Here is a 144,179-nt window from a genome sequence, read left to right as displayed (position 1 = left end):
AGATGCCATATTTAACTTTGACTTCTGTTGCAGAAACCCCTCAGAATGCCACCAAACAGCAGGGGCCAGTGGGTTGTTGAGAGAGATGAAAGATACTTGACCTTGGTAATCCATCGCCTGAGGACGTGAAAAGACAAATGTTTCGCTCTAGTTCCATCCACCTGTCTCCGTGAGCGTCATCTCATATTGATAGAAAGAAGCTAGACCTTTGAGATCTATAAGACGGATCGGCCTCCACTGACAGCCATCCATCATCGCAGTTGAAATGTGATTAATGGGGCCGAATAAAGGGAAAAAATAACAGACATTAAAGTTTAGCACACAAGTATGGCCCATTAAGTCTTTTTCCAGTTGCATTTATGGCTACCTTAATCCTTTTTAATATGGCAGGAAATCGATGGCTTCATATTGGTAGCCTAGCTTTTCAACACACTCTATCAAATCCACAGAGGATCTGTCGATAGACCTTGGGCTACTCTGTGAGGTTTGTTTAGTGCTCATTGGACATGCCACTGACCACAAACACAAAGATTGATGATTTGTGAGTAAGAAATGAGGGATTACTGTGTCCGAATCCTTCTTTTCCACCTTTTTTTTTTACTTTTGTGAAAGGAAATGATCTCATAATAGAGAGGTCACTGATGGTATGTTACCCTGACATCGGAATTTATAGCATCATTATAGATGCTTCTAAAAAAATGCCAACAGTCAGATTGCATTTTAATGTAATTTTAAAAAGTAAGGCTGCCAAATTAAATGTGTTATCTTGTTAGAAAAATACAATAAGGTGTAATTTGTTAACAACATTAGTTCATGCATTAGGTATCACTACCAATGAAAATTCTTGGTTAATTAAAAAAATATAATCTTGTTTATTGTTAATTCATTCATGTTCTTACTACAATGTCTAAAGCTAATGTATACAACTTAAAAAAAAAAAAATTTATGCATAAACTATGATAAATCTGGTGATATGAAACATTTCATTTTTCAAGAACACTTTACAATAAGTTATATATGTTAAAATTAGTTAATGGAATAGCTAACATTTATTTACCTCATATTTTGCCTTCAAAATATTTAATCTGACTTAATCAAACCCAGTTGGCAGATATTATTGGTGCCTTAACTCTTTATTGCACAAAGTTTACATGCGCAGGTGACATACATCCGTTCTAGTAATGTTTCAGTTTGTATCTTGTATTTAAGCATGTAGAAAATTGTTGCATTTATTGTTTTATAATTTATTTATTATAATGTTTTAAATTATAAGTAATGCAATTTTTTTTTTTTCATGGAGGACGTTATCAATGACTTCAACCCTCAGGTTTTTCAAGCTATTAAAATTAGAAGAGTTTCTCAGACAGCAAATGAAATATGTGAGGTTAAAAATGTAAAATAAATACATTGCACTGTGTTAGATGAGTAATTTTATTTTTGTTATGGTCTTCATCAGAGAAATGCTGAGAGCTCTTGTGTGCATACTTTCTTTTTCTCTCAGAGCAAAAAAAGTGGAAGGAATAGCAGTGCTTACCATCTGTAATCTCTTGGAGGGAAGAATTATCTCATGCTATGATTATAGAGAAGGTGAGAATTTCTTCATATGTTCAGATCTTTTAGAGTCGAGAAGAGCATGTCTTTCTCTCTCTCTCACTCTCTCTCTCTCTCTCTCTCTCTCTCTCTCTCTCTCTCTCTCTCTCTCTCTCTCTCTCTTTCTCACTCTCACATTTTCCAATCCTCTCACTTTGCATCCCATTCTCTCCCAGTCTCACTTATGTTCCATTTCTTCTCACATTCGTTCTTTCCTCTTGTACTCTATAGGCTGGAAGTTTCTCCTTAACCCATAGTGAGACCCTGATTATCTGTATTCATAAGAAGGAAATAAGTCTGTAATTCCAGCAGGGCAGGATGCTAAAAGACCTAATTTGACAGAACAAGTCCAACTATAAAAAGTCTTTATGTAATCATGTACAGGATTTAGCATCAAACTAGAAAAAACCTGGAGTAAAGTGGGTTTACTGCATCCCTCTGCAGGAACAAGGATTATTACCGTCGCTCTGTGAGTGAAGCTTGCTGATAAATTCTGCATTAAGATGTTCCAGTATATTGAAATTTCTCCTGCACACGCCGGAGCCAGAGCAAAGAAAGACCATTACAATGGCGAGCTATTTATTTGTCACGATATTTTTCTCTCTCTCTGAAATAAAAAGCTGTATCGCTTATAAGTTTTTTTCCCCACAAGGCCATTTTCTCCTTGAGGCACCGGATCAGGCGGATGGTGGCTGTTATTTGTCTATGCAGTGAGGCTGAACGAAGGAGAGCTGCAGTGTTTAAGACTGTTCTAACACCTCCGTTTTCCTGAATAATTGCCTCCATCATAGCTGCCGTGATCCACAGTGCCCTGGATTCACAATCCTACTGCTGAAAACTCTTAAAACACTGAGAGACTCAGATATACATTACACAAAACAAGCTGGCTTTTAAAGAGTTAATGCACCCAAAAATGAAAATTCTGTCATCATTTACTCACTCTCATGTTGTTCCAAACTCGTAAGACTTTCGTTCATCTTTGTAACACAAATGAAGATATTTTTAATGAAATCTGAGAGATTTCTGTCCCTCCATTGACAGTTACGCAACTACCACTTTGACGCTTCAAAAAGTTAATAACGTTTTAATTCAAATTTTCTGAAGAGACTCGATCGCTTTATATGATGAACAGATTTAGGCATTTATGCACTGTGAACTAACGTGAACATGAACATTTTTATTAACTAACATTAACAACTGGTTAATAAATACTGTAAAAATATTGTATTATTAGTTCATGTTAGGTAATGCATTAGCTAATGTTAATAAATGATACCTTATTTTAAAGTGTCACTGAAAAATAACTAACTTAAATGAAAAGTAGAAATTTTGCCTAAGCAAATTACTGAAAGAAAGAAAGTTTAAGTACTTAAATTACTACTGGTATTTTGACAACTTTTAACTGAAATAAAAGTAAATTAAAGCTAAATAGAAATATTTCAAGAAACAAAAAAGACTAATCAAAATTATAATAGCTCATAACAAAGTTACTAAAACTTACGAAAAGGACAACTAAAAATATAAAAATAAAAGCTAATTTAAAAAAAATCTAGAAATATATAAATAATACTACAATTACAAATGACAGATTTTGCAACCAAACTACATTCTTTGCTCCTCATTATTTTGCATAAGTTCGGAAAAAGCTCCATAGCTGGCATGTTCTTATACAGAGTTTATAAAGTGCTGCATAACAGCAATAACCCCGTAAACATAGCACGTTTGAGATAAAAGTTGGCCTATCCAAAGTAAAGAAACTAGCAACGTGCTCTGTGATTGGTGCATTGAAATAGTCCCGGCTGTGCTTTTGGTGTGAGGCATTCTTTAGCATTCAAACCTGACCTTCATGAGCCTTTTTATCTACAGTGTAATGCAAAAGATCAGGTTCAAAATGTGATTTCTTTTTCAGGAACTTGAATGCGTTTGTGCGGCATGGCATTTTGCGTCACGTGTGCAGTGTGTTGTGTACGTGTGGAGTGTTAAATATGGGGTTCTTCCAGCCTCTGTGCGGTTCTCATTTCTCTTTGACTTCATGTTAATGGAATCAGGGGAGAAAACCAATTGTCCTTAAGGAACGAGTGAATGAAATGCACTGTAAATGCCAGCAGATGACAGATCGCAGAGATTGGACAGACGCAAGTGGGAAAGAGAAGGAAACGGGGAGAGCGGGGCGAGGGGGCGGAGGAGAATAAATGGTGTTTCTGCTTTTCATTTCTAGCTGTGCCGTATCCTCCCATTTCCCCTCTACCGAGCTACAACCAGACATTAACCGCAGCTTTACAGCCCAGTAGTAGATGCGATAGAATAATGTGGGTGTATGTGAGCCAGAGGAGGCTTACTGCAGTACATTCCCTTTAATTAAAAAACACCATGAACGCAGACCGCGAGGAAGAGGGGGGAACCTCAGGACATTCTGCTGCCTTTTACAGCCATCTACACAGTATTTTATCCCTCTGCAATGACATGTACCCATGCTTTTATGACATGGCAGTAAAGAGAGACTCCTGGGATGGGAGACCGAGGGTCCTACATTTACTAGCTGGTGAATTATTACCAGTACGCTGTCACAGATCAGCCCAGGTCCCAGGTGTCCCCATTGTGCAGTGAATGGTTATGTGGTAGTATGATATTGTTTTGTGTCTGGACATATCTATTGCTTTATACTCTATATTTAAGTAGGAAGATATGAACTGTCTGCTATAGAAAACAGATGCTTAATCTGTTTTTGGTCGAGATGAAAAGCTTGTTTGCGTTGTCTTTGTGACAGTCAACCTTATTATATGGAAATTTATTTGAGCAGACATATTTTTCTTAATTATTGCGTTCTAGAGCCCAATCACTTGACGCAGCGTGGCTAATTTATACATTTTATTTACTTGTGCATTAACGATTACAGTTTTTGTAAGACAAAATCTTCAACAGATGCTGAAAGGGTGTTTAATGGATTATTAGCTTGATTAGCTCATTATTCATGTCGTAATATATTTGAACCAAGGCTGACACACGCTAATGAATCCTCTTTGATTGTTCTTGTGGTGTTTGTTTTTTGTTTTTGTTTTTTGCTGCAAATGTTCTGTGTTTTATCTGTAAAATAAAGATGACCTGATGGGAGGATAAAGGATCCTGTCTATATGATTGGGTTCAAGGCTCTGGGCCACTCAAGGACATTCACAGAGTTGTCCATAAGACACTCTAGCATTGTCTTAAGCTTGTACTTAGGGTCATTGTCTTGTTGGAAGGTGAACCTTCATCCCTGTCTGAAGCTCTGAGTGATGCGGACTAGGTTTTTATTATGGCTATCTCTATTTTGCTGCGTTGAGCTTTCCTTTTACCTTGACGAGTCCCCCAGGCCCTGCGATGAAAAACACCCCCACAGCATGATGCTGCTACCACCACACTTTACTGTTGGGATGGTATTGTGCAGGTTCATCACACCAGAGAATCTTGTTTCTCACAGTCTGAGAGAGTCCTTTGGTGCTTTTTTTTGGTGCAAATTCCAAATGGGTTTTCATGTGTCTTCACTGAGGAGAGGCTTGAGTCTGGCTACACTGCCATAAAGCCCAGATAAGTGGAGTGTTGCAGTGATGTTTTTTCTTCTTTAAGTTTCTCCCATCTCCATATATGATAATGGAGGCCAACACTCTAACCAAGGCCCTTCTCAATTGATTGCTTAGTTTGGCAAGAAGGCCAGCTCTTGGAAGAGTCCTGGTTGTTCCAAACATCTTCCATTAAGGATTATGGATGCTACATGCTTCTGTGAACCTTCAATGCATTTTTTTTTTTTGTAGTCTTCCCCAGTTCTGTGTCTTGACACAATCCTGTCTCTGAGCTCTACAGGCCGTTCTTTGGACCTCATGGGTTGGTTTTTGCACTGATATGCATTTTCAGCTGTTAGACCTTTTATTGAGAGGTATGTGCCTTTCCAAATCATACCCATTCAATTGAATTTGCCACAGGTTAACTCCACTCCAAGTGTATTAACATTTACACGCGAAATTGGAATGGTTCTGAGATAAACTTCAAGTGTCCCATAAAAGGGTACGAATACTTGTGCAATGTACATTTTTTATTTTTTAAAATGTTGCAGAGTTGTCACAAATCTGTTTTTGCAAATAAATACATAAACAAATGAACAAATAATTAACTAAATCGTTATTTAAATCGCCACAATCATCATATTTAAAATACAGTGGTCCCAAAACAAAAGCAAATGACCTTGATATATCTGTCCCAAAGCCTGGAGATATTCATAAGGGACACAAATCTTCCCTTTAACATGAAATTGTCAGCACATACATTTTTTTCTTTCTCTCAGCTTCTATTCTTATTTTTATGACACATTTGGGTACATCCATTTGACAGTTCTGCCTGCAGATGAGAGTTTGATTGGTAATGAGAAAGGACTTTGATTAGGGCTGTTTCAGTAGAGTTTGTGCTTCAACTCAGGAGATTCTGACACTCCAAACAGGCTGCTGGTCAGATTTGTCAATCAATATTAGTCAAATATATCAGTCCTCTTGTTATTCCAGATGAGTCTCTGTCATTATTTCACTCGAGTAATTGTTTGGACCTTTGACCTTATGGCAATATCTGTAATTTCATTCCCTGGCCTGGACCAATTTAAGGTTGTCAGAAATCGATGACAGATTACATAATCAGATGTCTTTAGAACTGAAGAATTCATTCATGTCATCATTATTCTACACTTGTGACATTATTTCCTACACTAAAGGTTTCAAGCACGAAAAATAGTTAGAATACTTTGACACTTTCTCTTCAAGAGGTCTACATTTGTACGTAGAACAGCATCCTATACAAATCAAGTGTAGAATGTATTACAAGGTCATACTTTATGAATGACCTTTCTAATTCCTGAACAATGAGAATTTAAGAAGGACTAAAGTTAAGAGCTTTGCAAGGACACTGAAGGAGGGATAGAACATACGGCTGAGCCTGGCAGATGTGCTCTCTCTCTCTCTTTCTCTTTCTCCTCAACACTTTTTTTGCTCTTTTCTGAACGCAGTCATTGTCTGCTGTACGGGACATTGGGCACGGAGACTCTCATTACTCAAGTGAGGAGGTCTCCAATAACAAGGGCGGCTAGCGGACGATGTTTGAACGCATTAGCTGTGCGGTAATGCATAATGTATGACATGGTGTTTGCGTGCAGGATGGTCTTCACCTGGCCTGTGGGCCAGAGATTATAGGCAGAGAGATGGGGCGAAGAGATGACATTATACTGAGGGAGAATTTCAGTCCATTCATCTCTGCACCACGACTGCTGATGGGACTAGGGCGCAAGAGCCTGCTTACGGCGATGCAGTGAGAATGCATTTAACACCATCCAAGATCCAAGAGTCTGCGACAGGAGTGCAGTGTTTTTAATCATTAATGTGGAAATCATTCGTCTGTTCTGTGAGTTATGACTCTTCTGTAGGTACAACGTAGTTCATGCAGTGCTGTGATGAGTTTAAGTTTAGATTATTTCTTATTCATTGAAACAAACTAGTTCCAATAAAACAGAGGGTTTCAAACTTTTTTATTTTTTGTTACTTCTTTTTTATTTTGAATGTTCTTCAGATCCCCTTTTACAACAATTACTTCCACACAGAAACAATACCCTTTACAGGGGATCATAACATTCACACATCCTTACGTGTATGATCAATTCCAAAGAAAAATATGTCCAAAGTTACAAGGATATGAAGAAATAAAAAATAATTAACAACGTTTAAAGTAAACAATTTGAACAGAACAAACATCAACTTAAAACAAAACATGGGTTGTATACAAGTTCCCCTGGCAAATATAACCAGTTATTTCTACTGATCCTCCATCACTGTCATTAATGGTGCCCATCTTTCAATAAAAAGTTCCCTCTGTAATCTCAATGAATATGTAATTTTTTCCATAGTGTAAATATTTCTCAAAATTGTTATCCATTCAGCTTGGTTTGATGACTCGTTTTTAAGCCACTTTATTGTAATTGCTTTCTTTGCTGCTATCAGTAATATCTGTAATAAATACATATTTTTCCTTAGTTTAAATAAATACTTAGTTTAATCCCTAAAATTGCTATCAGAGGGTCTCTTATCAGTTCAACATTCAATACTTTATTAATATATGTAAAAATGGATTTCCAAAAGTTATCCAACAAAGGGCATTGCCAAAAAATATGTGAGTGAGTAGCCATTGTCTCTCCACACCCCCTCCAACACTGATTTGATTGATCCGGATTCATTTTAGCCACAACTTGTGGTGTTCTGAAAAATCTGTTATTTATTTTCCATTGAAATTCCTTCCACAAATTGGCGTTCGTTCTCCAACCAAACTTCTTCAATTATTTTGAGCCGTAGCTCCCAAGTCCACTTGTCTTTCACATAGAATGAATTATCTCTTGTCATTGAAACAATGATTTTATAAACATTGGTTATTGGTTTCCTCATATGTTCTCCACCCTGAATTTTTAATAAATACTGTTCTAATAGGGAGGACTCTATTAATCTGTTCCAGTTTGGGTGTTTCTGTATAAAACTCCTTAATTGTAGGTATCTGAAAAAATCTGTTCTTGGTAGTTTAAATTCTGTTCTCAGTTGTTCAAATGATTTGAAGTTGTTATTACTAAATAATTGGTGTACATAATGAAGGTTCAAAAGTTTCCAATTTTTAAATCCTGTATCAAGTCTCAATGGAAGGGTTTCAAACTTTTTAATGCCCCCAATATAATAGTACATTATTTTATTTTCCATTGTACTTAAGGCGAAACATTTAAGTTTGTAAAATATTTTTGAAATATTTAAAATATCATCAGGAAAATATTTACATTTGTATTAACATTTTTTATTTAATTTTTCCAGGCACACTTTAGTTTAGGATCCAATTCTCACTTTGCTTCAATAAACTCCTAATTACTGCTTATTAATAGTTTGTAAGGTAGTTATTAAGTTTTATAAGTATTGGATAGGATTAAGGGATGTCATGCAGGATAAGGCATTAAAATGTGCTTTATAAGTACTAATAAACAGCCAATATCCTAGTATGTATTCTATAAGAAACTAGTTAAAAAGTGAGAATTGGACTAAAACTAAAAACATTTTGTCTAGCCAATAAAAGAGACTTTTCTTTCTCCCTAATATTAGAGAAACATTTTCAGTTCAATTCTCAATAAAAATCATTCCAAAGCAATATTTTGTCACAAAAATACTGCGCACAAACCCCATTTTGAAAACCCATGCAATAAAAAACTCAAAGAGAAGGTCTGTCTCGATTTCTGTGCATTTATAAATTTACAGCAAGTAGAATCTTATAAAACTCCAGAAACACATCTCATGCTGGAAACTCATACATTCTTCACAATGACACAGTTGCCATCTCTCTGACAAAAAGCCTGGCTTCATGGAACGCCAAGTAATGGCATTAAGTGAAAGCAAAATCATAAAAAAGACTGAGGTGACTCATAAATTGTCATCGACTTGCAGCATTCTCCTGAGAAAAATGGTTATCTGTTTCTGACTTGACAGTTTCTGATGGATTCCGCCTTCTTATAGACATTAGATCTGTTCTAAAACTTAGTGAGCTGCCTCAGCGTCTACTGTCTGTCTAGGCAGCTGCTTTCTAACTCATTGTCCTAATGGAACCTTAGTGATCGATTTGGAACACACTACATACATGACCAACAGCCTCACATGGGACACTTGACTCCCAATTTCAATTGAGTTTGACATTAGAATGTTGCAAAACTAACAGCGTGAAACACACAACGCAAAAATTGGGGGAAAATAATCACTTTTTAATCATACTGTACTATTAATATTTTATTTATAAGCAACTTTTCTCTCACCTCATCCATCCAGAGCCTTTTGCAGTGCTTGATTGCCTTCTCAGCATGGGATACATACGATTCTACCTCAGATTTCGGCCCCAACAAGGTATCAGAGGCAGCCATCACATCAGGAGTGCACCTATGATTGGGGTGATGTATTGCAATCTTAAAGTATTTTCTTACCAAGATTTATTTTTTAATTTACGTGTATATATATTTTTATATATTTATCTATATTTATATTTTCATTATTTTCTTTTTTATTTATATTTGTATATAATTTTTTATACTTTTATTTTTTAGCACATTTTATTTTATTTTATTTTATTTTCATTTACATTTTTATTTTAATTCACATTTTTTACATAAATATTTAGAAAAAAGCACCATTCAGCATTCATACACATACAAGTGAGTGAAAGATCACAATTTGAATAAATTGAATATTTGAATAACTATTCACCGAGAGTCCCAGTATTATAGTATCATGAGCCAGATAACAATATCATTTTGTATCGCCAGGTCCCTGCTGATTCCCACCCCTGATGCCTCGGTTTAATATCTAGACTCCGTAGGCAGCTCATAACTTTTTCCGACCAAGCAATTTAGAGAGCTTCATTTGAGAGAGCGTAATGACTATACTTGTACATTAAATGCAAAGGATTTGAAAGTCATCAGAACAGATCTGACACGATTCAGCCATGCCGCTTTTGTAGTGGGCTTTTTTTGTTAGTGGGGTCTAAACGCATGAGACACATGGTGGTTAAACAGCGCTGACCGAGCGAGTGAGAAAAAATGACTGGGCGGCTGAACTCACTTCTGCTGGGGGCTGTGCTGTTCTCATTAACTCTCTCAGTGTGAGGCAGTCCAGAGCACTCTCATCCACTCCCCCCGTCCGACTCTCACTGTTACCGCGTTCAAACAGTGTGGGCCTTCACAGCCTGATAGCAGAGATCCTGTCATCAGCCCATCAGACCCATAATTCACCTCAGATGGTCGCGCAAGCCGCCCGTTTGGTAAGCTGCCCACACTGTTTATATTTAGCCCTCCTGTAGCACTATGTCAGTGCCGCAGGATGAGAGATGCCTGTGGGCCTTTTACCAGTGAGAGTGTGTGTGCTGCGGAGAACACACACGCACACACATGCTGTGTTTGCTGTGTTAGAAGCTCTTAAGATAAGACCTAATCAGAATCCTTGAGTGGAGTGACAGCAGTAGTAAAGGTAAAGTTAACTCTGTTATCATCTCACACTGTTCTGAGCTAAACAACATAAAGCAACACAGATGGACCTGAATGACAGTGCTGACAATCACAGTCGCATGCCACATTTCTGCTCACTGCATCCAGCTAATTCTGTGCAAACAGTATGCCGCTGTTCCATTGGATATGTAAGCACTTTCTGTGCTGCAAAGAAGTAAGAGGGGGATAAAATTCAGTAAAACGAGTCTTATGAAACCAATTTAGTCTATAATCCTTAGCAGAAGAGAAAATAAAATCGGTCTATGCATGCTCCAAATGCTTTCTAGGTGAACGTTCCCATTTGGAAAGGACTGCACCTCCATATTTCCTGACAAAGCAGTTTTATCCTCTGATTAATAGACCGGTGAGAGAAAAAAAGTGTTTTAATTAGAGAAGAAAATCTATCATCACCTCCTCAGGATAATTTGCTCCGACTGACAAAACCATTATGAGTAACAGGGTGTGAGTGGAAATGTGGTTACCTACAACAGCAGGCTGTATTTTAATTAGTTGTTGTATTAACAATCAAGAAGCAAGATCAATAGGGTTTTCCTGTAGTTCACAATTGGAAAAATGCAACACCTAAAACAAAACAAAAATCATGGAAATAAATCAAACCAAAACATATAAACGAGCAAAAAGATGTAGAGTGGTTCAATTTAAGTGAGATTAGCTTGTAATTAGAATTGTACATGTTGAGGGCATTTCTCTACAAGGGTAGATATATCTACAATATACAGTATATATATCATATAAGGGTATAATCATATATATATATATATATATATATATATATATATATATATATATATGAATGAGTGAATGTGTGTTGTATTGTGCAGTTTGTGTATAATGAAGACAATTTACCCAGGAACAGATGGCGGGTGTTGATGCTCTCGTTGACAGGTAGCATGTTGTCAGCGCTTGGTGTTGTTATCATACAGAGAACAGCAGCTTTGAGTCTTAATTGGGACCCAGAAGGATTTTGTTGGGCGTTGAGGAAGAGAGAGATGGATAGAAAGAGAGGCAGACATACAGAGAGAGAGAGCATGAGAGATAAAGTGAAGGAAAGGGAGAGAATCTCAGCCAGGAGAGGAGTCAGAGTCGGTATTAAAGTGAAACACATCAAAAACTCACCAGCTGGCCCAACACATTCCTGAAAAGAGGAAAGAAGTCGAGTGAAGGGATTTTTTTTCTTTTCACTCCCTCTCCAAAGAAGGGTGTGTGCACAGGAGAAGCCAGAAACAGAGACAAAAATAGATGCCATGTGTGCTTTTTTTATTTATTTAGCTATGTATTTTTCAGCACATGCTTAATGCCACATCAAAGTTCTCTTCGACTAATACCCACAACGTCTCTCAATCTGGGCGTGAATATTAAATAGTCGTTTTGGCGGTTTTCCACGCTTCCCCTGCAGGCTCCTCGATGAGGTGGAGGCAGAAATGGGGAAAGCGAGAGCTGGGGTGATTTCAGAGTGACTTGTTGAGACCACTTCAGTCTCTTCCTCCACACAGGAGATCCCTGGAGAGGAAAAGACACTGCAAATGATATTGAAATGTTAATTTCTTTTGTCTGTATAGTGCAAAGGCATTTTTTAAGTTCCATGTTTTTCCCCTCCATCCACAGGCACCATGATGAACGGCACTTTTTTGCAAATGTATGGTTAAATGGTGGATGGCGGCAATTGGTTTGCACAGGGAAGCCTGGGTAATGGAGTGAAGGAGATGACAGCTGCTGGAACCGGGGAAATGAAATATCCGCAAAATTGTCCACTTTTTTTCTGAGCGTTTTGGAATGGTAATTTGAACACCATTATGCGGGATCACATGACTGTCTCTTTGATGGATTAGTCCTTATACATCTACAAATTAAATTCTCTTGTGTAAGTTGATCACAGAACACCCGAATGGGTAAAACTCTTGATTGGCCCAACTGTAAGTTTAAAAAATGGCAAGAAGACTTTTAAGTAAATGGGATAGTTTACCTAAAAATGAACATTGTGTCATCATTTACATAATTTTTTACCTTCATTACTAGGGTTGCAAAGGGGCGGAAACTTTCCAGAAACTTTCCATGGGAAGATGCAAAATGTCAAATGAAAGCAGATTCAGAGGTCTGGCCTCAATAGCTCTGCAGTTTGTGCTGTGTGGAATGCAACTGAATTTGCATGAAATCTGGTTGTTTTAACTAAGATTATGCTGCAAGATCTTTTTTCAACCACATTTAAGTTCTCTGTTATAGGCTAACCTGCAAATTAGCAAATTTCCAGTTTATTCCCATTAATTCCTGTTAATTCCCATGGAAAGTTTCTAACTTTTTACAACCCTACTCATAACTCAGCACTTCCCTTCAAACTTTTATGTACTAATTGTTGTTTTAATTCATTTACATTTAATGGAAACTGGAGCATTTCAAGCTTTAAAATGGAACAAAAACCATCATTCAAATCCAAAAGTTTCATAAAAGTAGTCCATACACGTCTGTGTGCTATTTTACTGTATTTTTGATAAATGCAGCCATCGTGAGCCTAACCCTAACTTATTTAAAAAATATTAACTGACCCCAATCTTTTGATTGCTACTGTATACCTTTTGAATATAGCACACACTTTATATTGACTATTTCTATGATTCTTTTGCATCATTTTAAAAGCCTGAAAGCACCAGCTTTCATTAGTAGCACAAAAAAAGCCTTCTTCTAAATATCTTCTTTTGTCTTCCACAGAAAATCACACAGGTTTGGAATGACATGAGGGGTAAGTAAATGATGACAGAATTTTCATTTTTGGTTGAACTATTTCTTTAAACTGGAAATAGATTAAAGTCATGCTCTTAGGTATGTTCATATAGGTTCACTGCTGTTCTGACAGTCCTATTTGTCTAGAAATGTGTTTAAAAAATGTGACAGAAATCTAAATGTAATACATAGATCAACCCGAGTATGTTGTCACAGTGTGGTGAATCAGCTTTCTCTGTCTGACCTAGTGCTGGATACCAGCAATAATTCAAAGTTGGGGACAGAGAATCAAAGTCAGCCAATGGTCAGGCTGTGATCATTTGTGTTTACCTCTGTTCGGCTCAGTGACCCTAATCCCACAGAGAGACGTTTGAGAGACATCCTTCTGATAGCATTAGGTGGATTCCATTTGAAAGTCAGCATCCCTATGCCCTACTCACTCCAGACCCAGGGCCACATTGACTTCCATAGTCTATGGAAGTCAATGGGGCCCTGGGCCTGTTTGGTTTCCCATATTCTTCAAAATATCTTATTTTGTGTTCAGCAGAAGAAAGAAATTCATATAGGTTTGGAACAACTTGAAGGTGAGTAAATGATGACAGATTTTTCATTTTTGGGTGAACTGTCCCTTTGATCTGTAAATTCCCTGGTAAGATTTCATAAAATTTCATACAGGTTTCAAAATGAATTGCTTAGACACCCTACAGTCCAGTGCACACAGCTGACATCACAAGTACATAAGACTGTAAGTACACATTAAGTGTGCCATTTGGGACAGGGCTTGATTCATAGTCATAGAAAATTTTGTCCTTCATACACTCTGTATAAAATAGTCATAAATGCAAAATTTTGCAAGTATTCTTGCCCTAAAAGTGACATTACCGCCATCTGTATGATTCTTTCTGTTCTCGACTCGAGAGGACTTAACTTTTGCCTTTGCCAAAGGCTCTGTCGACAAAATAAATCCATTTACCGTCACAAGATACCATGCTGAAATGGTCTCATCTTTCTCATAACTTCCCACTGGTCTCTAGCCAAACAAGCAAAGGCATCCCATGACCTTATTATTGAGGAGAAAATGGCTGTTTTCTGTTTGTTTTCGGACCATATGGCTCCATTAGTGGCGTAATGACCCTGAGGCCCCTTGAGCGCTCCACGCTGCCCCCAGTGGCCACTCATCCACTCGCATTGTTGATGGTTTTTTGCATGCTCCAATTAGCACCCACAAAATCCTCATTTGCTGTTTATGATGTTGTGTGTCTGTTTGTGTACCTGTTGATCTGACTACACTGCTGGCTTTGATAGCAGATAGCAGATTCACAAGGTCTGAGCCTTTTGTTATGAGTAAAGTCAGTTCCCTTTAGTTTTACATATATTGCAGGTTTCAGGTTGCATGTGCACACAATAGGATATTTCTCTTTGTTTTCCCCATAGTAAATGAATGGGTAACTATGGTAACCTCAATTTGTTTTCCATCATGTCCTTGTCATTGTATAATTCTGTTGTATTAGCATTTTGCATAATTATTAGCAATTTATCCAGGGAGACATTCAATTTAAAGTATACATTTGATTATACATACTGTTGGAGCTACAATCAGTTTTTAAAATACAGAATGCATGCTTGTCTGTACATCATTGTCTGTAGGACATTAAAACAGTTGGAGCCTGCTGTGGAATACAGGAGAAGTGCATGGTGTTCACTAGTTTCTAATTTGATGTCTAAAGACCTATTTGGAAGAACTAGTTTTGTAGAAAGATGTCAGGTAAATTTGTGTTTCACAGACATACAGTACACACTGAAAAAAGTACATTTTAGTACAATTTACTCAAACAATGTAGCACTGAATTAAAGGGGTCATGAACTGGATTATTTTATAATGTTTCCTGGGGTGCCCTTATAATGTTAGTACAATTTTTACATAAAAAATTGTCATAATTTAGAAATAAAAGGCATTTTTCCAAGCCTGATTTTAGTCTCTGATTTGAACGCTCTGTTTGAAGAGGCGTGTCTGCTGTGAGATTTCAGTGTAAACGCCCACTGCTGTGATTGGCTTACATGTTTGCATATGAAATAGCTAGCATTACATGTGGAAATCTCTCGAATACTTTTACTACGTTTTTACTATTACAGCTATCGAGATGACCAAATCGTGAGAAGTTTTTTAAGTATTTAGATCTATTCCAGCACATGAAAGGTTGCAGTGATGAGCATTGAGCAGATGACAGAAAGTCTGTTGATCGCGTGAATGAAGAGATCTCATCATTGCAATGCACTTTCTGCACTCTCACGAATGCTTTCACCAAATAACAATGCAAACACTATGTAAATACAATAAGAGCTTCATTGTGCTGTGAAACAGCGTCATTGATTTCATAACGAGTTTTGGCAAGTGTCCAGATTGACAGCTTGGGTGATTGGAAAGGGATCGTTCTTTGATCGTTCTTTTAGTCACTGGCTTGATTTACTGATGCATAAACAGTATTGAACGATTTTGAGAGAAAGATTATCTGTCTGAACTTGGTTACACATCAGAAATCAATGATCACAGATCTGGCATTGGAATAAACATGGTTACTTACATGTTTGTGGCGTTGCTGGCAGATCCATATCGTAAAAGTCTCTTTGCAAAGCTGCGTCGGAACTACGACTGAATTACCAAATAATCCACAGTGAAATGCACCGAATACAAACAAATAATGCACTGCTGAGACATGCACATTGTTGGAGAAAAAAAAACACACACTTTCCTAGCATTAGGCTCCTTTGGAAGGTAATGGTATTGATCCTGTCGTCGTCGATCTTTTCTCGTTCTCATGTAACTATTCACTAACGCTCCAGTGGGCGGCGCCAAAGGCTCGGAGATGTAGACGTAGGCGTTGATATAGCCCCTTTTACTGTTGGTACACAACGATGACGTAGCAACGTATGCGTGCGCATATTGGCAACGGAAGTATGGCGAGAATCAGCAGCGTGTCAAGCTACGCGAGCGGATTAAACAACAGACCTATGCTGCAGACGCGAGCATTTTTTATTGTGTCCTCGCTCCAATCAACACATTTAATCGCCTGCAGCCACTCTTCTGAAACGGCCGTGATCCTGTCGGAATCCTATAAAACTTAAGCCCCTTGGTGGAATATCGATTAGTGCAACCGTAAACGCAACAACCAGACATTTTGATGCCGGGAAACCGTTTTGATAAACTTTCGAGGTTGCTAACACGTTAGAGCCAGTGGGGAACAACAATAGCCTGGATGCCAGCCGAACTTAGCCCCGCCCACAACATTTTTTGGTCGGGAAGTTCGGTCTGGACTCGTTCTGTTGAGGAGCTATTATGCCCGAACAAAAATTGTTCGGACCAATCAAATTGTCAGGGCGGGCTTTATACGATGATGGACAGATGAGCAACGTAACGTAATCATCCACGTCACCAACGAGCGCTTGGGTTGAATTCGTTTACAACACAGATGACTGCCGCTGGAGAATTGTTATTTCACAAGTTCACACTTACAAATAAGTCAGATAGAATAAATGCATATTTGGCGTGCTGTTTGAGGAGAGGCTCCGGGCTCGGTATTCGGCCCGAACCCAAAGTGCTCCCCCCCGTATTCCAGGCTGTGGAAGAACAGGCCCGAGAGTGAGTGGAGGGATGCTGAAAACTGTCATGGAATGTTAGGTGAGTTGACAAAGTGAATAAATATATGCTTCCTCTCATACTGATAGTGTAGACCAGACGGTCATTGTTTGATGACAAGTTGATTGGATTGATTATTTGAACGTGCTCCTCTCGAACTTTGTTTATAAAACATTATGTGTAGATTCCGCCATCGCATCTGTTATAGAAGATATCGACAGCGCATTCATTTTAAAAGAGGAACAGAGAACCACGATCAAGGCATTTGTCGATCGGAAACATGAATGAAAAACATACATCACTTACTCCGTTGCTCTGATCGGTTATAGGTCTATCCAATTGAGTGCAGAGGCATTTTCCTTCCTGGTTCGGTTGAAACACGCCCCATAATCAAAGCTCAATGGATCAGTATCAGACTCACATTCTGACTAGAATCTGAGTATGACGACGTCAGGCTAGAACAACACCACTTCCGTTGCCAAAATGCGCGCGCAACTATTTGATCACGTGGGCTTGTAAAAGGGTCTTTTCTTCTGCAAAGGCGGTCTTTCGCTGCCCTGTGACGTCATAAGTCTCTACTTTTGAGATCCTGTCTTTTCTGGCCATGGTTTCAATAAAAGCAGTTTTTGGAATAGGAAGGAAGTTTTGAAACTTACAGGGTATTTTTATAGTATAACGAACTGTCAAAAGATCAAGGAAAAGTTCATGACCCCTTTAAGCCATGCTTTTAAAGTGTATGGTTTACAAAAGATTTAAGTAAACAACACAGTTGATTTCTTGTTACACTTTGTAAGACAACATATCTACACAATAAGGTACCCCACCAAACAAAGATACCCCAATACTTGGTACACATTACACAATAACGGTAACATTCAGTGGATAGTATTTGAGTATAAATGGGTCATTTTGAGTAGAAAATTAACTCCAGATGTCACAAAACATCAAATTACTAGATCTAACAACAAAAGCAATGCTAAAACAGTGTAAATACAACTGAAAAAAAGTGAAAAATCCAACCTTATTATACTTATATATTATAAAAATAGATGCATGAATAGCATGATGCCTTCAAATTGTAAGTTTAGTCTACTTAAATGTCCAAGTTGTCACTTAGTACAACTTAACATTTAACTTAAAGTCCCCCTGTGGTGAAAATCAAGTTTTTAATGTTGTTTATATGTCTATGTGGTGTTTTTAAAAAGCTTTAAGAAAAACCATGTGCAAATTAATAAGTCAACAAGTATTTTCTCCTTATAACTGCAGTGAACCAAAGACAGTCTCAAAAACACGGTTTGAAACACTGGTGTTCCTGACGTCACAAACTACCTTGTAACCAATCACATCAATGTGCTGGCGGGCTTTAGCATATCATTAACAGCGAACTAGCTGGGGAGTCTCGAGAGATGCCAGGTTATCCCGGGTAGATTTAGCAATATAGCGGGTGTATGATGTATATTGTATGTATGTTATGATGAACTATATGCCTTTCTCCACTGATGTTGTTCAAAGCGTTTCTGATGATTGTTTGAAGGCAGACTGAGATGGCGAACGGCAACATAGTTTGTGTAATATTAGCAACACATTATTAGCTCTTTGATAATACAGTAAAGCAAAATGCTAATCATATTAACTACTGTTATGTGTCCGACGTTGTAGAGAGCAATATAGTGCAGGGTTTACCTCAGTAAGTTGACCAGGAGAATCTCTGAGCTAGTGTGAGTGGAGGCGGGGCTATTTAGCATATTCATTGAAAGCAATATTTTTTTACTGTGTAATTATTCACGCCCCAGTGCGTGATGGGAACACCAGTATCAGAAAGTTGAGTAGGTTTTACTTAATATTATAACTTTGATATTTACCTTAAATAATCATTGTAAACAAACAATTCCAAGTAAAATATACTTATACGTTTTTTTTTCTTTATTCTGTAGTATTTACTTCACCATCGAATCATGAACCACATACTAGTATAGCCTACTTGTACTGCATTTATCATACCTTTATATGGCATAAATATTAAGAGTAGTATGCTAGTATGCGGTTCCGAACTCAGCAATTGTGATTTTGAATTCTGTCCAAATTAAACATGACTGCTTTTTTCTTTTTTTCTCTTTACTATTTGTTTTTCTTTTCCTCTTTATTTGTTTTCCTCTCATTTATTATTTCCCTCTTGTCTATTCTTTTATATTTATTTATTTTTCTTTTATTAATTTGGCTATTTATTTTAACTTTGTTTAATACTTTAACTGAAGCTCCATTTTTCATTAAACTACCAACATTAAACTTCATTAGATTGAAACCTTTTTGCCAACTCTCTAAGTACTTTTTTTTTTTTTTTATGTTCTGCTGGCATCCCATCCGATTTAAAAAGACAATCAATAAGGAGAGTCTGATCATGTAAACTGCTCAGAACAGCCACTGGAATAGCAGCATCTGGTATGATAATCAATTTCTTCTCTTCATTATATATATACATAACATTATTAGTATTTTATCCTCTTATTTTAATAGGCTTTGTGATGTATGCATTGAGCACTATGATTTCTGTGACATGACATCCTATGCTAATAAATGTATCTCAAACATCATTTAGATATCAAATTCCTTCCAAATAGTGTTGAAGTTGAGTCTCAGGACAGTTTATTTACTAAGTTTCATGAAATTGATTTTTCAAGCTCGAGTTTCCATCTCTGTGTGTGTGTGTGTGTGTGTGTTTTTTTAAGAGATATTTCAGAATATTGCGCAGCCTCCTCAGTCCCCTCAAGGGATTAGAACATGGCCTTCAAACATGATTTGATGTTAATCATTAATTAGTGTGTGTTTAATGAGACCAAATGCTTTAGTAACAAGCTGTGTAGTGATTCCCCTACAAGCCTGGCATTAGCAAGGTCAATCTACATGACGTTCAATGAGAGGAGAATCAAAACCAAAGCTCTGGCGTCATGTCCATAACAAAAACGTGGAAAATCGGACAAAGTCTGCACGCACAAGAATAGGATTCACAGTCAGTCAGCATCAAGAGAGCATGACTCACCTGTTTGCTCAGTTAAGTGGAGTGTGGCGTCCTCTCACATTCTCAGGTGGGTGCTGCAGGTTAATGAATGGAAAGCCGAGAGCTCGAGGGTGTAGTCTTAATACCTATTTTGATAATAGATATCACCAAAGGCTCTTGGAAAGTCAGACTAACTTCTCATTCAAGGGATAGTTTAGCCAAAAAGTAAACATTTTCTCACCTTCATGTCGTTCGAAAACCAGTATATTCCAAAGCAGTATCTGGTCTTTTTGTAGCTTGAAAGCGTTAGTCCTCATTCATTGGAAATGATTGACCAGCAAAATCTTCAGAATTTCTCCTTTTGTGTTGCACTAAAAATAGAAATCCATATATAGGTTCAAAAGAGCATGAAGATAAGTAATATTTGACTGAATTTAAATTTTTGGCCTAACTATTTAGCACTTGCTGCTCTCGATGGCTGCCATTGTTTGGAGAACTTCAAAAGAACAAAAGAGTTTACTGTGGAAAAAAAAGAACTTTTCTCTGGATAATAGATGAAAGATTTACATTTTGTTTCCAGTATTTCAATTAATTAAACCCTTGAAAGGTAAATTGTGATTGACATTAATTTCCCATTGTTTTTGATATAACAATGGAAAAACTGTCAGCAAGGCTTAAAAACAACTTAATACTTCATGCAGAGAATGAGTTATCTGTGATTTAAATGTAATAATCTGATGCGCATGTGAGACAGCTTAATTAAATCAGATATGATTTGAATATCGTCTAAAGGATGTCTTTTGTAATGAAGGCATAGGAAAAATTGTCAAACGACAGTAATTGCTGTAAATTGAGGACTTTGTACAAGAATATATTATGGAAATTGCGCAAGTGGTCAAAGACCAATGAAAATCATTTAAAACATAAACTTCAATTTTTAGTCTTTTCCATCTCCACAGCTTAGTCATGTGCTGCCTAATATCACAGGGTTTTGAATTGTGAAAATATGAAGAATGCAGACAAATGTGCTAGTATGATACGAAATATTTCAGGCACGTTTTTAAATCTAAACTGACAGATGCATATATAAACGTTATTATTTCTTGTAAATGCCATTATACATATTTATTATGTATGTTGTAATTGTTATTCATGTGTTAAGTTTTGATTTAATTTACATTACATTAATTCACTTAGCAGACACTAAATGAATAAATGTAATGTAAATGAAATCAAATTTCACCGAACACAGTTTCAAGGCTCAGCAAATAGTGCTTCATAATTATTCAGAACTACTCTAAACATCTAGTCATCTGGAGCACAGAAACCTCAGGAGGCGAGATATGTCCAATGGATCCTGTCAGTACCGATCTGGGTTAGTCCTGTTGTTTTATTGACATGTAGCTCCAGTTTGGCAGGTTCTCCTCATTTCAGCTCACAGTTTCATTAATGTTGTTGATGCAATGTAGTGGTTGTGGCCTTGGACAGAGTAATGTGCTGTGGGCAGAATCTGAAGCTTTAAGGGATTTAGAATCGGCTGGTCTTAACTGATAGGATATCAACCATTAGGTTTTTAGAATAGCAGTTTTGGATTATTATTATTATTATTTAAATCATTATTTTTTTGGTTAACATTATATAATGAGACTTATGTTTTTAAAAATAAATTAAATTCAGGCATAATTCAAATGTATAGTTTGAAACCTACAACCATTGTCTGATTCATCAACAAATAAATGCACATCCTTGTGGTAGTTGTATTCCTTAGCAACTCATGTTTGTACTTTATATCAGGTTGTAAAACAAAATAAGTTGCATTGCTCATCCCTATACCAGACTGCTACAATAAGCGCTTACAAGGAAAAAACATGTTGGTTAAACAGCCTCTTTCCTTTCTAAATAGGTCAGAATAAGCAGCAGTGTTTGGATACTTGAGATTACTTAAGCCTAGATCTTTAGCTAGTAAATGTCACTTTAGTTCGCCTATATGCCAGAGTCTTGAACTCTGCATTGTGCTGGTAACACAATATAAACATTATGTAACCGTACTGACCCAACAGTGCTCTTAAAACACTCTCCACCCCCTTGTGCTGTAATTATTGGATATGCATAGCCGAGCAGATAAGGCTCGGAAACGTTGTCTAATGTTATTACAGAAGGCCTTTAATAGAGGTAATGGGAGGCTGATTGGAGAGCTTTGTTAGGCTGTGGGGCGTTGGTGTGATGACCTGTGATTATCCAGGCTGTGTGTTGACTGGAAGGAGACCCCCTACCCAGCAGCAGCAGCCAGGGAAGCCCACCACATCATTACAGTGAGTTGTTTTGTCATGGAGGTAGAGCTAGTCCCTCATTAGAGCCTGCCTTTCCTCCCTCTCTTTCTCTCTGTCTATGAACTGTGTGAGCTCTGTGGCTCAGAGTGCAGTCCTTATCCACTCACCCACTCACACACGTGCTCTTACTACACCGATAATCACTTGTAACAAGACAGATTGAAAACATATACTTTTTGGGATGCCCAAACTAACCTGTCCACTCCTGTATGCATGTGTTTTTTAATACAGTTTTTGATTATATTTTTTAGAATGAATGTCTTATATTGTGTTATATTTTGTGTCAGTCAGTTTTGGCCCGGGGCCTCTGCGAGTGTTTAAGGCCAGTTCACGAAGCTGTCACATACCTGATTCAGCAAGTGCTGTATTGATCATATACGGTATGCATGTCTGGAAAACATTTGAAAACAATTTGTTTTAAATTGTTATGCTGATTTAAACATATCACCATGGTCAATTTTATTTGGAATGTAGTCCAAATGGATTGCCGAACCCCCTGAGATTAAACGTTAATTAATATAAGCTTTTGACAGAGCTAGTTTTTAATTAGTTAAAGGGGTATTTGATGCAAATGCAAAGATGTAAATGTGAAAAACGTGGCAAAAATGTTGATTGGGAACATATTAACTTTGTTGTGCACATATTTACACCACTAATCAACACCTGAGACAAATATTGATGGGGATCAAATCTGACTCACACAGGGCAAAAGTGTGAATGTTGGAGGAATGTTTGCATACTTTTATTTATATATTTATATAACATATACATATACACATTAAAAAAAGTGAGGTAACCAGCTGACTTAAAATTATTAAGTAAATAAACCATGCGTAATTGAAAAAATTAAGTTGTGTGGAATTGTCAAGTTCACATAACTAAATTTTTTCAATTACGCATAAAGTTTATTACTTAATTTTAAGGCAACGGGTTTCCTCACTTTTAAGTTAAGTCAACTGATAACTTTTTACAGTGTAACAGGGCTGCCAATTGATTCAATAACTAAATGACCTAAGAGAACTGAGTTCCAGTCTAAGGAAAGAAAAATATGTTGGGTTCAGTAATTCATTTGGACAACACATGTAGCAAAATATAGGTGCAAATTGCTTCATATTTTTCATATTCTTTCCCCATATTTTATACTCGATGGGCTTAGATAATTAAATTCCACAAATGACTTTAACCTTTAAGTGGAAAGGGACATGAAATACCTCAGAGAATTTAATTTACTGCTATTTTCCAAAACATTTTAACTCAAGTAATTGTTTCACTTAAAGGTATTGCTTTCAGTTTTACAGTTTGTATCTCTCAAGAAACATGTAGAAGGAATAAACATTTATGATGATGCCGTATGATCCCATGTCCTGAAATGTGTGTTTCCCCAGAATACAGAATGTTAATTTTGTTCAACATCCCATCTGGATTAGATTTTTAGATAAATGATAGAATAAAACGGTTATTATGATGTCTGTAACCCTAATACACATACAGACACACAACATCAGAATGTAACCACGCTCTACTGCCAGGCACAACAAATTCAGACTCATATCAGCTGTGCTGCACAGCTTGAAGCAACAAACTGTAAACTCAAACCATCCGGGTCTGAGAATCCCTGGTCCAGAAAGGCTCTGTTTAGCAATGGAGCGTCGACACGTGTTCCAATATGGTTTCCGATCACGTGGTTTGGAAGGACTCTTTCACTGCTCGCCGACAGAGGCTTTAGCATTCTGGGGTAGCAGGGTGTGTCCCCCCCCCCGACAGGGGCCCAGTGATGGAGAGTGGCTGGCCAGATGCTGTTTCATGCTAGATTAGCCCTCCTGTGGTCAATTTGCTTTCCTAATGTCAGCTCCCCTCCGCTGTCGCCTAGCAACCGCTGCTGCAGCCAAGAGGCCCAGCCATGCATGCAGAATTCCACCTGCCGTTTGTAAAGGAGCGCGTGTGTGTATGTGTGCATGCATGTAAAACGGGCCGCTGTGCATGCTTGAACTGGATCTAAATGCCTTCCAGACTTGGGTATACTGAGGTAACCATACAAAAGAATAAAGAAAAATCTCTTATGAGGAATTTTTAATGCTTGTTCCTTATTCCAACTCTCCTCTCTACCTTATAAAGCAACAGGAAGTCACATTCCTCTTGTTTTAACACACTTCTTCCTGCACTTCTTCTTAGGCGTGTGCTGCCATCTCCATCTGTCTTACGAAGATGACTGAGGTGTGATAATATATTGGCTGCTGGAATTTGCACGTATGTGTCTGTATATACGCAGGAAATAGCGAGTAAGCGAATGGATCTTGATTACATTTGCAAGGCATGAGTTGAAGTGAAGGTCTGAATGAGATGCTCGGCGCTCAGCGTTAGCGGCACAGGAGCCTGATGCTTCTCTGAATGCAAGAGAAGCGTTTTCTTTTGTGAGTAACAGCAGCCACGTCAATACCAGCTCAGCCCTCCAGCTGTACAGAGCTCTGAATGATTCGACACCGGGACGATGTCGATCCAAAGGAAATTATCTCTGTTACGCCTCAGTCTCAGAAATGTGTTCTTGAATACTCCAGATGTTTTCAGCACCACGCTTGTGTAGTTGACTGCTGATGAAACCTTGCACGTACCCTGCAATATTAAGAGAATGTTTTTTTTTTTGCTGATACTCTGTCAGTGGTTCTCAGTTGATATTTGGTGGTGTATTGGCGACCCAAACTGCCATAAAATTGTTTCACTTAAAGTAACAAAAATTTATTTTAAATTAATTTCATTAACATTGCCATAAACTGCATAGGCCCATGATATAGGTTGAGCAGGACATTTTGGTTTCTAAATATGTTTAGATGGTGTCGGCAGTCAGTATTTTACCGCACAAAACACGTATTTAGTGTAGTTTGGGTCGTAGTTCATGATTTGAAGATGAAGGCAGTTCAAGTATATTTTAAGTATACTTTATGTAGTAAATATTCTAATAGCAATGTACTAGTAGTATAATTGTAAGTGTACAATTCAATACTACTTTTTGTGTATAAAAGTATACTTTTAAGTATTCTTCAAGTGTAACAGAAGTAAACTTTGAGTATACACAACTAGTTTACAACTGTTTTTCGTTTGTGCTGCAATTATACACTACAAGTGAACTTAGCACTTTTTTTAGTTTATGAAAGTACACTTTAAAGTATACTCTCAGTACTAGTTTTATTCTGCTAGTACTTTCAAGTGAACGTAACATCATACTTTACTATTTATATATTATTTTTGCACTTTAAGTAATATTTAGGTATTCATTTGTATACTTGAAATAACTGTACTTTAAGTAGTTTTGAAGTAAATTACTATGTACGCTAATAGTGGACTACACAAAAATTCACATACTCAGAATCAGGAATTTATCTGTTTTCTTAATAAATCAATATTTTCAAACAATGTAAGTTTACAAGACAGAATGTAAAACTATGTGAAACTACTCAATCAAAAGAGTAAACACAACTACCAGCCAAGTATACTTAGAATACTTAATTATACTTTTAAGTATATCTCAATCAAAAGATTGAGTACAAAAATAGGCCAAATATACTTAGACTTTTCTGTCAGTATTAAGTCAATACGTAAATGTAATTTTAAGTATATTTCTAAAAAGTATATAAAAAGTATTTTTAGTTCTCAGAATTAATAGAACTTTATTAGAAATGTAAAGACATGGGATATACTTAAAAAATAGCTAGACCTGTTTATTTTGTATGAATAGTTGTATTTATTATTTGCATCTACCATTGTTTCCCCCCCTGCTGACCCTATCAGAACAGACGTGTGACCCATTAGTAGGTCACAACCCTCTAGTTGAGAACCACTCTCTATGCCGGCGTCCTATGAACTATCCTCTTGTTCAGCAATGCATGTAGTGTTCTTAATCCAGCACCCATATCAAGATTCCAGGCAGTGCTACAGGAGGGATCAAGATTTGAACTCTCTCCTCAGCCGCTCGTTCAATTTGATTATAATTGACCGGCAGGCTGAGAGGCAGTGAGATAGAGAGAGAGCTGGTGTGCCAAGCTAACGAGAGCTGATTGTAAATACAGCAGCAGGAGAGCCACGTGTGTGCCCGGCCCTCTTCAGCCCGACTCGGGTAGAGTGTTTTAAAAGCACTGGAGCATGGGCCACTCGCCTATGGAGCGGGAGCCGAGAGCTTATGATGGGGCCAACCTGAGGTTTCCATCTGCTCTCATTCTCTTTTTTTCTGAAGCACGAGTGGCTTGTTCACACCAATGTTCTGGCCTGATCTCTTAAAAATGGCCACCACTTCATCAACCGCCCACCTCTGCTATTAAATACATCCGAATATATCCTGACACCACTTCGGTGCTCACAGGGCACTGAATGCAGAGAAATCTGTACAAGGTGTTTATAGAAGTCTCAGAGCCTTCACTAGTGACTAGATTCTGAAGCTTCTTACACTGTTTGAAAGATCTTATATGATTTTATCATGGTTTTACTATATAATTAACATTTTCTTCAAGCAGAGGGAGCTGGATGAAATATTTTTTCACAATCTGACTTGTTATGCAGCATGGAATCATAATTACACCATGTTTGTTCATTTAGTCAGAGGAGAACTGGTCCCCTGACTGAGCCTGGTTTCTTTTATCTCCATTCTGTCACCTGATGGGAGTTTGGGTTCATTGCCACTGTCACCTTTGGCTTGTTTAGTTGAGGACACTTAATATTCAGCAGTATTATTGATTTGACTGCATGGACACTATTGGATAAGAACTGAGCTGGATGGTGACATCGCTGATTTATAGCTGAATTGAACTGAAAATGAATTGAATATAGTTGTATATAGTTGAATATAGAATATAATAATAATTAGCTGAAATTAATTGATTAATTTTACATAGTTATTGGACTGAACCGAATTAACACTGAACTGACTTCAGCTGAACAATTACACTGTTGTCTTTTTAGAGCTTGTTTTCATCATTGATCATTATTTTCCTGTTTATCACTCTAAAGGGACGATATCCCAGCCGAAGTTTGGAAACTAATTGGACGGCATGGTGCTGAGAGCCTGGCATCACTCTTCAATCGGATGATCGCAGAAAACAAGCCACCCCGAGCCTGGACGACTAGTGTCTCTGTGCCAATTTGGAAGGGAAAGGGCGATGTGAGCGAATGCACCAACTATAGACCCATCAGTCTCCTGTGCCATACAATGAAGATCTTTGAAAGGATTCTCGACGGGCATCTCCAAAGCGTCGCCAACATCACCCTAAATGCGGTCTTGCCAAGGGATGCGGAACGATCAATGCTATCCACGGCTGCCGGCTACTCAAGGAGAAACATCGTGATAAAAACAAGAAAATCCATATGGCGTTCCTGGACTTGGAGAAGGCGTTTGACCTGGTCCCCCATGAAATGATCTGGCGTGCCCTTCGATCGCACCAGGTCCCTGAGGCATACGTCCAATGGACCCAACTACCAGGATACTACCAGCGTAGTCTGCTGCCCTGCGGGAATCTCGCCATCTTTTCACCAAGGATCGGCCCTCTTGCCCCTTCTATTCATCCTATGCATGGATACGGCAATGGCAGACATCCATTCGCCACACCTGTGGACGCTCCTGTACACTGACAACATTCTACTCACCAACGAAGAGCACCAGACCCTCAATTACCAAATGCAACAGTGGAAACATCGGCTGAACGAGAACGGACTGCAGCTCAGTCTCACGAAGGCGAGTATATGGAATGCGGCCCACAAACCATAGGCACCACCATTGTAGACGGTCAAGACCTGTAGAAAGTGGAATGCTTGGTTAAATGGTTAAAATGGCGGCAAGTCACGAAAGTCCTATGCGATCGCCGATTGCCCATCCATCTCAAGGCAAAGATCTACAAAACCACCGTGTGGTCAGTCGCACTCTATGGATATTTTTGTAAAGGCTGATTCTACTTTACGCCAAAAACACTTTCACTACTAAATACGTTCACTACCAATTGCACTGAAACTATTCAGAGTCTGAATTTGTCCATGAAAATATATGGATGACTGTAGTACAATATTTCATACTCGCGTCAAGAAGATTGTTTTGTTTTTAAATCTGTCCTGTACACCTGACCAGCTTTAATATAGCACACCTGAAGAACAACTTAACTGGAATGGTGCTAGATGTGTGTGTATGCATGTTTGCATGTGTTTGATTGGAGGTGAGCGGGAGGTGTGCTGATGTTGACCCAGAAGTGAAGTGATGCGTGGAGGACAGACAGCAGTGACAGCAGGAGAGAACAGGTTCCTCAAAAGGTGAGAGAAGCTGCTGGTCCCAGCTGACCCATCCCTTCTTTGCATATGTGTGTATTTTAATGACTATGTATTATTGTGTGTATGTATATGTGTTATGTGTTATATGTATTATTATTATTAAAATATTTTTGTTAAAAAAGATACATAGGCACAATTTGTTTGTCTAAAAAACAATTTCAAACATTTAAGCAAAATTCTTTATAACAAGGTTTTTTTTAAGATAATGAGAAACATAAATGCATCTACTCATTATTATTTTTATTCTAAAATGTTGTAAAGTAGTCATAATAAACTCATCAAAAATATTAAATGTAAAATGTATTATTACTATAAAAAAAATTTTTTTTGTAAATAAATAAATATAAAGGCACAATTTATGTGTCAGCAAAACTTATTTAAAACATTTAGGCAGAAGTCTTTATAACAAAATGTTAAGATCATGAGAAACAAATTTAGTCAAGTGTGTTTAAACCTTCACAAACAGTGTGTGTGTGTGTGTGTGTGTGTGTATATGCATAGTATGTCTTTATTCATTGTCATTGGCAAATTAAAGTTATTTTTGTGACTGACACCCGACTGATTTAGAACTCTACAAGCTTGGCTGCTGATTGGTTCCCCTCAGGCCTGCCACAGCAGTGTCAGGATACAGGACTGTGTGTGTGTGTGTGTGTGTACCTGTAGGCTCCTCTGATATTTACAGCAGGGTCCGTTCTTTATTTAATCATTGCCTCTGGGTTTCTCTTGGATGTTTTGCCTGCAGCAACTTTAGACAGCTGATGCCATATTTGGTCCTTACCAACAGGTCTCTCGTTCATGGTACTCTCAACTGAGACAGAGGATTCAGGGCCGGATTAGCAGTGTTGACAGGTGTGAAACCCAGGTACAAGAGGAGCGGCTGTGTGCATGTGTGCGTGCAAATGTGTATGTTCCTGCTTGCTCACAACACATATCTCATCTTACCTTCAATCCTGCACATTTGCGGACATAAAGGAATAAATATCCTTGTTTGGATAAAAAAAAAAAAAAACGATATCACGATAGAGAACGGAAGATATATTTTCTCTTTCATCCATCTATAAAATCCCTAGGCTTATAGAGAAATAAGTGGGTATTAAGTCAAGTCAAGTCAAGTTTATTTGTATAGCGGTTTTCACAATACAGATTGTATCAAAGCAGCTTCACAGTATTAAATTAAAATAATACAACAAAGTTTGTTTCAAGAGGAATTTATTGATTGATAAAATTAAATTAAATATCCCCAAAATATCCCCAACTGAGCAAGCCAAAGGCAACAGTGGCAAGGAACCGAAAAACTCCATCAAGTGACCTAATGGTGTCCTAAAACTCCATCAGGTGACCTAATGGAGAAAAAAAACCTTGGGAGAACCCAGGCTCAGTCGGGGGCCAGTTCTCCTCTGGCATTTATGAGATAGAGGCCGGATTGTAGTTTGAACTGTAGGATTATATGAATGCCTGGCTGAAGAGATGTGACTTTAATCTAGTTTTAAACTGGGAGAGCGAGTCTGAGCAACGAACAGTATCAGGAAGACTATTCCAGAGTTTTGGAGCCAAATGTGAAAATGCTCTCCCTCCTTTGGTGGTTCTGGATATCCTAGGTATGACCAAAAGCCTTGAATTTAGTGATCTTAAAGAGCGCGATGGATTATAGGGCGATAGAAGATCCGTTAAATTGACTGGAGCTAAGCCGTTTAGGGCTTTATAAGTCAGTAGCAATACCTTGTAATTAATACAGAACTTTATAGGTAACCAATGCAGTGATGATAAAATCGGTGTTATATGATCATATTTTCTTGATCTCGTAAGAACTCTAGCGGCGGCATTTTGGACTAACTGTAGCTTGTTTATTGAGGATGCAGGACAACCAGCTAATAAAGCATTACAGTAATCCAGTCTCGAGGTCATGAATGCATGAACTAACTTTTCTGCATCAGAAACTGATGGCATATTACGTAGCTTAGCAATGTTTCTAAGGTGGAAAAAGGCTGTTTTTGTAACATATGAAATATGATTTTCAAAAGACAGGTTGCAGTCGAGTATAACACCCAGGTCTTTTACTGTAGAGGATAAAGTAACAGGACATCCTATGATGTTAAAGTTGTATTGTGCGAGGTTTTGTGGGCGTTTTTTTGAACCGATAAGTATTACCTCTGTCTTGTCTGGATTTAATAAAAGAAAATTACGCGTCATCCAATCTTTTATATCTTTAACACACTCTGTCAATTTGGAAAATTTAGCGTTTTCATCCGGCCGTGATGAAATATATATTTGAGTGTCATCAGCATAACAATGGAAACTAATTCCATGTTTCCTTATAATATTTCCAAGTGGCATCATATATATTGAAAATAACAGAGGGCCTAACACAGATCCCTGCGGCACTCCATAGTTTACTGGAGTTATGATCGATTTTTCTCCATTTAAATAGACAAAATGGTAGCGGTCAGATAGGTATGATTTGAACCAGCTTAGTGCTTGTCCTTGAACACCAGTATAATTTTGTAGTCGATCTAAGAGTATTGTGTGATCTATAGTATCGAACGCAGCACTAAGATCAAGTAAAACTAGTATTGAGATACAGCCTTGGTCAGAAGCTAAAAGTAAATCATTTGTGATTTTAACGAGCGCAGTTTCAGTGCTATGATGCGGTCTGAATCCAGACTGAAACTTTTCATAGATATCCTTTTGTTGCAAGAAAGAGCCCAGTTGAGCGGACACCACTTTTTCTAATATTTTAGACATAAATGGAAGATTTGAAATGGGTCTATAATTTGCTAGATTATTATGATCTAATTGTGGTTTCTTAATGAGTGGTTTTATAACTGCCAGTTTAAATGTTCTTGGAACATGACCTAAAGATAAAGTTGAGTTAATAATATTGAGGAGAGGCTCTTCCACTACAGGTAACACTTCTTTCAGTAGTTTAGTTGGTATAGGATCTAATAAACATGTTGTTTTAGATGAAGTAATAAGTTTATTTAACTCTTTTTGTTCTATAGTTGTAAAGCACTGTAATTGTTCTTGCGGGGTGATAATTGAAGCTGAATTATAAGGCGTGATTGAAGATTGAACGTTTACAATTGTGGTTCTGATGCTTTCTATTTTCTCAGTGAAGAAGTTCATGAAATCATTACTACTGAACTGTAACGGGATATTTTGTTCGGGTGACGTCTGTTTATTTGTTAGTTTAGCCACGGTGTTAAATAAAAACCTTGGATTGTTTTGGTTGTTTTCTATTAGTTTGCGGAGGTGCTCAGCCCTGGCCGCTTTTAGGGCCTTTTTATAACGTGACATACTGTCTTTCCACGCGATTCTAAAGACCTCTAAATTAGTTTGTTTCCATTTACGCTCTAAAATACGGGTTTCTCTCTTTAAAACATGCGTAGTATTTTTATACCATGGTGCTTTATTTTTCTCTCTGACCTTTTTTAATTTAATAGGTGCAACCACATCCAATGTTCTAGAGAGAATGGTGCTCATAGTGCTAGTTAGTTCTTCTAGTTCATCTGTTTGTTTGGGTTCAGGCGGCAGCTGAGACAGATTAGATAAGCAATTTGAGAAATTATCTATGGTGGATGGGAGGATTGTTCTGCCTGGTTGATAACGCGACGCCGCATGACATATTACAGCAGTACGTAATATGCAAGTTACCATGTAGTGATCAGTGACTTCATCACTTTGTGGAATGATATCTATATTGGTTGGATCGGTTCCATGTGATATTTAAATCGAGTGTATGAATAAGACGATGTGTTGGTCCGGTGACGTTTTGCTTGACCCCAAATGAATTTAATAAATCTGTAAACGCAGCTCCTAACGCATCATTTGGATTATCTACGTGTACCGGTATGTTAAAATCTCCAACAATTAATGCTTTATCGACATTGACTAATAGGTCTGAGAGAAAATCTGCAAACTCTTTTAGGAAATCAGCGTAAGGCCCTGGCGGTCTATATACGGTAGCCAAGGCTAGAGATAATAGGGATGTTTTTCTAACATCTAAGAGCGTAACATTTAGTACAAGTACTTAAAATGAAATAAACTTACAACCCGTTTTCTGAGTAACATTTAGAAAATCTTTATAAATGGTTGCAACACCTCCGCCACGACCAATCAGACGGGGCTCATGCTTATAACAGTATCCAGGAGGAGTAGACTCATTAATACCGAAATAATCATTTGGTTTAAGCCAGGTTTCAGTAAGGCAAAGTACATCGAAGCTATTATCTGTGACTATTTCATTTACAATAACTGCCTTAGGTGTGAGTGATCTAATGTTTAGAAGACCTAGCTTTAGAAATAGTTTTTGTTTACTAATAGCAACATTTTCTGTTTTAATAACAATTAGATTTTTCCTAGATCCTGCATTAGATTTATTATTTGATCTCACTAAACGAGGAATAGACACGGTTTCTATGCAATGTTCTACACTAGTATTTATATCAGTTAAATTGGTGCAGCAGAGACTATGATTTGGACTTTTGGTTACTAGTCAAAGGGTATTTAACATTTTGGAGATGTTATCTGACAGAAGATCCACTCCGAATCTGCTTGGGTGTAAGCCATCAGCACGGAAAAGCCTAGGAACGCTCCCAAAACAGATTCCAAATTATTATCCAGATTATTACTCTGGAGATATTTTGGATATTGCAAAGAGTAGGACAAAAGATCAGGATATGAGAGTTACAGTACGTATCTCCAGCTTTACACTACAGGCCACATTTACAGCCCAAGCCGAATACAAGCACATTCAAATTTCAAGCTTTGTTAAACTTTATCTTCAGGACAATCTTTTTAAATGAATGTGCTCTTAAGCACCGGCTTCATCAGCAATTTGGAGACTTTCACCAACATCTCTAGTTCACTTTGACCTGTAAAGATTCAGCCTGTTTAAACACAACTGTGAAATGAGTTTAGGACAGTCTACAGTATGTATGGGTTTTAAAGTTCCCGATTAATTTTAAATGAATGGCTTTCTATTTTACTATATTTTAAAATGAAATTTATTCCTGTGATGGTAAAGCTGAATTTTCAGAATCATTACTCCAGTCTTTAGCGTCACATGATCCTTCAGAAATCATCTAATATACTGATTCGGTGCCCAAAAAAAAATTTCTTATTATTATCAGTTGAATTTTGTGGAAATCAAGCCTCTGATGGTTACTGCAAAGATTAACTTGTGCCTCGATTGGACTCGTTTATTAAATAATATTGTCACTTTTTATTTTATTTTTACATGATATTTTTTTTTCTTTTTTTTTTCCGCTGAGGTCACTCATAGACATTAATCATAAACATTGCTGTATAAACGTGTCTTGACTTCAGATATTCATTTACTCCTGCAGGCAGTACTATAAACAAGACAGTTTAAGAGTCGCACCTTATTAGTAGTTGTCAGTCCCAAACTCTGTCTGCGTGAACAGAGCCACAGAACCTCCATTAAGTGGAGGAAAGTTTGATGTTGAATGTCTCAGAACTAGCAGGTGTTTGTCATTGGCTGAGAACCAGCTGGGTCCATGAACTCTGCTGACTGGCTGTGTGTGAATGATTTAGGAACAGGCTATCTGTCTTGCCCCAGTATGCGGTGCATGCATACGTGTGTGTGTTTGGAATACAGAGTGAGAATTCATGGGCCTCTGAATGGAGGTTTGGCTCAGAGACTTCACTGTTGTATGTGACAGATGGTGGAAAACAGCAAGTGCTGAGGAGAGATATTCAAATCTGATCTTGGAGAATGTGAAGAGGGTTTCTGGCCAGAGCAAAGCCTCTTGCAGAGAGAGAGATTAAGAGCGGAAGGGGAAAAACTGAGGTGAGATCAGACAGAGGGTGAAGGCTTGATCAGATTTAAGGAGAAACCAAAATTGCTTTTTTTGTTTGTTTCTTTGCATCCATTCAGGATGTTCTGAAAGTAGGAATTCTTTCTTTTGTCTTCTATTTTCACCATAATAATTTGTCAAGCTGAATTTACGGTTAGCGGAATCTTTACATTAAAGCACTACCAAAAAACAAATGTATATGTGGTAAAACAAGTGGCGTAACTTTGTTTTAAAAAGTGGGGTGGGACAGGAGTGTGTGTGGTGATGGGGGGGTAGCTATATAATGCTATATCAGATATGTAAAATAACAATTGCAGAAAAAATAACATTACGATGATAGTTTCATCCTACATCTACTATATATTGTTAGTCACTAGATTCTTCACGTCAGTAAAGAAATACATATCTGCAATAAATATTCGTGTGCGTCTGGTGGTAGAACTTTTGTTGAAGGGATAGTTCCCCAAAATTGTTTAATTCTGTCATTAATTACTCACCCTCATGTTGTTCCAAGACCATAAGACTTCCGTTCATCTTCTGAACACAAATGAAGATGTTTTTGATGAAATCTGAGGACTTTCTGTCCCTCCATTGACAGCTACGCAACTGACACTTTGACGCTTCAAAAGTTCATAAAGAGATCGTAAAACTATGAATTTGGGGGGTTTAGTCAAAATTTTCTGAAGAGACATGATCGCTTTATATGATGAACAGATTGAATTTAGGCTTTTATTCACATATAAACATTCATCAACTCACATCAGTTGTGGTAAACGGAAGCTCAAGCATGTTTCTTGATGTGTGAGAACCAATGAGGTTCAGTCTCGTGTTACGCAGCACGTTTGAGCATCCGCAAGAACCAATGAGGTTTGCTCAGGCTATATGTGAATAAAAGACTAAAGCGATCAAGACTTTTCAGAAAATGTGGACTAAACCGCTCAATTCATATGTGTATTAGTTTTACCATCTCTTTATGAACTTTTTGAAGAGTCAAACTGTCAGTTGCGTAGCTGTCAATGGAGGGACAGAAATTTCTCAGATTTAATCAAAAAGATCTTCATTTGTGTTCCAAAGATGAACGAAAGACTGACAGGTTTGGAACGACATGAAGGTGAGTAAATTAATGAAAGAATTTTCGTTTTTGTGTGAAATAACTCTTTAAGCGTGTCAGAAGTTCTGGGTTCTAATCCGCCCATCCATATTAAACTTTCATTTACAGACAAAGCATTATGAAATAGTTTACTTCCCATTTGCGATGTAGCTGCTGTTAGATCAAATACTGCTGACTGCTTCATCTGTCAACAAATGTTTCTTTGCAAACTCTCCATTGTTTACAAAACAATCTGCTTTCAAATTCTCTGAACAAACATATAATCCTCCGACACCATCCAGGACGCCATTAAAAATGACCCATCCACTTGTTCCTGATGCTGCTGAAATCTGTACAGAGACTCAAACAGGCAGCTTAAACAGGACGCGTCAAAGCAAACGTTCCTTTATGCTTCTATTACTATTTCATGTGTCCTCCTGTCAGCAGACTCAAGCTTGTTGAGTAAAGTGAACGGGCATCTATATACTGTGTCTAGTGTAGTCAGCGTCAGTGATTATAATGGGTTCTAGATTATAATATAGAGGGTAGAGGGCTATTCTTCAAATAGAACCGTTCTATTAGCTTTTGACGCAACGCTTGCTTCCTGTGGGCGGGGCCTGTGGTGCGATGATGTAAAACTATTCGTCTACTATCAAAATTACGATCATTTATTTATTTATTTTTTACAGTGAAAAGAATCATAATGGAGAGTGAAAGAGTACAAAGTTTATAAAAGTTACTGAGAACAAATGGTTTGTGTGTGTGTGTGTGTGTGTGTGTGTGTGTGTGTGTGTGTGTGTTTGTGTGTGTTTGAGAGAGAAAGATAGATAAGTAGGCTAAGTTTGGTGATGGTGGGCCACCTGGTCGGAGGCTGAAGAATGGAGCGAGTGGAGCAGACCTATGCCGTCTGTCTCCTAATAAACAGGCAGCAGATCCTGGGCCCCGGCCACCCAAACTGCTATCTCTCCCTCACCCCAGAGCCTAGCAGGGAGGCCAACGGCCACACGCCGGCTGACAGAAAGACAGAGAGAGCAAAGCCAGCGGGCCATATGTGTCTGGTTGTGAGAGGAACTCAAACCACAGACTGTCCAACTCTTCCTCATGGCAGAATTAATGGAGTGCTCTGCATTGAGAGGGGTGAGAAAGTCACAACTAAATGGTAAGTTGCCTTTGTGATGGATATGTGTAAGGTATTTTTCTTTCATTGAATGTACTGTACATTGTAGTTCAATTAACTTTTTCATTATAGTAAATGGATCAGACTATTTAATCACGTAATATTTGGCTCTTTTGAGATATTCAGCTGTGCAATAGAAGTGGCGGCTCTCTTTTCTGCTAATTCCAAAGTCTACAATGACTTTGGATCAAATTTGAATCAAACTCGTCTACCTCACAATGATTGATGCATATTTTACACAGATATATTATATTTTAGGTGTATTTTGTATGGAATCCATATGAAATCCATATGGAATATATAAAAAATATATAAAAAAAGAAATAAAAAAAAAGTTTAAAAACCACCCTGCAAATGAGCAATTAAGTTGCAGCTGTGGTATTTTAAAATGGAAAGTTGCAGTTATAAAAATATTAAAAGTAAGTTGCAATTTACTTTTTTAATTTCTTTTATTCTGAGGAAATGGCCTTCATAAATTTCAAGTAAATATTGTGTGAAATGTTTATTTAATTTGTGCCCACTCTTTGCTATAATATATTATACATTTGTAATTAAAATACATTTATACAACAAAATATCCAAATAAATGCAAATGCAAGTGGCATTTATTTAAAATATATATATACACAGCACAAGCACACTTTTTTTTCTGAAGGAATGTAGTGGAAACTGCATCATTTGTTTGCAAATGCCACTTCATTTGATATTTTTGTGAAAAAAATGTAAGCGTGACTTAAGTGTTCAAAATATATCAGTATTATATTAGTACCTTTCTACAATCTTTATATATTTGGCACTGACTAATGTGTGAAGGATACCTGCTCTACAGGTGTGTTCATTTCAAGAGAGATCTGTGTAGCTGTTGAATGCATTCATGTTCTGTTTCGTGGTGAATGACGCGTCTCCTCGTCTTTTGAGCAAATGTATGTCAGATTGTGAGAGATTGAGTTTGCATTGCATAACATGCAAATTTGTCACATATGGCATGAAGCCAGATGTTTGTGGAAGATGGCAATCAAACGCAAGATGTTTGCATTACTCGTCTGCCGTAGCAGATACCTCACAAGGTAAAGAAGTTATCAGCCCCATCAGTTACATTCAGTATCAGGTGCCTCAGATCTTCAGCCTTTGTTAGGAGACTGTGGGTAGTAGAGGAATTTTTAAAGAGGAGGCCGGATGACTCATGATGCCGATTCTCTTCTTTCATGGGGCTTTTGCCTCATTAAATCCTTAACGGTGTGAAGAGAATTGGAACGACCGGATGGCTTTATCACACCCTCGCCTCGTCCCTTTCGCCCTTCAGCTCAGCATCAAGCCCTGCCCACCCCAAGGACATAGACCACCATTAAGCCCTGCCCACCCCAACGCCACAAGCCACAAACCGAGGCCAACCATCCATATGTTGAGTAAGAGCACCCACATCCATACTAATGGACTTTAATGAATCCTGCGCCACATTTTAACATAATAAATGCCCCAGCAGGCAAGCTAAAAGTGTTGTTTGTTGAATATGGCTGTACTTTTTGTTTCAAGGGTGATGATTGAATTAAATATGTTTGCATACTTTTAGTTAAAGATGCACTCAAGTTTTCTTCATGTGGTTTCGATTTTGGACTTTGTACTGAAACCTGATGGTGTGGATGCTTGAAGTTTATTCAGTAACTGCTTCTGCTTTGTAACAAAAGCTGTTTGTTTATCTTGTTATTTGTTTCTTTTTCGACTATTTTAAGTTGGAATTTGAAATGAAATTGCCGGGAAGTTTAATTGGAATTAAAATTATTTAAATTTGTAAAAACAGGTAATTGAATTTTGGGGAATTAAGTGTTCTTCCACGTTGGTTCAAACACCTGTTTGTTTATATGCCGATAAGGACTTTAAAACCTTTATACTTGACATCTTTAACTTTCCGACTTTGTGAAGCCATCATTCAAAGTTTTCTTGTTAAAAATGACATTTCCATTGCAATCAGTTTCTTTGGTTTTCAGTTCATTTTAATGCTACTTTCGAATTGTAACACTGCATCTTGTCTGCTACCTCAATTCAAATTCAATTCTTGTTTTCTATTTTATTTTGTCCTTGTAGAGTTATACTGTGTTGTTAGATTGTATTGTGTTTGTTATTATATTATTTTGCTTGTTCTTTTTAGATATACTTTCAGATGTACTTTAAAAAAATGTCTTGAGCACAAGCTGAAAGAATTATATAACACTATTTATTATTGTCTTATGAATACCAGGACACAGGAGAAAACAGCTTTTTCGAGAAGACTAATATGACTGGAGTCTTCCTCTCACGTGAGTGCACATCTTTTTAATAAATTGTTCTTATAATTATATATTACAATTTCATATCATCATGTGCCTGGTTTTTAAAGCAGAGATGCTTGTAGTATTTGAAAGAGAGAAAGCTAATTCTCCAGGAAGGACATAGGGGGCGCTGTGCTCTCATGTCTCACTACATCACATCTGTCTGTTTTGTATTACTGCCTGCGAGAGGATATGCTTAATGTAATAACCTACTGGAAGTTTCCGTGCCTCTTTCTGAATTTCAACTTTTGTGCGAGTAATAACGCTGGCATTCACGCTCATTGCGATAACTGATCAAACTCTTATCAAAAAGCTGCAGCTCAAGTGACATTTGGTGCCTTCAGGTTCTTGAGAAAATGAAACTTCCCTGCATTCATTTCAAATATTACGGGAGTAAGTCGCTATTTGTTAAATCACCTTGTGTTATGTGAGGAGCAAATCTCTTTTCTTTTCTTTTTTTGAACATGACATGGCAGCACACAGCTTTCAACACCTTATTTTATTGTCCCAACATTCAAAAGTACAAATAATTCAAACACAACAGTTTTATGAAAAAGAAAAAAACATTTACAGCAAGTATTTTTTTCCATATTTTGTTTCCAGTTTCAGAAATGACCTAAACTAGCAAGGATAACATGAAGTCATTCATCGCAGTAATTTGATTCATAATAAGAATAAGGATAATGAGAATAATATTAATCATAGTAACAATAATCAATAATCGATAGATAAGTAATAACGTAAGTAGGAGAGACCAGCTTGGTCCGGTGAACTTTTTTTTTTCTTTTTTTTCATCTTTTTTCATCTTTAAAGATTTATAGATTTTTCAGATAGTAAACAAACACATTTCAGGAGAAAATGAATTATGACAAGAGCCTTGTTCCTCACTTTGCCTTCCCTCCTACACTACTGGCTGATGGGTTCCTATTGGCAGGCTGCCACTATAAGGCGCTACAGGGGGAGAGACACTGCGATATGGGCACGCACTATAGAGGCACGGCCCCGCATTTCCAACACCCCCGCAAACTCTCACGCGTCCTAGACGCTCTCCCGTGCAGTCATCCACGCTCAGACACGCGGAGGGTGGTGGTATTAACCAAAAGAGGAGGACGTAATGCAGGAAATTTGTTCGTACATCAGAACAACATTCTACTGGGGTCGTTGCATAATTCAAACTCCCAGCCGCAGCGGGGTTTGAGAAGGGCCGTGCCGCCGCCCCCTTAGAGACGGAGCAGAGGAGGATGGATGGCATTAAAGGTGGAGGAATGTAAGACTGCTCATGAACGTGACTTTGTTTTTTTGTTCTCCAGCATTCACACCGGTCTTAACAAGAGCCGAGCTCTCCATTCAGGAAGTTTACCTCTCAAAATAGACTATATCTTAGAAAATATATAACAGGTGTCATCTATCAAATATTATCTGCTATAGCTATTTTTGTTCAACCAGTACAATCAGAGTCAATGCTTTTTTTGTTTTTTTGTTTTTTGTTTTTTTGGAGTATCAATGTGGTTTAAATGAAGGTTACAGTTCAGATGAGTCGATGAATCATACTAAAACAATGGACACATATCACTCAATCAAATTAGGGCAGCAAAGCCTGACATGAACGTTGTCGAGATCCATGAGAAACTACATTTCAGACCCACATTTTTGCATAAAGTTTAATCACAAAGCAACGGTAGTGTGTGGAGGGAGGGCGGGAAGTGGCTTTTAAAACTACACAAACTTATCACAGGTTATATTGAACCAGAACAACTGTTATAACATTCTATTAAGACTAAACTTTATTGAAAAAGATTTAAAGATTTATGTTTAACAAGACAAGAAAAAAGCAATAGCAAATTGAACTATCGGCTAGGTTATGCATAGCGAGTAACTGTTTCTATTAATAAGGGAAGAGCCTCACCAACCCTCTTGACATTTTTTTAGTTTTTGACTTTTAAATTTTTTATATTGTAATTTTGATATATTGGTACAAAGCACAAACGTACTAAAATTTCTCAGTGCACAGGACTAATGGAAGAGCGTCTCCCCTAGTCGTTTGTTCCCTTTAGCTCAGAAAGACCCCCCCCCCTCCCTGTACCAGAATCACGCAAAAACACAGACAACATAAGAAAGGAACAAGTAAATAAATAAATAATCGAGATAAATAAATAATTTAATGAGACAATCAATCAATCGATCAATAAATAAATACAGATTTTTCTCAAGAAGCTTTTTGTTCGATTTCTTTTGCTGCGGCGGTAAATCAAATAAATCGATCCAATTTTTCAGTACTTTTTTTGCGTTTTTTCTTTATCTTCACAAGCGACATGACAACATATTAAACAGGATTCCTCACAAGTTTTTCTAAGTAACTGAACCATCACTTCATAAAGTTTTCATATGAAAAAAGACAATCCCAAACGAAAAACAGTGACAACTCAGATAGATATAGATATTGGAACAGAAAATGTTGACTATATATCATCTATTTGTACACAACAAAGAAAGACACAGTCGTAATAGATCCTTTGAGGAAACAAATACTAGACTAACAGAACTAGCTAATTATCGCTGAATTTCGACAAACGCTGTACACTCAGCAAATAACCTAGAAGGAAGCAAGCCAAAAGAACGACGTCGTCAAGGCCCGAATTTGTTTATCTGGGGTTTCTCCAGACCATACGCCGGCCAACGACGACGATTTCGAAAGAATAAACGCCAACGAAAGAAGAAAAAACAGCAGCTTAATATAATGCCAACATCGAAGTTTTCTTTTTTTTCTCTCTAAACAACACGAAGAACAACAAAGTTGGATATTTAAGATATGTGAACCATGTAATATAGCACCTACTGTTGATCGCTAAAGGAAGTACATCTCGAATGCGTTATCACGAAATCATAGCGAATTAAACATAACCATGTATATGTCGTCCGAATGGAGAAAGAAGTGTGTGTGTATCTTTATTACTTATATCCCAAAGACGGATGGTCTAAAGTAAATGAGTGGACGATGGGTGGCCTTGCTTTGGGCTCTTGACTGTGAAGATGTGGTCGGCCTGGGAAGACCCCTCTCCCTCTCCTATTGGGTATCGCTGTTGAATAATTACTGCTATGAAAAATTACCTGCCTGAATTTGCATCCCTTGATAAATTCTTCCATCTACAAAATTCTTCCATCGCCAATCCGGTTCTCCTCGAAAAACAAACAACCTTGGATCCTAAAAAGTACCACGGCAGAACGAACAAGACAAGGTGGCACCTGACCCCTCCCCCCGTCCCTAATTAGCCAGTCAAAATATTTTTCTCTTTTTTCAAATCCAGATTCTTGTAAAAATTCTTCAATAATTATTTTAATCATTATTTATAAAAATAGATCTTCTTTCTCTTTATTTTTTCATTTTTTCTAAACGCATTTTCAAGCAAAGAGACTTTCTCTTTGGCAACAGTGTGTGTGTAGTTTTTTTTTTTGACGCAACGTGTCATCAGGAGCGCTAGCCCATCCCTTCCCTCGCCCCTTCCCCCTGAATCCCCTGTGAGGACAGACGTGTGTTTTGTTTGCAGTACAAAACCAAAACTATGCTAGAAACATCTTCTGCATTAGAGAAAAGGGATGGCCTCATCCCTGTCAATTCATTGGGGTTCTCTAACAATTTACACCAAAACAAATGAATGAATGATCACCGATTTTTTTTCTTCTTCTTTTTTTAAAAAGAGCCCCCTCCCGTTCTCTTACCAGGGAGGTGTTTTTCTAACGACAGTGGATCCGGATTTAAAAAAGAAAGAAAAAATCCTGAATCGACACCAAGAGAGTTCGATCTAAAGAAGGACATTTTCTTCTTCAAAATAAGGGCGGTCTGGTTTTGCTACTGTTTACAGAGAAAAAAAAAAGAAAAAAGTAAAGACAACCACGAGAACTCAAAAAGATATACAACAGAATCCCTGTACCACTTCCAGGGTCTCCAAATAATGAATATTCTCAATTTGTCATTTTGTAATACTTAGGCAACATTGGCTTATAGGTCCAAAGTTATATTATAAGCCATATCCAGTTCTTTTTTTGTGGGTTTGTTGGTTGGGTGTGTTCCTGTTTTGAGTAGCTGAGTGGGCAGAGGTGGGTTTTTAGTATAAGAGGAGCTGTAAGGAGCTACACAAGTGATGAGAGGGGAGTTCAGGACTTGTGGGTCTTGTTGGTCTTGAAAGACACTTGCAAGACACGGTCACCCAACCGATACCCATTCAGACTGGCGATGGCCATGGCCGCTTCGTCGTAGTTTGTCATGGTGACGAAACCGAACCCCTTGCACTTGTTGGTGTTGAAGTCGCGGATCACCTTGACGTTGTTGACGGCACCGAACGGTCCGAAGAGCTGCCACAGGACGCTCTCGTCCGAGTCCGGGGACAGGTTGTAGACGAAGATGCACCAGCCCGTTCCTGTGTGACCGGGGATATTCATCCCTACTAGACTGGTCATGCTATCGATGGTGATGGGGGAGAACCTGCAGGACAAGAGAGATAGAGTGAGGAAGATGCGTAAGTCACGCTGCCACTCGCCAAACTTCAAACTGATTCTTCAAGGGTTACGCTAGCAATTTTAGTGCCACATATTTTCAATCTATCACTTTGGAGTCTAAATATCTGCTCCTCTTTTTTTCAGGCGGAAGGCAACCGGAGAGGTTTTTGAATGCAGACTGAATAGGCTGCGCTCCGGTGCCGGCTGCGGGGGGCCACGCAAAAGTGTCACGCGCACGGGCGCCAGGATGCAGAGCTCTTCCTGCGCGGATCTATTGGGGAACTAAATTACAGGAACTCTGCACATTAATACCTTCGAAATTCATCAGAGATTTCACATGCAACCGAGTAAATCTGCTCTCATTCTCCTTGTAATCTTTCCATTCTTCCTTTTTTTCCCCTCCCTCATGATACAGAGATTTGAATGCTCAGTTGATTTCACTTAATTGCCTTTCCGCTTAAAGGAAATTTCCACTTTAAATAAAAGGTAAATTGGATAAAAGGTTCATTTTGTGTGCCACCTCTCAAGGAATGACTATAGGCATTATTGGGTGTGCTTTAATTGAGATTTCCGCTTTGCTGCTGCCGCTGCCGTCGTCTTCGAATCCGAAAGGTTTGGGGAGGGGGATAGGAAGCTGCCAGCGAGCAGAAAATGGAAGCGGTGCTTTTCAGCCAGCTAGCACGGGGGAACAGAGTGTATTCCACCCACACCCTCTGCCGCTCCGCAGTGTGTGACTGTGATCGATAGCATTGCACGGACTACAGGGCCGGCCAATTCCCTGCTTCTTGTTCTGCCAAGAATTACTCAGACGTTTCATCTGCGTTTTAGCCTGTTCGTCCTGGCAGAGTCAATACATCTGTCTCCCTCTTTCGCTTTTGTGTCCTGTCGCTTGCGTCTCATTATGTTAATGAAGGGTATAATGGTAAGTCGGCTCACTTTGCACCGTGTGACAAGCAACCATCTCATGACTTCAATTACGCTGGTATTTCTGTGTAAATAATGAATCCGGTGCCATTATTCATCGAATATAGCTTCATGGTAATTTGGATGCCAGTCATCTGCGGGCAAGCGGGTGAGGGTCGGACTAGCGTATTGCTGACACAAAGGTGCCTGGTGACTACTAGGGCAGGGCCGAGAGCTGTCTGTTGGTCGAACTAAGACGAACAGTTGGACGAGGAGTTGCATAGCAACAAGCGACTGACCTAGAGCCATCCCACCCTTCCAAGCTGCCCACCTTGATGCTCACTTCTTCAGACTGGGCTTTGTCGTTAATTACCTTCTACAGCAAGCTATGTGAGCGCCTAAATTTTCCCTCTCTCGAGGCAGACGGGCTTATTTGACAGCTGATCGCACCGAGTGTAAATAAAAAGGAATCTTTCGTCTAGTCATTTGTTTTGAAAGGTGCTGTTGCCTCTTTTGCATATCCTGTTTTATTGTTGCACTTCCTGTTACTTGTCAGATTTTCTTTTTTAAAAGCATGTTTTCTTTCTTATAACAATCGTTAGAATGATTCATTCTGATCAGCCAGCGCTGAAACACAACAGACTTTTCTAGAAAGAGAAGAAATCTAGTAAATTCGGAGCCTTTAGTCTTTACAGAGAGCTATCTTTAAAAAAGAAAGAAAGAAACTTGCACAATGCACAACCTTTCATGCCACTCCCTCCATCTTAGCCTTAAGTCTTTGGTGTTCGAGGGACATCAAAGTGTTTCAATAGATACTAAAATATGCAACAAAATGTCATAAGCACTAAAACATGTTCAAAAGAAGCCTTTTCACTACATCCACAGCAGCACAAAGCAAAAAGAACATGAGCAAACCCAACTGATCAGAGGCTCCTAAACCTGCAGTGAAACACTACATTTCCTGCAGGGATCCAGGTGAGCTGTCACCCCCTCCGTCTCGCTCTGGACCAGCTCAATCCAACAATTAAAACAAAGAAGTAAGACGAAAAATATAAGAGCCTTCTATCTCTCATGCCTTTTAGCTGTTAGACTTAATGCATTAGGAATGTACATTATTTTGTCCAATTGTTGGCAGTGTGTAACCCTGAGCTGGACGGAGGTACGGCTTCAGCCCCTGAATCCTGTGGAAGCCACGCCTCAAAACAGGAGCTACACACAATAAAACACAAAATACCAAAACGGAACTCATAAAAAATTCATGATCAAACACTACAAATTATAAAAGATACTTACACTTACTTTTAAGGGCTACTGACTGGTAGATTGAAATCAAAAATAAAAAGGAAGTAAAGCAAAAGAACTAAAGGGAAAGGAAAAACCTTGAACTGAACTGAATGCATGTGATTTTCAAAAAGAAGGGAAAAAACAGGATAGAAATCATACTGTCAACATGGACATCTGGCATTCGGTGAAGTTTTAATTACCTCTTAACGCCATAGGCCATATTAAGCAAATTGTCCAGCCTGTAAAGAGAAGGAGGGTTCTGGGGTTAATGCCAGGCAGATGGTTGACTCACTCAGTGGAACTAATGCTACATCCCTGCCTCACTGAAGGAAGACGCCCATCTAGCGATGGACCATTACACTGTGCTGCCCCATCAGGCATCTCACAGAGTCAATCATACATCCAAAGAGCAGCAGACTTGCAGCAGCACTAATGCTAACAGGAGGCCACTTGAATGCCCACCCTTTTAGTGCTGTTTAGTTTAACAGTGCTGCAGTCCTGAAATATTAGTCACTACATCATTTATTTGTATTGTATACTGCATCATAACGTATACAAAATGTCATAGGTTGACTTGCATGCACTAATTAAGAACAATGAAGAATATATTTTTTTAAACATGTGGTGAGGGGAGCTGAATTATAATAAATGATTTGTAATGTACTGCCATTTATTTGTGTGTGTGTGTGTATATTTTGTAATATGATATGATATGATATGAACTTAATGCTTTGGGAATATATCTAATTTTGTTTCGTTGGCAGCAAATAATCAAGAGCTGGACTGAGGTACAGCTTCAGCCCCTGAATCCTGTGGAAGCCACACCTCAAAAACAGGAGCGTAAATTTATCCAGGTAAATTGGGCCATATGTTATTGTTTTCATTTCATTTCATTCACTCACTAACTCTCTCTCTCTCTCTCTCTCTCTCTCTCTCTCTCTCTCTCTCTCACACACACACACACACGTTGGGTTTTCATGTTTTATAGGGACATACATTTTCCCAAAAACATCACTTTGTATGATTTTTATGCTGTTTTCCTCATTAGGACTAAAACGATATGGGATGGGGGTTGAATTATAATGATAATTTTTTTTCTAATTATATATTATGTTTAATTATATATTACAATTAAACATAATTGTAATATAGAAATTTGTACTTTTCTAAATATGTTTTTAATGACTTTTGTCATTGAAAAGAATGTCTATATTTTGATTCTATATTGCAATGCTGTAATGTATTTTTATAGTGACATTTAATGAATGATTTAGAGGAATATGAGCAAATTGAAAACAAAACTCAAAAGAGAAATAAATCAATCATACAAACAGATATTACGGTATGCAGATAATATAAAATTATATATTAAAAATGAATCTTAGTGTCAAAACACGTGCAGATAATATGCTAGTGTTATGGATGAAATTGGTCTGGGGCCATCTTTCAGCTATCTGAAAACTTTAATATAAAATGACATTTCAATGAAGTTGGAGGCAGGATGTAATGCCGCATTAACTGGGAGTGCCCTTTCTTCCTCTTGCTGTCACTTTCTTTTGCGGTCTCTCTATTAGCCCCAGTGACCCACCGGGCCGGTATATTACGTTTTCCTTCCCTGTCAGTCATTCTCATTTTGGGCTCCTGTCTGTTTGGCTACTCTGCGACCTCCGTCCCTCACTCGGCTCGGCCCTGTCTCATTTCCTATTAAAGCTGTAGCAAGATGGCTGGCAAGGCTAATTACTGCTTTCTCACATTTCAAACTGAAGTTCTTCAAACAAACACACACGTACACATGCTCCCCCTCCTTCTCCGTGGTGGGTCAACAGTTGGTGACTCTGCCTTCTGTGAACTTGGAGAAAAAAACGCAGCCAAACTAAAGGGAGGACATTCAGTGTATCGAGTCATTAAGATGCCAATTAGCCAATTAGGGAGGCAGGTTGCTTTGTGGGTAAATGAGTTAATTGGAGAGAGAGGGCTCTGAGGTGCAAGAGCAGGCGATGTGTTAGATATATGCAAGAGTGTCTCAACCCGGCTCGGTCCGTCCTACAGCTTTTCACACTTCCTCTCCAAACACACACACAACACAATGAAGCCTTTGTAAGGCCGACTAATACATGCAAATGGGACTCATCCTTTTCAGATCTCTTCAATAATAAGTGCTTGTGATGTATAAAGAATTAATCTCTGATTTCTGTCATCAGTATTGCTGTGCAGTGCTAATTGCTTGATGAGTCCTGTTTGTCTAAACAAAAGATCTCTTGCTTTATAGCAAACATCACACTGACAGTTCGTGCATCTAGAGGAGATAGACTGTAACTCATACAGAGTATTTTATATTTGTGATAAAATTGAATTATTAAATGTTTTGAATGGTTCTCATGAGCTGCACACTTCATCTTCCATTCATATGATTGTGAACATGCGTGAACGTAAAAGTTTGGTATTTAACTTTTTGGTGAACTCTGACCTGCAAATTTGTATAGTGAAAAGGTGTTTGACCAAAAGAAGCTATAAACGTCTCAAATTAAAAAACCTTTTCACTTACTATTAATAACACCACAGACACAGTTTAATCACCATAGGAAAATCTCAGAGTAAAACTGGGAGTTGTGAAAAATATGATAGTTTATCTATGTATCATCTTTTTACTCTTTTAATTCATTTTATAACTGTATCATATATCTCTTTTAATTTCTTTTATAACTGTTTTAATTTTCCTTGATTTTATTTTGTGATTATTTTAATTCCTTTCAGTAAAGCCCTTTGAATTGTCATAGTGTATGAAATGTGTATAAATAAACTTGCCTTGCCTTACTATAAAAAATACTAATGTATGTAATAATAACAGTAATCTATACATAATTACATGCAACTAACTCTAAACCAAACCCTATTCCTAACCCTACCCTATAATAAGTACGTAGTTAATTAAAATTACTCAGTAAGCTTCTTAAGTGTATAATTACACTGTAACAAGGACACCTTAAAATAAAGTGTAACCAAGAAATCTTTTGTAGCATTATAAATGTCTTTACTGTAACTTTTGATTAATTGAATGCATCCCTGCTGGAAAAAAACCTACTGACATGTGTATATAATAATCCTTTAAATAATCTATTATTTCTTTCTAGTACAGGAGCCCTGAAACATGACATCAAATCCTGTTGCCCATATTCAAACTAAGTTTACATGTTTAGTCTAGTGTGATGCACCTATAAACAGTGGTTCCAAAACTAGAAACTTGAAAAAACTAGTTTATGTAACCATATACTATAGCTTACTACCTAGATATGTGTCAATCTGCTTCTATTTTTGAAAAAATAATCATTTTTGTCCTAAAAGCACCAATTAGCTAAATGGCTAAAGCTAACACTATTGATACTACATTCAATGTCAGCTTGATTGTGAGTTCAAATCCGCTGCTTTTAAGCAGTAAACTTTCACTGCAAGATGGGCTCATCTGTTTTGGCAGGCTTCGCCAGCTCGAAGCTCATAAGACGTGACTCATAGTTAATGTGAATTAGCCTCTGAGGAAAGGAGATCTTAAGCAAAGACCTAGCAAGTCAACGGCTGGATCAAAAGGTGTTGTTATTGTTGCCTGTGACTAACTATATGTGTAGTGAGGAGGTACGGCAGAGAAAATTTACTTCACATCGCCTTTAAAAAGGTTGAGAAGCGCTGCCCAAAGCTGTAAAGGTGTTAGCTGCCAGAGTGAAGTTATTGCTGGCCTGCTGAACTGAAATGAAAGGAACAGATGTGAAATGAAAGAAGGGGAGGATGGCAGATGAGAAAAAGAAATCAGAGGGACATTGTGAACGACAGAACCCCACTGTCTCTTATCAGTCCTTTGCTTCTGTTTCTTTTCTGAATTTCATTTTGTTTCTGCAGATTTTTTGGAGCAGCTATTCCTCGGTGGTGACGTGACACATACAACTTCAGCTCTACAGGTAACAGTTTCATAATCCAGACATCTATTTTGCTTTTCTGTTCCACCAATTTTGAAAGAAAGTTACGAAAGATACAGATTGTTATTGCAGGCTGACTGTATTTACCTGAACCTCTGCGCTTGGTGGTGGAGGGGTCCTGGGTAGCGCCGGTTGGGGGATTGGTACAGCTGCGACAGTAATGCCTGGCTGGTCTTCTGGCTGGGGTTGTTGGCAAACTTCACCGTAATGGGCTCGGCAGCACCTGAAGGCTTCTGTCCATTCAGACCCTTGATGGCTTCCTCTGCTTCTATCCTCTTATCAAAGCGAATAAAGCCCACACCCCGCGAGCCACCTGTGGGGCCAGCACACCAGAAACAACACACCATACATTTACTGGCTTTATCCGGCCTGCAACAGTAACATAGACCTTGTAAATCTAGATTTTTTCATTTAAAAAAAATGGATGTACATTTATAACACTATACCTTGTTATATTATCTAAACTACAGAAAACTAGTTAATACTGATGTGACAGTGTTTCTAATACAATGGCAGAAGGAGTGATGGCAAATTTGACCTCTCTCTCTTCTGACCAGTGTAATCAATCTCTTTCCTCTTTTGGAAAGTTAAAAAAAAGTTCATCATTGATGTTTTCTTTTGCTACTGGAACAAATAGGAATGCAAAAATTAAATTGTTCTTTGTAGTTCTGTTAATCACAATAGAAGTTTATCCAACTATGACGACTTCCGCTTCTGAGAACCCCGGAAATGTGACGTACACAAATGCACACACTTCCTGACTCGCACACCTCAGTTCAGAATGATTCATTTCTATATTTAGATATTGTCATTTGTCGACGGCGAATCATTTTCAGAGATATGCAGCCTGTGTGACGGATCCTATTGCTGGTGTCACATTATGCAAATGAGGCGAGATGGAACAGGGAGATTCTATTGGACGGCCAGCATTCCAGTGCTGTCAGGCAGACGTGTAATTTGTTTTCTTTTCTTCATGAGAGGATGACGATATTGTGTGGAGAGGCTGTCGCCCGCTGGTGTGGAAATTGAGCGTGTGTGTGCGACGGCCTCACGCTGTGTGGTTTGCGCCAGCTGACGGCCACACGCCGCCTCATGGTATGCAGCTTGTCCGCGACATTTCCATGGTTTCCAAGGCGATGGTTTTGACCGCTACCTGAAAGTAACATTTAAAAGAGCCTGGCTTACTGGGAGGTCTTTTGTTGGGTTGGTTTTTAATGAGACGATCCTTCTGCTCTGGGGAGGTGCGTGTGGAGACGACTTGCCAAGAGGGCAATTTGCATAATACAACGAACGCGTATTTGTGTGTGTCTGCGCTCTGCTTTCTATATTGTCAGTTCGTTCTCCTCTCACTCTCTCAGCTGTCATCCGCTAGTATTGATGTTTTCTGTTGGGCTGCCTGATTGTCTATTCAAATCAGTGTCTTTTGATACGTTCCATTCTGCAAACAAATATTTGCACACAATCTTTTCAATGCAGTGAGCTTTCATTCAGACTGCGGCTGCATTACTCTCTTTCCCTCGCAGCATGAGTCATTCCTGACAGCTTTTCACTTTCCCCTCTCCCTTCCAAAAACGTACTCTCTTTAATTAGACCGTCAGAAGTAAAGGCTCGAGGAAGGAAAAGCATGCATTATTCCAGAGAGTTTAGGTTGCACGGTTAGCTTCCTGCTCACCGTGGAGTGATGTTGAGGTCAAAGCAGAATCCTTCGAAAGTGGAGCAGACAGAGAAAACTGGGAATGACACCTCCTCTCTCTGTTCCTCTCTCTGTCTAGAAGATATTTGACATGCAACAGCTCAAGTATCTAAAAATACAAGAGATTACACATTCCGTTTCATAACATTTTTATACAAAACTAGACGACTTTTTGTTTCTGTCTGTCAGTTTAATTGTGCAGGAATGAACTGATGGATCTGACATAAACTATATGCTATCCGTGCTTTTGCTTGTTTAGATTGTACACAAACATCGTCTGAGACCGAAAGTGGGGAGAGGGAGGCATCAAGACATCCTGTCTATACTATATTGCCTTAAATGCTTTTGAAGGCAGCCGAGATTTATCTTTCACATATCTCACAACGCGCGGTTTGACATTTTGTGGAATAAATAAAAACGACAATGATTTATTTTTTTTAGCATATGCCTACTTTTCTTCCTAGAAATAAGTATTGTGGTCACTAAATACTCTCTTGAATTTGTTTTTAGCTCATTAGATGTGATGTTATGGTGACTTGGTGAAATCGTCATACACGAATCACTGCCTGTCATTGCCATAGCCATACACAAAACCAGAGGTAAAAGGTCAAGCCCTTCCAGACCTATTATATGGCTATATTTGGAAAATCATTCAAGCATACTACTTTATTTCTATTCTTTATATACTATGCACAGTATGTCAATTTTCTGTGTGTTTGGATTACCCTAATGATTTATCAAAATATGCAGTACAGTGCATGGAGTAATGTATCCCACAATGCAATGACTTCCATTGCATTGCGATGAATGATCCAGAAGTAATTAAAGAAAATATAATTTCTATACAAAATGTAATAAAAAATGGCAAGTAACTATTTTCATTTCCATGCTGGACACCAATCACACACAATGTAATGAGGTTATGCAACAACAAAGTAGCATGTTGGAATGTTTATCATTAAATCATGCCTACTATTTCACATAAACTTTAAAAACAAATATTTATAAACAATAGATTTTCTTATAGAAATTGTAATTAATTTCATTATATCATATTTATTATATTTAATAAATTAACTTTAATGGGCAAGCACCCTATTAATCCACCACGAATACTTCTTTTCACAAAGTACATTACACATTTTGAATTTATTTCAGTTGCAATTCATGCAATTCTTCCTGTTATTCCAATTCAAATTTCTGATGTGGCACATTCAATTTAAATTCCAACTCATTAATTGAAAGGGAGCCAATTCTTAAATTCAGAATTTTGCACAACTCTGCGTAACATTATGAATGATGGGAATGATGGTTATTAAACAGCAAATTAATGTTGTAAATGTAATGTTGTCCCTTTGTCCTCTGTAAGTCTATTTTGTATCATACCTTAAAAAACAGTGTAGGGCCGTAGGGCCGGTAATCTGTAGTATGATTCAATCCAGAGGGTTTCAGCACTGTGCTCTAACACAACTATAATGGAATCGTGATGGGATCTTAGTTTCCTCGGGTAGAAATAGTGCTGACCAATGTCATTCAGGCTGCAAACAGCTGACGATCTATCAGATGCCTGCAGAATCGCTAAAATTGCGGTTCCAGAAAATAAAATAGCAATTTAACAGTTAAAAAATGCAAATGGGAGCCTTAATGTTGACTGTGCTTTACTTTTTTCTTTTTCTCTCGCTTCTCTGACATTACCATAATGAGCCTGCAGCCGTTTCTATAACAGGCTGCCTAAACAAAGCGAGCGGCCGGGCTAAAACCGGAGACACTGGCACTGCTAGCTCCTTTTTAGAGCTTATCATGAACCGAACAGAGTTACAGCTACAATGTGCCGGTTAACAGCACTATTCTACCCAGTAATCAGTCCTACCTTACGTAACTTTCTACCTGTACTTATCTCAGCTCAGCACACATGAAGCCGGAGAATGCTGAGTTTAATAATAACCGTGACACACAGAGCGAGCGCACAAGAAACAGTGGCAGGAGACCGCTATAGCCGGCCTGACAAAGCGCTTTCCACTGCACGCCCACTGTTCTGGTCCTCGACACTTACTGCGTACAGGAGAGAGAGAGAGAGAGAGAGAGAGTCCTCTGGGGAAAAAGAGAAAGCTCAGAAAAGCTTGGCTGTTAATGAAAGCCTTCTCTCCTCTGTCTGAACATAAGCACCTCTCCGTTGTCTCTCAATCTTTCACTTTTAAGTGGTTGTGCCAACTGTATGGAACATTTATTAAACTAGTGCGCTAAATATATTATGAGGAAAAAAAGCGTACACCTCTTCGCCGTAGCCTCTTAATCAGAGAAAGGAGAGCAGCATCCTCGTTTTATGTAACTTTTAGATGCTGCCACTACAGATGGTGTTTGAAAAGGCTCAGTAAAGGAAGTCTTTGAAGACTCTCTCAGCACTTTGCCTGTTTCTGCCGGCCCACGGCTATAAATCCATCTGTTTGTCCTTGTGTGTTTAGAGGCCAAGGCAGCGGTGTCATGGCATGCTTTGCGATGTCTGGTGGAGCATCTCAATTCATTGTATACATCACAGATCCTTTGTGTTCTACAGGCCTTGATTTGGAAATTCGTCATGCAACATTGGCTCAAATGCAACGTCCTGCTTCTAACCGTTCCTTACATCATGCTATATCTAATGGAATTCAAGTCATGGCAAAATATCAATGAGCGTGAAAAGAAAAGGAGACAGAAGAGGAGAAAGCATAGCATTTTAAAAGAGGGATTTCCACAAGTAGCTCAGTCAAGGCAGTCGCTTTTCACTTAAGAGGCGCAGCTTGTAGGAGCCGCCGTTTTGGATCAATTGTATTTGCTCTCATTGATGGGACATGTATTGACTGCAAGGCTCTGCGGAGCACCTCTGAATATTTGACTATTGATAAAAAATCCAAACCTATCATACTTCACTTAGGTTACATGCTATGTGTAAGTACTCATGGCATGGATTCAGTCAAATGCTCTGAAGCTTTTTCAAATCCCTGTAATTTAGTCACGTTTTACCAATAAACTGAACACAAACAGACACACCCTAGGGAACAAGTTATATAAACAAGACATGTGGGAAGAGGACTTCCACAGCAATACATTATCCTCTCAGAGGGTGAGCAGAGAAAATACTTTCCTAATTGTTACCAAGAAACATTTGACAAGGATGTATGATGTATTATTATTTCAGAAAGGCAAAGCCACTGTTAGTTTACCATGCCATATGTGTTTGTTTTTATTAATGACTTTCTGTGTTAATTCACGATACTGTATTTTTCTTGATACTGAGAGGAATATGACAGAATTAAATTTGCCTTGAAAAGCATGTGGCAGATGTGGATTTGATTTTTGAAAATGTGTGTGTGCATGAACAATCATTATTGACATTATGCTAGCTTTTATGTATGTATATTTATTATATATTACACATATACAGTACTGTGCAAAAGTACCCCCTTTTGGGTCAGTTATTTATATCTTTTGCTGTAGTGTGTCAGTAGGAAATATCAGTTTACATTTCCAAACATTCTTTTTGCCATTAATTGTAATAATCCAGTGAGATTTGTGTATGCACAAGGAGTCTGACAACAGCCGGTATGATCTGATCTCACCATCATCGAGTCCGTCTGTGATTACATGAAGAAACAGAAAAAACTGAGACAAACTAAATCCAGAAGAACTGCGGGAATGTCTCCAAGATGCTTGAAGTAATAAGGGATATTAATATGCCTAAGACTTTTGCAAAGTACTGTATATAATATACATGTATATATCCCAAAGCGTAAGTAGGCACAACAGTAACAATTCTTGGTTTATTTCAAGTCGGACAAGACCAAAAGTAAAGCGTTTCAGTCATAATTGAGTCATTTATTCAATAACTGGCATGACTAAATTTAGTTTTAGAGTAGTTTTTGACTACGCTGTGATTCATTTTAGATGCATTTAAAATAATTGTCTCATAAGATTCATTCATTAGCCATGCTGTAAATGCGTGGTTTGACAAGAAACGTGTTTAGGGAACCATTTTTTTATATTTCACTAGTATGAAATCACTATTTTGCAATTCTGTGTGGTGATGCTAATGTGGGGCAGTGTTGCTGTTGTTGTATGTAAAAAAATTGAATGTCCTCATTTGCCCGCACTTGTGGGCATTTGCCTGAAGAAGACTCAGCAGGGTCGAAACGTTGCCTTATATTAAATATGGGAGTTTAAAGCAGTGTTGCGGACATTACATTTTTTCACTTTAGTAAGTTCCTTTTGTCCTGCACCTGCCAGAAGGTGGGATGTGCACACAATTACTTTTTTTTTTAAATGTTGTTGTATGTACCACAAATGGCTTGCATTGATGTTTCAATGATTGTACTTTTAGATTCTGTCAGAAAAACAGTGGCCCATGTAACCGGTGAGTTAATCTGAATTGTCAACATTCATGTGAGATTTAATGAAACTATTAACTGCTTTTGAGTAACAATCCATTTTTGACTTCAATACTTGTTATTGACAAATGCAGAATCCCTGTTTGGCTTTCAAGGCTTTTCAGAAGGATTGTAATATTTGCTAATGTCTCTTTTTTGCAGCCCTCCGATCAGTAGCTTCAAATCACTTAATCACTAGCAACTCCAGTTTAATTAATCATTAAGCTCCCTCATGCGGACCCTTTTCTCCCGGGGAGCCTTCGTAGGACCAGAGGAAGGATCTGTGTCAAGGGAGGAAGGCCTGTGTGTGTGTGTGCGCGCGCATGTGGCCATGCAGCGTTCCTCAGCAGTTCTTCCGAAAGGGTTCTGCACCACTAGAACGTGGAGTACATTTTCCTGTGCCTTATGCGATATTGTTTGCATGGAAAGTGCCGATATGAATTATGCAGTTGGAAAAATATTGAATGTGTAAGAAATTCAGCTCCATGACCATTTATATCCAAGTTGATTTATTCATGATGCTGGAGGAAGGATAGGCCAAGGAGATGGCTGGATGCTTTAAAATACACTCATCAGTCATTCCATGTCATTCGATCATTCTTAAGATTAGGATGCTTGGTCATGATCAAATGCAAACAACCAACCAACCTGCACATAAATGTACACATAGAAGATGGCTACAAAATTTAGTTTTTTTGTGTAGTTTCAGTAAGTGCATGTTAAGTGTATTTACATGCACTTTAGAAGGTCTATTTCAGTCGGACTAAAGCAAAAAGTCAGATTTTTAAATGTCATGTTAATGCTAAAATTGCACTAGTCTATTTTTTGTGTGAATTCAGACTAGATAATGGCACCTTAGTCTGGTTTACTCTAGCATGGCCTTATATAATAAAGAGCCAACAAATTACTCAAAGTAATGCAGAATTCCTTATATTTTGGCTTTATTTGTACTGAATGTATTCAAGAGGCTTCAAAAATAAAATCTTATAGTAGATTGTGAGATTGTTTCATGCGATTAAAGAGTTTTTTTGTTTGTTTGTTTGTTAGTATGCTACAGGGTGAGAGAAAAGCGGCCCCACTGATACCTGTGACCTGGTCGACGAGAATGCGGGAGGTGATTATCCGTCCGTACTGAGAGAAAAGCTGTTCCAGCTCCTTCTGGGTCATGGTTTTGGGCAGCCCACTCACGTACAGATTGGCGTCACGGATAGAAGCTGAGCTGGGCCGTGCATACGACACCTGTAAGACAACAAATACTTTGAGAATTCATTGCAGTTATGGAACTATATTGGTTTATGTGGTCATTCGAACTCCACTTCCATATGTGCTTGTTGAACATTTAATTTCACTATTATTTTTGGAGGATATCTGTTAAAGCAATTTATTGCCAACATCTTGCATTGGCAATATGCAGCATTCAGATGCCAGAGGTCTTCTGTGCACCTGTTCTGTATCACACTGTGTTGGTGGTCTGTATTCCTCCATTGACCTGGAGCAGCTAGAGACTTCAGAAAGATAATGCCCCAAAATCCTCCACTTAAGAACAAAGGAGAATCCTTTCGACTTATAATATTTTGAACAAGAACAACTTGCTGCAAGGGATTCTCTATGATCCATACTAATTCACAGATAAGGGATATACACATGACACCCAAAGAGCTTTGCAAATGTCTCAAAGGAGGAATGAAAATGAAAATGAAAATGAAAATTCAATATTAATGTGAACCAACTCTAACCCCATTTCTGAAGAGAAACAATGTACCCAAGAAATACACCCAAAGTCCATGAACCCTTTAAACTACAGGCATAATTGTGGTCTATTTTGAAAGAAGTTTTGATGGAATTTGCTGTCCAAAAATCAGTCATAAATAAGAACTAAAAGAAATATAGTATATTTTTTTACAGCCTTTATTAAAGGAGGTTAATGGGAAAAAAAATATAAATATAGGCCTAAATCTCTCTCTCTCTCTCTCTCTCTCTCTCTCTCTCTCTCTCTCTCTCTCTCTCTATATATATATATATATATATACAGTATATATATAATTCATGTTTATACAACTTGAAATTAAATATATATATATATATATATATATATATATATATATATATATATATATATATATATATAGAAAAACTTGCATTAATATATGCAGTTGGCCTAATGTTAATGTATAGAACCTTATTGTAAAGAAACACAATGGTGTCATAACCACATGTGTGACCATGTTATATTTCTGAGGATAGCTCTTAACCTTTCAAATAAACTGAAATAACAAGTTACCAACAGTAAATCAACAATATTCAAGCATGGATTTAATTACACATAATTGGACAGTTTCAGTTTCTTTTCTACAGTTGTACAGATTGTTTTAGAATAAGGTTCATAAACCTCACTTAGAGCACACAGCAGTAAATGATAAAAGCTAATTTGTTTTCAGAAAACACACATGATGGAAGAGCTTGTGTGTGTGTGTGTGAGAGAGAGAGAGAGAGAGAGAGAGAAGGCTGGCTGTCATCTGTGCTGAATAACACTTTGGAACCTTCTGTTTGTGCCTAGAGTGAGAGCCAATCCATCTATAGCTCTCTCTCACCCTCGCATTCCTCACACGCTCTAATATCAGCGCGCTGCGCTTACTAGCACCTTGGACAGCGCTCTTTCCTCCATACTCTCTCCATCTATCGCTCACACACTCACATGGCACATTCTCACCTCTCTCGACTTGTCAAACTCGGCAGCACCTTGGACAGAGTCTGTCACACTCTAAAACACACAGTGCTTGTTTTCAACTTCACATCCCAGTCTCTCTTTTTTCTGACTCACAGAATACAGTTTTCACCCATTGCACTCTCTCAATCAAATCAAGGCGTTGGCAAACTTAATATACCATAACGTCACTGAACTTTGCACAGATTTTTTTTAAGCAGTCTTTGTGGGAAACTTCAGTGCTGTGGCTCATCCTGGATTATCTTGAATGATAATTATTTCTAAAAGGATAGTTCTCACCAAAATGATTTACTCACATAATATCATAGTCCATATAACTGCTTTCATACAAATATAATTGATTATTATTGAAGTGATTCAATGAAAAGATCCAACTCAAAAGAATGATTCGTTCATGATTCAACCATTTCTACTCTTATAAGCGTACCTCAAGATTTTCAGCACATAATTACTTAAATTTCAGTTTGTTCATGACACAAAGCTGTCATATGTCTTTAGAAGACTTTGAATATCATGTGATTTATTCTGTTGCTAAATTGCTTAGTTTTCAAATGGATGTATTTCATGCATGGATATCTTCCTAAATTTGAAATGAGAATCATTTATAATAATAAAAAATTAACAAAAGAGATGCTTTAAGGTCCCGCAGCAGTTTCCCTCCACAATATAACCCTTATAAATTAACGTTTGAAAGCAACGAAATCCATAAAGCCATAAATATTAGTATTTTTATTTTACTAGTATTTTATAATTTTTATTAAATACTCTTTTTTTATATTTTGAAGTACAACAGTATTGTTGCAATAGTAATATATTTCTTTATTGATTTAATTTTTATAATATAAATAATAATAAAATACAAATATTATTTTTGAATAATAACTACTATTTTTATGGAGGAAAAAAGCTTTTCTTTTCCCTTTTGTCCTTAGCTGATCGCATGTCTAAATACTTCAAGGCATATATATTATTTTATGATACTTTTTTAAAGCTTCATTTAAACTGTATTGGAACGACTAGTACTTTCTTCAAAATGTCTCCTTTTGTGTTCCACAGAAGAAAGTCATAAGGGTTGAATCGACATGCGGGTGAGAAAATGATGACACAGAATGACACCGTTTAGATGAACAAATCTATTAACAGACCGAATTTTCTTGTTGACTCCATGATTTCTTGTCTGTTTTCGCTCTTTCCCGCTACAGTTCAGTTTTAATCCAAGATAGGGAGATGTTTCTATCTCCCTGCCCTTTTAATGCTCACGTCAATTTAATCTGTTCCCATTAATGGTTGAAGCAGCCTTTCCATCTCATATTTTCATTAGTTCTGACATTTGGGCAGCAGAGCCATCACAGGCTGTTACACTGCTACAAATGCTGAGCTAAACATGCTAAACACTCCGCTGTAATCTCCTCAAATCCACTTAAATGGAGAAGGCAAAAGCCATGGAACCCTGGCAGGCTCTTCCCTCTCCTCTCTTCCCTTCTTTTCTTTTCCTCACCTCTTTTCTTTTTGTTTTTTTTTCTTGCCCTGTCAAGCAGCTCCAGATGTCAGATCTATCAACACCCTGTCTGCTGTGAGGAGTGTGTGTGTGTGTGTGTATACACGTATCTCACAGCACAAGGCTACGCTCTTCTCGCCCTCAGTGGGATTTCTCCCATCACACCTCGACAGGAAGGCAAAGCCGGAGTTTTGCTGAGAAACGGAGAAGTGTCATGGAGAAGTGTGTGTGTGTGCAACAAAATGATGAGGGTGTGGAAGTTGTGACTGGATTGAAACTCTCATTCTTTTTTTTTTTTTTTAGCCGGTGAAACGCAGCTCTGTTGATCTGTTTTCATGGACTTCCTGCATTAGCTGATGTGCTCGAGCGACAGCATGTCCCTGAACCTGACACTGGCATCTTGCCAAAGAATATAAACTCATCGTAAACCACCACAGACATCTTTTCTCACTTCCTTTTTCTCGTCTAAAAAGCCTCTTGTAAACATATACATCATCAGCTTATTTCAGCAGGAGGGCCCTCATAAACTGTTTTTTTTTTTTTTTTTGCTCCACTGAAAAGAGCAAAGAACTGCACTTCGGATAATTACCCTCTCCTTCTTTTTCCCCCTTTTTCTCGCTCATCCACTCTTAGACACAGCTGTCTTTTGCTATTAGATGCTCTGTCTTCATCCCGGCTCGATGGAGGCTTTATGAGAAGGATGACCTTGGAACACTCTTATTAGAAGTTATGAGATCTCTTGTCGTTTTACAGCAGGAGAGCATCATTTTGAGAGGGCTGGTGCTGGTCTGAATAAAAGGTTTCAAGGAGTGCAGAGAGAAAGGAGACCAAGCGGGGAGTGCCGAGAGCATGAGAGGTGTAAAAGAGAGATCACAAGGAAGAGATAAAGACATCGTCTTCTCTGACCCACGCTGAGATGGACGGATGGATGAAGATATGGTAAATATGGAGATAAAAAGATCTAGATGATTAACAAAGAGCACAGATTGGAGTGATGAAGTGATATGCAATCAAAGCTCTTCCATGTAAATCACAGTTTTGTCTTTACCAGCTGTGACCACAAGAAACAACAGCATATTTTGACGGTTGCTTGGTTTCTATTTCTGTAGCATTACTCAGGGAGCAAAGACTTTTAGCCCACTCAACAGAACATAGTCAGCTGATATAAAAATATGTATGTCTTGCGTTAAAAGCACATAATTTCTGATAATTTGCAATAGTTTCTGTTTTATAGAGGTAAAAAAGGCAGATCTATTCACTGACATATTAAATAACCAGAGCGGATAGTCAGAATGTGCTTATTCAGAGACGAACATTGACAGTAATAAGTAGGTGGAGAAATCAGAGAATGTGCGGTGTTAAATCTTCATGCATCAAACCTACTAAAGTAAATTTATATTTGAGTTTGTGTATTCTGCTCATTTTGAGAATTAAGTTATTGCATAAAATTTGACATTAATTTGTGCTCATGAACTGAGCGGCAAAAACTCTGAATGTCACACAAATTTCAGTGATTTTAGGAGAGCAAATTCTTTTTGTAGAGGAACAGAACCATTGACAGTTTTACATTTTCAAATGAATGTAGTTTATTTTCAATATCTTGATCTTTGTATCTTGATGTTAAACTGGTGACATTTCAGTTTTGACATTTCAAAGATAAAACTTTAATCTGGCTTGATATTGTGTCTCTTATCAAATCAGTGTGGATCATCAGTATTAGCTAATTAATATTCATGAGCTCAGCCTTCTTATGAAGCTCCCCCTCCCTAAACTCATTCTGGTAGCACTTGGTTGCACCGTCTAGTGCGAAATTGGTCCAAAATTCTTCTCCACATAGGCTTTCATCACGGACAGACAAATTGCTTGTCACTTTGCACATCTTTGGTTGTGTCAATTCCAGTCTTCATGTTTGTGTGTGTGCGCAGGCAAAAAAAATAATTAGTCATGCATGAGATGCACATGTGAACAGCACAGTGCACAGTAGCCTGCCTTTTTTTTGTGTGTATGTAGGTAGGGTTAGTCACGGAAGACAACTCTTGCTTCATTACCCATAAAGTCTGCTTTTGTTTGAGTGTGTATGTGGCTGGAGGTGGAAATTCATCATGTTTAGAAGAAGTATGCTCAGCAACATCCTTCCTGCAGGTTATGAGCCTGGTTTCTGCCAAGGTTTTTTCTCTCTCCCTTCTGTCACCTGATGGAGATTTGGTACCTTGCCACTGTCGCCTTTGGCTTTTGACTTGCTTAGTTGGGGACACTTAATATTCAACAATATTATTGATCTGCCTGCACTGACACCAATATATGAGAACTGAACTGAGCTGGACGTTGACATCACTGTTTTCTCCAGAGCAGCTATATATATAAATGGATTAAATTAATAACTTTTTTACAACAAAAATGAACCATTACTGAACTTACTTAAGCTGGATTATGACGCTATTTTATTCTAGATCTGCTGTACAGCAGAAACAAACTTTGTTGCATTCTTTTCCTTTTATCAGTGTAAAGCTGCTTTGAAACAATCTGTATTGTAAAAAGCGCTATATAAATAAAGGTGACTTGACTTGACATAACTCAACAACAGACAGCACAAAATGTAGTGTTACGCTAAATTGTGCCCTTAGGCCAAATCTCTGTATGCTCAAATCAGTTTCAAATTTCAAAACATAATACCATAATACTAAACTTAATACCAGTCTTAGAATTATGATATCATAACATTCATAATATGTATAATAAAATAATATTAATATTTAATATTTAATAAATAGGGTTAATAAATATATATATAAATATATATATATATTAACCTTATTTATGTGCATATTAAATATTAATATTATTTTATTATTTATATATACTGTATATATAATGAATAATATATTAAATCATATTTTTTTATTTATTTTTATTTTTATATTTAAAAAGCTAAATTTTAATAATCCTAATGCTTTTATAAAATGGTGGCAACATCAATTTAAACATTTTTGTGAAACTTCAACAATGTCCTAATGTGGTTCATATAGGGTTAAGTTCACATAAAATGTTGGTTTAGTTTGAGTCATCGATGAATGACAGCTATTATGCCCTGCAATTCAGTGAGTCAGATGTTAATTTAGTAACTGCTGTGATGGATTGAGTAAATTATTCTTTAGAATGATTCAAACTGATAACTTGGGAGGTTTTGATTCACAGTACAAAGAAGCCATGAACTGAAGGCATTTTAATTTTTTGTTGTTTTGTTTTTTCTCTTAAAGGGGTGTGGGAGTTGAAAGGACCAGCACAAGAGTCACTCGGTCATAGCCCTAGGATAGCAAAAGCCTGGTGTGTTAGGCCAGTAAGTGCAGTGTTTTAACTGTTAATGTATGTGTGTACCGCTGCCTCCTTGGAAGTGTGTTTTGTCACTGAGAGAAGTGCCGCGTGGCAGGAAGCTGTGATGATCAGCAAATACACACAGAGTGAGTCATTCTGTCTCTGATGGATTCTTAGCTGATGCTGAAACCAGTACTAGAAACACTGCCGGCCAACGCGTACACATGCTGCCACTCTGGAAAAGGCACATGTTTGTGAGCATTGTGCTGTGCTCTTTCAAAAACAGCCCTGACAAGTCTTTTCTTTCTCCTCTCTCTTTTTTCTTTCTCTCGCTCCCACACGCAAATACACAAACACACACACACACACACACACGTTCTTTTGCTGTTATGTTAAGAGGTGCTGAGCCTCGCAGACTGAGCCGTGTTTTCTGAAGCAGGCGAAATCCAATCTGATTAGATTAGGGCGGATGTAAGTGAGAGGTCTGGGATTATAGGCCAGATGAAAACACACACACAGCCAGATTATGCCGTAAGCAGCAGTCAGAATTTACTGTTAAAACCAGCTGCTGCTTCTAAATTAAGCACTGTTGAGGAAAATGGAAACCATCAGATTGTGGTGAATCTATTTCGTTCCATAATTTAATTTAATGACAGAACAGAAATGAGTAGAATTGAAAAGAATAAATAAAATCAGTCCAGATCATAATAGAACATTACAAATCATAAGAGAATAAAATGGAATAGAATAGAATAGAATATCAGAACAGGACATGATCAGAACAAAAACCATAGTAAAAATCTGACAACGTCATAGAATTTGACAAAAGAGAATGGAATACAACAGAACATTGATAGAACATAACAAAAAATGAAACAAATGCAAAAAGACAGATCAGATCTAAATTGAATTAAATATGACAAATCAGAAGACATTAAAACAGAATATGAATGGAACATATCAGAACAACAAAGAACAAAACATAAAATAAAATAATAAAATAAAATATCGATTAAACATGATAGAACAGAATTGAATGATGTGTTTTTCTAGGGTGGAAACCAGACATATTTTGGATGTCTATTTAGCATGTCCACATCATTCTATTATACATGCTATTTCCCTCTTTTTGTGTGACTTCATGATTTGACATTTGGAGATTCATTTACATATCAATTACACTATTTTTCCCTTTTCTTCCTTCAGTTGCTTTCCTGTTTCCTTCTGCATCTTAATGAGTCAGATTTGCCCTCCTCTCTCTTTGTGCTGCCGCGCCTCAGCCCAGCACGAGGCAGTGTACGCCACATGTTCTAATCACTGCAGCTCCACTGGCACAAACGGTGACAGGAAACATTCAACGCATTGACTGGCGCAGACGTGAGAAATGGTGACTGGGAGAGTGCTTCCACCTAAATGAGATGTAGCTCTGTTACCGTCTCTGTTATCTGTTACGTTTAAATAGGTTCAATCCCAGGTGCGGGTGACCTGTTAACTGGAGAGGTACTGAGAGAAGCTTGTCAACGCTGTGCCCTTGAGCGAGTGGCACTGGCTCCTGCAATTAGCGTAATGTGGGTTGCTTTGGCAAAAAAGTGTTTGGTAAACAACAGGCAGGCAGAACCCTAATAACATGAACCCGAACGCTGATCCCAACACTGAGATCTACACATTCAAGTATGTATACAGAAATACCGCAATACAGCTGTTTATGTTTTTTACATTAATCATACAAAAATAATGTGGAGGTAAATCTGTTCAATTAATTAATTAGCATATCGTTTCATTAATTAATAATATGCTGTACATTAGCAATTCATACACTCTAAAAATATTCAAATTAAATAATAAATAAAGATGTTTATATAATAGATAGATGTTTTCATTAAGGCTGCATTTGATCAAAAAGCTATAATATTTTGAAATATCACAATTTAAAATATATTTTTCTATTTTAATATATTTTAAAATGTAATTTATTTCTGTGATAGCAAAGCTGATTTATGCTTTTTTTTTTTTTTTATAAATAAATAATAATCATAGTGTTACTTGATTTTAAACAGGCACCTTTTTTAAAATTCCTGACATGTGTGAGACTGGACTTTATGGTAGTGTAGTCACGTACCTTAATAGTTTTGGTCTGAAGTCTGAGTCCATTTAACGTGTTGATGGCTTTCTCTGCATCTTTTGGGTCAATGTAGTTGACGAAACCATAGCCAAGACTCTGCCCTGTAGTGAAGGAAAAGAAAATACTTATTTTAGCTTAAAACATTTCATTATGTTTAAAAAGACATTAAATTGTGAAAGCATTTCTTTTAACCACCCTTCCTTTGAAAGCCAATCACTTGTCCTTAGTTACCAACCCTAAAAAATTCTTTAAAACCACTTAAAAGCCTTCATCACAAAAACTATGCATACATTATGAAAAAGACGACATTAACAGTTAATGATATATGTAGCGTTAGCCTGATTAGTAGTGACTAGTTTGAGCTTGTTTAGAAAGTGCACATTAAGTGAAAGCTTCCCCTGGAAACCTCTGACAGTCTTTGGTGGAATTATTTTGATTTAACCTCTTCTAACCGTCGTCTGCTCCTCTGAAGGCGAGGCAGACATCAGCTGCTATTTGACTTAAATAGAAACCCTGCAGCTAAAGGCCTGTGTGGTACTGCTTTTTTCCTCCCTTTTCCTTTTCGTTCTTCAAAGATCTCGCCACACAAGTGCAGTGGAACTCGAGAACAGCGCTGCACTTATCCTCATTAATGGAAACAGACAGCGCTAAGTCCACAGTGTACACACAAAGTGAATCATAAATGCGTAAGAGTGTTACACCCTGCGCCAAACAAACATAAGCTATAGCGCGCCAGATACCGTGGGGGGTAAGCGGAGAACTTCTTGCTGCCCTCGCTTCAAACAGCATGCCTCTATCTCTTTCTCTCTGGATTATGGAGGATTACCAATCCCTCTGTCATTCATTAAGACTGAGAAGAGGCACTATTCAAAGCCTGACACTGATGTTTAAAAATTCCTTTAAATATAAATACTGTGATCCTAGACAATATTTTATTGCTCCGGTGATCAAAAGTGACAGTAAAGCCATTTTTAATATTACAAAGATACCGTTTTTTTTTTTTGGGGGGGAAAAAAAGTTGATATAATGATGCTGAAAATTTTGCTTTGCCAAGAATAAATTACATTTTACATATTGCAATTGTAATAATATTAAAGACATAATTTGGTCAAATAAATGCAGTCTTGGTGAGCATAGGAGACTCCTTTCAAAAACATAAAAAAAATATTGCTGACCCCAAACTTTTGAACAGTAGTGTATTTGTTAATGTAATATATAATTTTTTTGGTAACACTTTAGTTTAGGGTCCAGTTCTCATTATGAACTAGTTGCTTATTAGCATGCATATTACTAGAATATTGGCTGTTTATTAGTACTTATAAAGCACATATTAATGCCCTATTCTGCTTGACTTTGTTCTACATCCCTTAATCCTGCCCAATACCTAAACTTAACTACCTTACTAACTATTAATAAGCAGTAATTAAGAGTTTATTATGGCAAAAGTCTTAGTTAATAGTGAGAATTGGACCCCAAACTAAAGTGTGGGGGTCCAATCGTAATAAAGTGTACGAGGGCCCTTTTCATCGCTGCTTGCAGCTTTAATTGTGAATATTCTTGACATGTGTTGTGCCAAGCTCTAAAAGCGACAAAGTGTGTGTGTGTGTGTGTGTGTGTGGTTCAGGTAAACCCTACATTATGGGGAAAAAATGTCCCCACAAAGAGGGCACTATTTAAAATCCTTGACCTTCTGGGGAAATGTTTTGGTCCCCATGAGGAAAACAGCTTATAAATCAAACTAAGTGATGTTTTTTGAAAATGTAGAAATGCAGAAAATTGTCTGTGATGGGTAGGTTTAGGGCTAGGGTTAGGGAACAGAATATACAGTTTGTACAGTATAAAATCATTTTGTCTATGGAAAGTCCCCATAAAACTTGGAAACCCAATATGTGTGTGTGAGGGAGAAAATAGAAAAGGAAAAGGTTAGTGTAAATGAAGTGTGTTTCCAAAGTGCTGTCATGCAGAACTTGGATAATGATACATTTGGAGAATGCACCAGAGAAAAGAAAGACACTGACTCTGCCTAACCTCTCCATTTGTCTTTCTCTGTCTTCACCATCTCAGCTGTGTTCCTCGCTCCTTCCTTTGAGCCCCAGAGCATTTGGCCCCACGTTGGCATGCCCCGTAATGCCATTTTCATTGTGTGTATATGTGCGCGTGGGTGGATGCGTGTGTTTGCATGATTGTGTGTTTGAGTGTACAATAATGGGTTCATAAAACAATCTGTTTTGTAATGCCCCTTTGCCTGATGGCATTTCCATAACGTCGCTAGCAGTTGTTCTTGCCTCCTTTGGAGTTCTTGCCTGAGGATAAGGTGAGGCCGACCAAGGCCGCTTCAGTCAAAGGGATTTCTCCCACCAGTATAACACACACACACACACTACACACATCCCTTCTCCATCACACAGCGGTGCGACAGTTGAGATCTCAGTGGGGGACTAGAACCAGGCTGTTTGCTAAGAAAAAAGCACTAGCGCACACACGTACACTTGGGTTACAAGGACTGTTGTGAAATATTTCGTATTCTTAATATTTTAAGAAAATTAAAAGAAGAACCCCTTAGTGAGTTCATTTATTATTAATTTAAGTGCATAATTTCATTATTAGACTTTGTAGTCCATGGCAATACAAAGAATAAAATCACCCTGCTTTAAATAAAGGAGGCTGCGAGTTGTTTTGACAATCTCTAAGGCCCTTTTTTTGGCAAGGCAATTATTTAGCTAATTTAATTTCCCCGCGAACAGACACATTAACAGAACCTTAAACTGATCTCTATTAAATATCTCATATCTCATCTGTGCTCTCTAACAAACTGCAGAGGCACAATCTCAAAGAAAACATGTAATATTACAGACATGCACACACGCACATAGCCGTGTCATTAAACAAACTCCCTCTTTATCAACACAACTCACTGCTGCAAGCTGCACCTGCTTATGGACATACAGACATACTAAGGATGGGAAGGGTGGTCGACTAGTTGTCCAATAACAGACTACTGATTAGTGAGGTTGACTAGTTTATCTACTGTTTTTAATATTTTAGTAGTGATGCTTTAAAGGGGTTGAATAATGAGATGCAACTCTGCAGGGAGAGTATTAACATGCTAAAATCTCACAATAATTGTCAGCACACTAAAACCGACACTGAAGTTGAATCATTACTGCGATACTTTAAAAGAACCTTTGTTTACACTTTCATGTGAATTTTTACTTGAAATGTTTTGATTTAGACATTTGTAGATGCATTCAGAGAGTTTCTATACTCTTATGGGTTTGTAACTGAAACTTTTTTTTAACATTGTTTTAATAACAGTTTCAGACTGTTTAAAGTTTACTTTAGTTAATATCTTCAGAGCAGTTTTTGGTTGTGTTGTCTAGTGTTACTAGAAGGTTTCCTCTGTAGTTAGCAGAATTGGCAGAGAGAGAATTTATTTCATATGTAAGCAAAATTTACATTATAACTTTTACTGAAACAACCCCATAATAAATCAAAAAATTAATTTGAGAGAGCTAGTGAATCAGAATTGAATCAAATCAGGGAATATGGTTCAATATCTGTTGAAGGACTATATGTTCCAACATTTAGTCTGTGCTATTTTCAGTCTATGAACAGACTGGCCATCTATGGACATTGTGTTGAGGCTTTTGCTGTTTTTCAGCATTCTGTCTCAAGACAGACCCCCTGCATTCTGTTTCATTCTGTCTTTTTTGCAGCTGTGATTTTGAACACACAAAGCGCGCTGGGTGGAGTCTGGTGGACCCAATTATATGGGACTTCAGTAAAGCCAAATAGTTGTTCTGACAACCCATGTATTTTTTGCACTTCCTTAAAACACACAGACACATAAAAACTAAACATCAAACACGATACCTATACATGAGTGTATATATATATACTCAATACTGTATACTGTATTTGGGCATGCATATATGGTATACACACCTACACACAGAATATAAAATTCTGTTCACACAACCAGATCATATACCCACGCAGAGACAGCACATGAATGCAAAGCGCACAGAAACACAATCTCTTCAGCACAGCCAGGGTTACCTACAATGGACAACAGCGTAGGTACCGGAGAGGGTTACAGTCAGGTCTGCCTCATGAATTTATTATCGAGGGAAGTATAGGAATCATAAAGAATGTTTCATGGCAAAGTCAACATTTGCTATATTCTATGAATGTTTCATTTCATGTTTGATCTACAGAAGTGTGATTTATATTTTGTGTTGTTCTGTCATAAGCATTCAGGGCCGAGTGTGCTGTTTACATGAAATCAAAAAGAATATTCTCTTTTCTCTGGTGTAAAGCAAGATGATCGATACACATAAACTGTATAAAATCTGAAACTGCAAAAAGATGATTGAGGATTTTGACAGAGCCCATTAGATATATGCATTAAACATCAAATGCCACAGTAAAAGAGAATTACCTCAATGCTGTTTAATTAGTATAATGGTAATGTTAACTTATATATTTTAATTGTCAATTAAAATTGAAACTGAAATGATGCATTGCGCTTTTAATGAGCTTTTAATGAGTGCTGATCTCCGTTTTTCCAGCACTTTCTGTTCCCCAGCAGGATAGACGTGCAGTCAAATTTTGAAACATTGGAAAGGCTTTTTCAAAGACAATGCTTAACACCAATTAAAAGGATATTTTTCACAAATAAACAGCTTATGACTATTAGTGTGTAGGCTCCTGATGGGTTTTTCATTGCAATGGGACACGGCTAAAGCTGGAGCGTAATAGTAATGTGCGAGAGCTTGATGGAGACGGTGTGTGTGTGGGTAAAACAAAGAGTATAGGTTTGGCTGGATCCAAAAGCATCTTTCTCCTTTGACAGTTCAACTGTAGCCATGTATATTTATTGGAAAAAATATTTTTTTAATGTTTTTGAAAGAAGTCTCTTATGCTCTTAAAAACAAGGCTTTTGTTTGATCACAAACATTTACAAACAGTAATAATCTGAAATATTATTACAATTTAAAATGACTTTTGTATTATTTTCTTTTGTGATATATTTTCAGGATAAATGCTTAGTGCATGTTCTTGTGGTGCCGAAAATCAATGAGGATTTTCATGATGTCATTTCCTGCAGATCCAGAGCCTCACAGTTTAGGTGATTGGCTCAAAAATTATGTGCTCCCATGAGGAGCAAAGATGGCCGATTACAAGTCATGTACTTACAGGGGGTCCATTGCCAGACTAGCATCTGCCATTGAGAGAAACCGTAATGGATAACAGGTATTATAGACCCCTGCTGTATGATTTTATAATCTGGGGCATATGTTTTTGATACAAAAAATATTATCCATAATATGCACAGCTGTATATTGCTCCAGAGAGACATAGCGTGTGTTGTCATGTTTGTGAACCCACGGTATGTGTACATGAAAAAGATTATTACTGTCTCTGTGATCGAGAGGATGAGGAAGATGAGGAAGGGCAGGCGTAAGCTACAACCCCCAACCCCCACCCCAGTATGGGTCTCCTTTAGCCCTTGAGGAACATGCTGAGTTAAATGGGAGGAATGAGATGTTTCTCTCTCGTTAAATTGTAAGGCTGTTTGGAGTGAGAGGCTCCATTTGGAGGAGTCGTATTTGAACCATTACGCCTCTTACCTCAGCAGCAGGAGTCAGAGTGTGTGAGAAGATAAAATGAGTGTGTCCGGTGGGTGTCCTTCCTCTCTTTCTCACACACGCACACATACAGTACATTTTTACTTCATGGTACATATAATTTACAATAACACACTCACACACACATATATTTCCCTGTGCTGAACATCATTTATCATCAAAGCTTTGCACATGAAAGATATATTTGACTGATTTTCGCTGTTCTGCTGCTTGGCAGTGAGCTAAAAGTCTTCAGACTGGATTCTCGCTAATTTCACCCTCTCTCTACATCAATTGTTGATACATAATTTAAAGGCCCAGTGCTTCCATTGATTGAAAATGAGATGAACATTGTAGCAAACACAAAACTGCCTCCAGCAACCCCCCCCCTCCCCCAGCCCCCCTCCACAAACCCTCCGGCAGCCATGTTGAGTCGACAGTTGCAGTTCCCTTAAGCTTGAATCAGGTGGGAAAGCTGAAACTAGCATTCGTTTGGGAGAGAACAGCAGCACAGACGCAAGATGACAGTTCAACGAGCAACTGACGTTAACGCACCTTGATATCACAAAGCTTTCTGGCTACGAACAGGAAAATCTGTTTGGTCAGACTTAAATTTAGTCACATTTAAGATGTGGAAGGGGGAAAAAAAGCAAAGACGAAAATCCATTTCAATTTGTCAAAACAAATGTATTGCTGCTGCTTGCTTGCTTGACATTTTGCTCGTCGCTATTGCATCTTGGGACAGAAACATGTCTCTGCAGTAAAAGACATCTCAAAGACATTTTTGTTGCATTTTATATTATATAGAAATACACAGCTGCACCACTGAGGTCATCATGACTTATGTAATGCCAATAGATGGCAACGTACAACTTTATGGCTTCATTTTAATTAGCTTAGTGATCTTCCATCCAAAGAGACAAAAGCTGACTGAAGTGTAATTAGATAATGTAAGGTGCAATGAGATAATCTCTATTCTTAATGCTGTTTATCGTTGCATCTAATAGCCTTAATTCGACCCATTTGTACATAAAACACTTAAGGGATGCCTAAGTGCTCTCTCCCAGACAAAAGCATCATTCTGATTGGATTTGCATTAGAGATTCATATTTCGCCTAAGAGGTTGTGTAAAACCATTAGCTTACCTTACCCTGCACAAATGTAAGGCCTGTTTCCTTATGTACCTACCTACTGTGTATTTTACTGCGTGTTTTACAAGGAAAAATAAACATTGCCTTTTCCCCTTCTATTTATAAAGAACTTATATTGATATGAAAACTAAAAACTAAAATAAAAATTATATTATAAGATATAAAGTTCCATTTTGGGATACAAAATCACATGGTATTTAAAGTTTAAATTTATTTCATCTGTGACATACACTGGTGTTCAAACGTTTGGATTCGGTAAGATTTTATCAAAAAGCATGCATTTATTTTGTCAAAAATTCAGTAAACAGTCATATTGTGATATATATACCAAGTTCTGTCATGAAACTCTAGATGGGTCCTTAATGCAACCTGATGATAATTACATTGCACAAGCTATGCACTACATGGCACAAGCTGATGTCGCATCTGCAGCCAATGAGCTTGAGGCTCAACATTTAACTAGCTGGTAAGCGTAGCAGTTTGCAGCACTCTTTCAGAGTTCTTCTGAAACCCTCCACCTTCCCTAGCTCCAGCTGTATAGATTTGCACCAGGTAATTCAATGCTTTGAAGCAGTAGGCCTATGTCTTACATGCTAACAGCAGAGTATCGGTATTGGCAGTAGCAAGTCCCGTACTTGCTCTGCAGCAGCAATAACCAACAACAGCAATAATCAACAGTATGGCAGCAGAAGCAGCGTAGCAGATCTTTTCAGCCAAGACCAAATACATTAACATTGTTATATCCATTACCATGCTAAAAATCTTTTTAGAGTTGTCATGATAAATTATCATTTTTGTAATTAAAATATATTTATTGAATTTTCAATAAACAACAAACAACCAAAGCAATACAAAAATACCACACGCAGTCCCTCACCCAAATATAACAGGATGAGTACAGAATACAATACATTACAATAGAACCATATGTAATAGTACAGACATAGACCAAAACAAAAGTAAGCCTTAATTAGGTCCAATAAGTTAAGGGAAGTAATAAAAAAATATATAGGAAAATCAAGGGATATAGGAAAATCAAGTCATGCGCATAGTAAATAATGTGTGCTACTAACTTGGCGATACAAGAGCTCAACTGGGAAAAACAAAAATAATTGTGCAGTGTAGACGGTCAATCAGTCAATGGAGACTGTATCCAGTCACAAAGATTTAACATGCTCTAAAAAGGGTAAACAAATTCTTGAAAATTTAACCATGGAACCACAAAGGCAGTGTTTAATTTTTTCAACTTTCACAAAAAATAGGGCATCTTTCATCCACTGAGTATGAAAATATTATAATAATAAAAAATAAAAAAATTCTATTTTAATATATTTTAAAATGTAATTTATTCTTGTTATGACAGCTATACTTTTGGCAGCCATTATTCCAGTTTTCAGTGTCACATAATCCTTCAGAAATCATTCTAATATGCCAATTTGGTTTTCAAGAAACACGTATTGTGTTGAAAATTGTTTTGTTGCTTAATATTTTTGTGGAAATCATTATACAAATTTTCTCAAGATTCTTTGATGAATAGAAAGTTCAAAAGAAAAGCATTCATTTGAAATAAACATTTTCAGTAATAATGTGAAAGTCTTTGTCACTTTTTATGCACTGCTACATAAAAGTAGTCTCAATTGTGAGATGAAGTTGCGATTAAGAAAGCTGAATATGTGAAATTTAAAATCTCATTTTGTATTAAGTGAATTATATAAAATTGAAGATAATGGGACATAGATTGATGAACTTTTTGTTTGCTGCGTTTTCTGGAGTTCTGAAGGCACAGATTCCGTGTGGGCCGGCACATTGCTAAAGTCAGTCGAGAAACCAATTTGATCATTTACCCAATGTCTTTACCAACACCTTCCCTAGTAAACCCTACACTGTAAATCCATCTGAAACTGTGCGTCTGTATTTTGCTGTGCCAGGCTGGCGACAGCTGGAAGACACAGGAATCTCCCGCCCCCGTTCCCCCACTCTGCTGTGCCGGAGCCTGCGGCGTGTTGGCGTGTAGCCTGCAGTGTGTGGGCTGTCTGGGAGGAGTGTGCATGTGGAAACGAAAGGAGCCCCTTTAAATCTGGGACACCCCAACGAAGCGACGTCAGACCCCGCATATTAGATGACAACACTGGCAGCCACCCCAGGGAATGCTGAGATCCCACGCTCTCTTGGAACTGCTGGAGCTGCATGGAGCCAGTGGCTAATGCCAAGCTAACCGTAAGGTAATGTTTGTAACTAACCTCAACAACACTTCGTGGGCTAGTAAAAATGCTAGGGGAAAAAAGAACAATAAAGTTTGCAATATGTGTGAGATCATTAATGGAAATATTGTCCAGATTTCAGAAAATTTGTTGCCGTTTAAGCTCGGTTCTGGATCATATAGATCAGTGGTTCTCAACTGTTTTGGCCATGGGACCCACATTTTCCCATGGTCGTTAAGCAGCAACCCAATTTCTTCTAAGAATTTGTATATATATATACAGTAGTCTAGCAGTCCAAACTAGTTTTTGTTAATACAATAAAGTTAGTAAGTTGGTAAACAAGTTACGAAAATAACGTTAGAATAATGACACTGACTTCTGATAGCATCTAATCTGACTGCAGATACTGAATCAGGACAGCGTGTTTTTCTCAGGCACTCTTTACTTAAACTGCGTCTGACAGAAGTCAACAGCTTTCACGCACAATTTTCAAAATAAAAGTCTCACATCAGCAAAACATGGAATTACATTTGTTGTTGTTTCTTTGACTGCACATTCCGCGACCCACTCAAAATGGTCCTATGACCCACCAGTTGAGAAACACTGATATAGATAAATGGTGACTCACTAAGAATAAGCAAACATTTTTTAAATATATTTATATATAGGTAAAGAGAGGAAAATAAATTATGGAAACGGGAAAAGGATTGTGGAATTTTGTGAACTGGTTCTCTAATTCAATTCTTGAAACTCAAATTAATTTCCTGAATTTGAGCAAACAGCATGCAGAATCGCCAATTGAATTTGAATTTTGAAAAGTATAATTGAAATTTCCATAACTAAAAAGCCACATTTGAAGATGCCACTTAAGTGCCATTTTTAGAATTTCTATTTTGTTTGTATTTTTATTTATTTGAATTTGATTGTATATTTAATAAATTAACTTTTGCAGACCGGGGTGGTAGAACACTCACCAGAATGCATTACCTGTGTTGAATTCCTTTGAAATGCAATTCAATAAAGTCCTCTTCCTGTCATTCCAATTCAACTTCCTGTAAGATGTGGCCAATTCACATTTATACTAAACTAAAAGGGGGCCAATTCTTCAATCCTGAATTTTGCCCAACTTATTGTTGCCGCACAACAGCTAACCACAAGGCCACGGCTCCAACTCAGGTATATGATTGCTTAAAGAATGTCAGCAGCAAAAAAAGATAAAAGAGAGAAAATAAAGTCAATTATTCCCCATGCACATTTTTATATAACCCAATAGAGGGTAAATAGCCTTTAAAAAAACAAACAAAACAGAAGGTGATTAGTTTATTCCTGTGCTCATGTTTGTCAGTAGCTTTGAGATGGTGACAGAAAGTTCATTGTCAAACTATGTAAATGAGGTCTGAATAACAACCTATCATTTACTTTGTTTACTCCAGGCTGAGCGCGGAACACATCACGGCACTGAATTATGTGAGGAAGTCAGTGTTCCCTGCAATCACTATAGTAGCTAATTCCTGCCATTCTATCAGACTTTTTCCTACTACCAATTTCAGCTGTACGGTTGCACCATTTAGATGCTGTGTTGCATGTGTTGGCTCGTTTAATTCGGCCTAATGCTGTTTTTAACAGGAAATGACAAAACATGGGAAACAGTTCATGTTTTATTTCTACAGCATCAGATAAACACGGCGCATGTTTGACATGGTGGTTTTTCACACGTTCGCAGCAGTCTAACACTTACTGAGGTGTTTCAAACCTCAACGTGCTTTTGCAAACATCAAGCACAATGAATTTTTCATGCCACTACATCTGCTTTTCCCTGCAGTTTTTCATCAGTGTGATTGTGTGAGTTTCAGCACATCTGCGAAGGACTGCTTAGATGTCTTTCTGGTTTTAAATCACATGCCGTTCTTAATTTGCTGGCGGGCGGCGCAGGCTGCACTCTGGTCAGTGTAGAGACAGAAGCCATATACAGCAACATATTGATGTCGGCTCAGCTTGGCGCTAAGGTTAGCACGCGCTAAGCTTGGCAGCAGACAGCGGACACCGCGTTTGGGTCAGCAGCGTGACAGATGGTTAGGTGCTCGGCGTGCGAGTGGGTTGTGTACCTGAACAAGCAGTCGCACAAAGCAGCTTTGATGTAAGCTACATAAGTGTTAAACATAGAGTGAACTGATAGCAGCACCGCCGCCTGCGCCAATCCATTAAATACCAACAATGGCATCTGTGGATTGGACAAGAAAGGGAAAATAATGAAGCAAAATGGCAGGCGACAAATAGGCTGGGAGCGATAGCATGTGCCGGTTGCTTTTCTGATACACAGAGAGAGGCCTAAACCGCAGGGGGGTGGTGCGAGGGGGGTTGGCGCTGTTTCTCAGAAGCCATTTTTAATCGTGCGGTAATTATTTACTGCTTGAAGAATATGAACAGAAGATTATCTGCAGTCGCTCTTTTCCCCCTCTCTCCTCATCAGATGGAAAATCACAGATGCAATCAATTCACGTCCTTGTCTGAGTGTGTCCTTTTTCTGCCGTATCATTATAAACACAATTGTGTTCATTTTCACGCAGAAAAAGGATCCGCCGTGTCGAAAGCCTGACAAGTATCCAATTCTTTTCCCCTTTCAAACCGCCGCTCAATCAGTCTTTTCCATTTTGCTTTGTGCTGATAGCCAGAAGCGTTAACACTTTCTTAATGTATTCCATTAAAAGTTTTCATTCAATATGATTCCTGGCTCACAAGAAAATCACCATTACTCCCTATGGGCTATGTGTTTATCCTCATTATTAGCACAGAACGGGGTGTTGCTGAGGTAGCAACACTGTGCTGGGGATGTGTGCATTTAGAGTAGGGGATTTTCAGCTTGATATGAACCTTTAAAAACAAAAGCTTTCCGCTAAGTTAGCAGCATCGCCATCTGCTTTATTCGGCATCTCGACACAATCCTTGCGGTAATGACTTCTGAAATGCTTTCCCCACTGAGAGGGATGTGATAAAGCCGTTTCTGCTGACAGTTTACATAATCGCTGATAAATATTTGGTCCACTGTTTTGTTTTTTTACTCACAGAGTGTAAATTATTCTTAGAATTATTTTTGTGCAATGAATCAACAATTTTAATAAAAATCAGAGATGAGTTTTGTTTGTGGTTTGTAAGTACATTTGTGCATTATTAGCATATACAAAGTTGTTTCTTCAACTATAGGGAATTATAATTATATGAAGGTCATATTAACACTGTTTTGGAAACTTTACAGTGTCTTCATAATTTATTTTGTGCTTTTTTTCAAGTGCCCCCTTTTTGTACAGATTTTATTATTCTAATCGTTCAATCAAACATGGAAAATTCACTATAAAATATATATCTTTTATATATATATATATATTTTTTTTTTTGTTGTAAATTTCCCTTTTGAATAGACTTTTTTTTGTTATTTACTCTCCTATTAACATATTTAATAATGTGTATTTAGGATAAATCACGTTAACTATGAAATTAGCCTTAGCAAGACAAAGGAGTTTGCCATTTTAATCCTAAAATGTTTAAGTGTCATTTCCATCGTTCAATGAATGGTGGTTGATGCATGAAAATAAAATTTTGGACATTGTTAGTAGGTTGTAAAGTATGTTTTAAGGTATTTCACTTTCTAAAAGGCTGCAGGGCCAAAAGTGGCCATAGTTGAAGAAACATCCGTGCGTGTATGACTACATTAAATAAAAGATTGAGCCTTAGGTCTCCGGTGTATTCAAGTACAGCTAGAGGTCAGAAAGAAGATGATGAGAGAGCATGTGTGCATGTGAAAGTGCAAGGAGAGGAAAGAGAAGGACGGATAAACAATCTGGGGTGGCACTTTGGCAAGCGGCAATCACCAGGGTTTGACAGGGCAAGAGAACAGTAGCCGTGGCAAACGGTACATCACTGCATTGCGTCTCATCAAAGCTGACAGGAGCGGGGGAAGGAGAAAAAAAAGGAAAAGAAGAAGCCTGTCTATTACGTGCAAAGGCCCAAAGCTTCTCACCTTGTCGAGGGAGCCGTCTCTCTCTAGCTTTTCAAGTGCTGTGTAAAAGGCTCTCTTGTACGTCAAAATTCTTTGAAAAGCTGAGAAGTGACTTCTCGTCGACGTCCATACCCTATAGATGAAAGCCGAGCGGAGAGCTCAGGAAGGTTGATCTGGTCAAATATTATGACATCGAGGTTCAGATACAATCTCTGATGCCCCGCAATCTATTTTGAACCCCAGACAGCAGCTAATGACGGCAGCAGAGAGAACTCGCAGTCTCCTAGCTCGCTCTGCTTTTACAATGATCAAGAAGCGATTTGTTAGCTTAAAATTCTGAACTGGGAAATTGGACCCCTGGGATCCCAGAGCAAAGAGTGCAGTACAGGGAAGAGCCATATTTATGATGCACTATGTGTTACCGAGCCTGAACAAGGACAGAGCGGTAAGACAGTGAGTGATCCCGGTTAACGTTATCTTTTCACTTACACAACCGTCAATTTGATAAAACGCGTTCCATTTGGTGTATGTGAGGATTTCCTGAGACTTTAGTGAATTTCCCACATGTAAAGACTGAAAAAGGAGCATGTGTCAACTCTCATGACGATGGTTCTAATGACAATTCTCTTGCCCGACCATCTGACTGCCTGGCAATGAAATCCTACAAAACCTGTGGTCAAGAGCCAAGAGTCTCTCTGTCTCTCTATCTCTCTCTCTCCCCTTTTGTCTAAAAACCAGTGGCTTTAGGCCCGGCCCTGTTTTAATGAGATTATCCAGAGCGAAGTGTCACTAAGTAGGATATAAAATGGAGGCCATTATCTGGCATTATTTCTGAGCAGCTTCGCCATCCATCTGCTTACCACCCACATAGTCACTACGGTGGGATTAGAACTCTTATTAGCAGGGGAGTGCTGCTTAAACACCTCTATGTCCTCTTTCTCTCTCCTCCTTTCTCTCTGGGCACTGTAAACAAAGAATAGCCATTCTCATCCAGTGTTTCCAACTCTGGAATTTCTTTGACCTGATTCAACTGCGTCGAACAGACCCATTGAAGCAATGATATTAATGTAAGACTTCATTATTAATTTCATTTGTCCTATTAAATATTCAACAATGGAGTAAAAAGAAAAAGCCATTTTTGTGATACAAGGTTGCTGGTTTTGGATGGACCTTCAAAATGCAGAATATTCTAAAATGACTTTGTTATTTAGATTTTTTTTATTAAAACTAAAATAATTTAATTGTTATTTTATTTGTATTATTTAGTTGACATTTTAAAGATCGCATGGTGCTTGCCTCATTTTAAAAATGTTTCTAAATATATTTCCATATATGCTATAAGCATATAAATATTTGAGTAAATCTTGTAATTAACTTGATTAACATTAATAGACAGCTGAGAAAAGTTAATGACTACCTCCATTCCAACCAAAGTGGCTCCCATCCCATAGTTTCCCTTTTTAACCTATAATATCAAAGACATTGTGCCTCTTCTGCCTCTACTACACACAGTTCATTATGCAAATCAAATGCAATGTTTTTGTTTGTTTTCCCCCTCCTTATTATTACCTGTGATTTTGTCTCGAACCAGCTTGCAGGACTCAATCTCGCCAATGCTGCCAAAGAGGCTGCGGAACTCTTCCTGGGTCATGTTCTGGGGCAGGTAGTTGACGATGAGGTTGGTCTTGCTGTCGTCATTAGGGCCGCCGGTCTGCATGGGCGAGGGGCAACTGCGGCTGTTGCTGGAGGGCCCGTTGGCCGTGCCAGAGTTTGGCCCATTCGTCACCTGAGGCTCCATGTTGCTGATTATCTGCAGACAAAAGAAGGTTTGAAGGATGTGGCATCTGAAACGTATGCAGTTTACTAATTCCTCAAAGAATATTATGATATTAAACCATAGAGAAAAAGCATATTTTAGCATTTACAAATCGGATTTACTATATATATTGATTACTTTAAGAAAATCTGTGGAGTTACTGACATCCCAGATAAAGGGGTTTGGAATAATCTGGTGTATGTAGCTGCAACTGCAACTATTAACTGCAAAACCTCACAGACTGACTCTAAATAATACAATGCATGACACACTTACTGAAAAACTGTTTATGCATCTCTAGACTTTCACTAGCTTTCTTCCACTCTCCCTCCCCCTCGCTGTATTACTGATATTTTTTAGTTTGGCTGTGCGTTTTGATGGTTGGCTCAACCTGACAGGTTAACAATGTGAGCCCTTCAGTGTGGAACGACTGTCATGGCGAACATCGTTTGCCACTGGTTTAGCTGTGCGCTTTTAAGAGCAGGTGTTTGAAGAGAAGCTGGCTGGCCCTGGGGAAGAAGGAACAGAGGAGGCCCCAGTCTGTGCTGCTTTTCAGCCTCAAACTTTTTATTTCAAGATTGTTCCACACCGCAGTTAAATGTATTCACCCATTTGCATAAAGCATGTTTGTGTGTGAGCGCATGTGTGTTTAATTTTGTCACCCGACTCTATTTGAGGGGGCTGGGTGACATCTGGAATCGTGTCATATTCTAACTGTCACGAAGGTTGGAGATATGCGTGCGAGTGAGCGTGTGTAAGCGAGAGCAGATTAGGGGGTAAGTCTTAATGGTTGCAAAAGCAAAACTCCATGAGATTTTCTCAGGGGAACAAACAACAGCTACATCAGTCAGAGGAGCACGTTTATGACAGATTTTGCTTTAGCTTTTACACCTTTTATAACACTAGACTGACATTCTCCGACTGTCTGGACAGCCATGGCAAAGCCTAAAACCGTGTCCTAACCAGACATGATGTGACAAAGTGACACTATATTTTGTCTGTCGCTTGGTTTTTATTTCTGCGCTGTCATTCCGAGTAGCCCAGAATGCGCTGAAATATTACTGGACCAAAGGAGGAGAGACTAAAAATCATAAGAGGAATTTTAGAAAATACAGTCTAGTTGGAATCTTTGCAGATTCTTGTCACATCGAGTCTGATTAAGACACGGTGTAACGCTGTCCCATTGTATGCTGTGTGCGTGTCAGTCTTAGGAACATTCCATGAATGTTCTCATTGGTAGACAAAAGTCTTAGACCAAAAAGAGGATAGAAGAAGGAAAAAACTAAACAAATAAGATTTAAAACAGCAAGCATGACCTGATTATAGCTTATTCGAAGCTGATTCTGTAAGTCAACCATGTTTAATATTCATTTTCTTTTCCTCTCTGATTGGATGTGGCATAATTCAGATCAAGATCTGCACTGAGAGAGTGAAGGAAAAGCGCTAATGTTTCCTGCTGATAGATTCAAGAGTGTAAAATAATAGAGATGAGGAGGAGAGAAAAAAATGGATCTAAGCTGAAATTCAGCTGTACTTATTTTTAGCTCTTCAAAAAATACACTGCATCTGCACTCTGAAGTTTGACTCTCCTTTATCAAAGTGGGAATATTTAGAAAGGTTAACAATTTTTCCCCATCTGACACCACGCTCGTGTTTGCACTTGGAGTATTTTTGAGAAACACGCAGGCACAGTAAAGAGGATGCTAAAACCAAAGCTATTTACTTGTGTATGATGAGAAACCATCAAAAATAGCTGCAGCATTTCTCAGTCTCCCTAAGTGATCTTTAAAGTCAATGTAATATCAAAATTGACCCTATTTACCTCCTTAATGCCTGTTTTGGGTCTTTATGAATTATTCATCGGGCAAGTTATTCCCAATTTAAAAAAAAAGTCTTAAAATGTAATAACTGGCTCTTCCTCTGAAATGACTTTCCTTTTACAATGGCATCACTTATGCTGCATGATCTATTGAACAATGTTAACCAATAGCCAATAGCAACTATATAAAAGGACAAAAGGAAAAAAGTGTGCGTGTATATATTTATATATATATATATATATATTTATTTATTTATTTATTTATTTATTACACGGCTCTGTGAAATACTTGATTCTGATGATCAAGATTCTGGTTCTGGTCAATCGTGGCATCCAGAAAGAAGTTAGTGCTTTACGCTTACGTATTGCTACATATATACTGTACATTTAATAAATATCATGTTTCACTTTATTACATTATTACAAAAAAGACAGATGCCCCTTTTTGGATCAATTGCTGTGCCTCTGTTTTTAGTCTTTGTAGACGTTCACATTTTTCCGACGTGACAAATAGAAAAAAAGCTGCCTGCAGCCCATAGGAGGCTCATCTGCAAAGCTCCCAGGATATGCATGTAAATGGATCCTGTTCCGCACTTCTCTGCAGAAAAGGGGGATGGAGCGACACAAAGGGACAAAATAGCCATCGCCACAGCAGGTTTTGATTGATGTGTGTGTGTACATGTTTAATTCTGTGTGCATGTGTGAGGGGAAACATATTAAGTCTGTCTGCTGCTCCTGCGGTGCACTGTTCTTTCAGGGGAAAAAGAAATGCTCAAACCTCATGGGATAAGAGCTTTGAATATTCCAGAGAAGGAACCGATGGAAGTGGACACCTTTCATTCTGGTTCCAAGGACCTGTTGTGTCTCGATGGCCAATTAAAAACCTTTCTTTCCTTTGTGATCCTTTCACTAGCACTCATATGCTGCCTTATTATTTTCCTGTAGTTGAACTACCTCGTTGTCATATTGAGAAGGGTAATTGTTCTTTTACATACTCACTATTGCTGGACATTTGCCCCAGCAGCTGACAGGGGTCAGTGTGGTGACTTTCCTTTAACTACTTTCCCTGAGTAGTAAAGATTAGATTGAAAGGCAAAAATGGCAATCTCAGTAAATAGATTTTACTGTAAGGATTTTTATTTTAGTTATTCTTTCTGCAGGTTGTGGTCAGTAGGTGGTGACAACAGTCTTTATGAGTTTTTTATCAGTTATTTAGCCAATTGATTAATTAAAAAATGCTGAATCATTCAGGAATGAAACATTGGCCTAAGTCATTGAATTGTTCACTTAAGTGATATGTTCAAAACAATATTAGGCTAGGAACTATGTTGAAATATATTACATATATTGAAATTGGCTACTATATATTTATAATACAGACTTTTTAATATAAAATAATATATATGTATAGTATATATGTAGAGAATATAGTCTGTGGAAACACTATTATCTGAGATAAAATACACAATATAGCAAAGGTTTCAGGGACTATATATATTTATTGTTTTATTAACCAAATTTATTAAGAGTCTTTCTTTCTGTAGAAGAAATAGTCTGTGAAACCCTTGCTATATTGTGCATTTTATCTCAGATGGTATGCTTTATTGACCAATCAGCATGACTTGAACTATCCAGAAAGCAGCTGTGGTTAGGCAAAAAAGGTAGTCTGCTTCCCCCAACTCGCTCTTTTTTGTTGCTGTTTACAGCAGGGTTTGGCTAGTTATATTGGGCCATTTAGTATGGGGATCATGTGCTAACTGAGCAACTGGCATTGATATTTGGTGATATTGATGGGAATAGCTTTGTCCAGGTTTTGCAGAGTCTAGGGCTGTCACAGAGAAAGATATGATTTCTCAGGATATCTATTTCAGTGATATCTGTCAAGAAGTAGGGAAATTTAATGAGTGGCATCCATAAATTGTGCTTACAGCACCTTTAACTGAACAGTACAGTATAAACTATTGTGGTTTGGGATGCTAGCTAAGGCAGAGCCTAGCTGGCTCTATCTGTTTGTGCTTTAGCTGTAGAAGGTAGGGAGACAGTTAGACAGACAGACAGGCAAGGCAAGCAGACAGGCAGACATGCTAAGCCATCACAAAGGCCTTGGTGTCAGCCGGGGGACAGACATCATCTTCCCTTTGATCCAACTTAACAGTAGCCCCAGATTACATTCCTTTATTTTTTCAAACGCAATGGCAGATATGCCGACTGTTTCTGAACGCTGCTCGGCCCGGCTCAGGCTACGAGCGCGTGCGTCTGTGTGTGTGTGTATGCGGGAAGGAAGAGGCTCTGCCACTCTGTCTTACATAAGTGCCTTAGAGGATGTCAGGACAGGGATAAAAATACAGGTTCAACCAGTCCAATGTCCCTGAGTCACGCAGAGCCAGAGGTGTGTGTGTGTGTGTGTGTGTGTGTGTGTGTGTGTGTGTTCACAGCACTGCAGATAGATGCATTTCGGTGTGTGTTCTGATACCTGCCATTTCAACATGGCACTTTAATGGCCTTTTAGATGATAAAATGTCAGGCTTCTATTCTGATGTGTGTTTTTACTGGTAATGCTCTCCAGTTATTACCAGAGCCTTCTGATGCTAGTGCTCCCTCCTATAGATGTCGGCTCTTATTTATGTGGATCTGTGACAGCTAAATCTAGGAGAAAACAACACTGGGAATCATCTTCAGGTGAAATCCAAGGTGAAATAAAGGGAAGAATTTTTTTTTTTGCGAATACAATACAAACCAAATGCAAAATCAATCTTTTCTTTGCATTCTAAAGTGATTCCTTATGCATTTATGTAATTTTTGTACTTGCACAAGACACTGGAAGGTTGCACAGACATTATACATATTGACAATACATCATCCATCCAAAATATATTATCCAGTAACATCCCTAATAACAATTACAGTAATAATACTAATAATAAGTTTTATTTCAAATGTATCATTAGGCCTGTTTTGCTCTTCCCCTGCACACACCCTCCCTCTCATAGCACAATTTCATAGTAGCAATATGTCTATTAATGGGGTAAAAATGGCAGTTAGTGGGCAGCAGTCTCCTTACCATCTTTGGCTGTGTCAGCAGTCCCTTCTCAGCCCAGCCCTGGAGCTGCGGCAGGTCTGCCTGACGCCACTGAGTCTCTGTCGATCCCTACGGGAGGGGGGCAGGGTCAATATTCAAACATGCCCATTTTCTCCATACCAAACAAACACTCCTGACGGTCTCCAGGCACACTAAAACACACAGGTGGCTTTGATTTGGACTCGAAAGACACAATCGTTTGAATTTAGTTGGGTTTTATATATAGTATAATGGAAACGGGTGCTATAAATGCATGCAGAGAACGGGTGATATATAGAATAGCATATTTGCTGATGAAACGGAAGTATTTTTTCACACTCCAGGCCATAGACAAATTTGTGTAGGATATAGAAACTGCAAGTTGTGAAAAACAGCAAGCCTCCTACTGTAGATTTAATATCATGGGCTTTCCGACAAATCCAGCCTCGTAAACAAGACCTTAGAGGACCAATACCGAGGCTGCCGCAATCACAGCTTGAGCCGTGGCACTAACAGGGAAAACAGCCAATTTAGGAAAAGAGGGAGACACTGAGCGTGACCTTTCTGTTGGATGGATGGAATAGAGGAGGAGTGTAATAGGAGGCATCCAGCACTACATGATGGAGGAGACACTTCTGCATCGGAAGGGATGGAGGGGGCTGGGGGGAGGGGCTTGGCGTCCTCTGCAGATCTTTAAAACGTTCGTGTAAGCGTCCAGGTGTCGGGATCTACAGAAAAATGAACTGTCAGCGGAGGAGGGAGAGGAGAGAGGGATAGGGTGGGCAGGTGGATTGCTGACAGCTCTCGGTGTAGTGTTATCTGGGGCATGGGTCTGTAATTTAAAAAAGAGCCTCATGGGAATCTTTTTTAATCTCATGTGCCACCTTGGTTTTAGTTTTAGTGAGGACCGCAGGGTGTAACAAAACACTTTTATTGTTCTAGTGATGAAACATAAGTGTACATTCAGCTTTAAATGTGATGTATATATATTTGTTCTCTGATGAAACAACATATCTGCATGAATCAATCCAGAACATTAGATCCACATGCTGAATCGTTCAAAAACAATAAGAAGCGGGATGACACAGCCAAATGATGCATCAGAATTTTGGTGCATCATTCACAGTAAGGTTTAAAAAGCTCTCGCTGTTACTCTGGTTACAGAGGACAGATCAATGTCCACGGGCGACAGAAGGGAGAGGACAGACTATAAATGAATTCATCTTCTGTTTTCACTGACCTTTTCTCAAAGCTCACAGGAATCAAACATGGAATACGTAACAATGGAGAAATAGCTTTTTGTTCTCTTTCTCTCAGTCTTATTATCTCTCTCTACATTCTTTTTGTTGAAAAAATAAAACTACTCAAACTGCTGTTGTTCATATCAATTAAACAATGTCAACAAACATGTCAGTTAAATTAATGTTTGTTTCTATAAAACATTTATCAGATATGCCAGAAACGATTAGCCACAGTTTGCAGGGTTAAGTTATCTGAAGGATTTTCTTTTAATATATTTACTTAATTACATTAACTTATTGACTCTCTCTTTCTCTAGATGCTCTATATGTAGATGCTCAAAAATATGCTGATGATAATCACTGATAATCTGTATTTTTTTATTATTATTATAAATACCTACCAATATTAAATACCCCATAAAATCCAACTAAGAGTGTTGTGGCTTTAGTCCATGTAATGTTAGCTTTGAGGCCATCTATATGCTAATGTTCTCCTAAACATTGACAAAATGACTTTTAGCAGATATATGCATTTAGAAATGTCTTTCTCTTCATGGAAAAAGGACAGAGAATGTTGATGATATAAAATATTTTAAAACATCCCTGTTTTCTGTTTATGTTAACACCTGACCGAAAACTGCGGTTGTCTAGCAACTTCATGTTTTTTTATTGTTTTTTTAACTGAAGTTAATTGCATCTCATGTTAGCTTAGCACAAGTTCACCATTACCTTAACCACAGTAGCCACAGCACAAAAAAACAATAACACAGAGATGTCACCTCACCCTCTGCGATCAAAAAAATCTCCCACGCTTTTCTTTTCTGCTCGCATGATGGTCAATAAATCAGCCACTTCATCCATGTCAGAACATTCTCGGTCAAACAACCAATACTTAACCCCAAACATGAACCTCACTGGACTTATCTCACTGAAGCATCTCACACAATAATTTCCATGCACCTACAGCCCATATCACACAACCTTGTGCCGGATAATTTACATTACAGAGGCTCTGTTAAAACAGAGAGCCTGCCACAAAATGGAGGTCACCCTCAGTAGCTATATATGTATGTATGTGTATATATATGTGAATGTATGATCTTGCTGTTTGTGCCACACACACTTATGGGGTTCAAAGATATCTAAGGGAGAATTTCATCTTGAAATGTTCTTTCTTGCACTGTAATTTCTGTTTACTCACACCACTCAGGAACATGTAGCCGGGGGAACAACCTTTTCCTTCATTCATTTTTTTGAACTCCTTTAAAACATAGCAAGAGTGTGGTAAGTAGCCCTAGACTAAATCCCTTAAAATAATTCTCAGTTTGAGAAATAAACAAATTTGTATTTAACAGAGTCTCCGGACGGAGGGTACAAGTCTCCTTAATGTTCACAGAGGTTGCTGCACTTGCCCGAGACTCCAACCCTCCTGTGCACTGAACTGCTGGAGGGGATGTGAGCTGTCAGAACCCATTCAGGTACCCAGCTTCATACATTTCTTGTATCTTAACGTCAGGTCAGTAAAGTTCTCTGTGTGTATTGATTTTTATTTTTCTCTCCCTGTGTTTTGCGTGGGCTCCCCTCCTCAGTGGGACACCTCCTCCAGAGCCCTCGGGTCAGACTGCCACTCCGGCAGATCAATCAGGGCAGTAATGTGGGACGGCATGCGCCAAGACTGCTCCGCTCTGTCACCATCGATCCGCATCTACTTTACCAAATGGATTTTTTCTTCTCCGCCCTCCCTCCCTCCTCTCATTGAGTACCTCTCTCTCCCTATTATTCTTCCTCTGAGGGACTTCGAATAATAAATGCCTCAGTATAAAAGCAATTTTTCATTTAACTTTTGTTTGACACATTTTCTTCTTCCCTCTCTAGATGAAGTCCGGTTTTATGTTACGCCGGATCAATAGAAGCTTCTAAGAAGGTTCTCCCATAATTTCTCTGGCTCTCTCCCCTGGGTGAGGGTGATGGGCCTGGTTGAGCCAGGACGTTAGTGGAAAGCTGAGGACCACACCCTGATCACATTACCCCATCATTAGAGCGAGCCTCATTTGATCAGTAATGAAGGCTGCTGTTCATTTGGCCCATGCCTCGTGTTCTTTCTTAGCGTCTGTTTCTGAGAGATGGGTTCCATGCTCCTATCTAAGAGTCCAATGAATATCTCAGCGGAATTACTCTGACCTTTTGATTTGCTTCCTGGGGTGATTCAGGGTGACTATATAATGACAGGTCTGTAGAGTAGTAGGTGAGGTTGAATACAGGCCACTGCAGAAACATAAACACCTGAATGCTGAAAGCTGGGATTGCATCTTTTTAAAAAATAAAATAAAATAAAAAAACTCTACCTAGCTTTTTTTTTTTTTTGTTAAAATTGAAATCATTCAAGCTGAAAAAAAACCCCACAAAAAACTATTTTCTCATTTAAATGCCTGGATGATGGAGAGATGATTGATTGTCTGAGGGTTTAATTGCTTGAAACCATTATCAGAGATTTAAAAAAATGAAAAATACATGGAAACAGATTGACACATCAAAAACTTGAAATAAGGGAAATAAGGTACAAAATCTTGGTTCTTAGATTCTTCTAGAAATCAAACTGTTCATCGAACATGTACATTTCATGTAAAAATATTGTAAGAAAAGAAAGGAAGGAAAAGTAGGAGATGAAAGGACTGGAAGGATGATAGGAGGAAAACATGTGAGGGTGCGTGTGGGGGACGGCAGCATCAGTGACACGTGTTTTTCCTTTGGGCTACGGGTCTGGTGAAACACCTGCGTCTCTCCCAACCCACTCTCTCCAAATCTCACAATGTTGACCTCATCAGCTGACCCCACTCTCTTTCTCTCTATCCACCGTCGCTCCTTTGCAGTTTCTCTCTCTCTCTCTCTCTGGATGAATGGCTGTATTTTCTCTCAGTGCGTGGGATCTCCTTGGCCTTAAATTAACCTCTCTTGCAGATCTTCTGTGGAAACGAATTAGCGCCCAACGTGACAGTGCGGCTAATGTGTTGGTGAGGGTTCAGCAGAGTTTTCAAATAAAAAAGGCAAAAAATTCTTCAATGCTGTGCTGATGAACTGCAATGCAAAAATGAATGTTTTCGTTAAGTTACAAAACTGCGGTGCATGCTGATGAAGATTAAAAACAAACAAACAAACGCAGCCATGATCATGCAAAAAAAAATAAAAAATCATACAGAGCTGGATTTCTCGACTGCATGTGCGCTTTTTGCACAATCCACTATCTAGTCCATGCTGCCATGGGGCCACTGGCTCTGTTAGCCGCTGGTAGCGGCCCAGCTCGCTGCTAAGGCGAGCAGAAAATTGGTGAGCATCTTGATTCAGGGATGACACTTAAATTTGTGTGGCTCCAGTGACCAGTTCTATCCTCAGGCTCCGGATGGAAATATGAGAGAGTTTGGCCCTCTGCCTGCTCCGGCAGGACTCACGTCCTTCAGGCAGTATGGGGCAAGTAGTCTGCTGGGCCTGGCTTTGCGCACACACACATACACACCCAGTGGCATGCCACTGACATGGTCCAGCCCCTGGCCATCTCTGTGATATCTCCCATGGACATGAGCATTGCTTGTGACGCGGAGAGGCCTTCGCTATCAGACACGAGGCTCTTGTATAATATCAAAGCAGATTTAATGGGTGAGTATTTAGTGGATGTGTCTTTAAATCACTCAAATCTGTATTATGAAACTCACTTTATGTGCAGGGTAATGATCAAAGCGAGACTGGGGACTTCTTTGGGTGTGTGCACGTGTCCTTGACTGTCAACTAGCCTCAGACCACGAGTTGATTGTCAGTGACAGGCTCAGAGATACACTGCCCACCCCCACATGCTCTTTCTCTTTCACACACCCTTCCGCTTGCTCTATCTAACCCTACACATATTGCCTCCCATTCTAATGACTTCTACTTTAGAATAAAGGTGGTCTTACCATGTCTGGTAAGTGGGCGGTATGATTAACGTATGATTAACGTATTATATCAAGGAATAAATGATTGTCATGTAATGGTATATAGCATGTAATGGTATAACAATATATCACACAGAATATGTATTGTCAAATGCCCACAAATGTATATAAAATTACATAAATTAATTTAATCATATATTATTCCATTTGATATAATGATAGATAGTTTTAATATGCTATATGTCATTAAAAATCTTGAATAAAATCACGCATAGCATCAGTTCTGACAGGTCACGTCAGTCAAGCTCGCATCAGCTGACTCATCTGATCCATATCACAGCATCTCTGTATAAGGTACCATTCAGTATTATATGCAACGTTTTCGCGTTGTTCAGGAGCTAATTACCCTCCTTCATCCCCAGCTTCTCCTCTCGTCCACAGTCAGGACTTGACCTTCTGATTTTCCTCTTCGAACCAGACTGTCACTTATCTTGATTTATGTTGTTACATTTATTATCATTAAGAACGTTAATGACATCTGTAAAACATTTATGTTGGTATTGTTCTGTTTGTAATAAGGGGGTTCCCTGCTCTTATCCATCCATGCTATAGGCTGGATGGATGGGTGGGGAGTTCTTGCCCAGAACATAACCATACCCCCAATTATATAATATATTATAATATTTATAATTTCCTGCAAAACTTTGTTGTGATATATACTGGTCAACAACAGCATGCCTTCACTGGATGAGATGCGCCAAAACTAAATTGCTCCCATTACACTCAACAACGACATCCACACAAGAAACAATCACCCGCAAGACACTTTGCAGAGTAGACTATAGAATTCTTATTTTTAAATCAAACCCTAGATATACCACAGTATAATATCTACCGGCTGAAACATTTGTACTATGTCTTACCACCCAGCCCTACACTATACTATGCACATGCAGTCTTTTCTCAGATGTCTCCTCTGTCAAGGTTGTGTGCATTTGTGTCCTGTCTCTCTAGTTGTGCAAGTGTCTATGTGGTTTCCTTTTACTCTGTGCATGCAGTATGCAGGCTGTGTCAGCTCCAGGTGGGGTGTTGACATGGCTGTAGGTAGCTGGCAGGTGGCAGAACAGTGCCGCACCTGCGCCGTGCACAGCCTCATTCCTCCATGCCCTGGAAACTATGCATACTGTGCACTCCTGAACCTCTCCGGCTAACAAGCTGCTTTACCAACTACAAATCACATTGAGACTATATAGATGAGTTTTAAAGCTGCGCTTGGGAGCCCTTGGTGAGTATTGCAGTGAGTGTGGAGAGCTGGTAAAATGAGGATGAATGTGTTTTGTTATGCAGAGTGTGAAACCCAGCTAAAGACCTTGCACCATATATTTGTCTTTTAATTATTTCCTCTGTTTAAGCTTGTCATGCAATGTTTGCTCATTATAGAGAAACATTAAAAGCTTTACAAATAGCCTGAAAGTAGATGTGTGTGTTTGTGTGTGAGGGGAGCGAAAGGAAAGGAAGACAGTGTTCGTAAGGGAGCTAACTGCATCTCAAGTTCCTGAGAGGATGAGGTGGGCTTCTGAACACACATCAACTGAGCTTTCCTTTTCTCTCTCTTTTTTTTACTCTAACAAACCACACACATGAGCTCTGGTTAATCCAATCTCAGCCTCCTCATCTTCCTGCAGCCTCTTTCTCAAAGTCCCTTTCCCCACACTCTCTCTCTTCCAAAACATCATCTCTTATTTGCACATTTCCTTTCCAACACACAATTCCTCCATTATTCCCTCTTCTCATTCTCCTGTGGTCTTTTGTTTTCCCTTACCTTCCACATGTTTTTAACCATTCTTCTTCACCAATATTGGACTTCTCTTTGCACAAACAAACACCTGATTTCTGACTCTTTTTGTTTCTACAGGGAATAACTACAGTCCGGAAGAACTACAGGGATACAAAATCCAATCCTATAAATGGGAAGAGTGATGACTGTTCCAGTATATTAACCAATATTTTAAAATACACCAATATTCTAATTCTGGCTGATACAACAAGCTATTTATATGTTATAGCTGATAACTGAAAAATGTCCAGAATAAAACTGTATACTATTTTGTCTAAAATAAATAAATTAACTTAACCATTTTAAGTGAAATAGGCATCACAACATTATAATGAACAGTATATAAAAAAAGGGTATTCATTTGGAGATTTACTAAGATTTACATTCAGAAGTGTTATTATATTAGTTTTTATTAAATTACAAGTGTTAGATGAGGGAAAGTAATCAATGTAAAAATAGGACAAATGAGCATGCACAAATAAATATGCAATATTGACTGATATATATATTAATATCACCTAAACAGATAACCGATATACTGTATTGTAAATCCCTATTTTAAAAGATATTATTGGTTGATATTGAAGGCATATATTATTTTATTCAGAATAAAACAGTAAATTATTTTTTTACTGTACATTATGATGTTTTGATGAATTTTAAGCATTTAAAATGTTAGATGGAGCTTTATTGTAAGTGCTGCTGTTCTAAGAAAACAGACCGTATATATTTATATTCATGGGCATTAAATTTTTTCCTGGCCAAATAAATTATAGTTATATTGGCCAAAATATCTGTACCAATACATTTATATCTTTAACCCTACAAAACTCACATCTGGTGGAGATACATCTCTATGCATGAAGTCAGTTTGGTTTATTGATTAAGTTTGATCTCATGAAAGAAAGTAGCTGCAAGACACAGCAGTAACCCCACAGCATCTGCTTTAATAAGAGAACGCCGAGGTAATTGATGGAAGATTGACTGAATTACTAACTAACACAGGCAGCTAATAAATAGCACCATCTCAATGTGAGAGACAACGAGGTGAATGAAATTCAATCGGTTAACCTCTTCATACATGTCAAGGCTATAATGTAGTCATATATAGGCTCCAAAATGCAGATTAATGAGTGTAATTTACAAGAGGGCATTTCTTCCCCTTGCTCTTCTACAACTATAGCGAAGTCATAGATTTTACTGTCATCTTGTTTTACAAAACAGCAATGACCTAAACACTGTGTCAACATATCTCCAGGATGTCCTTTTTTCTTTGGAGGTGGGGATATAAAGAATGGCATTATGAGGGAGAGGGCGACCTAATGTGTTCCATTGCAGCTGGTTAGATAAAACCTCTGCAGAATATCAACGAAAGCAGCAAATGTGGCATGCATTCAAAAGAGCAGATTAATCTTCCAATGCCGGGGTACACTGTAATTGAAAATGCCTACAGGGGACCATCTATGCTCATATATAATGTGCTAGAAAATATAGGGTTATCCTCATAAAATCCATCAGAATCAGAGTTCAGAGATGATTGTGCAAATACTGTTTCTTTCTTTTCTTTCTTTTTTTGCATTCTGGTTTGTGCTTGGAATATTAACCAGTGTTTGTCTGATGTGCTTTTACTAACCATGGTTTCCTGATTGCAGGTTGATGGAGACCTAATGGAATAAATGCCTGGCTTCTGGGAAGAAAAAAAAAGGCAGGGTGTGTTTAAGGAAAGACATTTGCTCCCGGACAAGACAGCAACTTCTGCTAAAGGTCTGCTCTCACCTCTAATCAACCTAACTCCTCTTGACAGCGAGATAACAATATCCACAACCCGAGCGGATCTACAGGGGCAAGATTTCACGCGAAGCAATTCCTTTGTGAAATGCCAATGGCTGTATCTATGGTTACTGTTGTGGGGAAGATGCGGGCCAGCCTATTTGCCCTTTCTCAGCCGGGGTTTGTTGCGGGAGCTACTGGACCTCATACACTCCGTAACCCCTTACTGCTGTGACCTTTGACCTCTGGGCGCTGATATTCGGAGAGCGGAACTATCTTTGACATTTATATCCATGTTCCCTTTCTCATCTCATTTGTTCTCTTCATTTTATCCCCCTTTTCACCCATGGGAAACATGCACAAATAAAATCTCTCCTCGAGTGTGCTCTTTTGAATGCCATACCAGACATCATTATGCAGTTTTTTAATATGCATCAGTCGTTTTGTCAAATGCATTGTAAAGGTTTTAGAGGTTTCAAATTCCATGTGATTGTGTGAGGCGAGCCGTTGCAATGTGAATGACCTTGAGATGTCCTTTAGCCTCACGGGAGGGAGGTCAGTTAATTGGCTAATGGGCAGGAGAGAAAAAGCGACTACGTTTTCAATGGTGGGAGCAAAGACTCGTCTGCTGCTGCTGTCTTTTCCTGGGGTGCAAAATGTAGATCAGAGAAATGTGCAGTTTGTGCACAGTCTCGAGAGAGCCTGCCACTCAAATCCGAACGTCTGTATGAATACCAAAACACACAGGCAGAGAGAGAGAGAGAGAGAGAGAGAGAGAGAGAGAGAGAGAGAGAGAGAGAGAGAGAGAGAGAGAAAGAGAGGGAGGGGGAGAGAGGAGAAGGAATGAAACAAAGAAAGTGGGATGGAGGAAGAGGCAGGTCGGAAGCTAGAATGATAGGGGATGAGAGCCAGCTTGAAAGAAATGGGTGGTAATGCGCTTCTTTTACCTTTCTCTGTTTTATGTTGTGATCAACTCTAACCAACAATCAACATTTGTGATGGAGCCTTTGCAGAGCATATTATTTTTTATTTATATATAGCCTATGCAATCTGTATCTGGAGAGGCAACTGTCGGTTTGCCAGAACGAGCGGTGTGTTGTGTTGGTAAGCAGGTTGTGTGTGGTGTGTATATTCGGCTGATTATCGTCTGTCTGTGCGTGGCACTTTGAATTTGCGCCAGAGGAATTATTACGCTTGCGGTTGTGAAGCCTGCTCACTCCCTCTCTCCTTCTTGCTCTCTCCCCAGCTTTTCCTTTGCAAGGAAAATGAGGATGAATCAAACTGAGAAATCACTGTGGATGCCTATTAAAATTTAAACCTGAACGTTTTGTTGTTATTCATGTATATTTAGCTTTGACATAATAAAAGGCCTCTTTGCGAAAGCATATTATTGAGATTATATTAGATTATTATTCATAGCACACTGTTTAATCGAACCTGAACCTTATTAATGCATTAGGTGAAATATTTTTTTACATAAAGGGCATACAATTTTTACCCACATTTTTTTTAAGGTGTTGCTCTATCAAATGTCAAAAAGTTTCAACTTTTTCTCAGACGTTTCTCCTGAAGATTATTTAGAAAAATAAATAGACGTTTCTCCTGAAGATTATTTAGAAAAATAAATAGACAAAAATGATTGATATCAAGTAAGCATATAGAGCAATGAAGTTAATGTTAATAATATAGCACCAATAATTTAATCTTGGAATAATTTGATCAGTTTAAGCGTTCTGACTTTTGATTGCACACTTTGATATCTTGGCACAATGTGTGACATTCTGTCTTTTGAAATGCAGAGTTTTCTCAGAAGCCAAACTTAAGAAGCAGGAGACTTAAAGTCTCGTTGCCGTCAAGGGGAAACAACTGAGATGTTAAAGAGATCTCATTTGCGATATCTCTTTCATATGGGCAGATTTTATAAGAGCATTTCATTGAAATGGTCAATATTAATTCAAGCTCAAATTTACATGCAGTTTCCAAGGTTTTCTTCATAGGTTTGCTCAATTCTCATTTAAACACTAAGGGTAAAACTCTCCCAGAAGTGATCACAAATATGGAATGTGATGAAAGCTCACATTAGCTACTGAAATCTTCACTGAGTTATTTAAGTCTGAATGTGAGACTTGTCTAATAAGCGCATTCTGACTTCACCTGTCAGTGTGCTCTATCCTCCCTAGAGCTGGATGTTCAGTTACCTCAGTAACTCTCAAGGCATTTTCTCTAATCAGTTGGCAGAGTGAGACTCATTCAGTAATTACATTCAGAGGTTACATTTGTGTTCTAAATCTGTCAGAGCTGTTGAAAACGATTAAGTATTAGGATACTTTTTCAAATCGGAATGAAGAGCATAGCAAATAGATTACAGAGGGTTGTTTGCTCTTTTAACGATGCCATGTCAGAATAGCAGTGAGAACATAAAGACTTAAAAATGGCATCTGGCATGGATTCTAATTATAAAACTATACAGCAAAGGCTACACTTAATGTTATTTAGAAGATATATAAAAGACTCTGGGCTATTCTGTTGTCCTTTAGTCTTAAATGTAGTGTGCTAAATCCAGTGGATGAGAAATTAGTTATATTTTGTGTGGTCGTTCTTTCTATGACTGAGAAAGGATATCATAGTATCCCATCTTGTTTCTAAGGTTATCTGATCTAATGTCAGTCAATTGTTGTGTCTTTATGAGCAGAGTCAATTTACTGTTATAATAATAATTTTATCATCTGGCACATCCTCTGATTCCTATAAAGACATATTAAATATTAAATAAATAATATTTCTTGGGCAAAATTGTCTTTTTTTGTTTTTGTGTGATCATTTCTTGCATAAAAAAACTGAGAAGCTATCCAATCCAATTTAGTTCAAGATAAATATCTTCTAACCTAGACAAAAAGTTCCAATAACAGAATGAAAGTCTTTTTCTACAGAAAAGCAATACTGAAATTGCTATGTGCCTGAAATTTTTAAACTGAAACTTGCACAATGAACCATGTTTTAAACTCACTCAGGTGGAAGCTCTACGGCGCCACCATCTGAGGGCTTGTTGCAAAAGCACGCCAAGGCAGTCAGTTAGATGGATGCTGCTGTTCTCCTTCAGCGAGAACCGTGAGGGATGGATGCAGTGGTGTCACATGCATCCCCGGGTCTTAGCGGCCAGAGGGGGGCAACCTGAGCCTCTCTAACTCTCAGAAAAATCAAGTGGCCCACTTTGACACTCAGCTGTCATCTGTAGTCACTCTGTGTGCAGAGGGGTGCAAACTCTTCCACCCAGCCATCACACATCCTGGGGCACTTTTACCACCCCTGCTGCCCAGATTTCAGCATCTCGGCAGCCTGTCTCCTATTTTGCTCTCTCTCTCTCTTTCTCTCTCTCAGTTGTCCACCTGCGCCCTCATCCACCCCTTTTTAATATTCAGTCCAGCTTTAGCCTTATTAGCATTGATATGCAACCTTGGAGTCGGACAACAAAGGAGAAAGCCCTAAAGCAGAGTAGTAAGGCTGCTTGGAGGAGGAAGTGAAATTATGAGGAAGGATAGAGATGAAGAGGAGGTATGGGTGGATAGGGTGCGAGGTGAAAGAAGAGGAGAGTCTGTTTCTACGTGGCTATAGTTCTGTGTAATGGCCGATAGTAGCGCATGTAGCAGGGACGTCAGCACTGCGGAGGAGGAGGAGAAACGTATAGGCCTATGTGGAAGCTCTTTCCCCTTGACTTCCTCCCTCCCACACCTTATTTCCTCTCTCACTATAAGCATCGTGGACAAGCCCCCTCACTGCCCTAATGTTTTTCTGCCTTACACAAACTGTGTTTCGCACAAAAGAAAGGGAGGCAAACAGGGATTCACTGTTGGGAATCACTATCTTTTCAATTAGCATTTTGATTGCATGTTAAAGCCCACACAGAAACAGTCAAACATTTGCCTGAAAAATGAATAATGCTGCCCACATTTGAATCTGAATGCCGCGCCGCTCAGATGAGGAATTTGACAGTCACTGCAAGTTAGTAAATACATACATCTGTGCTGTCTTGGCCGTTCGAAACTGTGCAATTGTGATGTCTTCCACCTTTAAATGATGTGCTAACGCAGGCCTAGGATTTCTCTAACCCTGCTCCGTCTGTAAGCTTCGCTACTTGCCTCTATCTCTCTCTCTCTTCCGTTTCTCTCTCGGGGAGAGTTGGTTCCTGGCAGGCACAGTCTCCCACTAGCCTGGTGACAGCCGGGGGAGGCAGTCTCTGAGCCCTTAGTCAACAATGGACACATACACTCACACAACACACACACAGTGCAGCATGTTTAGTGCAGCCTGCCCTACCTCTATCAGAGAAGATGGGCAGTGATCTCCAGACGTGCTTGAACACTAACTACACTATGCACGGAAACACACCTTCGCACACTGCCTAATAGATTATCATGCACACGTACACACACACACACACGAGGTCACTCCCACTCATTCTCATTTACAAACTTACACTCTAGCATGTACGCTAGTACACAGTTACACAACCTTCTACGTATGCATTGTAAATGTGATTTTTATGCAAATTTTAAAGCAAATTGTTTAGAAAAATTAAATGATCACCACATTACTCATATGAATAATATGGCTGTATTATTTTGACAGATCAAACCGGAACGGCAAGTGTTAAAATGAGGGTGAAAATGGAAGATGAGAGCCAAAAAAGGTGAGCATTAAGATTCAACACTGCCTCTACATCGTAGAAGGGTTTTAAACCGCACCATCTAAGAACCTGCTACACCTGTCCTGTCCTTTCTCTCCTCTCTTCTCCTCTCTGCTCTTCTCTTTTCCTCAGCCTTGTTCTCAAATAAAGCTGCTCTCATCCTAAGAGAAAGGGGAGGAGTAGCATGCAGAATTGAAAAAGAGGAGAAAGGAGATAGAGAGAGAGACAGACAGAGAGAGACTCCAATGCTGCCACTGCAGCTGCAGGCAGTGAGACACAGCAAGGGCAAACACACACTCGTGCACACACACACAATTGTCTGCACAAAACCACCGCAGCATCCTTACCATCTTAAACCCGTTCCACTCCATTTGTAAGTCGGCGGGCAGAGTTCTCGCCTATAGCCGTGCTAATGTCTCCTCACTTGGAGATCTCTCTCGGTCTCTCCTCTCTCTCTCTCTCTCTCTCTCTCTCTCTATGTATGTGTCTCAGCGGTGGCGAGGCAGCGTGTGGCCAGCGGGAGAGAGAGTGGGCATTCCTCCTCCGAGTGAGGCTGCTTGTGAATGCACGGGCTTCAGCATGAGCTGAACGCTGCAGCCCCACTCCCTGCCCCCTCCTCATTGGTGAGGTCAGAGTAGCCCCCTCCTCCTTACTTCTCTCACTGGCTGCCTCAGCTCTCCATCATCTGCTCTACTCTGGAAAATTAACACTTTCACTCTGGCAGCCTTGCAGACGAAGGCACAGGCGCTTCGGCTAGCAGAAGCCCTTTCAGAACCAGCAAAGGCAATCAATCGCAACCGATGTCTCTGCTTGAGTTAGAGCAGACTGATTGCACATACAGCCATTATGGTAATAGGGTGCCTGTGAGGCACTGCTAATTAATGCAAGTAAAGCATGCAATGATTACGGAGTATGTTAAAGCTTTTATATATATATACAGTATATGTATATATGCATCATATATACACACATACAGTATACACACACAGGATGTATATATACACAGGGATAGTTTACAGTCAGATGGTCATTATCGCAGATTTTATTCCGCAATAATGACCTGCGGACTTTACACTATCCCTTTTATAACAGGGCTTTACAACTTAATAAAGACATGAATGTTAAATTAGTTCACAGAACATTAACACGCCAGGAAACAAATGAGCAGTCAATTATACAACGTTGCCCTGCACGGTCATTATTCTGTAATATATTCGTTTTTATATAATTTTTCCATACATTTGACATTTATCTCTGTACATTTACAGTCAGTACATTAATATCATGAACTGCAAAAAGAAGTGGTCAACACACCAGTTTGATTCAACTGATTTAGGCAATTAAGACGACACATTTTTAGTCATTTGCAAATGTGGGACGACACATGTTTTACTTAATAAACCACAATTGTTATCTACTGAGTATCAGGTTGAAGAACGCACAGGTTACTGAGCACACACACCTGCTCTTTGTACAAAAACCATAACTGCACACGCATTCACACACACCTTTACACAAAATGCGCACTCAAAAAAATCATCTCTAAATAACAATATTCTGTCTTCATCCCTATTGTCGCCGTTTATGTGCTTAAGAGAAAGGAAAAGAGCAAAGTTGGCGAAGGAGTATTACGAGGGATGAAGGGATTATTCTAAGGCAGCGCGTGACAGCGTGTTTCAGTGATTTTCACTACAGTGTAATTCTCTTTCAAATGCGAGCACATTACTCACCATGACCATTCTCGTGTCCGGAGGTGAAGGGAAAAAAAGAAAAAAGCTCGTTATTTTATACCCGGTTAAAAAAAAAAAACGTTTCGCTTTTGAGCGTTTTTTTGTGGAGTCGCTCCCGAAAGTCTTGAAGGAGAGGTGTCGCGTGGACCCAAGGACAGTCGGATGCAGACAGGTCGGCTGAGAGATATGGTGAGATGGAGTCGAAAACTTACAGCTGCGGTCGGCGAGCGTCTATTGTTTCGTAAATTAATTGGGGGGAGTATCCAAAATAAAACAATAAAAACAAAAAATATCGGTTCCCTTGACTCTGTGGAGCTAGCAGTGCGAGCGTCCCTTTTTCCTCCACACCATTTATGGAACACAGTGTCAGGCTGGTGTGAGATCTGATTGGTTGAGCGGGGACAGACAGGGGGTGGCGCGCGCTGCTCTTGAGGAGACTGTTGGAGAGGGTGAGGCGCGCGCGAGTCATTGGGGAGCGTCGCGCCTTTGGGGAAATAGCGGTCTCTGATTGACAGCTAATAATTTGACCTTCGGTTGCATGTGGAAGACAGGTACATGTGACACGTTTTGGGTTTAAGTGTAGCGTCAAAAGCAAACTGTACCTGTGATGACTAGATAGGGAGATTATGTATAGTTTGGAACCTGAGGGAAGACGCACGCGCACATAGGCTACAGTGTTTTTTTGTTTTGTGGTTTTTAACTCAACTTGGTCGATATCAGTGTGTGAATTATGCAATGACTTCTGAATGCAATTTTCGAGACGAGTCTGTTGAAGTTTGTCTCGTGCAATACATGTTGTAATTTTGGCGCCACTAGAACATTTACGAACCTAAGACTTTTTAAACAATTAACAAACGTTTTTATGATATATTTGTGAATTATACGTTTATAATACAGTGGTAAATAAGACAGTTATTGGTCACAGCGTATTGTTGCTATGGTTACCTCCTCATGCGAACTTGGCATCTGTTTGTGTGAGTCTACTTGGCGAGAGATAAAACTAACTTATTTTACTAACTATCTTTTAACGTTTGAAGACCTTGTTGAAAAGTGTGTGTACACACACACATGTATAGGTCTACACATTTACATTCACATTTAATGTGTGTAGTTTGGAATTATTTTTGCTGTGGGTTCAAGGTCTCTCCCCCTCTTCCTCCCATAATTGGTTTAAACCCTTGTCGTTTAATCTTTAAAATGTGTTTAATATTGTGCTGTAGATCTTATTAATGCAAGCAACGTATTTCTAAAATTATTTCAGGTGTAAGGTCGAGTCTCACAAATCATGGTTACTCACATCGTAGAAAAAAAATATGCGTAATTTATTTAGTGCCAATAATATTGTGAATGTGATCTTTATATGTAGTATCTTGATGTTAAATTAAAAATCCAAATTACTTAAAAAAACAGGCTTGTTATTGTATCTCAATGTTATATTAGCATAGAACATCAGCAATAGCAGCACAAGCTAATTAATATTCATGACCATAGCCTTCTCATGTTGTGATGTCACAAGCTCATCTTGCTCCCCCTACTCATTCATGCACACACTATATTCAATTGCATCTACTCAGGTAAAAATGGACAGTCTTGTAAAATAATGTCATCCAATGCATTATTTTTTTCTTTCATTTTCTCTTTTCTAAACATTATTGCAAACTCTTCCCACATTCTCTGTTGTTCGCAGCTGCACATGCACTGAATCAATAATTAACCGCGAGACCAGCCGCTCCCACCCCTGACAAAACCCATTTCACATCTGCTCGCCGAATGAAGGGATTTCAGATCTTGTTTTATTTACCAAGATATGGAATTCATCACGGGCAAAAACACATTTCCTGCTTGCACCCATTTACTCCGCATATACAATCCTAATGTTACACATTCACTGGGTCTTCAGGGAGTTTTGTGTGAATGCATTTTGCTCTCAGGTTTGTTGTGGGGGAATAATGTGGGTGTCATTTTTATATGGTGTAGGTCTTTGTGTTGCTGTACTGGTAGGCTACAATAGAACAAATCACACGACTGGAATGGGCTGGGAAACGGCTGTGGTCTTATCGTCTCTTCACCTGCAATTCTAAAAACCACAGCGGAGGTCCCTTACGGTGAGCAACTGACTTGACAAGAACTACTTTTGGCATGAGAGTCCAGCAGAGCCATAAAAAATGAAAGACATTTCTCGCTAGATGGCCAGGCCTCGCTCTTAGGGACACAGTACTTGAGAGCTCGACCCGAGAAAACCCAAATTTCATGTAGACTATTTATATTTCTCTGTTCTTGTTAAATGTGTTTGGCCCAATAGCAGGATGCTGTGCTTCATGTGTATAGTAGTGCTGTCAATCGATTAAAAAAATATGAATCGCAATTAAAAACACTTACATTTTTATACGTTTTTAATATATTTTATAATGTAATAATTTCACAGTTAATCTCCAAATCAATGTATTTTAAATACTTTTTTAATGGCATCATTTTATGAATAAAGGCCAGGATCACTGATACTAATCAGTACCCCCCCCCCCCCCCCCCCCCCCCCCCATATACACATATCTAATAGGTAGGACATTTACAGAAATCCTTATTAAAACTAAACAAGTTCTTTACTCACTGTTTCACTGTTAACTTTATTCTTTGATTAACTTTACTGACAGACAGCATTAGTGGCTGCTTTCACTTCTAGACCAGCCGCTGCTGCACATGTTTCACACGTGTCTCATTCTCTCACAACACTTTACGTTCATTTAAGACTGCTCTTATGAGGATACTTGACAAAACTGACATTTTGTCATAATTGTGTGTTTTATTGTATTGTGGGCGCGAAAGAGAACTCGATTCTGGGCGCACGCACGATACTGCCACATGTCTTTCTGTGCTCCCTGTGTGTGTCTGGACATTCATATAATGTATAAACTATAGCCAAAGGATGACAGAAAAAACGGATGCTACGTTGACAGCATATATATTAGTTTCCCGGGCAAAGATTAATCGCGATTAATCGCATCCAAAATAAAAGTTTGTGTTTGCATAATATATGTGTGTGTACTGTGTATAATTATTTTGTATATATAAATACACACATATGCATGTATTTATTTAAGAAATATTTGCATGTATATACTGTATATGTATTTATACATAATTTACATTATATATAAATATAAATAATTTATATATAAATAAAAAAAATCTTAAATATATACATGCATATGTGTGTATTTATATATATACAAAATAATTATACACAGTACACACACATATATTATGCAAACACAAACTTTTATTTTGGATGCGATTAATCGCGATTAATCTTTGCCCAGCACTAATATATATATATATATATATATACATGGGCGTCGGAACCATTGTATATGGGTGGGACAGGACCCACCCACTTTTTAAGATCAATGATATTATACCCACTCACTTTTACCGTCTCTAATTCAGCGCATTTGTCTGTTCGCTTTTCAGAGCGCCGTCAGTCAAATCCATTCCACTTGAGGAATTAAAATAAAATTTTTTTTTTATTAAAATTAATAAATTAAACTCCATTTCCACTGAATCACTACATTATATTTCTCAACGAGCCGCAACTGACGAAAGTAACCGCCCGTTGTACCTTTCCAGTCAAATATTGCATTGCAAACATCAATAACAGCTTTAAGTTGTCATTGCTGGCAAATTACCGTATTAGGGGGATAATCCACGGATAGCTGTGCATTTAATGCACGACGTGGAGGCAAAGAACCGCCCGACGTTAAGTGGAGTTTAGTTTACTTGTATTTACTCCAGTAACAGTTTTCTGGGGGAGGACCCACCCACTTTTTCTTCTTCTTCCGACGCCAATGTATATATATATATATATATATATATATATATATATTTATATATATATATAGGGCCTATATATATAATTTATTACATGTATTAGATGCATAAATGCATAAATATACACATAATGGTTAAAATAGCATTATTCAAAACAGCAATGCACAGCCCATATAGCAAAATACACCATAATCTAGTAATTGTGTTTGCTTCCCATTTTGCTCACTGAACCATGTGGCACCATATGAGTTATAGAAGGCATTACCTTTCATCTTCCTCACAACAAGACATTAATTTAGGTCCCTCCCACCAACAGAGAGAGAAAAACCTGACTGTCGTTTCATTCATATCCAGGCATGATTCAATTATACAGGACCTCACATCACAGCACAAGCAAACTTGAGTCAGTTCTTTAACCTGTGTGAGTTTACCAATCTGAAGTCTAGCAACCACATATGGAAACCATCACTGAACTCTTCACAACCTCCAAACTGAACGAGAACAAGCAGAAACCTCTCCACCCTTCTGATACCACCAGCCATTTTTCATCATCACATGGTTGGCAGGTGGAAATGTGTACTTTGACTTTCACTTTCATACTGTGTGTTTATTCAGAGCAAGAGAGAAAAACGGTTGGGTAGTGGGAGACTTCTATACTCACTTTCTCTACGTCTGACCATTAGGCATTTCAGAGATTGTGCATGTGAGAGAGAGACATATTCATGTGGGTAGTCAATGCCAAGGTCTCTGCACTCTCATTTGGATGTAAACAAAGTACTGAGTGCCTTTATGTAGATGTATTTTTCATATTGTATTTCAGTGGAGTGCATTTATTGCATACAGATTAAATATTTTGCTTTTGATTTTTTTCCTTTGTGTCTTTTTCAGACAATAATAGCAGAACAGATCAGCTCCTGGCAATAGTAAGTTACAAACAACAATAAATAACAGTAAATAGATTTGAATGCTGTGACATTACTGTAATATTCATCATTACCAGGTATTCTACGCTATGGTTGCTTTTGTCAAGAGTCAAAGAAACATCAATAAATCATAAATAACAATGATTCTTACAATGGCAGTTATCTTTCTCTCTCTCTACCTTCTCTTTCTTGGAAATCTTTATAAAGGACTAAATGTCAGCTGCTGGTCTTTGTAACAGCTGATGCGGCAGATAGAAGAGGAGACAAGTCCCATCTGGAAGGTTCAATTTGAATTTCCCTGTATTCAAAGTTCCATAGATTACTAAAAACATATAAGCATGAGACAAATCAGAAATATCTGCACTGTACAGTAATATACCAGCTATTATGCTAGTTTCAAAATAGCCTATGGTTTGAAAATATCAGTATTTTGTTTTTAATCACTATAATTATACAATATTTGGGTAGTTGACCTCCATTTTAACATTTTGCCGAATCTCAACTAAAATGGTTTTCAAATTGTTATACAATTACACATTTTTTGTGACTCCATATGAATTGAAAAACTGCGCGGAATATTTGTATTGATAGAAATCACACCACAAGAATCTAAGAATCTAAAAGGGGGGAAAAATGATGAGCGGTCATAGCATCTAAAATGCACACGTTATATAGATATGAACCTAAAATCCTGTTAATAAAAAAATATAATTATTTGTTAACTACCCATTTGCAGCATCCAGTATGAGAGTGTGTTTTGAATTGAGGCCGTATACAACAGCAGTAGACGTGCAGGCTGAGGGAACGTGTCCAGTATGACTCAGAGGCTGCGTGTGACCCTCTGTCTCTATGTTCACTCCTGGGCTGGGTGGGGACAGATGGAGGGAGGGGTCTTAGGGATTAGACTGGCATGAGGTCTGCGGTGGGAGGTTTGGCCAAGAATGCATGGAGGTTTTGAGTGGGAGGATGTGACCTCGGGGATCTATACCATTGCAGAAAAGTGTATGTGTGTGTCTGTACACATAAACGACTTTCATTTAGTCATCATACGTTGGATAAGCCTCTCTGAAAAACGAACAGCAGGTAATAGCAGTCAAACTAAGATAGCATCATTTTATATAAGATGCCGTTATTTTGTCCTCCAACCCACATGCATTTTATGTCAGCCATTTTGCCAAATGGGCTTTTTATGCAGGTATTGCCGAGCTAAAGGATGGCTGTTCTGACCACCGGCGGAGGGGTTTAAAACAGGCCAGCTAATGTAAATCACATAATTTATCGGCTGTCAAAAAGCCATTAAAAGTGAAACAGCATGCGAATTGAGTAACGAGCTAAAAGCAACGAGGCTAATTGATTTATTTTCATTCTGTAAAAATGATGTTTTTATATGCTCAGCTAACTAATTGACACTGAAATGCTATTCTTTTTTAAAATCTTGGATATGTCCGTTATAGGCCTACAGTAGTTAAATTGGATTGTAAATTGGAATTTGATTTGTGTAATTGTGGATTGAAATACAGGTTTTTTTTACTCAGAACACAATTTCTTGGAAAGGAAAATATTCATGTTTATACGGTATTTCAAAACTCCCATTTTTTTTAAATTCATGTATCTGTTCTCTTTTTCAAAACTGAGTTTGGCTATGTGTGTGATTTTGATGCAGTCAGAGGTTTGGTCAAAGCCTTTGCTAGCTGAGCATGTAAAATGTCACTTTAGTTATTGTTCACTCAAACACTAAGAGACACATGCACACACCCAGAACTGCAATCTCTCTCTTTCTCCCTCTCTCTTTCTCTGCTCGTGCTCCTTTGTTTCTGGAGTACCCCTGATCCTCTGCGGCCGCTTAGCTCCAATTAGAGCATCCCACCAACCTGGCCTCTAACACAAATACACACACACAAATGCTTAGCCCCAGCCTCCTCTCACACTGCCTCATTTCAGCCCTCAATCTGACTAATTACTCTGAACCTTGCATGCCCCATCTCTCCCTGCTTCCAAACACACACACACCACCTGACTTCTTCCGTTGGCCATAACCACAAATCCAAGTGCTCTTGTTTGTCAAATATTTCAGATCTAGAGTCCACTCGGATGAGTGTGACGCATGCTCCATCAGTGTCCCGTCAATGTTATCGATTTCCACCATATGCATCTTGCTCATTCACTTCACATTCACTCCTGCTTTCTATTCTGAGAGTTTAACATGTTAAAACATGCAACCGACATGGTGATAATTGTTTCAACTGCGCAAAATCTTCCAGTGAGATTATTTTGTCTCAATTTTCACCTTGAATAATAACAGGTTTATTTAAAGACACTGAAGTGTAGATCCCCTGCAAGCTGTCAGCTGAAGTGTGTTAAAAATTGCGCATCTCATTTGGAGCCTTGATTAAAAAAAAATCCACTTTGTCCTGTTATTTGGGAATTCACTAGAAGATTAGTAATTAAAAAACTGAAATTCATTCAAAACACTGCATGTTTACAGTTTAGTTAAAGTTTAGTTAGTATTTTCCCTCAAATTACTTTGTTTAAGAAAGTCCAGTCAATATGCCAATAAAAATGCTAAACTTTTGTTTTAGAAAAACGTAAACATTAAGGAGAAAACGAAAAACAGATAATCCCAGACCTACTGTTTCTATTCAATTTTGATTTGTTGAAGGACAAATATTTTTTTTCTCCTCACATCAAAATCTCTCTCTTATTTGACATATCCCGATTGTCACAATTCTCATTCGTCTTGGGAGTAAGGGGTGAAGTTTTCTCCCTCTGAAGCAAATATCTCTTTCTGTCAGAGGACATGAGGATCACCCAGTCCAATTCCTGTTCCTGTCACCTTCTCAAAGGAGAACCCCGACACCACATCAACTCTTTTTGGCGGCTTCACCGCCAGGCAGCACTGCAAGTGTCAGGCTGCTGAGCTCAGGCTCGGCTCACCCAGATGGAGCTCGCCACGTTCAAATACGAAAAACCTGTCTGAAAACGACGGTCGTGCTTCGTATCTAAGATATTTTAGAGGATAAGGATTCAGGTAATGTTTGAGTTAAGATTTAACTGGTTAAAAACAAATATATCATCCATGTCGGTTCACTTTTTCCTCAAAGACTCTGAGAGTTTAGTAGATTTTCAGTGCTAATAAAATACATCTAGGTAAAAAAATGTGACTACTAATAATTATCATGCTGATTTTGATGGTAGTTATCATGGTGACTTTTTACATTTTACATTAAGGAAAGCCTCATGGATTGTGTGGAAAATTTGAAAAATGTGGCACTGGTGAATCCTTGAGCAGATATTTAACCCGGTGGGTGGTTCTCAAGGTGACATTGAGCAAGACGCTTTAGCTCTTTTCTGATCATTAACATCACTGACGATTCTCTCCATCTCATTTGCGTGGTGCAGTCACTGATGGTTGGCTGGAGGGAGACTGAGCGATGGTGAAGATCGAGTTGTATGACGGTTGGCTGTAGGGTGGCCTTTGCTGTGTTTGATCGCAGTCGGAGCTCTCGAGCACGATGAGGAAGACCGCTGTGGTCCATCTGGCCTGGTCTTTAATCAGTGCTTCCCTTCAGAGAGGGGGCAGATTTTTTTTTTTTAAATCTGCACCTACAGAATTTGATTCCGAGCATTTAAAGTATGTCATTTTTAGCTCATTGATATAATATGTAAAACTCATATCTCTGGGGTAAAATCGAACAGAAATGTGCCATCGATCTCGCTTTTTTCCTCTTTTCGTTCCCCTGTTCCCCCACCTATCTTTCCTTGTTTGTAGATACTCCATCACCTTGTCTTTCTGAGCCCTGGGAAAAGCATCGTCAGTATTTCTGCACCACTCCCCTCCATCCATGCTGTCTTTCTCCCAGAATTCATAGTGCCTTACTTATTCAGAGCAGACGAGAGCAAGGCAAGAGAAAGGAACAGATTCTGAAAGAGAAAAGATACAAGAGCCGCTAGCTGTAGACAGAAGGAATGCCTTAAGAAGCAATTAGCATATGTAACTTCTTTTTCCCCCCTCTGCCTGAAACAGGGTTATTTCAGTGAGTTTGTATTGATGTTTTTGAACAGGCTCCATGGCAGAGCATTTAATGCTGAACACTGCTGTTAGAGAGAATGCATTATTAATGTGAGGGGAAACTAACGGGGACCAGCAGCTCCTCGGGGCTGTGAAGAGGACGGTTGGCGTCTCTGAGGAAGCAACACCACGCCTCAAAGGTCTTCCTCGGTAATGCACACATGCCAGGCATCTATCATTTATTCATGACAGTCAGGCGCCTCCAACTCCCTTGAACAATTAACGAATCAATGAAATGTATGGGCTCAGAAACTATCAATACGGGGAAACAGCGCCGTTCGTCAACGTGTCAGCTCTTGGGCACAGGCTATCATTCAGGCAGAGAGCACATTTATCACTTCAAAAACAGCCTGCTTTGTCATAGCGGATAATCCTACTACAAAATGGCTGCCGATTCTGATGGATGATTGGACTTCCTTAATAACAACCGGTCAGGGTTGACTGCCTTTCTTAATGTATTTAACATGCAATCCAACACATTAGAGTGTTTCAAGGAGTCTTTGGAATCTGTTTTCCTGAACTTTGAGTAAGTGGTCAGTTTAATTTTGAATTAAGTTGAAATTTCTTAAAATATGGTAGCTCGTATAATTTGCCATCTAATGTTGCCCTTGTAGCCAGTGCTCAAGCTGTAAAAGTAACGTGTGCATAGTGAAAAAGGGAAGGAGAAAAATAGTGAAATTGATGAATTACTGGTGCTGCTTTCTACACTACAGCGCCTTTGCAATTCCTGTTCAATTAACAAAACCATTAATTACAGTACTTAAGCAAGCCGGGGTAAACCAGACAAGCAAGCATTCGTGCACTTAGCACACATTCATGTGTAAGCATTTAACGTTTCTCTTTTATAAATCACTCCATCCTCATTCCTGAAATACTGAATCATTAAAATGTCTATTTCTTTTTCTGGAAGAATAAAACAGCACTGCAGCTAAAAAAAACCAAAACAACTATTTTCTGTATTTGGAAATACTGTGAATTTTAGTATGCATTCTCAGTAACAGTCTTGAGTGCTGGCTCAGCCATAGAAATTACTCTTCCTTTGTATTTTTCCCCCTTTTCTGCTCTTTCTTTTATTTTGTATCTTTTTATGGCTTTGCTTGAATAGTCTCACTTAAAACACAAAGCTCTCGCTGTTCACTGAATCCTCTGTTTTGATGTTCTTTTTCGCAGCAGAAATCACAGCCCTGAAAATCCAGATGAAGACTAGACCTTTATTCTGTACGCAGAGAGAGGTAAGTGAACGTGTTTTCTTTGGGGACCATCATCGCCAGCACTCGCCCCCTGCTGCTGAAATCACAGGCTTTTTACTTCCAGGTCATGGTGCCTGTATAACTCACGCTGACCCCTCTCTTCGCTGACTTTTTTTTCAAAGAGAAAAAGGGGAGAGCTTTCAAGACCTCCAATCTTCATCAACACCAAGTCCCTGTGAAATCATCAAAAAGTAGAGGCAGTGGAAAAAAAATCTAATTTTTTTCATATACTGACTCGGGGCTCAGAGATTCAGTGACTGCCGTCCCTGGAGGAAGCATCTTCCATTACATAGGCACAGGGGCCAGATGTCACCTGTCCTCCCAGGCGAGGGGAGCTCTGGTGGAGCTAAGACTCTGAGGCAGGCTGCCCTGGTTCTCTCTCTGCCTGGCTGGAGACACCTGCTCTTCGCCTCAATGGTGACGGCCCCCAATGCAGCTTTTTTCATCTACTTTCACATGCACGAGCATCCTGAAGCACCGCGGGTGTGCGAGTGTGTGTATGTAAGTGAGGTGTGTGTTGTTTGTGTGTCATATTTATGTGACTGTGAGATTCACACACACATGCACCCTAGTGATGACGATAGGAACTTAATTTCATTACATTTGTTTCCTAATGAGCACTCTCATCCTGTTTCTCTGCTTAACATGCTTAAGCCTGAAAACACAAAACTGAGAGCATTTATGGCTCTGCATCCAGATTGCTTGAGCTAATGCTTCCTTAGACACGTTTCAGAGGATGTCTAGGGTCCCATGTAAATTGTAACTTGGGTTTGCCTCTTTAGTTAGTCCCAAACTCAGTTGTCAACTGGGCCATTATTGCAGTCAATTCATGAGAATACGTTTGTGCCACTGATTATGTGGTACTGAAACACAAAAAATTCTCTGATTGCAGGTCCATTTGCTTTCAGTTTTTTTTGTATTTCACATTTTTTTAATACAGACAATATTTTTTTATTGTCATCCATCAGATTACTTAAAAACAACAATCATATTTACTTTGGTTTTCACAAAATTAGGAATACGTTGTTTAGTTTCTCTTAATATCACATCTATTTACAATATGAGCGCAGAGCGCCACCATAATGCTCACACAGTATTTGGATGCAGTCCTGTGCAACATTTGGTGTATGTCTATTAAAAACCGGTGGTCCTGCATCACTAGTTTACGGAACAGGAGTTTCTGCACCCTGTCATTTACACATGCACACACACACTTGCGTTTGAGCAGTGAAAGATGGCTAATTCTCTCACTAATGCCTTGTGTGGTTGCGCGCGCAGTGCCCGTTGAGTGACCCACAGGTTAAATAGCTCATTCTTGCGGCCTTTTCTTCCAAAATGGCAAAGTGCCCTGACAAAAGCGGAGGCCTCTGAAGCTGCAGGGCTCAGGGCTCCAGATCTTTCTCTGTGATGGCTCTGCCATTTTCACACTAGCACAGAATAACAGATTGAAGCTTCTTGACAGAGCCATTGGAAATTCAATTTTGACAGAATATTGATGAGAAGTACTTAAAATTCTCAGCAGCGAGAATAAAGTGCTAGTGTCATATTTGGTTTAACACAGTAGCTTTTGTACCCAGCTAAATATACACAGAGGTAAAAAGGTATTGATGTCGAAATTCTGAGGTGAACGCTAATAACTCTGCGAGGAGAGACGTCCTACTAGAAGGAGAAAAAGGTGCTTATTTCTGAACAGGAAGTTGATCCACTGCAATCTACTGCTATTGTGTTGCGAGATGCGAATCTTTTCACAGTTGATGAGTCTGCTTTACTTGCTGCTTGGCTGCTCTTTTAGAGGATTCACACTCGCGCACACGCTCGCTATGGCTTTGTGCGGGGGTAGAATGCTGCACCTGTTCTCAGTACAGTTAGGCTGGGGTTGAGCAGCACAAATGAACTAATTTCCAGGGCTACATTGAACAGAGAACACTGCAATCACAGCAGGAGGAGCCTGTCGAGCCGGCAGATGGGCAGAGCTAATCATTGTTGTGAAATAGAGATGACCCTGCCTATCTCTCACACTGCCAACAGACATTTGCCAATCGCTCTTCAATTCCCTCTCCTCTCCCCCTCATCTCTGTTTGTTTCTCAGCTCCCTCCAACGAATTTAGGAGAGAACGTAACCTTCAAAAATGGCTGAAAATGAAGTTAGTAAGTGAGCACAAAAGCATTTGACAGAGTAGCTGTAACTCGTGGACTGCTGAAGTGTGTATGTGCATGAATCCAATCAGCATCAGAAATTTTGAATCCAGCAAATCTGCATCTGTTTGGATTAATGCACGTAACCCTACCAAGTCATATGTATTTTCTTCGGAACGTGACGCTTTTCTCATGATTGTACTTTTGTGCTATTTCAGAGGTTTTCATCATTTGTGCTGAATGCTGAAAAATGTTCTGTAATTGGAAATCACACCATATCCTGCTTAGCGAATTATCTCTAGTGGCAATGTGTCATGCTTGATTAATTTTAAAAAAAAAACACTGTGGTTATTAACCGTGATTAGAAATAATTTCAATGTCTTCTGGATGTTCGAGAACCCATGAGAGTGCTTAGCACGAGGATACCAAAATCAAACATAACTACTGTTATGTGATGCAACCGTTTTTCTATTTCCGCAAATAAAATGTTTTACTTTTATTAAATTATTGCAGATTGTTTATAGGTAGACGTTAAAATTAGTGATCCATTGCTTCTCTTGATTGCGCTTGGCTTTTAATGTCAGTTCGTGTTTGTAAAAGCATCTTCAGATCTAGCTCTGAGTGTTTTCATCGCTTGATTGATTTACTTAATCATAAAATACAATCATTACTTTGATATATGAATTCTACACATGCTGCGCATATAGAAATATAATTGAAAAAGCTGCATCCAAATGGAACATTCTAGTCGTTTTCCTCAGCAAGATGTCTGAGAGCAATCTAATGCATGTATAAAAAAAATACTGACAGAGAACTAGAAGGGAGAATAAAATCTCCCTCTCACAAAAAAAATGCCTTGACAGACCTCTACTTCTTCCCTGTACAATGATTTAATGTATGCAAATGATCTGGCTTCAGTTAATGAAGGCACAATTAATCTTTGTAACGATGGTCTGATTCAACCTGGTTAATTACAATCTGAAATGTGAGTTGTGTGTTTGCGGATACATGTGAGTCACAAATGCAGATTTTTACGAGAAGCAACAGTCCAGCTGCTTTTCCCTGCCCCCATATGAATAAACAGCACAATTTATTATCCATATGTGATTAAAAAAAATTAAAAAATATTGGCAAGAGTATATTTTTTATCCAGATAAAAAATAAATATTTGCATATAATGTACAATGACTGTTATTGTATAACAGTAAAATATTTGAAATTAAATTATGCCAGACATAGCGACTGAAAATTATATTTCAGTCATTTTATTGTTTAATTCTATTATTTAACATGAAAAGTGCAAAAGTAGAACTTTAAAACAGTTTGTTGACAGTCTCTCGTGGTGGAAAGAGAAACCGAGAGAAGCTTCACTTCTCATCAAACCATCTTTATCTTCAAAAAAAGATTTTACTGTAAACTGTGTTCTGCTAATGTGAAAAATCCAGAATAACACTTCACGCAGTCACACAGTTCATAACCACTAGTGGCGCATACATATCGCTGCCACTAATTTTCATTATATATTAAATGTTGCCTAGATTTTCCGCCTTCCCATGCTAAATAGTGACCAATTGCTGGATGACAATGGTTTTTCGGATTTACTAATAAACGTTTTGTAGTTCAAATGAGAATATTTGTGGTTGTGACTTTACATGCCTTGTCTCTTTTTTCTGTCTTCTTAGAGCTGAAGAATCACCAGGATGAATATTCAGAATGTTTCAAATCCCTGAGCTGTAGAGGATTTTAAGGCAAGTGTGTACACACACCTCAGAAAGGTTGCAAAGAAGGGTTTAAAAATCTCCTCTCTCTGCCTATGAACACCCAGCTGCATGCGATCGCAGTGTGTGTATGTATACTTGTGTGTGTGTGTTTGTGCACTGGCAGAAGAGCTCCAGTGCTGTCAGTATGAGTCTGATTTGTGTGAGAATGTGGTGCGGCTCCAGGCAGGCAGGCTGATCCTGTTTTGTGGAGACGAGGAACGAGAGCCCATCACAGATTAGACACCCACAGTTTCGTGTCGATTTAATGCACCAAGTCAGGGATTTATTCTTAACCGACCGGCGCGTACAGCACCAGCCAGCCAGGGCTTTCCCATACAGCCATCTCTCTTCCCCCCAAGACTGTAGTAGAATATCAGAAATGACTGAATGAGATTGTAAGGATGGATATCCACTTTCATAGCTCCAGACTTGAGTGAAATCACATTCATTATAATCAGGAAAACCTTAGCCAGCTATTTGTCTAGTATGCTCTGTTATGGCCACCTATCAGTGGAGAAATAAAACGGCTAAATTTTGATGTGCTACGAATTGAAGAAATACAATATAGCCACTCACATTTTGTTGAACTTCATGTAGTTTTGTAACTGATTGTGCAGTATAAGACACATGCTTTCTATTTCACACATTTCCAAGCACGTTTCTGCTGAAAGGCGGCAGGGAGCACCAAAACAACACATTCGGAAAGTTGTTTGAAATTCAAAATGATGCTCGAAACAAACCTCTCTCCTACATACAAAAATCTGTCCTTTAGCCATCTAACCTTACTATGCTCAAATGACTTTAAGCATACACACTAACACACACACACACACACACACGTGGCGCACTTTCAATTTTAGGCATCAGTACACTGCCGCACAAACATATTCCGAGCTGGAATACACAAACGATACACTTACACAAGCTGCTTTTTCTCACTCTTTCTCTTTCTCTCTGGCTAACTGATAGAAAGATCTAGTCGGAGTGGGCGGCCGTATCATCACACAATGAGGCATGAAAACATTGGCTAATTCAAGCCTTAGGGCTGCACACATTTACCTAAATTAAGTTAGTATTCTTATTCTACTGTGCCATCTATTTTCTCGTTCATATGTCTAACAGATCTGTCTATCCTCTTACCCCCAGCTCCCTGGCCCCCAGTTGGCTGGATGGATCTCGGGGGAAAAGCGGCGAGCCCATGCCTGGGAAGGAGCCCTCCGCCTGGGCTACTGCCGAGTTCTGTGAACACCTTACCATCATCTTCAGACACTGCTCGCGAGGTGCGCATTTACAGGGAAGAGGAGAAAAGAAGAGAAGAGGAAGAGAACAGAATGCTAGCCAAGGTGGTAACGAAATATACAGGCTAAAGAAATAGCAAGAGGCGAAACGAAAGAGAAAACTGGACTGCCACAGTGATAGAGAGCCGTGTGCTTACGTTCACATTGGCGCTGCACTCACACAAACACGCACGCACACACTCAGTGCAAGCCCCAGATGGGCAAGTCATCAAGCAAGCTCAGCAGTTACAGCTATCTTGCTTTGAGTAAATGAGAAAATGAAATGATTGTGCGTGGGAGAGAGAGAGAGAGCGAGTCTAGTCTCTCATCCATTACAGTACGCCCGGAGAGCAAAGAGGTTCTGCCTTCAGCTAGCAGACGTTTAACTGGACCTAAATGCTCAATCCCTGCACATTCATTTGGACCTGTCAGCTGCCACATTTAGAAGCATGGACACACTGATAAAACAGAGAAACATTACGCACAACAGAATAATGAACACACACTTAGAGAAGTGAGGTGACAGAAGAAGAAAATCCAATTCCTTTACCTCATTGCTCAACAAAGCAGCATTCAGTGTTCGGCTGATTTCAAACATCTTGTTGGCGGTGTTTCGTTTCTTGTCGCTTTTTGTGATGATTTTTTTGCGTTCTCGTGGCTCTACGGCTCCTTCTTCTCTACTGGAAATGGGAATCAGTCCCGAGAAAAAAAAGAAAGAAAAATGAACAGATTAAAAAAAAAGAAGAAAAGGAAGGAGAAATCCTCTATATGTGCTGTCTGGCTGGATGTATCTTCTCCTCTCTTGCGCCCGTGTTTTCTGGTGCACCTCTGTTAAATGTGGCGCTTGTGCCCTGGCTCACGGCACACGACTGAAGAGTCAATATTTTTTTTTTTTTAGCTCCCCAGAGTCAGCACATTAAAACAAGCAGTCGGTCTGCCGGGCTTCTTCCCTTATCTGTCCTCCACACACTCGCTCGCACAATGCGTTACGATCCTCACACTGCTCTCTAGCAGATTAGTTCGTCCCAAAACATAGCTCTTAGTTTAAACTCCTCTCTCTCTCTCTCCCTCACCCTTTCTCTTTCTCTTTCTCTCCTTCCTTGCTCCCTCCCTTCCTCACACTCCCTCTCTCTCTATCTCTCTTTACCCCCACCCCACCCTCCACTCGCTCCCTCTGTCTATTTCTCGATCACGCTCTCCTGCAGTTACAGTTCACAGTGTTACCACAAGGTGGGAAGACTGTTCATAACAGACATGACACAGGCACATCTGCCTTTCCTGGCTCATCTTTTCCTCTCCGTTTGGCTTCACGGCTCTCCTCCTGCTGCTTGCGGGGAACACATGATCGCTTTGGCACCCGCTCACCTCCATTCTCCTCTCTCTCGCCTCCCTCCGCGCCTTCGTCGCTTCGCGACAGCCTCGTTTGATGTATGGGAGAGAACGGGGCTGATTTATAGACCAATAGCATTAAGAAAACTTTGACCAGTGGCACCTAGCCGGAGAAAACCCCTGCTGAGATGTCGACATAACGTTCCCGGAGCATATTTGTGAAACGGACACGTCTCTTCCTCTGAAATGGCATCAGAGCAAGACATTGGCGTAGTTGTACACTGTTCAGTGCTTCGATTCACTGCTTCACATAGCTACACTGACCCCGAAATGCATTTGGATACTTATGTATGAATGTAAATATGTAAATAAATATAAATGCCACTGCATTAGATAACAAAATATCAAACCAAGTCGTATTTATTTTACAGAAAGGTTGCACAAGCATACTTTCTGGTTGTCAAATGTTAGGATGGCATGTGCATATTTAATGAGATGAAGAAACCTGTGGTTACTATGCTAGAGACAACTGTGTGAACTTACTTCATGCTAATATGGCTTGACCTTGGTTAATTCTGAAAGGTCTTGCATCATTTGTTCACATATTCCAAATTTGGCGTAAGTATTCAAATATGTTTTGGGGTACAATGTCATTGTACTGTATGTATAAAGGAATTTGTATAATGCCTGATTATTAAATTGCATAGACAGTTTTTGTCTTTCAATTGTGTTGTGTTGGAATTTGCTGAAATATAATCATTGATTCATTAGAAGTGGTTTAAAAAGATAAAAAATACAATAATCTTTAGATGAAAACTTAAACGCTGATTCCCACTTAGCAGGAGAAACCCGAGGAGTAATGACCTGTCCTCTGACTAATTAAACATAAACAAACAAACCCTTTAATTTCATTTAAGAATTACATAGAATAATAAACAACCTGATTGTTATCCAACAATTGAGGTTATTTTCTGTGTAGCATTATTTGTAGGAAAATACAGTAATCAAATCAGATTTAAATCATTCTATTTATTTATTTTTTTTACTTTTAATAACTGGTTGACTCATATTCTTGGCTTTAGATTTTAAAACGTTGTTTCATGATCCTTTATAATTCTTTTATATGGACAAACTTATAAAAGTATGAGCAATCATGAGGTCATTGTTATTCATTGATTTATTCATAGACTCGCAGATGTATTCCCATCAGCCAATGACCGCATAACACTGTAATCTTACCATTTAAAAAATAGTATTTGATATGCATACTAAATTAGAATTTAACAAGATATTTCATTTAAAATGTTTAGCTATAATTATAAAGAGAGTGGATAAAATTGTCAAGATTCATTTTGTTGTTTTGTGTTAAACAATTACTTTTTAATTGTTCAACATTAAATATAATACTGTCTATGGCAAAGCCTAATCATCATCTTTATGCCAACAGACACAGCTAAACTCAGGTACAAGACAAACCACAAAACCACATGTTTCTCTCTCAAAATAAAGCATGCAAGAATAAGTCATTTTCAACCTATGATCTGTTTTGTTTCTAGTGAGTGTGAAAAGCGGAGGTTAGCTAAAAGTGGGTATGACAGCAGGAAAATGAGCTGTTTCTTTCTTTCCTCTTTTTGAAAACTGCGCATGGTACAGTATGATCTGGTCTCCAGGCCCCATGAGAGGCGTGTGTCCAGTTAATAGCAGCCTATTGACACCGACCCATCTGTTAGGGTGGACTGAAGCCAACTGAAAGTAGAGAGATGGAGAGAGCGTTGAGAGAGAACACTACAATTTTTACGTCATAGATGGTGTGCGCATGAGACATTTTTTAAAACTGTATCACATTTGTTTTTTATTATAACAATTTTGTACCTCCACAGCATCTGCGTTGTAGCATTTAATGCTAAATCCATTTAGGATAACATCATTATAGGCAAATCTTATGAAGTTAAGAATCCACCTAGTGGGTTGCATGCTAAGGCACCATTGCTAAAAGAGCACTGTTTTCTCACTCTCGCTGTAATTATGTTATCACTGTGCAGGATTTCATGTTTGTCAAGTACCGTAGCCTATACCGGATTTTAGTGTATACACCAGACCTGGTTAAAAATCGTTCAGGAGACATTGTGTGTAAATGCGCACGCACTGGGATGGGCTGTCACTTGAATCATGGAGTCTACTGCTTGATTCCAGAGTCATCTGCCTCTCATTCTCCCTCCTCTGTCCACCAGGGTCCCAGGAGGATTCTGATTGCTGTCTCCATAGTGACTCTATGTGTCTTCATAAAGCCTGTTCAGAGCCTGCCCCTTCTCCTGTGTGCTGTCTGTTCCATGCAGATGACCTGCCATTCACTGCAAGGGACTCATGCGTGGATTCCCAACATGGTCCATCTAAAAAGGGTTTCCCTGTACACCACCAAAAACATGTTGGGCATGTTGGAAATGCACACCCACACTTACAAACACTCAAGTTGACTCTATAGAGTGTTTGCTTCAAATACCTCTAGCCCAAAGAGAAAGTCTCATCTTTAATGTTTAACTCAATCCAGTTTTGCCATAACAGTTGGCGTCACACTCGTCTCACATCATTGTTAGCAGCATAGTCGGTTATAATGGTGGGGTAAAACTTATTTTTGATGTGGAAAAACATTGCGTCTCGTGGGAACCAATTAAAAAATCAGAGGATCAAGAAGTGGACTGTACTTCGCTTTTGTATTCTATGATTGATGGGTTCATTAAATCATGTGTTCACTTGGCAGATCGCATGACAGGACCAGCGTGCGAAGAAGAAGAAATTCTGCTTTTGCAGGCATGTCATAATTGTCATAGGAATATCTGCTCTGATTCTGTTTCCCCTACAATTATATTTCCTGTTTTTTGTTCACAGATATATGCGGTAGGTGTATGCATGTACATCGCATGCACCCTGGAGGAGATCGCTTTGAGCGATCTATATTTTTGTTGCCCGATTCATAATACGAATTGACAGTCTCAATAAATAAACAGGGAGGCATGGAGCCAGATAATTGGAGATGTTAGGGAATGACATACCATGAAGGACAGCTTTTCAATTTTCAGTTTGAAGGGTGTACTGTGCAGCATCATTATTTAAAAACAATCAAACTACCCCGGCTGCCCTGCTGGTTGTAGTTTGCCGTCAAATATGATCGCAAGGGAAAAAATCATTGCCAATTTTGTCTTATTAAAGATGACCCCCGTTCTCTTCATCTGCTTCTGACACTCGCCGCTCCGCTCATAACCTGAAAATTAGTGGCTGAGGGTCTCTATGTCTGTGTCCTCCTGAAACGCAAGTCATATGGTTGTTCATTTGCAGGCTAATCAGAAAGCTGCACTATTAATGGAAAATGAATGAGGTCGGATTTGATTGTGGTTGATGGCAGAGGCTATGCTCCAATTGTCTTGGAATCCATACACTTTAATCAATCTATATTGAGAGACAGCCAGTGTCGGTGTGAGGAACATTGCAATTTTTTTCAAAATTAGACACTTGAAGAGGGGTGGTTAATGACCTCAATCTCTGTCCGGATCTCACAATATAAGAAAAAGAAATATCAGCTTCTAGGTAGCTGGAGATAATACTATGCTTTTTTAAAATTCATATAAGGCCTACATGTTGAGTGCTAACCTGCTTTATTTCTTATCTGGGAGTGAATTCCATTCAGAAGTGAGCATCTTCTTTTGAATGGAATTGAATGGAATCACACAAATGTGACCATTTGAAAAATCCTACACAAAACCATACATCACATCTACTTTATTTTGAATCTAAGTGTTGCCAAGAACATATAGTAAACACAAAATTCATGTTTATACAATAACTTTAGTTATCGTGATAACTAACATTTGTATCAAATAGTCTGTGTGTCAGCATTGGTTACAGCAGGCAGTGATGATAAAAGTCAGGATCTAGGTCCAGTAATTCTTTTAATAAAATCAAAATAAGATACTCAGGTGACTAGAACTGGCTAAATAAACAGAACGACGCAATCTAATTCCCGGTACACATTGTACGATTTTGGGCTGTCCCAGAGGAAAAATTACCAATTGTGTCGATTTCTGTGGTTGTGGCTCCTAAACAGTGGTAAGAGAGGTTCAAAGACGGCTGTTGTCACGGTCTTGTGACCAAAGATAGTCTACGATAATTTTCTGACTGTATCATCTCACAGTGTGTTTGCTGCTACGGCCTACGTCTACTGACTAGCCAATAAAAACACAACATGAAATGGCATATTGATCAACTTAAAACGCTAAAACTACTTACCTCAAGCTGCATTTGCAAAATAGACATGCCAAGTTGCCTCTTTTCCCTAGCCATAACCGCATCCATATTCTACACTTTCGCTTACAGTGCTCTTCTTTTTTTCAGCACACATAAAAACCACAATTGCCAAAGTGGGATTTATCTTGCTCTATTTGTTTACCACTAGCGTAAATAGCGCATGCTGATGATGTTTTATTCTTCTACTACCTTGCGTTGTAGCCTATGATCAAATAGGGCTTTTCACACTGGCTTATAGTCGTTCTAAACACCGCTTTTAACCCTGGGTAAAGGAACGTTTCACACTTGTAATTTAGAAGCAGGGTTAACACCCTTTTTACCTGGGGTTATGAAACCCTGCAGTAGGGTTAGCACCGCTTTTGCAGTGTTAACCCCCTATTGCAGTGCCAAACTTGTACAGTGTGATACGATGCAGTGTTAGAATATTAAAGCTAGACGCTTAGCAACAGACAACCAATCGAGTACATATTTGCGTCTTTGTACAGTCACAGAAACATTGCACATTGTATATAAACAGTAAATTTAGCGTTTGAGAGAAAAAATGTCAAATGCTGACAGAAAACACGACAATTTGAGTGGAGACCGTTTCATTCTTACCTTTGTAGTTCGAAATATCCATTCAGTATAAACTCGATAGTACAGTCGGCAATACGAAGATGCGCAATAGAGCTTTTATGTAAACAGGTCGCATACTGCGTTCATTCAATCAATGACACTGACCCCACAAATATGCAGGGTTTAGGATGTACAATGTGAAATATCAGCTTATGAATACCCAGGATTAATTGTTAACCCTGTAATTATGAGCAGTGTGAAACGTGAAGCAAGATAACCCAGGATACAGTTTACGTAGGGTTTAGAATAACCCAGGGTTCACTATTTAAAGTGTGAAAATCCCTCATAGGTGTCATCATCATACAGTCTACATACATGTCGTACAGTGTGATTTATAATGATATTATAGAATTTCTGAACTCGCACAATCTGTAGCTGGCATACGTAGACAGAACTTAAATACACAGACCAAACAAATCAATGCAATGAATACCAGGTGGGAACTCTAATCAAACAATGAGTAACCAAGGAGACTAACCAGAGGTGGGAACAAAGGAAACAGAAAACAAAACCAACTCAGGGTGAAATTCAAACACAGGAAAAACACAAGACATAGGCCCTGTTTACACGAGAACGCTTGCAGGTGAAAACGTAAAAATATTTTATCAGATGTGCCTTTCGTTTAGACGGCGACGGCGTTTTTGGGGCTTAAAAACGCAAAAAAGTGAAACCACCCTCCAGAGTGGAAATCTTAAAAACGCTCCACCGTCGCGTTTCCGTCTAAACGGTAAAAACGCAAGTCTGCTAGACAGTGAAGGCACCGATCAGTGCTTCACAACATTGCCACCTAGCCGCCTGGAGTGCATACTTAATTGAATTTCACACACTTTTGCGTCACCGTATGCACGCAGATTTCCCCCCATAACGCTCGTCTAAACGCAGAATAGAAAGTGATCACTTTTGCGTTTTCTCTTCAGATCGTTTCCGTGTAAACGTAGCCATAGTAACCCTGACACTTGTCTTAAAAAAAAAATTCAGCTTGTGTACTGGCTGTTTGTGTGGTACCTGGTAAAAAACAAACATGATTGTTTAAGAAAAATGTTTCAGAAATGAAATTGTGAGAACATGTCACCCAATATCATGTGATCATTAACGATCAAATTACCTATACTGACCACTCAATGTATCCATTGTCAATGGGCCCCTTGTGAAGGAATTCAGTTGCTCAATTTAGTCTGGAATGACCCTGCAAATAGCATCCAACACCAGGCAGAGACCTGAATAAATTGAGTCTGAGGGTGCTTTCACATCTGTAGTTCGGTTCATTTGGTCCGGACCAAGGGCGAAAAATTATACTTTGTAGCATTTTTAAGGCGTTTTGGTTCCTTTTCACACCACACTGATCGCTCTGGTCCGAATCAGTTTATGAGTTGATAAAACGAACCAAAATGCAGTCACGTGACAACATCCACATCACTTGGAATGCATTTCCATATCTGCACTTCGTTTGGTCAGAATTAACGTGCGGGAAAATTTCAACAGAACTCCCGGAAGTAAACAAAGAGGTGGAAAATCCGGCAGACAACACGCCGCTGTTTACTACGGAGAGACGACTGCATGTGCTGATTGTATCCTTGGTCATATTTTTTCATATAGTTTGTCTACACCACTTTAGACAAACAATAATATTTGAGAATGAACCGAGGATGCAGCTCGAAAATAATGTTAATAATAATTTCAATCAGGCTCCGCATCTCCTCACAATTCCAAGTTTGTCCGCGAGCTGCAAACTGTCAACAAACATTTCCCCTCATCCTATAATGCACAACGCAGCTGACTACGGCAACTGGCTTAGTCCAAAAATGCACAGTTCTTTGGCAGTTGGTTCTGTTCAAGGTCGGATCACGTTCTCACCACAAACGAACCGCTCCAGAGTTCGTTTCAAAGCGTACCGAGACCACCTCTTCCAGGAGGTCTCGGTACGCTTGTTTGGTCCGCTTTTGGTGCGCACCCGAGTGCGATTGCCGCATTCACACCTGCCCAAACGAACCGCACCAACAGGGAAAACGAACTCTAGTGCGATTCAACCGAACTAAATGAGGCAGGTGTGAAAGCACCCTGAGTCAAGACCAAGTCCAAATGCTCCCAATTCCACGACAAGTCCAAGATCATATGGTTTTGGGCTGAGACTCGAGATGGACTTGTTCTCGAACTGTGGTCACAGTACTACAACGCTGATCCACATCCCTATAATTTTAGGATACATGCATAGCTGTCTGTCCTGTTTTTCCATATTTCCATTAAGTCAGGACGTTTGGTTAGCCTGACTACGTCAGACTTCGTACTTCCGCTCAATTTCAGTTCGCTTCTGTACTCAGTCTGAGATAGCGACCTATCTCTCAGTTTTCCTCCGGCCTCAAAACAGCCGGCCAATCAACGAACAGAGGGCGGGCTGAGAGCCGTGACGTAGACGCTGATTGTACCGTGGATGCGTAGATTTACTTCACATAATCTGCAAAAGTCGTTCACAGCCATGTTCACTCCGGTATTTCGCTCGATGGTTTTGTTTTCGCATCATAAATGTGTTTACAGTGGAAGTTCGATGCGGCTGAGCCAGCGCATAACACACGTCATAACCAAACGTTATGTGATTGGCTTACGGGTAACCAATGATTTTAAACTTAAGACAAGTACCCCCCATCCCCCCATCCCCCCCCACCCCCGGGAGAAAGAAAACGCTTTTCAATTATGCCCTTCCAGACTCTGTCTACGAAGCAAAGTGAAGTAGCAGAGTTTGGTATTACCAGGCTAATGTTTGGGTGGAACATAGCCTATTTTAAAGCTTTTTTTTTTGCCATTAGTCTGTAGTTATGTCAGCCATTAATTAGCACAGTAAAAAATGTTGGGTTATTTTTTAACCCAACCATTGGGTTACACATATTGGGTCACTTTGTCCAGATTTTTAAAAAATTATTATTATTTTTATTTATTGTTGGGTAATTTCTAGTAATAACCCAGCTGTTGGGTTACGCATGTTGTTGTTGTATGTACACTTGTGTATTTTGAATTTATGTACACAATTATGTATATTTACATTAAATTATAATATTTTGTTTGTAATTTAAAAATATATTTGTTGAGACATATTGTTTTACACAAATGAACAATCAAAAGTTTATTAGATAAAAAAAAAAAGGTTAAACTTAACTGTTGGGTTACTTTTAACACAACTGGCTTTTAACCCAATGCACTGGGTTAAAATAACCCACAGTTGGGTTACTCATTGGGTTAATTTTACCCTAACATTATTAAGTGAGTATAATTTACTTAATTTGCTACTTCCTAGTGGGAGGGACAATATGTTTAGGCTATTTTCCCAGAAAAGAAAGTGTACATTTTAAGTCCAACTTTTTAGGAGTAGCTACACACTTGCATAGGTGGGTTCAAATCAAATAGACACGAAAAAAACCAAAAAACATGAACGCATAATATAGTGGATGTTATAGTGCATGTTTTATCAGCAGCTAATAAAGGGCTTGTAGTCTGTAAACACTGCTGACATTTTCTCTCCATTTGGACGCTTTGCCTGGCGCGTTGTGGGGAGACATCCGTGTGGCTGGGGGAGCTGTGCGCTTTTCCCGCGCTTACACGCACCTGCTGGTTACGTCAAATCCTTCCTCTCGCGCCGCCGCAACACGCCGTCGTCTTGGAAACGCTCCTTCAGCGTCGCAAGCCTGTGTGAGGCTGTATGATCGGATGATGGAAGAAAACAGCAGAGAACATCTCGATACTGGTGTGTAAAATTAAAACACATTCATACAGAGTCATATGACATTTTTCTATTGACAGACACGCGTTGGATGCTGTCTGTGCATGTAGAGCGTGCAAATTTAGCCGTTAGGTGCATGATATGAGCGCTTCGTCCATGTAAACACAGTGACTGTTTGCTAACGTTAGCCCAATAAACCTTATTATTGTGATACTCTCCAGCACTCAAGAGAGTCAAGACGTTACAAAGCCTCTATGTATTGCGATATATATCCACTTACAGCTAGATAAGTCATGAAATGCAACTCCACGTGTGCTTGTAGTCCAGCCTTGTTAAGGTGGACGCTGGTAACGTTATGCATTCACACTTTAATGGCTTTACTACATCTTTACGAGACTACTAGGTTTCCTATGCATTTCATTGTTAAAATGTACAAGACATGTACTCGTTTACCCTAGCTTTACAAGTCCTGACTAGCTAGACTATATGTTCACTACTTTGCTAGTATTTACACAAGCAATGCTAGTAGTAATCTGATCAGACAGCCTTTTCTGAAAATTTTCTGAGATTCAACGTCCTATATAAATTCATCCTATGTCTCTCTCTCTCTCTCTCTCTCTCTGTCTGTCTGTCTCTCTCTCTCTCTCTCTCTCTCTCTCTCTCTCTCTCTCTCTCTCTCTATATATATATATATATATACACATGTGTACACACACACACACACACACACACACACACACACGTTGAGTTTTCATATTTTATGTGACATTCCATAGACACAATGATTTTTATACTGTACAAATTGTATATTCTATCCCCTTACACTAACTCCACTGCTAAATCTACCCATCACAGAAAACGTTCTGCATTTTTACATTTTCAAAAAACATCACTTAGTAAGAGTTATAAGCAGTTTTCCTCATGTGGACACACACACACACACACACACACACACACACACACACACACACACACACACACACACACACACACACACACACACACACACACACACACACACACACACACACACACACACACACACACACACACACACACACACACACATTGGCCAATACTGTTTGGTTGTTCTTTGGATATTTAGCAAATGGTTTGGAATGGTTTGTTCACTCAAAATGAGAATTCATCTTCATTTTTTTACCCTAATCTCTTTGCAAACACTTAAGCAGAATGCATTTTTAACTTTCTTTTCTTTTCTTTTCTTTTTTTTTTCTTTTTTCTGTCCATACAATGGAAGTGAATGTCATTGCTGTCATTCAGCCTAACATCTCCTTTTGGCTTGAGTGGAAGAAAGAAAGTGATACAGATTTGGAGTAAATTAAGACACCATTTTTGGAGAACAATTTCTTTTATATTCGTTAAATTCGTTTAATTTCCAATGTCATTTTTCATGTTATATGTTAATTTCATGTTATATATGTTAATGTAAAATAATTCAATGACTCAATAGCATCTGTGTTGGCAGTGTTTTTGTCATACACACAGTGCACACTGATCAACAACCCTGTTTGGATGGCCGATTTCAATTGCTATGTTACATAAATATGGTATAACTGTTGCTTAATAATTTTGAAGTCAGCAACAGATTGAGGAGTCATTGCTAATTTTGTTGTTGTTGGTGTATTAAAATGGAATGTGTTTTTTGATATTTGAAACAGTGGGCCAATCACAACGTTTTTGACTTTACTGTATGTACTTCTGAATTTTGTGTGGCAGATAATGAGGCAGGGGGGGAGGATGCTCTGGTTGGGAATGTGAACAAACTGATGATCACCCCTCCAGGATACACCGGACCACCCAAGAAAGGTCATGTCATCTTTGACGCCTGCTTTGAGAGTGGTGAGAGATCTGAGTATTTGTATTTTTTAGTCCCTTTTTCATCCCTATACTGAGTGCTGTCATGTCTATACTACCATTCAAGAATAGCATTTATTTGAAATAGAAATCTTTTGTAACATTATAAATGTCAGTATATATTTACTGTAATTTTTGGTCAGTTAAGTGGATCTTTGTTGAATGAAGGTAAAAAAAGAAAAGAATTCTAACTGCCCTCAAACTTTTGAACTCCAGTGTAAATTCTGCACCATTAGCACAGGATAAAATTGTAAAAATGGATTAAGCTGGAATAGTAAACAGCATTTTAACATTTTAAAATGTACAGTGAGTAAATTGCTGATAAAATATTTGTTTAAAATATGTACATTATTCTAAAGTCATATTAAATATTCATTGTTTATCAGACATTTACAAAGTAAAAGGAATCTAGAACCAATATTTTATCAGCAGTTTACTAACTCTAAATTGCCATTATAAGCTTGTGCTGAGTTTCATGAGTGTAATGTAACGTTAACATAAGCGTGTGACGTTGACATGTTCATGATCTAATTTATCTTGTACATAAACAGAATATTAATTTAACAGCACCTTAGTTGAACAATATGTTAACATGGCAGTTAATTGTAGATTCAGAAGGATGAATACGGTGAACAGCTAGAAAAACCCACTGTTACCACTACAAATGCGATACACCCTTGAATTCCCAGGAGAGCAGTAGACCTCTATCGTCAAACATGTTTGTGCAAAAATCATTGTCAGTGTCTTTTGTTTAACCATACTATTTTAGCATATGGCAGCACAGCCTGAGATAGACTATTGTCCAAGTGAGCAGGGCTTTTAATGGACAATTATCTCCTTTTTAAATGGAGGGGTAAAAATTGAAGTGTTTCATTTGAAAGTGACTGCTCTTGTCGGTCTACCTCACTGAAAACTGTAATTAAAGCAAGTTATGATATTTTAAAGAATGCTTTTGAGTAAATGGCCTTTGTTTGGCACTTTTTGCCAGTCTGAATGAACAGTGATGTAATGAAAATAAAGTGCTTTTGCAGTGACAAGGTCAAGTGGGCAGCTGAGAGCAGCTTTGGACCAGATTGACAGTGAATCAGTATGGCTGGAACAGGCACAATATCATTCTTTGCTGGGAGATTAGGTTCAGGGTCTCCAGCAGATGAGACTCAGCTTTCATATTCTTGACAGCCAACCAATTCACCCCTCTGCGGGGAAAGAGCTCGCCTGTGGCTAGGCTCCCTGTGGGGAGTTTTTTTTTATTATATAGATTTTTTGGTCTTGGAAATATTCTGTAATAGTACAATTTTTAGGTGGAGCGAGTCATTCTGGTCATATCTGGTAGTTTGGGCTGAATGTTAAACTGAAAGAAAGCAGTTGGTTATGGATCCAGTGTCTGAAACGTAAGACTGACCACTTCAAATCAATTCTAAAGTAACTTGATAAATCAATATGATTGTGACTGAGCTACTCTACCAGAACTAATAATGTTCACATCGTGCTTTAGGAGTTAAACCATCCGTCATCATAGAGATGTTTATTGCTGTTATCAAAACAATGGTGTTCATTGTAAGCTTGCTTGAATGTTGGCGGTTGCCATGTGAAAGCGATAGTCGAGAGTGGATGATGTTTTGGGCGTAGTGGCGTAGGGCTGCAATAAAAGGACATAGAATAATAACATAAGTTACAGAGCCCATGTCAATATAAATAAATAATCAGGATGTTTTATAAGTTTCTCTGTTTTCCCCTCTGACTGGCCCCGAGGACCCCGAGGCACTGATTAATGAACATCCAGCCGCAAGACCAGGATCAGCTAACATATATGACATTACCCCCATGTCTCTGGCTCGGCAAATTCTCTGAATGATTTATGGAATAGATATTAATCTGCTTCCAGTAAATGCATTATCCAAGTTGGAAAATGGAGAGGAATTGATGTTACAGCGCTAATGTCAAATTAATGTCCTGTTGCTGTTTCAGCAAAGCAACACTGCAGTGAAATGATGTTAACCACTTACACTCTGACAAAAGGGAAGCGGCACTTTCTTGGCAACAATCTGGGGTTTTGACGTAAGTGACTTTGAGAGCTGAAGCCCCGGTGTCAATTGAAGGACTTAAAGTTGAACAAAGTTTTCAGAGGCACACCCGGTCATTAATCAAGCGCTCTTCCCTTTATGTTGAAGAAGATGTGGAAATGTAAAGGTTTGTTGCGATGTGGGCTCATTTGTCAGAAGCCACCTGTCAGCGAGTGATAACTTTTCACCGTTCGTAGCCTCTCCTTTGTTACAGTGAAAGTCAGCACCTTCAAAATGGAAATGATATTTAATACGCAGTCAGAGGATAAAATATCCCCTCGGATAGCCTGTAAAAAATTAAAATAATAGTATAGATGCATTAGATATCACTTGCTCATATCTTGAGAAAAAAGTTATTCCCTTTTCCAAAATATATGGCTGTGCAGTGTGTAGACAGTTTTAGCAAATTCTAGTAACTAACTAGAAGCAGTGATGTTACCAACTTGACAGCATTTTTCAGGAGCGTGACTTTTAGTTCAGCTGTTTTCAAAATATTGATACTTTTAGCCATTCTAGTGAATCTAGTTCTAGTGAATATTTCATTCAGGCAATTCATGTAAATGATTCGAGTCACTGTACAATGTTTCATGTTTAACTTTGATACTCTCAACCAAGATTGTTCATGTCACTGCCTTTGTGCAACCTCTGATTAAATTATAAACTACATCGTTTTATTTACATACATGCATACACACACACATACATACATACATATATATATATATATATACATAGTTAAATATAAAAGAGACTCAACTATATCCAAGATATATATACAGTATATATTGTATATGTAATATATAACTTGGATTTTATTTTTTTCTAAAGGAAAAAACCCTTCTATGTACTGTAGTTATGTACTGTAGTTAGCTACTTCTATTTGTCTTGCAGTAAAGCTAATTGCTTTTACAAAGCAGTAGCATGAGTATAGTTTAACTACTTCAAATTATGATTATCTTGTAGCTTAGTAAACAGTATTTTCAGAGTTGCTTCCCCAACATTTATACAGAATTTGCACTGTGACTGCTACACAAGATTTCAATCCTTGATCGCACCATCCAATGGAACTTCAAGCAAATGCATCTGACTTAAAAGCCAAGATATCACTCAAGTTCCTTCCCTCTGCCAGAAAAATTGTTTCTTGTTTCTTTCTCCCTTTAGACAGCTGTCATGAGAGAGAAAAAAAAGTCAGAAAAATGTCTCTTATCTTTAGTATCCGGGTAATAAATTCTAATTGGTTAATTAAAACAGACCATGGATACGTAAACTGTTTACTGAAGGCATAAAACACTTAATTTACATTTAGATGAGATGTAACTCATTTTCTTGTCAGCCATATGCAGATTAGGTCAGTGGTATATCTTTTCTTAGGCATTTGGGCCTACAGGTTTCTAATTCTCTCACTTCTGTGTCTCTGTCTTTTTTTGCATAACTTATTAAAATAACCCCCATTATGCACAGTTTGATAGTAAAAAACATAATGAATATTTCCCGAAGGCGTCATTAAAACATTATTGATGGCTCTATAGATATAGTTACGTTTGCCGCATTATGTAAATTCCATAGATTCTTGAATTTAAAAGAGCTTTAATGGTTATAATTAGCACTTTAATCGTGTGATATTATCTGAGGTTTTTAATAATGTGGTTTTATTCTAATTTAGAAACATTTGTTTGTCAATGTTTTTTTGGAGTAGCTGACTTAAAAAAAAAAAGTATAACTGATATTGACAGGATTGATAGTCTTGCATTAATCTATGGCCTCTGGATAAAAGCATCCAAATTTAGCATGCCAGAATCAAGTATATTTAATGTAAACCTTTTAGCATTTTGAGGAGATCTTGAAGGTTTTGAAGTGCATGTCATTCATTACCTCACACCTTCCCTTTCATTCGTGTAGATGTTCTCACATTAGTTTCATAATTCATTCTGGTGGTAAATTATGTCAAAAATATTTCTCCACATGCTGATGCTTATCAGAGGCTCTGAGTGATAAAACTTATTGACTGTAGCTTCTGATTAAATCTGGTGCCTGCTAGAGGCAGAGGAAGAAGGTGTGTGTGTGTACACAAGTGCATATATGCGTATGTGTGTCTACATAATGATTCAATTCCTACCAAGGGCAGGATATAACGTATCCACCAATGACAATCCGAGATGTGCGGTACCCCCTAAGCATTTAACGGATTTGCACTGGGGATTTTAAATTATCCATTGTAATCATAATAGATGAAAAAAAACTCCTTCGATTCAGCGAACAAAAGAAATGTGTTCGGAGAGGGGACAAGGCCTCAGCCGCACGCTTGCTAATGAGGATAAACAGTAGGGAAAAATCTCTCCGCTGATGGGGCTTTAATTGTTTTGCGGTTTTTTTTTTCTTCTTTTTTTTTTTACATTCAGTAGAGTTTTTCTGTCTGTTTTTATCTTCCCTCAAAGTCCTCATGCTTCATGTCACTCTTGCAGAGTGCATCTAGTGGATGAATGATTACATTTAACACCCCAGAAAGACAAGAGGGGGATGAAGGGAGGAAAAAAAAAAGTAAGAAGGCCAAGGGGACAAAAAGCAGCCAGGCTTGCCAGCAGATATTTATATACTTCAGATGTACCCTGAATCAAGACACTCAGATCCCCATTGATTAAAGAAGTGGAAACATTCTAACAATCAGGCTTTATGCTCAGCACAAGTGGCTGTTGGAAACAGCAGGGTTTTACAGGGAGGATGAAGAGTACTTAAACAGATATTAGGCTACTCTAGATGTATTCCTGCCCTCAACAAAACATAACAACTACATGGACAAGCATAAAAAGACAAGTGGAAGAGATATTAGTTGCAGATTTTGTGCTTAGTGCTTAGAAGATGAATATTATGCTTGTAAATGCTTTGGCGTTTAGAAGAAAAGTCATGCCCTACTAAGAAAGCTACATCACTGTCTGGTGTCTTACGGGTTTCTCTCTTTTTTCTCTCTCAAGGTTTTAAGATTGAATTGAATTGATTTGGGCTGTTTTCTGAGAAGAACCAGCACAGTTTTCTGATTTATTGTTTTTATCAAGTGTTTTTTTGTCCCCCATTTAGCTAGTTGAAGCTAGCCTGCTTGTCTTTTGTCAATTTTGTAGCTTTATCTCTTTCATTCCTCTAACTGATCCTCAGGCCTGTGGTGTTATACAGCTTCGACCCTGAAGAAAATATCTGTGCACTCAGAGACCATGTGTGGAAGAGGTTTTGCGCTCTTCCCCCTCCTAAACCACAAGGTTAACAGCCTCGGTTCTTGAGTTTTACTGTAACAGATCCTTACTCATTGTGGCCCTTTAATCATATATCACTCAAGTCAATGCACAAAGCCAAACGGCTGTAACATTTACAAGTATTTCACAAAGTGGTCTGAGCAGTGTTTTCTGTGACAAAATACTGTCTTTTTTCTTTTTCTAATTGATCCACTAGGTTAATGTCAAGACGACATGAAGCAACAGTTCCAAATCATTAAGCTTCTGTAGTTTACAATGTTCATGAGTAAAACAGAATGTGGAGTGTAGGACTGTACTACACCCCCCCCCCCCCCCCCCCCAACACGAAATCAAACCCATACTCAACAAGAAGTCATAGCGCTGCACCGTACTGCTAAATAACTCAACTAGAGCAGCAGTACATAAAAGTTGTTCAAGAGGTGGTAAATGTTATTGAATTTTGTTAAATGTCCTTTAAAATAGATAACAAATTATGCACAGTAAGGGGCTTTTTGTATTCCACTCCATTGTTTTTCTCGGTAAACGTGTTAGACTAACCTCTTTGACAAGTGCACTTGCATCTTTTGCAGCATCTTATGCATGACACGCATTCTAAAAATGTGGCGATCTAGGTAAAAGATGCATAGCTAGACCTTGCGTTATGTTTTTCATTCCACTGCCTGCACTTTGCATAAAAAAAAAAATTGTTTTGTCTCTTAAGTCATTGTAATTTAACATGAAAGAACAAGCATTTGTGCTTTGAACTTTGCGTGTTTGTACCACACATTCTCATACACAAAGATGACCACATAGCTGAACTATAATTTAAATTGGTCCTCACTCTTCCTGCTGGTATAGCAACTGCTTCTCAGAGCAGAAGTGCACAGTGGTCTGCGCACAGTCATGCTGTAATATTTACTCACCCCTAGAGTGCTCGGCTATAGAGTGTCCGCACTGTGGAACGAGCCGGACGAGCAGATATTTCAAATGTGCACAAGCAAATGAAACAGGTGATAATCCTGCCTGACATTCCCACCATCAGCCTTGGTTATGTTTGATCAGATTCCTGCAGTCTGGAGAGATCTTGAATGAAACATGGCTGTTGAGATTCCTGCATGGGAATATCATGGAGTGAACATGTGTGGTTGCGCATATTTTATTGACTTGTTCTTTGAGGTATTTCCTCTGGTATCTTGCTCTGCGAATGTCATTGTAACATAGTATGTTGTTATGAGAAGAAGGAGGCAGGAACCGGCGAACGTTCAACATACTTCAATCATGTAAAATAAACAAACAAAACGAAAAACCAAAGTAAAAGCGGCAGCCCGTCACAGACGACTGCCTCTTACACATAAACAAAACATAACTTCAAATAGTCCAGGCCTGGTCCTATCTCGTCCTTCAATGTCGTCAAGGCTTCTGAAGTTCTTTTTTCTATGCTTTGGGGGTATATACTGTATATATTATATATCTCTCTATATATACTTTAGGCTTTAAAAAAAAAAATGTGTTCGATTTGGTTGGTCCACAAGTTCAATTTCACTCACATTTGTGCTGTTGCTGAACGATCTTTTGGTTCAGTGCTATCAAATTAGACACAGTGAGGAACCAGTTTTCAAACCGTACAACACGTTCCCACTTTCAGCCACTCAGTTTAGAAACTAATTCCTGCCATGCGTTTTACTTGTGAACGTGACACATACTTCAATTAGCACCCTTCACTTGCTCTCACCAGCACATTATAATGGGCGGTATGAAGACTAGCATAAAACTCACAGGCTCAGCGTTTTCTATTTTACAGTTATTAGCAGGAGGTTAACTCCGAGCACAACTGCCTCTTCTTTAAAGCAAATGGAATCTGTGCGGTTTTAGCCGGACGCTGACCCCTATTAGGAGAGACTTCAACGAATGGTGGCTTTCCTGAATATCTGCGCAGGGTCATGCCGTATGCGTGTGTTTTTCTCAATGAGCTCTTTAACCCACTCTTGTGCTAGAGCTGTCAGAGCTAAGCCGCCACTCTTGTGTAGAGAGTGTTTAATATACTAGGTCAAGTGATCGAGTCAGCATCACCATTCCATTTTATGTAGCAAAGTCATTTCAACTTGTTTCCACTTTTCGGGTTTTGTTTAAATACTTCTTTCGTATTTAACGCTTCAAGGACCCGTGGCTGCCTGTCGGGCCATTGTTTGCTGCTAAAGCTCTTGATCAAAAACATGCCGTTTTTGTGCATTCAGAAGCAAAGTTCGGAAACGACGCCGCGAGCGGGGAATTGAGAGCGTCTCACAGGTGAAAATGACTACACACAGAGCCGTGTTGTGATGCGTTGCCACATGAACACGCTGCTCCACGATGATGGAGTAATCCATTTCCCCAGCAGCTCTCCTGATGCCGTAAACACAGGCGCCAGGCGGACGTGTCATTCCTCATTCTAGGCAAGGACATGCAGTTTGGGAAAACGCTGGAGATTTGTAACGCTTTAGCGCTCTGTTTTTCCTCTTTCTCATTTTACACCACCTGTTTATATTGCTGATTTATTTAAAACATTTTCTTTGAGATAAAGTTCATTGATATGTCAGGTTCACACATTTGTATGCTCTGGGTATGTTTGTAAACCGACGCATAAGAAGAACATAGAGGAATTTTAATAGAAATTCCATCTGTTTGGATTCTAATAGCTTCTTGAGACTGAACCAAAACCTGTTTGTCAGACTTTGCCAATGCTGAAATTTTCTGCGTTTCACATTCACATACAGTGCTAAAGGATATATAACAAATGTTTTGCAAGCAGATAACTGCTTCCTGTGTACCATCCTCAAACTTGTTGACTGTTATTCTACATCATTTGATGAGCACATTCCCCCCTACAAAGATAAAAGCTCTAATTGTTGCTCTCTGCTGAGATTGTATTCAAACACTTCTGTGTTACGTGAAATCACAAAGTGCCGTAGTGAATCTAGATGTACTGTTTTGCTAACAGCACCTCTTGTTTGCATTCTCCACTCTGAGATCTCTGTAAGCACAGCATAGCATTTTTATTTCTGAATGATCAGTATTGATCTGTAAAAGGATGTGATATTCATCATGTAAGAATATTATTCAGTCTAAATTTGGTGTGGTAGATGGTAACATTAATAGCAAAATCTATAGCCTTTTATCTGCCACTGTAGGCTGTGAGGAGTGTGTCGGAGAAGATTTTTGTCAAAAAATTTCTTTGAGAGAGTCTAAAAAGGCCAATGTCTAGCAGAAAACCAATTCTAGACCGCCCACCGTCTTTGAATCGGGAACATTTTAAATGTGCAATTACTTTGCCCTTAATTAGAGTAAAAACTTTGCATGTGTCCTTTGAAGAAGGTTCAAGAAGCTTCCTTGCTCTTGGCAGCCACCACTGATTCCAGTGCCTCCTACCATGCAGCCAAAAATGACCATCACTGCTTTATTTTTCCCTTGTAATAAGAGATATTAAAAATGAATATCAAATGTAAGTTGAATCCTTCATAGTCTGCTTTAACACAGTAGCAGAATACACTTGTCAGTCCCAATTTATAGTGCTAAATGCGGTTACATTCACACACTAGCCTGTTAAACCAGAGTGACAAGTATGTTACTGAGATATATATATATATATATATATATATATATATATATATATATATATACACCTTCTGATGTTCATTCAGGTTTATTTTGTGCTGTAACAAGTAGTAAAGCGGAAATGATGATCAGTTCACAGGCGCACCGCGCTGCTGCTTCGCTTAAACTGAGGAGCTATGCGATCTGTCACGACACAATAAATGGGGCCAAAATGGTATTTATTGTTTGAATTTCGTTATAAAATTGACAGAATTTGAAAGCTGAGACTTTGTTTCATATCAGAAGTAACAAAGCACAACACTTATTGTGATTTATTGGATGGGAGGTATGTTACAAAGCTTTCATCAACTTCTTTCATCAACTGAAAACAGCAGACTGAAAGATACATTTTTGGGATTTAAGAATCGATATTGGTTCTTCAAAATGAGAATCGATTTAAAATTAAAAAAAGTTCAGATAGTTGTTCATACAGTAATGGCTGAAATACAATGTAAGATGCTTGAACAGCTTTAGAAATATAATTGTCAGTCTCAAACATTGACTGTGAATGGAGCTAAAGTTGATGTATAGACAGAGTATTAGCAGCCTTGCAGAAATCCGATAAGTGTGCCTTTCCCCCCTAGTGAATTTCTCTTTGTATTTATTTATTTTTTTCCTTTTACTATATATTTAGAGCACTGTTGCTTAATTCTCTTAAGTAATTACACCGTGGTGGGTGTAGTTTGCTAGAGTGCTTGTGCAAAGGGAGGTGAGAAGGAGCACTGATTTTCTGCCAAGATTTCTGAACAGCTTGTAGTTGAACCCCTCCGTTCTTTTTCTTTCCATTCGAGTCTATCAGGCCATTGACAGTAGCATCACTTTATGTAATTCCCTGCTTTGAAAAGCTTTTGCACGTTGTGAGATTTCTGTGTTTCTTGCTCGGGATGACCAAGAAGCCTTGCTGGCATTTTGTAGCCATCTTGGTCCACAATGGCTGTGCGCCATTGATTCATCTGTGGTTTTATCACACTGCTGCACAACACGATAGCGCACACCAGATGTGCACTAGTTACTGCATGCTACTGCTATGGGACTCAACTATGAGTTTATCACTGCATACCAACCCCTTAGAGTGCTGACTGCTGCTTGGTAGAGGAGTCATGTGTTAGTATTCACTCCAAACCGATTCCCTGGCAAAGTCCAGATGAAACAATCATTTGGTTTAGCTCGGATGTAAACCTACTGGAAATAGATGTGCTTTGTTGAACCAGTGCTGGCTCTAGCTGTGTTGTTCTCCGGTTTTAAATGAAACATGCAGGGGAAAAAAAACTAGAGATTCCTGAAAACATCTGATTACAAGGTTTGACAAAATGCATAATCCAAGATGTGTCTTTTTCAATTCATAAATGTAAATTTGACTTGAATTGGCCACACCCCAAAGAAGTGGAAGAATTGGAGTTTGAGTGGAATTTTCAGCGGCGATTACTCCAGTCTTTAATGTCAAATTATCCAACAGAAATCATTCTGATATGCTGATTTGGTGCTCAGGAAACATTTCAAAACAGTTGTGCTGCTTAATATTTTTTTGAAAACAGTAGGCCTAGAGCATTGCAACTTTACATTACATTTACATTTAATCATTTAGCAGATGCTTTTATCGAAAGCCACTTACAAATGAGGAGAGCAATAGAAGCAATCAAACCAACAATATGGCAACAATATGCAAGTGCTGTAAGTCCCAGTTAGTCTAGCGCAGTACACATAGCGTTTAAAAAAAATTGATATAGAAAGTGTTAGTATTAATGGGTCAAGTGTTGATGAAGAAGATGCGTCTTCAGCCGTTTTCTTAAAAAGCTGCTCGAGTTGAGTTAGGCAGGTCATTTCATTAGCTTGAAACAGTCAAGGTAAAGGTCAGTGAAAGTGATTTTGTGCCTCTTTGGGATGGCACCACATGGCGCCGTTCACTTGCAAGCTTCTGGAGGGCACAGGTCTGAAGTTGTGACTTTAGGTGAAGGGGTGCAGAGCCAATTGTGGTTCTGTAGGCAAACATCAGTGCCGTGAAGTTGTAATTTCCTGTATTTTTTCTTCTTCATGGGTGCTTTGGTGTGCATACATTTATGAATTATATGGGCTCCTTATATCAATTGGTTATTTGGTTTTTGGAAAGACACCTACATTTACCTTGTAAAAAACCTGCAGAAAATACAGTTTTTTTTTAGCTTAATTTACCTTAACTGAACAGCTACGGAGTCATTGGAATGGTTATATGACTTTTTTCGGGTTGAATGGTGGTCTTCCCGCACCCCCCTAGCGCCTGTGAGCGGAAAAACCACCCTTGCAACTTGGGCCTGGCAGGCCGCCGGCCTCACCGCCAGGTATCGCGTGATATCAGGTCTTGCGATGTAACGAATTGCTTTACGGCACTGCACACATACACTATCTAAACATTTATATGCTAGCCTTCTGTGTATCATACATACCTCAGTGGACATGACTCTGTGTGTTCGCCGGCTTCTTTGAAAACAAATGCATATGAGAGGGAAAAGATGGGAGGGGGGAGAGTCGCCAACGAGTTTTGACGACAGTGTTGTCAAATATCTATTCCGAAGCTGTAGGGGGAGCTCTAGAGAAACCTGCGAGCAAAAAGCGAGAAAACAGCTAAGAAATTGCCAAAACTGCATAGCGTCGCTTTAAAGATGACATCAGCAGGATTGTGCACCATTCTGGATGCCTTTTAAATTCCAAATCAATTTCTGAATTGAATAGAATTTGAATTGAAGTGGCAAACAGGATGAAGATGTGAATTTAAATATAATCCATTCAAGAAATCTATGTCTATTAAAATAAATTTGTTAACTCTAATTATAACTTGCCTTGTTTGAAAGTCTTTTTCATTTCCAAAAATTAAGTGGTAAGGTTTATAGGATTTATAGAATCCATAGATAGACAAATGGATTGATAGATCAATAATCCTACACAAAAATATTTCACCGTTTTCACTATAATTCTCCACAAAAATGGATCACTGTTTTATAGGTCAGTTAATAGATTACAATTTTTAATTGTGATCAATCGCACACTTATCGTGAAATTGAGCATACACCGCTTATCTTGTTTAACATTTCATTTGGTCATTATTTGCTATATCCAGCAAAATAAACAATCAGATTGAAGGATTATTCACACAAAACTGCATAGTTTCCCTTTAACTGAGTTTGTGCCAGGCGTTTTGTTGCACTTTAGTAGAAATGATCAACATTTAATCTTTATTCAGTTTTTGTTTTGACATTTCATGTGTCTCATGATGAAAGCCCCTTCTCTTATTGGTGACCTATTTGAGTTGCTGTTAATTTCTGGGTTTCCTTGTTCCTGTCTCCTTTGGTGCCCACCTCCCATTACTGACAAGTCAGCCGCAGGCATTAGAGCGCAGACCAACTGGGAGCATTAACTGTAAATAAACAGGGCAGCCGCTCCCCAATAGGATGCTACCACCCTGATAACAGACCCCTCTTAGCAGCATTCTGACCTTCTCTTCGCCACAGGCTCACCAAGGACCCTTCAGCTTCTTCTGTCTTTATCTCCCAACTCTCCGCAGGAAAGATTATTCTTATTGCCAGGCCAGGGATATCGAGCAGGAACTAGAGGAAGAGATAACGAAAGAGAGCAAGGGAGTGTGTTAGGGAAAGATGAAAACAAAAAGACAAAGCCTGAAAAAACAGCCGACAGAAACAGAAAAGGACCTAGACTGTTGTCCCGCTGGCAAAGCGTCATTTGTCCTTTGTAGGACTTCATATAATTAACTCGTAAAGAGATAGCATGAAATTTGAAGTGACTTCTGTTTACCCACTAAGGACTCAAACCATACAGCTAACAAAATGATAAGGCAAGGAATGAAAGGGAAGGAGAACAAAGCGATACATAATCTAAATCTGGATATAAAGGGGTAACAACGTTAACCCTGCATTTTCACGAAATAAGATGAAGAGGGAAGACCACAGTTGACGGGGATGAGTGGCTCTTTTAAGAGAGTGCCTCCAGGAGTCTGGGGCTTCAGAAAAGCCGGCATGTTTCATGGCTGAGATCGATGATACAATTTAGTACATTTCACAGTGAATGCCTCCCTGTGACCTGCCGACTGTTATGAAATGAACACACTTGCTTTGGGCCCTTTTTTTATTCGAGCAATACCGATACAAGGGCAGCAAGAAAATTTGAACCTTTTCAGATTCATTGGCCCCTTTATCACTGCTGCCAAGCGTGTGGGCTGCAAAGCACAGATGCAGACACTCTGTATTTTGTGCCACTGAGGGTTCTGCATATCCATGCTAAAAGATAGATGTCAAGCAATTACTACTCTTGAATTTATTTCCTGCCCCATTTTTGATAAAATGCTAATGCATGTGATTATTTTACTATTTAGTACCATTTTAATGACAGTCTAGTGATTTGGGTGACATTGTGTAATTGATGTCATTAATTAGCATCTAGAGGCCGTTTGGCTAAAAACCCACATTCATGCGCAGCACGGCCTTCCTCATGGGACTCCCGGAATGGCGATGGAAATAGCGCTAGTGTTGTGAAGAATGCTAGTTTGAAGGCTTTTACAGTTTTGACACCTGTTAAAGACGTTCTGAGAGTTAGAGGTCATGGCTCTATTCTTGTCTTGATTTAACATTTAATAAAAATGTGAAAAAGTTTAGCAGAGATGGAGAGAGAGAAAAAGAGGGACAGAGAGAGAGCGAGATTGATGTTGTCTCTGTGACACCTTGCCTTTAGACCGAGAACAGGAAAAACTGCATGAAGAGAGTTTGTCTGGAGGTCTTGAGCCAGATACCTTTCCTGGGGTTTGAATCAATTCCAGCTTTATCAGTTGTCCGTGTCCAGGTATTCTCACCCGTGGGAGAGTCTGATGTGTTTTCCAATAATGAAAAGGAGCACATGGCAAAAACACATTTAAGAGGTGGCCAGTCTCCAGAGTCACTTCTAATTTCCAATGCAGTTTGTAACAAAAGAAAAAAAAACTTGTAGAAAGGTTGAAATATATCTGTGTCCAATGCTGTTATCAGTACCTGGGATGCTCTAGACTCACCACATTACCACATTTCTCACCAGTAATTAAAGTACAGCTAGTCAATAGATACCAGATAGTGCTTGTCCTTGTTGCTCAAATAGATGTGTTTATCCCTATTATTTATTGCTTTATAATCAGCTACTTAGCATAACTTGGTGACTTAATCTAAACAACATTATATGCGTTCCATACTATGTTTTACCATGCATATTTTAATAAAATAATCTGTCATTGAAATGTACAATGTATAAACTACACTCCTTCATCGGTGGCTTATTCTCTCTGCCTCTACTTTTCTTTTTCAGTCTCTCGGGTTCTCCCTGCATAGTCCTGTTCTCTGGTTGTGGGTTGTTAGGAAGCTGTAGACTGCAGAGTGTCCCATTGTTTTGGATAAGCAGGAGGACTGCTCTAACTGACCAGGCTTGTAGCTCTGTAATGGGATTAGCCAAGCCATGTTCATGTCCTATTGTATGCCAATGTCTGACAGGCCTGCCCCCCATTCTGTTTCTCTCCTTTCTCTTTTTCTCTTAAAAAAACATAGAATTATAGATTTTGTCCATTCCACCAACATATTAAATTATTTGAAATATATTTCTGTTGCACATGGTTTGTAGATTCTAGGTGTTGAACACTAATATAGAATCAGAAACCGAAGAATATAAGTTAGGCAAATTAGAAGAGAAGCAATGGAGGCCAAGTGTATGTTTTAGAAATAAGTGTCTGAATTGAACAGCTGGAAGGAAGGAACAGTGTGAGGTAGCTGAGTGGAGACCACCCACATGCTTCTCCAGACAGCAAACACATTACATTAATACGGATTCTCCATTTGCTTTTCTCTTCTACATCTATAACAAGGTTAACCACATGAGAAACACAGACACACACACACACACACACACACACACACACACACACACACACACACACACACACACACACACACACACACACACACACACACACACACACACACACACACACACACACACGACACCAGATAAGATGATTCAACCTCCCACTCTTTTCTCTATATGGAATGTTTATTTCAGTTCGCTGATAACAGTGGGAATTAACTCCCTATAAATGAGAAAGTGTCTCTCCTCCCAGCAGCTCGGCAGTGTCGTTCTGTTGAGAGCAAACAGGCTATAAAACAACACTGCCTCTATTCCCATTGAACTACATAGAGTTCTCCTCTGAGCTTTTTGCATTATTTGCAAAAAACCCAATTTGTTAAATCCTAAGCACTGTGTTGTAGAAGTCTCTTATGACAGAGTATGTAGATGAAATTCTCAAAACAGTTGAAACATAGGAGAATTTGCTTGCAATCTCTATTTCTTGCTCTTTCTCCCTCTGTTTTCCACTCTGTCCTTCTACACACACACACACACACACACACACACACACACACACACACACACACACACACACACACACACACACACACACACACACACACACACACACACACACACACACACACACACACACACACACACACACACACACACACACACACACACACAAACGCTACCAAAAGTTAAAATACAGTCATTGATTTTTCCTCCCCTGGTTATACATTGAATTATCTGTGTTGTCAGTGAACTGTCATCCAAAATGGCGTTCGTCCTCCACGCTGTGATGGCTGGACCTCTCCTGCGCTGTAGTATTTATGCTTGTTTAGGGCTGGCCGAAGTGTTGTAGATTACAGCTCATCATGGTCTGACTCTGGAGTCAGGCACCATAAAATTAAAACTCAAATCAATGGTGTATCATATCCTCTCCCATCAAGCTGAGCAGAGACTTGTTGCCCTGGAGCCCTGAAGTGTATTTTTTTTCTTCTCACAAATGTAAGGCTGTAAGACATTACATACCTGAACATTGAAGGAAAATTAATCAGATGCCTGCAGCTAAATCAGCATTTTTGTGTGTGTTTGAATTTATATTAAAATGCTGTGTGTATCAAAAAAATAGCAGGGGTGATTGAGAGTTTGTAAGTTACCCAGCAATGCATTTCTAAGAGGGAACTGCAGTATGTCTGTCAGGACCATGGACAGGGACTTCACTCCGCTGTCTTTGGGGAGCTGTCTTTGGTGCTGAAAAGTCAAGTGTTCTGAAAGAAAGGCAGTATTATCTGCTATTTAGATTCAAAGGGTTTGTGTGTGCCCCCCATTTTTTGGGGGCTTTGGAATAAACAAAATTCAGTTGCAGATATAAATATATATTTTTATTGTTGTATAAACATTCAGCCATTGAACATTATAGAATTAGATTTGAACTGGATATACTACATTTTTGTAGAGGTTATTATATTTGCTCAAAATCATCAAGGCAACTTTTTAACTAATTGTGATAGTAGATTGCAAATTACTTGCAAAATGTATTTTCCCCCCTCAACATAAAATTGCCTTTTTTCTGTATGAAAAAAACTTATTCAGTATTATTTAATTTTTTTCACAGCTCAGTCTGTTGATTTCATTATTTATGACATGAGATGCAGCCAGGGTCCAAAATTTACTTTTTTGTATACCTGCCAATAGCAAGTAAATTAAGAACATTTAATGACTAGTTTCTTACTGGCAATGGAACTGTATTTTGCATAATCTTATAAAAAATACATTTGTGTTCCTATGAAAATGCTATTATTGATCTGTTTTTTAAATCTTTCCATATTTGTGGCCAGGGTAGGGATTGTCAGTTTTTTGTAAAACACTATTTCTTGTAAAAGAACATATTATATTATATTATATTATATATCCCGCTCGTGGAAATCCAAAGCACGACGATAAACATAAAGATACTAAATAGTCTTTAATAGTAAATATTCACAGAACAAACTCAGATAAAGGCAGGCAAGCAAATTAGACGACCACGTAAAACAGACGATACCAGACAAATAAGGATT

The 144,179-nt window shown here is 38.6% G+C and overlaps 2 protein-coding genes across 13 annotated transcripts in view; one reads left to right on the top strand and one right to left on the bottom strand.

The window, feature by feature from the left end:
- Positions 1-39,519: 39,519 nt before the first annotated feature.
- On the bottom strand, positions 39,520-116,990 carry elavl4 (ELAV like neuron-specific RNA binding protein 4). Of its 12 annotated transcripts, none has more exons than XM_082188306.1 (10): positions 116,076-116,987; positions 115,389-115,517; positions 85,104-85,190; positions 79,977-80,217; positions 65,429-65,532; positions 56,860-57,013; positions 51,354-51,449; positions 49,769-49,994; positions 45,917-45,955; positions 39,520-43,515 (listed from the first exon to the last, which is right to left on the bottom strand). In XM_082188306.1, exons 1-10 carry the CDS (start codon positions 116,121-116,123, stop codon positions 43,188-43,190), a joined length of 1,452 nt encoding a protein of 483 aa, XP_082044432.1. In that variant the 5' UTR covers positions 116,124-116,987; the 3' UTR covers positions 39,520-43,187. The 12 variants fall into 12 exon arrangements, with proteins under 12 accessions (XP_082044432.1, XP_082044437.1, XP_082044440.1 ...); XM_082188311.1 differs by lacking the exon at positions 115,389-115,517 and adding an exon at positions 93,735-93,788 and having other exon boundaries at positions 116,076-116,986; XM_082188314.1 differs by lacking the exons at positions 115,389-115,517; positions 116,076-116,987 and adding exons at positions 93,735-93,788; positions 98,903-99,107.
- Positions 116,991-125,411: 8,421 nt separating this feature from the next.
- The window catches only part of agbl4 (AGBL carboxypeptidase 4), a 337,210-nt gene continuing 318,442 nt past the window's right edge, over positions 125,412-144,179 (top strand). Inside the window, exons 1-2 of the mRNA XM_082188305.1 lie at positions 125,412-125,501; positions 127,215-127,337. Coding sequence (XP_082044431.1) covers positions 125,465-125,501; positions 127,215-127,337 — 160 coding nt within the window. The 5' untranslated portion in view covers positions 125,412-125,464. The remainder of the gene's footprint in view (positions 125,502-127,214; positions 127,338-144,179) is intronic.

Source organism: Leuciscus leuciscus, assembly GCF_965113295.1.
Source record: "Leuciscus leuciscus genome assembly, chromosome: 13".
NCBI lineage: Eukaryota > Metazoa > Chordata > Actinopteri > Cypriniformes > Leuciscidae > Leuciscus > Leuciscus leuciscus.
This window is presented reverse-complemented; position numbering and strand designations above follow the sequence as displayed.

Excerpts from the sequence above, each read along its gene's own strand:
- elavl4 (XM_082188306.1), bottom strand. The coding sequence starts at position 116,123 with ATGTTTGAAATCAGCCGAACACTGAATGCTGCTTTGTTGAGCAATGAG. Across the intron at positions 85,191-115,388 it reads TGGGGGCCAGGGAGCTGGGG|GGATCGACAGAGACTCAGTG; the intron begins GTAAGAGGATAG and ends CCCCTCCCGTAG. Across the intron at positions 57,014-65,428 it reads TTCAGACCAAAACTATTAAG|GTGTCGTATGCACGGCCCAG; the intron begins GTACGTGACTAC and ends GTTGTCTTACAG.